The 121896-nt window shown below is 37.9% G+C and overlaps 2 protein-coding genes and 1 long non-coding RNA gene across 8 annotated transcripts; all 3 read left to right on the top strand.

Annotated features, from left to right (window-relative positions):
• The first annotated feature begins 28869 nt into the window (after positions 1–28869).
• Positions 28870–70150, top strand: SPART (spartin). 6 transcript variants are annotated; one of them, XM_067713324.1, is made up of 9 exons: positions 28871–29050; positions 39578–40389; positions 44078–44275; positions 46529–46684; positions 49147–49270; positions 53687–53881; positions 54913–55071; positions 55149–55239; positions 68496–70150. In XM_067713324.1, the coding sequence occupies exons 2-9, from the start codon at positions 39580–39582 to the stop codon at positions 68767–68769; spliced, it is 2007 nt and encodes a 668-aa protein (XP_067569425.1). In that variant the 5' UTR covers positions 28871–29050; positions 39578–39579; the 3' UTR covers positions 68770–70150. The 6 variants fall into 6 exon arrangements, with proteins under 6 accessions (XP_067569429.1, XP_067569425.1, XP_067569430.1 ...); XM_067713325.1 differs by lacking the exon at positions 28871–29050 and adding an exon at positions 29267–29406; XM_067713326.1 differs by lacking the exon at positions 28871–29050 and adding an exon at positions 29838–29969.
• Positions 70151–73284: 3134 nt separating this feature from the next.
• CCDC169 (coiled-coil domain containing 169) lies at positions 73285–115647 on the top strand (the record flags this gene model as incomplete). Its single annotated transcript, XM_067713192.1, is given in 11 exon segments — positions 73285–73376; positions 74898–74977; positions 91036–91146; positions 91229–91269; positions 105379–105443; positions 105445–105475; positions 105696–105749; positions 108342–108349; positions 108584–108594; positions 112091–112148; positions 115348–115647. Coding segments are annotated over 11 exon segments (651 nt in total), but the record flags the coding sequence as incomplete, so codon positions are not given.
• A 137-nt stretch (positions 115648–115784) lies between these two features.
• On the top strand, positions 115785–121208 carry LOC137211156 (uncharacterized). The gene is made up of 3 exons (XR_010936927.1): positions 115785–116527; positions 119485–119537; positions 119678–121208. It is a non-coding gene; the product is annotated as an uncharacterized lncRNA (long non-coding RNA).
• The last annotated feature ends 688 nt before the right edge of the window (positions 121209–121896 follow it).

A 121896-nucleotide genomic window follows, 5' to 3' on the forward strand; every position in this document is an offset into this window, starting at 1 on the left:
GGCATAAAAATGCAGTAGGTACAATGAGAGTAGCAGAAGATGAAATGTTTCTGCTTATGAAATACCTTCTTGAATCACACACCATCAATCACAAGTTCTCACCTGGAACACAGAATGCTTTGCCTGCTAGAAGCTCAGAGTCTGAACAAAGCCTGACATTTGGAGCAAAGTGAGGCATCTATGATAAATTATAAAAGAAAAAAGAACATGAATTTAAAGTAGATCGGCTCAAGAGAATGGTAGAGCTGTTGAATCTTGAACTTTCATACCAGTTGTGTAGTAAGAGAGAATCCACATGCACCTTCAGAAAAAAAAGAGCTACTTCTTTAGAGAAAATTCATGAATTGACATATGAGCACAGAAAGCTATTTTATATACTCTGATAAGTCTCCCTTTCAAACATCACACTTTCATGAAAGTTATGAACAGCAGAATTGCTATTAAAAAGAAAAATAAAAAAGAGAACATTTTCCTCTGAAGATACAACCCTCAGGAAGGGTGTCTTACCACCAGCAAAAAAGATGATTTGGGGCAGCAGAATGAGCCTGGCTTTAGGTGTATCTTTCCTGCCTTCCTAACAATGCCTCCATTCAGCTTAGCTTAGAGTCTTCATTTCCCTTGGAGAGTGAGGCTTTGAGATTTGACACAAATACCCCAAGAGAAGTCACACTTGAGATGACACCAGTCTTTTATACTAGGATGACTATCCGAGTGGCCAGGTGGACCAAGGAAAGCTAGAGTCGGACATCAGAGGAAAGGGCCTCAAGGCAGGCTGAGGTCAGACTTCGCTAATTTACCACTTTGCTTGGGGCTGACACTGGGAGTCTTGGATGTAAACAAGCCCACAGTGCTCCCTGCAGGGCAGAAGAGCGGGGATTTGGGGTTTTGTTTTTTTGTTGGGTTTTTTTGTTTGTTTTTGTTAGGCTTTGCTACCTTCCAGTACATTTTGGTAGAAACAGGAATTGTCTAAATCCACCAAAATAATGGGAGTTTTGCTTTGCCAGCTTGATTGGAATTTGCAAAGCTTGTAGTCAGCAGAATCAGTACAATCCCAGGAACTCTTTCATCAAACGACAAACAAAAGTCATATAAAGTTAAAATCGTCTTAGAGAAAAATATAACCCTTTTCCCTTCCCCTTAATAGACACATTTTACATCTTTATGACTATGAATTTTAATTCTGTGCATGCTTAGTTTTAAATGGTTATAATTGTATGTATTATAAACATCATTTAATTTTTTTATCAATCATTATTTTGTAAGTTTCAAAGGCTCCATAGGTCTGTTAAGTTGCTGGATAATGATTTACTTAATCATAGTTTTGTACCTTGACACCTTGACCAGCATTTAATCTAAATGACATACGTGAATGGTTTGTTTCCGTTTGAATTAATTCTTTAAGATAACAGAAATAGTGACTAGTGGCAGATGCACAAAATTTGGAGGAAGAAATGTTTGAATTCAGATCTTGACTTACCTGCATTTAGGCAATGTGCTTTGTGAATATTAATTATCCTTTCAAAAGCTCAGACGTCTCTTCTTTGTAATGGGGCTAGTAAAACTTAAATGATAAAACACAAATACAGCATCTGACACGTGGTTGCATTGTGGTAATAGCATAATCAGACGTGGCTATTGTGCTGCAGCAAAAATTATTAACTATCAAAATTATTAAGTAGGATGCCTTTCCTGGTCCTCAACTTCCAAAACCAAATCCAGGAATCCAGTAAAAACAATGCCTGCCCAGGCGTCCCCTTCTCTCTTCTCCTTAAAGAAGACCTTTTTTTTTCTCTTTTTTTTTTTTTTTTTTGGATTTCTGGAATAGAAGCCAAGGTACCTCCCACAACAAGAGCAGGAAAGAAGAAAAAAGTTCAATGTAAGGCAGAGCTGGAGGGACAGTTTTAGAGCACTGACATAGGAGAGATCCTGGAGCACAGGAAAATTGGAGGATGGAGGAAGGGGCTTTTTTAAAAAAATTTATTTATTTTTGGCTGCACTGGGTCTTTGTTGCTCCATGTGGGCTTTCTCTAGTTGCAGCGAGCGGAGGCTACTCTTCTTTGCAGTGCGCGGGCTTCTCATTGCAGTGGCTTCTCTTGTTGCGGAGCACGGGCTCTAGGCGGCGGGCTTCAGTAGTTGTGGCACATGGGCTCGGTAGCTGTGGTGCATGGGGTTAGTTTCTCCGTGGATGTGGGATCTTCCCGGACCAGGACTCGAACCCATGTCCCCTGCATTGGCAGGTGGATTCTTAACCACTGCGCCACCAGGGAAGTCCCAGAAGGGGCTTTTAAACGGTGCTATCCCGTGTTATAAATCATATCCATCTAATGTTCTGCAATGAATAAAAGCAAAGAACGTAATCACTTTTTAAAGTTTCCTTACTGTTGATTCACTTTGTTATAAAGCAGAAACGAACACACCATTGTAAAGCAATTATACTCCAAAAAAGAGGTTAAAGAAAAAAAAACTTCCTTGCTGCTAAATTCTGCCTCTGGAATGTCTTTGTTCTGAAAATAAGCAATGTGGATCCCTAGATATATAGGAATTAAGTCATCATCATCCACCTCATCATTATCATCAGTATTTATTTGTAGACTTGAGATTACAGGATGAAGGGGTAAAATAACTTTCATGACTAATAACATTTTTCTGTTTAGAAAGACTGCTCTGGTTTACACTGGTTTGGCTCCCCTTCAAAAGAATCAGTCTTCTTACGTGCCAGGGCCTGAAGCTGTTTGAGGTACATTGGTCATCAGGCATCCGTCTCTGCAAACCTGAGTATGTGTCAGGGCTTTCCGGTGATGAGACTCACAGAATCTTTGGGGAGAAGGGAGGCAACAAGAGAAGGCTATAGTTTTTCACGAGCAGCAAAGGCAAAACAAGCCCTTGACAGCTGTTCTCTACCCAGCCCCCTTCCTGGCCCTCTGGTAGTCATATCGTAGAGGCCAATCCTTTATGTTCACTGTCTCAGCAACTCCTCAGTATGTGTACACAACTACATCACAAATCGCAAAAAAATCAAATCTAGATCAAAAAATCAAATCAAACTGATGAGAACAGCAGCTTCAGCCTCGAAGAGATACAATTCTTAGAAACTCCTCAGAGGAGTTCTGCTTTCACACAGGGTTCAAACAAACAGGAGATCTGTTATCTTCTTGACCTGAATACCTAATGAAAAGCTAAAAGCAAAGGATATCTGTATTAGCTCAAGGTTGCAATTAAATGGAAAGCAAAATTTAGAACAACAGCAAAACCCTGATACAGATCAGTTCACAAGAGTCATGTAACATTATCAGCTCTATAAATAAATAATGCCCCTGGCCGGAGTAAATAAATAGGAAACATCTATCTTTGCATTATAAATGGCAATAGAAATGAGGATATTCACACTTACAGAAGGAGTGGCCACTCTAGTACCTCATTCTAATTAAAGAATAAAATAAAATATAAGAAATATAGAAAAATTAATGTTTTGGTCAATCTATACTGATAAAAGTCATGGAGACATACTATACCTTCTGACCACAGCAATAATTCACAACACAGCCACTAGAGCCAAGGCAATGTGTTGAATAAGTTTTGTGTGATGTTGGAATCTTTTTAGTAAGATACGATAAATGTTTCTGGAAATGTGAAATGTCAAGGATGTCATGAAGTGAGTGGCTTTAAAAAACAATTATTTGACATATTTAAGTCATTTTAAAGGGAGGCTTGAAGTTCTGTTGAATAGATTAAATTTCACAGAAAGTGCTAATCAGAAGCATTAGAGGAAAAGAATTTTGGAAGCCTAAGATAGAGGGCAACAGAAGATAGTGAATCCTGAAGCATAGTCACCCTTACCCGGACACACCACCACCACCACCACCACCACCACGTACTGCGAACATACATGCAGGTTTTTAAATATGTCATTGGCAACCATGAACGGGAGAGAAATGTTTTAGTGCCTGGGAGACCCACTGGGTGGCCTGAACTTGGAAAGCCTGTGATGAGCGGCTGGCTTCAGCAAGCTTGTTTGCAAATAAAGCTTAGCTCTTTTTAGAACTAGGGTGAAATCATCCCAGCCCATGCAATCAGCACCAGCAGCCCTCTGCTCTCTCTGTTCCCATTGGCCTCCTCCTGAGTCACTCCTCTTCCTGCCAAGACCCTCTTATGGGCAGGAAGGGAAGTGGGGAAAGGGGCATATAACAGAGGAGTGGACCTTGCTTTATCATCTTGAAAGAGGGCTGCTAAATAAGCCCCTAGAATTGTCTTGTTTCGTTTTGTTGAAATGCTTGCACTCTAACAAGACATCAGCCTTGATTCCTTATATTGGCAGATGAAAAGAGAATAGGATATGTACCCATATCTCTAGCATACGGTATCAGCTTTTTAAGAAATTAAGTCATCTGAGTACTTTTTAAAAAAATTATGGGTTTTATTTCATGCAAATAAGCACCCTTTCTTCCTCCTTCTGTGCTATACCACAAACTTCCCAAGGTAATTTATTCTCTAGATCCCTGTTAGAAGACAGGGACTGAGAACATTCATTCCAAAGAAGGATTAATTGAAGAGCTTTTCCTTTAGTTAGTCCTGTAGGTATAAAACTGCTTCTATGTTAGTAAGGACTGTCTACCCAAATACCACAAAATAAATTTTTTAAACAGAATCCTTCCTTCTACAATCTTGGGCTCCTGTCCTGCTTAAAGCAAAGGTGGAAACTTGATACAAGAGACACTGTACCTCTAGGAACATGAGCTAAATGCACTACAAACACTCTGCCTCACTACCCTGGTTTGAGTGGCCTCTCATCCTTCCATTTATTTCCTGTTCTGGGAAGCGCAGGAGTTAAAAGTTTTGGACCACGATGGCTGAGGGATTAAAAATGGGTATGCTTGCTAGTGGCAGTTCTTAATCTGCTGCAAAAAAAAAACAAAGGGAAAGTTTCATGCTAGATATTAAAATGCAAGCTTTACAGTGACTTGAAATCCTTTCAAGGAAATACTCAAGGGAACAGAGAAATCAGCCCACAATCGATTAGGAATAGATGGAAAGTGCTTTGACATGAAAAAAAAAAAAAAACACCACCATCCTCAGGACTCACTGACAATTGACAAATAGAGGGAGAAACGATTGCCTGAGATACATCATGACTTTAAGAGATTTGAAGAGAACAGACACTGGGGCTGTGTCTCCAAGGGAATTGTGCTAAACAGCAGTGGTTCTCAAAGTGTGGTCCCAGACCAGTAGCATCCGTATCACCTGGAACTTCTTAGAAACATTCATTCTAGGGCTCTGCTTTACCTACCTAGGTAGATGATTCTAATACTTGCTAAAGTTTGAGAAACACTGGAGTTACGTTTTGGTAGGGCTTTCATTTCCATATTGTATCACCCATAGTTTGTGTGTGTGTGTGTGTGTGTGTGTGTTTAAACTTTAGAAGAGGATATTAACCTCTAAATTTTTGCTTGTTTTAATCCAGGGATGCCAGTGGCGGGAGTAATAAACTAAAAAGTGGGATCAGTAAATAACAGGGCTTCCCTGGTGGCGCAGTGGTTGAGAGTCCGCCTGCTGATGCAGGGGACACGGGTTCGTGCCCTGGTCCGCAAAGATCCCACATGCCGCGGAGCGGCTGGGCCTGAGCCATGGACGCTGAGCCTGCGCGTCTGGAGCCTGTGCTCTGCAACGGGAGAGGCCACGGCAGTGAGAGGCCCACGTACCGCAAAAAAAAAATAAAAAATAAATAATAATAAAATAACAATAAATAACCTTAAAATGATAGAAAAAAGGTCAATAGGAAAATATGCAAACTGCTTTTTTTATATTCATTTTCTTAACAGTCAATTGTGAGTCCCTTGAAATTCTATTGATTTAAAAATCATATTTATTTTCAGTTGGAAAGAACCTTAGGAACATCTGTTACCTTCTCATTTTACAGCTGAGGAACCTGATGGGGTAAGGAGTTTCTGACACACTTGTTAAACAGAAATTCACAATCCAGGTTCTGAGGAAGAGAGACGGCAGGTAAAAGTTTAAATTGAGTAGACATTCTTGATTTGGAAGAAAAATAAAATATTTACCCTCATTCTATGAAATTAAGTGGTTCATTTAACTGTCTTCCCCATCTCCTGGCTGCTGCCAGAGGCTGGTGGCTAAGACGGAGATCTTCAGAGGAACACATGCTCTCTCGGGAGGCCATCGATCAGCAGAGCAGACCGTGGCCCCAGTTGCAGCGCTGCCTTTGCCAAGGGAATGGAAGAGCCTTTTCACTCCCTGCTTCTTCCCTCCTCCATGACAGGCAGAGCACCAGCAACAGCCCTCACCTCCCTTCTGTAAATGCACGCTTCAAATCCGGAAGGAAATCTCAAGGAACTTGCCCAGAAAGGATTGCTCTTGAGTGAGTAAAGGAATAAACTTTATTATAATTATTAACCATTATTATTTTATTTATGCACGATATCCCTCCTTCTTTCATAAGGTATTTAAGGGGGGACTTTGTTTTTAAGGGCTGGGTATCTGTCCCGTCCGCTACCAGACCTCAACATCTTCACAAACCAAGGGGATGGAGAGTCAGACCTGGACCCATGTCTCAGTCCTTCCTACAGTGATGAGTTCACTGCCTTGCACAGAATAAGGGATCCATGAATATTTGGTGAATTACTGAGTGAATGTGAGAGAGGAATGAGGTAACTTGGCAGTGGAAAGCATACAGAAATTTTCCCATTTGTCAGATGACAGGGATAGTTCCTAAGAGTTGAATCCTCTGTTTTTTACCTTTAGGAGTAAAGATAATAAGAGTACATAAAGTCATGTTAGGATCACCCTGAAGTAAAGCATGACAAACCAGATCCTTATGTGTCTCTGCATCTGGGTGAAGAGATCTTCCACATTTTCAGGGAGGAAGGTACCTTGGGTTTGGAAATGTTCCAAGCCAGAGTCCAGGCAATCTTCACAATTGGGATGAGTTATGGTTCCAATTGAAAATGAAAACTCAGAGCTAACAAAAAAAGCAATGGTGAGATCACAATAACATTTGGAGACAAATTATGTTATATGCCATCATATAACATATAAGGCGTCTGCTAATAGTATGAAAGCTCAATACCTATTATACTGAGGAGTATAAAACTCAAGTGTCAGATAAACTGTCCATTGCAGCACTCCTGATAATTGTGTTATTTTTCCTACTACAACTTCTATGATAGCTTTCAAGTGACTAAATGAATTAATATAATTTTTTTTTCATTCTGCCTGGGCCTCTTGCTATTTAAAGTCTTAATAAACAGTGAAGTAGACAAGATGTTGATCGTTGGGTGAAAAAAAAGATGGGAGGCAAATGCCTTTGGAAGCAAATCAATAGCTGATTTAATTTAGAAAAAAATACAACTATTTAAATTAAAAAATCTGCAATTTATTTATATTTTTTTTACATCTTTATTGGAGTATAATTGCTTTACAATGGTGTGTTAGTTTCTGCTTTATAACAAAGTGAATCAGTTATACATATACATATGTTCCCATATCTCTTCCCTCTTGCGTCTCCCTCCCTTCCACCCTCCCTATCCCACCCCTCTAGGTGGTCACAAAGCACTGAGCTGATCTCCCTGTGCTATGCGGCTGCTTCCCACTAGCTATCTATTTTACATTTGGTGGTGTATATATGTCCATGCCACTCTCTCACTGTGTCACAGCTTACCCTTCCCCCCCCCATATCCTCAAGTCCATTCTCTAGTAGGTCTGTGTCTTTATTCCTGTCCTACCCTTAGGTTCTTCATGACATTTTTTTTTCTTAAATTCCATGTATATGTGTTAGCATACGGTATTTGCCTTTCTCTTTCTGACTTACTTCACTCTGTGTGACAGACTCTAGGTCCATCCACCTCATTACAAATAGCTCAATTTCGTTTCTTTTTATGGCTGAGTAATATTGCATTGTATATATGTGCCGCATCTTCTTTATCCATTCATCCAATGATGGACACTTAGGTTGTTTCCATCTCCTGCCTATTGTAAATAGAGCTGCAATGAACATTTTGGTACATGACTCTTTTTGAATTATGGTTTTCTCAGGGTATATGCCCAGGAGTGGGATTGCTGGGTCATATGGTAGTTCTATTTGTAGTTTTTTTAAGGAACCTCCATACTGTTCTCCATAGAGGCTGTACCAATTCACATTCCCACCGGCAGTGCAAGAGAATTCCCTTTTCTCCACACCCTCTCCAGCATTTACTGTTTCTAGATTTTTTGATGATGGCCATTCTGATCGGCCTGAGGTGATACCTCATTGTAGTTTTGATTTGCATTTCTCTGATAATTAGTGACGTTGAGCATCTTTTCATGTGCCTCTTGGCCATCTGTATGTCTTCCTTGGTGAAATGTCTGTTTGGATCATCTGCCCATTTTTTAACCAGTTTGTTTGTTTTTTTGATGTTGAGCTCCATGAACTGTATGTATATTTTGGAGATTAATCCTTTGTCAGTTGCTTCATTTGCAAATATTTTCTCCCATTCTGAGGGTTGTCGTTTGGTCTTGTTTATGGTTTCCTTTGCTGTGCAAAAGGTTTGAAGTTTCATTAGGTCCCATTTGTTTATTTTTGTTTTTATTTCCATTTCTCTAGGAGGTGGGTCAAAAAGGATCTTGCTGTGATTTATGTCATAGAGTGTTCTGCCTATGTTTTCCTCTAAGAGTTTGATAGTGTCTGGCCTTACATTTAGGTCTTTAATCCATTTTGAGCTTATTTTTGTGTGTGGTGTTAAGGAGTGATCTAATCTCACACTTCTACATGTAGCTGTCCAGTTTTCCCAGCACCACTTATTGAAGAGGCTGTCCTTTCTCCACTGTACTGCAATTTATTTTTTTAATCATTATACTTGTGCTCAAAAAACTTACAGTGCAATATGTCAAGATTTTATATGTTAGCTTCAGTAATAACTGATTAGAAAATGTAAAACAAATATCTTTAATATATTAATAGCTTGGACTTCTCTAAATATTACATGTGACACATAGTAACCAACTGATTATCTTGACAAGGTGTTGCGGCCATGGCTTACGGGCCCAGCTGCTCCATGGCATGTGGGATCTTCCCAGACCGGGGCACGAACCTGTGTCCCCTGCATCAGCAGACGGACTCTCAACCACTGCGCCACCAGGGAAGCCCCCTGACAAGATATTTTAAGTTCTAACACTTTGGTTTGCAAATCTATTAGGAAAGCCATATAAATGACATTAGAAATAACTTCCTGTGGGCAAATTTTTTAAAGTAAGGACAAATAAAAATATCTTGGCTGGGAATCATGGAGATTGTGGGGAGGTAATTTTCTTGAAACTGAGTCCTCCTAAAACTGAGTTTATGAGTAACCTCTTAATCCAAAACTGTATTCTCTTTCTTGTCCTGCCCTTGTTCCCCTCAGGACTGAAGTATCAAAGGATGGGGGCGGGGGGGATTGAAACCAAGCAGGACCCTCTGGGGCTTTCCCAGTACAAAAGCTTCTCCATGTCCCCCGTTTCCTGTTTGTAGAAAAAACGCTTTAGTTTCCTAGGCCTTCCCCTAGTTCCAAAGAGCAGACTCACACCGTTAATGACTAGAAAAATAGAGTCACAAGACGTCCTAGTTTGTCCTAAAGGAATATAGATAACAATCTGATGCATACTTTGAGTTGTTCTGGAGAAACTAAGACCCCCATCCAGGTGGAGGATGGCGACTACATGCTGATCACAAGCCTGTAGACCCCAGACTGGTTGGAACCAGAAGGTTGATGATCGAGATTCTGGAAACATGACCCTGTTACCAACCAATCAGAAGAGGGTCCGTGAGCTGGTCACACATCCTACAACCCTCTCCCCTTTCACTGTCTTTAAAAACCCTTGCCTGAAAGCTATAGGGGAGCTTGGGTGTTTTGAACATGAGTTGCCTGTTCTCCTTGCTTGACACCCTGCAAATAAGCCCTTGCTTTGCTACAAACACCCACTGTCAGAGTTTGGCTTTCTGCACCGTGGGCACACGAGCCCTTGCTTGGTAGCATTCTGTTTCAGGCAGGGATTGATAAACATGATCTGAATGCTGAAATTCTCTCTGTTCCTTTTTCTGATGGCCCTTCTTCCTCTTTGATTTCCAGATTGGTTTTTGTTTATTTGGAAGCTCATATAAGCCCAGTGAGGGCAGGGGATATGTCTGTGTTGTTTATTCCTGTATCCTCAGCAGCTAATGTAGTTCCTGATGCATGTCAGTACAATGCAAGTTGGAGAAAGAAAGGGATAAAAGAAAGAATACTTTCTGTTGACATGTTTAAAATATCCTTGACTGGTAATTTCCTTGAAAGAAAAGCAATAAGCCTTAAAGTTTTACAGCCACAGTCATTGACTAGTGGTCAGGGTTTATGAATAGTAATATATGTATAATATATTGAATCTTTTTCTTGTTTATGATGTTTAAACTTAAACCATGTTGCAACAAGAATAGGGAATGCACTAACAATTTATGCACTGTAAATTTGCAGAGGCATATGATTATTCATGCTTATTCAGAGAATGTATTTTTGTTAATCTTAAAATAATTTTTATATTTGTGTCTATTGTGTTTGGACCAAAAATTCTTTAGTATATATTTAATTGGAATAGACCACTACACCTAATGACTATACCATCACACTGTGAGTCAGAAGATGTCACCAGGGAACCAGAAGCTTCTCCTTTGCCTGCTTAGCTAACAAGGCTGAGCAAACACTGACATCTAACTCCCCCTTTGCTCTCAAATCCCATGATCTAAGAGGAACTCAAATTACACTATTTTAAAACAGCAAAAAAAGTGCATGTAAGTTCTCAGCCTTTTATAAATAATATATTTTCAGAACTCAGCTGCATTCAAAATTTCAGCTGGAAACTGAGTTGCATATCATAAATGGAGTCAGTACTTTACATGTAACAGATACTCAAATATTTGACTGATGCTTTAAAATTGCTGATCCAGAATTCCTATGCAGGCAGGAAGTTGGATTGAGAAGAGAACTATAAAATTATCTTTGAAATAATGAAGAAGTGTAGAGGCTTCCAGGGTGGGGCATAAGACAAGGGTGTTGGTGGTGGTAGTCCTGATGGCTGTGATAGTAGTGTGATAAATTTGTTGAAAGGATAGGATGAGCTTCCATGGTACTTGTGGCATTTGAAATAGATCTAAGAAGCAAAGAATTGTGGAATGCAGAGTCTGTTCCAGAACAGCTGAAAGTGTGGTGTGGCTGGAGCACAGATGTAAAAAGAGGGAAGGAAGAGGGCTGAGGATGAGTTGGAAAGTCAGACCACATTTTATGGAAGGTCTTGGGTGTCTTTGTCAAGAGTTTAGATTTATTCTCCAGGCAATATTAAAGGTTTTAAGCAGGAGAGTGAAATGAACAAATTGCGTTTTAGAAAACTCTGGTCATAGGTAGAGAAGGAATTAGGTTAGAGAGACTGGAGAGAGGAGGCTATTGCAAAAATCCTGGTAAGAAATGACAACAGTCTGAACTAGGGCAGCAGTTGTGGGAGGTTTAAAGACATTTCAAAGGTAGAATTCACAGGATTTGGCTGTTGGTTCTGTGCAAGGAGTAAGGAAATCAGAGGATGAGACCTTACCCCCAACACAATGGGCACTCAAAAGCAAGGGATGTGTCTTTAGTGCATTCATTCATTCCACAAATATTCATCAACCACCTATTCTGTTGCAGGCATTGTACTAGATTCTGGTGCTGCAGAGATAAAAAGTAGGTAGATATTAACAGGCAATCCTCAGGAGAAGAAACACGTGAAGAGATGCTTGGCTTTCTTAGTGATTAATGAGATGTCCATTAAAACAACAACAAAAACATTTGGGGGGAGAGTCTGGCAGATTGATAAAAATAGAAAAGAATAATAATACCACAGTAACATATCCCAGTTTTATAGACTAGTGCACACACGTACACACACACACACACACACACACACTCACACACTAACGTGTAGGAAATATGAAAAGTGTCTACATTATACTTGTTTATAGTGGTTCTTCTCAGATAATGAGGTTATGGTCTGGTGGCTTTTATTTAATTCCTTGTGCTTTTTTTGTACTGTATAATTTTATTTATTTTTTTAGATTTCGTTAAATTTTTTTTAATTTAAAAAAATTTTTTTTTTTTTTTGCCTGCGTTGGATCATCATAGCTGCACGCGGGCTTTCTCTAGTTGTGGTGAGCGGGGGCTACTCTTTGTCATGGTGAGCGGGCTTCTCATCGCAGTGGCTTCTCTTGTTGTGGAGCATGAGCTCTAGGCGTGGGCTTCAGTAGTGGTGACACGAGGGCTCAGTAGTTGTGGCTCATGGGCTCTAGAGTGCAGGCTCAGTAATTGTGGTGCTCAGGCTTAGTTGCTCTGTGGCATGTGGGATCTTCCCGGACCAGGGCTCAAACCCATGTCCCCTGCATTGGCAGGAGGATTCTTAACCACTGTGCCACCAGGGAAGTCCCTGTACTGTATAATTAAATTTTTTTTAAAACTATGTATTACTCCTATAGGCTAAAAATAACTAATAATGCTATTATTTCTACTTTGGAAAAAATGATAAAGAGCATTGATAGATAGTAGAGGGCATGGGATAGGGAAGGGCAAGTGGAAAGGAGTTGGAAGCTTGGAGTATGGAGCGAGTCACTATCAGTTCAGCATCACAAAACATCAAGTGCAAGACAGCCCGGAAGAGTTTAGCACTAAGCCTAAAGGTAATAGGGAACTAGGTACAGCTTCCAGTCGGGAGAGAGACCTGGACCATGCACAGGTCCACTTAGGGTCAGCATGGAAAATGCACTGAAGGGGCTTGGTTAGTGGCTGGGAGATCACGTAGGAGGCCAAGAGGTGATGAGACCTCCCACGACATGAGGACCCTGGTCAAGTTAAGTGTGCAGCCTTTCTGTGCCTCAGCTTTTGTCTGTAAAGTGCAAATAATAATAGCAACTGCCTCAAAGGGGGATTCATCATGAAACAACAAATGAAGGTCAGTTTTCAGGACCCCTCACTTGCACCAGTCCAAGTATTTACTTTGTAAGTACTAATTTTGGTATTTGTAATTTTCTTTCTTTTTTTAAAATTTTATTCTCTTGTGGTAAGAACACTTAACATGAGATCTATCCTCTTAACAAAATTTTAAGTGTACAATATAGTACTGTTAACCATATAGGCACAATGTTCTACAGCAGATCTTTAGAATTTACTCATCTTGCATAATTGAAACTTTATACCTGTTGATTAGCACCTCCCCATTTCCCCCTCCTGCCAGCCCCTTGTAACCGTCATTCTACTCTCTGATTCTATGAGTTTGACTATCTCAGCTATCTGATATCAGTGGAATCATGCAGTATTTGTCCTTCTGTGACTGGCTCATTCCACTTAGCATAATAATGTCTTTCTTCAGGGTTCATCCATGTTGTACCATATTGCAGGGTTTCTTGATGCTTACACTTTTTTGTCCTTTTACTTTACAAGAACCCCTAAAACCGTACAAGTTTCAGGCCTCAGGAAGCTTGGAGCCATTTCCGACAAGGCTTAGGATCGCTCTCAGGATGAAATAAGCTAATCAGTTTTGGTTGGTACCTGCCATAGGAGTGTCAACTGCTTTTATTATGTGGAGGTGGAACGTGGATGATGGATGCATGTAGCCTGATCCCTGGGTATTCTGGCTGGGCTACAGGGTGCTATCTGCCCATATAGGGACTATTTCATTTTAAAATGAAGGAATACTGGTTCAGTTTTGGATATGGTGAAGTTTAAAGTGCAGATAAAATATTGAGTGAGAGTCCAGAAGTAGGCCGTGAAATGGTTAGGTAGAGAGCTCAAGAGAGAGGTTAGGGTTATCAATTTGAAAATTATCCAAATACAAAAGACAGTTAACGTCACAATTATGGATGAGAAGGTCCAGGGAGCATGTGAAAAATGAAAACTGGGAAGGGCTCGGAACAAAATTCTGGGGGATACCAATATTTAACAATGAGTCAGATTGTGATGGTGGTTACATGAATCTATATAATTTCATAGTACTGTACACTGCCCTTCCCCCCATAAGAGTGCATGTAAAAACTGGTGAAATCCAAGTAAGGTCTGTAATTGAGTTCATAGTACTGTACTGGTATAAATTTCATTTTTGATAAAGTACTATGGTTATGTAAGATGTTATTTTGGGGGAAAGCTGGGTGAAGAGTCCACAAACCAGTATTTTTGCATCTTTGTCTTTATTTCAAAATAAAAAAGTTTATTATTTTTTAAAAACGAGGCTGCAGCAGAATCACTGTGGATAGCCTTGGACATGCCCATCTAGACAGGGCTGATCCAAAGTTGCTGGATAACTTGGAGTAAGATATTGTGTGCTGATATTTCATGCTTCTCTTGAGCAGCGATCTAATTTCAGGCTAATTTCAAAAGAATGCAACCAACTGCACAAGCTAAAACAACTGTGACATTCCTGCTACAGTCGGTCTCCAGCAAATAACAACCCTAAATCTTTACAGGAACAAAGAAAAGAATCAGGCAGAGGCAGAGAAGACTAGAAGGGAAAATTCTAGGAGGGGGTGAAACAAGAGGAAGTAGCCCCTGCATTTCTCTATGGCTCTTGGTATCTAAGAGAGAAACACCTGTTCGACCCAACACCTGGTTTATTCCCAGACACTAGGAAAAAGAATTCTATTGCATTCAGACACTTCCATAGAAAAATTAACAAAGGAAAAGTAAAATCAGCTAGTTTTTCTTTTTGGTTGTTGTTGCTTCCAGAAAACATAAAAATCATTAATAATCTTTAGATGTAGCCTATTCTCATAGATCCTTCAGGATATAAGGATCGTTTGAAGTGATTTAGTGCCATGCTACTCAAAATGTGGTCTGTGGACCAGAACCACTGGCATTCCCTGGGGGCTTGCCAGAAATGCAGAATCTCAGGCCCCACCCCAGACCTATGGAATCTGAATCTGTTTTTTAAAGCCTTCAGAGGACGTGTATGCACATTGAAGAATGCAGAGCCCTGGTCCAGCCAATCCTGCCCTTCTACCACCTTCATAATCATCAACAGAAAATTAATAAAGAGGTCACTTCATGCCAGCACATGGGAAAATAACCTCCCATACACAAAAAGAGCAGTGGGAATAAAATTAATTTTTAAATTCCCCAGGAACAAAATCACATTTTCAAAAAAAGTCTTCCTCTTCCACATTATGGTCTGCTTTCCTGCTGCTGATTTTGGGTTAGCAGCTGAGAGGCATCAGGCTCTGGAGCTTTGTCAGGCACCAGGCAACCCCTGTGGGCGAGGGAAGGGCTCCCCCTATGGCCCCTGCAGCTTCCACCTGGCCATGGCCATGAGCTTCCTCTTGACTTTGGTGGGGAAGCTGCCCGAAGGGGGCTGGAGCACAGAAAGAGCCCAGAGGGGAGAGAGGAGTCAGGGATTCTACATCCTGGGATGTGTCCTGTCTGACAGCAGTGCCTCCTTCAGACTGTGGTGTTGGAATCCATTTTTTTCCCCCAGTAACTGAGTCACTGCTGGACAGGTTGTTTAACAGAGAAGTAGCAAATATATTGCACTCAGGAGCTATACCTCCTGAGATCTGGGTTAGCCAAGCCCCTTCATGGCAGGTCACCTCACTGAGCCTCTGTTTCCTCTTCCATAAGATGTGGGTAGTATTTGCCACACGTCTGCTGTGAGGGCTGGAGTGATAATAACAGCCACCTAAAATGAAGGGTCGTAGGGACCACACAAGGTGATATCTGCCCAAGCATGCTGACACCGTGGAGCATCACACAGCATAAAATATAGTTATTATTGATATTCATGATATCAAGAATTGATCTTAAAATCAAAGAACAAATATATTGATTGTAAATATATCTATTGTAATCAGTATAGCTTGATTATAAGAATATTGTAATATAATTTAAAAAGTAAATAGTAGCAATAAATACTTAGTAAAGTTTAGAAAGCTTTCAGTTTTGGTTTTCCATCAGAATGAAAGAGGACTTTTGAAGTATGCAAGGATTTAAAAAATAACTATGGTAGTTAATGTTCCCTGAGATTTATGAACTATACTCTTTATGATCTATTAGGTGGAACCATATGAAAGTGCTTGTATCAGTGCTTCGTGTGGTTCTACCTAATATTTGCACTATAGTAAATTTTTAAAACGAAGGAAAATTTCCTCTAGTGGTGCTTTTGTTTGAAAACATCAAGGGTTCTGATTCAGGATGTCTTTTTTGTTAGAAAGTTAAGAAGTATCACCCTTAGAAAGACAAATTCTTTTGAGCATTTGAGGTTCTGCTTACTTTAATGCATTTTGTTCCCAAATGTTTGAGGTAATGCAGATGGCATGCATTATTCAGAAGATTGGAGTAGAAACATATACTTTGATTTGCTTTCAGCTGCAACCAATTACATTATATTAACGTTGAAATTGATACAGGTAACATTACTAAGTGAATGTGCAATATTATTACACGGTGAATTTTAGCTCCATGTTAGTATGTCTGTGCCTAAAGCAAGTATTAGAGAAATACAGCAACTCCCATGACATTTCTGGGCAGAGTAATCTAACTACAGATTTCCAAGTTATTACTGAAGTTTTATAGCCTGCATCACATCTCAAAAGTTTCTTTGTCTATGGAGGTATTAAATAAAGGACTACAGGGATAATAGGAAAGGGTCTCTTTGGGTTTCAGTAGTGACTATTCCAACACAACAAAATAAATATAAATGTAAATTTCAGAACTTAAGGGCAGGGGAGGAGGTTGGGGGGTGGGGTGGGGGATTCTTACCACTTCACATAAAAAACTCTTTTATTTGACAAGTTGATTCACTTGCCTATATGGCACAACTCACTTCTTCAAAGATTTTCACAGATCTATAAAATGGAGAGAGTAATACCCATAGGGTGATGCTGAGAGTGAAATGATGCAATATGTATACAAAGTGCCTAGCACAATGCTCGGTACCTGGGAGACACTAAACAGTTGTTCGTTCTCTTGTGTGCAGTCCTTCTCCAGTGTCTCCCATCTCAGTAAATAGCACTTACAGGCACAATCAGTTGCTTAACCCCCAAATCTGAAAAATATGCTTAATCCCTTCCTCTCCACCTCACTTCCCCACTCCCCAACTCCAGGGAACTTATTAAGGTAGCTACAAGACTAATCATTCTGGGGCTGCTGGTTTAATTTTACATGTTCCTTTAATAGCAATAAAGGAATCTTCTCCAAAGATCAAAAATGTTAATTCCAGTTTAATATATATATTAAATATATAATATATGTACTATTATAATATATATGTAATATTATAATATGTATTATATATTGTAACATTTTAAAATTTGTTTTTTCTAATATTTATTTATTTATTTATTTATTTATTTTTGGCTGCATTGGGTCTCAGTTGGGGCACGCGGGATCTTTGTCGTGGCATGCGGGATCTTTCATTGCGGTGTGCAGACTTCTCTCTCTAGCTGTGGTTCAGCCTCTCTAGTTGTGGCTCACATGCTCAGTAGTTGTGGCACAGGGGCTTAGTTGCCCTGCAGCATGTGGGATCTTAGTTCCCCGACCAGGGATCGAACCCGAGTCCCCTGCATTAGAAGGCAGATTCTTAACCACTGGACCACCAGGGAAGTCCCATTATAATAGTTTATATTTATATAATATTCAAATCACCCAAGTAACTGCAAAGTAGCTACTCTGCATCTACATATTCAGCATCTACTATGTTCAAAGTATTCTTAAAATTTAACAGCGTCTTAAATAGTGCTTACAGTATGCCAGGCACATTTAATTTAATGGAACAATTTTTCCTAAGCACTTTACACATACTAACCCATGAAGCAGTTATTATCATTACCTCGTTTTACCAGTGAGGAAATGGTGATACAGATGGGTAAAGTAAATTTGCCTAAGATCACAGAGCCGACATGACAGACTCAGAACTTGAACTCAGGCAGCTGGTTTTAGGGTCTCTGCTCTTAACCACTCCAAACTGCTGCCTCTTTGTAGGGTACAGAGTGTTGCGTACATTATCTTATTTAATGGCTAGCACAGTCCTCCAAAGTAGTTATTGTTATCCCAATTATATAAAGGTGAGAACTGAAGCTTTGAGGGTAAATTGCCCAAGTTTAGGTAGGTAGTAGGTAATAGTGGTAAGGATTCTAACATGAGCCCATTTGAGAGTTCATGATTCAAGTATATGTTTATTTTTGGAACTAAATCGAAGAAACCACCAAATTTCTAGTCTTGGTAAAATTTTCTTTAGTAGGATGTTTCAGATTCTTCCAAAGGATGTCACCTCTTGAGAACTAGATAACCAACAGGACGCTGTGTTATAGTAGGAAATGCTGACGTTTTAAAGTCAAAGATTCCAGTTTAAATTATAGGTCTAAGGCTTCTTTGGTGGCGCAGTGGTTGAGAGTCCACCTGCCAATGCAGGGGACGCGGGTTCGTGCCCCGGTCCGGGAAGATCCCACATGCTACAGAGCGGCTGGACCCGTGAGCCATGGCCGCTGAGCCTGTGCTCCACAACGGGAGAGGCCACAACAGTGAGAGGCCCGCGTACCGCAAAAAAAAAAAAAAAAGAAAAAAAAATTATAGCTTTACCACTTACTAGCCATGAGATTTTGATCATGTTACTGAATGTAAATAAACCTCATTCTATATGGCTTTTGGAGGAATTCAAAGATATTATATGGAAACTACTCATACTGGACATACAGTAGTAGTTATTCAACAAAATGTTAATTTCAACAAAATAATTCTGAAAATCTTTGGGAATCTTGACTTTGTCAGATACTTGCTGTGTGGTTTAGAATACATTACATAAACCTTCTGAGCTTTCATTTCTTCATCTGACAATTGCCTCCTTGTTGATTCATTGTTGGGGAGATGGGGTTGAAATAAAATGGCCAGCAGAGGACCTTCCACAGAGTTGGGCTTCACAAAAATGCTATTTATTACTATCGCCCCAAATTTATTTTTTCAAAAAATTTAATACAAACTGTTTTTATCTAAAAGAATAAACAAATTCCAAAAGGCCTTACTTAACTTACTCTGATGGAGTAATTTAGAGACTCTGAGAGTAGGCTTAATATATACACAGTTTTCTGTGGGCTGTTTTAAACTTGATTTTGTTAGCATTTTAATTTCTGTCACTTCAGAACTGCATAAGACGCACCCCACTGTTACAATCAAGCCTTGCGACTAAATAAAGTTCAGTGATGCTTAGTTATGCTGTGTTCTGACACCACGGGACTTGTCTATATGTAAATTAAAATAAATAAATTTTTTGGATGGCAGAACTGGCTCTTTTAAAAGAAATAGGCATTCTCAAGATCTACTTCTGTCCTGAATGTGATTTTTTTAATAGCCAATAACTTTTTTTGTTGGTAATAACAATACTTAAGTGTTCCAGACAAACTGGGACTCTAGAAAAAAATAAATTCAAATTCATTAGATTTCTCATCTTCATATATTAGTTATGGCACCAAGTATTTGCAGCTCTATTAGGAAAATAATATTGCTTAAAGTTTGTATTACTTTAGGAAAAGAGACTTTATTTTTAAAGCAACATCATCAGTTAGCAATCCAAACATGCAAAAAAGACTAAGAAACACAGACTGTTCAGGAAATAAATATGACCGAACAACAAAGAAAGAATTTCTGGAGAGAATTGTTTGAAATTTTTAACTGTAAAATGTAACCCTTGGTGTATTTTTGCAAAGTTTCATAAAATAGCAGACTTTTCTTTTTTTTTTCCATGAATAGCATCTCTGCTTCTGAACTCTCTATGAACTGATGCATTCAGATCTGTGTCAAGTATTGTGTCATCTGCTGTAACATCAGTTTTGGGGACCATCAGGCTGGGATGCGTCAGCCCCAAGTATGGAGAGTGCTGAGAATGGAATTTCTGGACCTAGATCTTTCTATCCAAATTGCCTGAATATGCCAGAAAAGAATTAGCTGTTCTGGAAGGGGAATCCCCCCAAGACAATCGAGGTTGTCCAACAATGAATTCCTGGTGTTCAGTGGTTTTTACCAGCAATTCATCACATATTTTTCTTCTTAGCTTCCCCATAGGTGATATACTCAAGAAGGGGAAGGGAGCCACGTCTAACTAGCCAACCAGCTCTAAAGATATCCTCTTCCCTTGATGCTTATAATCCCTAATTACACAGAACTTGGAAAACCTTTACAAGTATACATGGGATACGTAAATATAATCACCATTTTAATAATGCAGAAAATGAAACTGCTTTGCTGTTTTATCAAGGGGTTCTTTCATATTCCACTTACAGGTTTCTCCTACAAAAAGTCAAGCAGTGTTGAAACAGAAGTTCAGATTTCAGGTGTATTCTTGCTAGTCTTTGACTGAAGGGCATTGCCATTTTCTTTGAGTCTCCATCTCCACCTCTTGTAGAAAATCTGATGCTCTCATCCAAATGTCCAGACATTCCCAAGGGGTTACAGTCTTAAGGACACCCTGTTTCTGAGCCTTTGCTTTCCCTAATTTAGTTCAGTTCAGCGTCATTCGCATATTTGTCTTCTTCTGCACCATGTAAGCAAGACATACTGAGGCTCTTTCCAAAATTTCTAGCCAAAATTAAACAAAAACAAAACACAATGGATTTTTGGGCAAACTGCACTAAAGGATTCAGGAAATTTAGGCTTCGTACATCACAACAGCAAAAACAGCTTCAAATGCAAAAGGAGGCAACTTTTTTCTTCAGAGTTTTTTGTCAATCTACCAGGTTGCCTGTCTTCTCTCTTCTCAGTGTGCACTGCTTCTCATTCCTCACTCCACTTGTTGCCAATCTTTGCTCATTTCTAATACAGTAACAGTATTACAAAATGCTGTGAGTATTCTTTCATTTATTCGTCTCATTTGCCTGTGTCCTCTGGGACTCACCTTGACTATAAGTGGCTTATGTTTCCTGAAGCCAGGCAGAATAAGAACTTTCGTGTCTGGTGTTAAACTCCACCTAATATGCATACAAGTATATAGGAAATAAGGTAGTTTACTGAGCAAGTCATTAGCCTCTTTATAATATAAAAAGTATCAATTTGACCAGAACTAAGCCAAATCAGGTTAGTAAGAAATGTTAAAGGAATTGTTTTCCCTAGTTTAATTAATAGATTTTTTGAAGGATATTTATGTATTTGCTAAAGAACAGACTGTATACTTTATATGGAAATATGGAATTTACAAAGACTACATATGTATCTCTAACTCTATGGGTAAGAAATTACTTTTATCTACTTATTATTCAATTTTTTAAATGATGCATTTGTCCATCACCCACTATTTGGTCTGCAAGAGGAAAATTATACTGTACTAAGAACATCACAGTTGTTGATCTTTCATCAAATGCATGCTTTTCATAGATGAACAGTTTAACAAAGGAAAATATAATATCATAGACCTAGCCTCATGTAGAACTTTTAGAATATTATCACATTAGTCCTCAACATAATGCACTTACCAGGAGTTTTATTTTATACTGAGTCATCTTATTGATTTCAACATGAGCTTGGACCAATTAGGTTATATCACCAGTGATAAGCTAGATCAGTTCATGAGAGGGATGCACTAATAACTAACTCACTTCATGTCTAAAGTAATTTGGACACTTTTCCTTTTAATGATATTCATAATTATGTGATACACTCATTGGGTTTTCTAACCCCCTTGACAATATCATATAATAGATGAAGAGAAAAATACAATATATTTTCAGCATGTGGATAAAACAAGCTGGACAACCTGGATGAAATTGAATCTATTATAATTTATAAAACTTTTAGCACATTCATCTAACTAAAATGCTGGCTTCTACTTAAGTCTTTTACATTATCACCCAGGAATTGTAATTATAGTGGCTATGACATGCCTAAATACTTAAATAGGCATATATCATTCCTAATATTCACTAACAAGTATCGATAGATTTTCCTTCTGAGAACACTTGTGTTATCAAAATAATTCTATGTAATATTATTGTTTTTATTAGTGGCACTGTGACAGAGTTAAAATAGTATTCACATTTCCCTTTTTTTTTTTTTTTTTTTTAGAATTTATACCTAAGTGATTTTCCTAAAATTCTATTTAACTTTCCCCCTTTCCAACACTACCTTCCCCGATCCCTATTCTCCCTCTTTTCCTTCCCTGCCTCTCTTTCCCTCCAGGTCTTCCTTCCTTCCTTCCCTCTGAAACAAATTCTTAATTGAAAGAAAATAACTTCACTGTTAATGAAGATAAAATTACATTTTAAAAAATTATTCAGGGCTTCCCTGGTGGCGCAGTGGTTGAGAGTCCGCCTGCTGATACAGGGGACACGGGTTCGTGCCCCGGTCCGGGAGGATCCCACATGCTGCGGAGCGCCTAGGCCCGTGAGCCATGGCCGCTGAGCCTGTGCGTCCAGAGCCTGTGCTCCGCAACGGGAGAGGCCACGACAGTGAGAGGCCCGCGTACCGCAAAAAGAAAACAAATATATATATATATATATTTATTGAGCACAACTATAAATAAGTTATTTCAGTTACTTTAGATAACTACCCTCTGAGGTAGGTCCTATTATCAAACCTCCATATTACAGATGAGAAAACAGGCTCAGAGTGATTAATAGCAACTGTGACATGAAGGTTGCTTTCAGCCCAGGCACTCGGATTCCAGAACTAGTGGTCCTAGGCACTCAGCTACAAGTACATGATATGTATCACCATCTTTAAAGTGGGGCAGGCACACCACTCGAGGCACACAAAGACTTTACAAGGATAAAGGAGTCTCCAGATAATCAATTTCCAGATTTTAATTTCTTATGTGTTATTTCCTAACATCTCTTTTCCTACTTTCATATCAAACTTTCATATTAGAACTTCTCAACAAAACAAAACAAACTCCTCCTACTTTGCATAAAAAAACACACAGCTCTCACCTCCCCAAATCTTATTCCGGCATTGCCCAGGGTGTAAAAATCTCAAGAATGCCAAATAAAAGGACAAGTCAAAATACTCTTTGAGGAGAAATCGCCTTTAAACCATCCTAAACCAACCTTAGGGCTTCCCATCTTTCCCTGTCTTAGACATCCATATTTCAGGTAAAGGCCTTAGAAAAGGAGGAGTATTTGGCGGGGGCGGGGGGGATGTTATTAAATCAGATATAGTGTAGAGTGTGTGAAAAAAATGGTAGTTTCATTTAAAGACCTCACCTGCCTCTTCCAATTCTTCACTATTGTTAGAGAATGAATGACTTTTTTTTTTTTTAACATTTATTATTTTATTTTGGTTGTGCTGGGTCTTAGTTGTGACAGGTGGGCTCCTTAGTTGCGGCATGCAAACTCTTAGTTGCGGCATGAGAACGCTCGGCTGCAGTGTGCATGTGGCATCTAGTTCCCTGACCAGGAATCCAACCCTGGCCCCCTGCATCAGGAACATGGAGTCTTAACCACTGCACCACCAGGGAAATCCCCCGAGAATGCATGACTTTTGAGAAGAATCTGGTGAGAACAAAAGACAGGGGAAATCAATTGGAAGTTATGTATTAGCAGCTGGTCTACAACCAATTGTTGCTAACTTTGGATGCCCAAGTGAAAATGACCAAATCAAATCATGCAAACATGCTAATTGGGCCAAGGTATACAGTGGTGCAAAGACAGTGGAAAGTCCCGTCTATGAAATGGTACGTGCAGATGGTTTAAGGTAAGTAAACCTGGAATTTATGGCTGTCCATGGAATGGCCCACTGGGCAATGTCAGTGTCAGCCATATAATTATCTAAGTATAAACTGGAGATAGTTCATAATGGAAATAGTTCCCTTTATGTGATACCTGGCATACCTTACTTGGTGATCTCAAAGGGTAGATCTGGGCCCCGGGGTGTGTTCCTAGGTGATGTGGGAAAACCCAGGGGACTGGGTTGGTGGTTTCAGAAATCTCCATTATTTGCTTGTGTCTCATAGTCACTTGTATTCTTTTAAATTATTATAATAGTAAAGTTTAATACTAGATAAAAGCTCTGATTCTCATCAGCCTGTTTTGACTCTCTGACCCTTTTTATTTTTATCTCAGCAAGATATAATAAAATAAAAACAATTATTTTCTGCTAATCTCAAGTACCTCTTCAGCCTTAGGAGCAGGGGAAGATCCAGTTATGTGATGCTTGCTGTTTTTATAATTTGGGTGGACTTCTGTAAGAAAAAACAAAATTAGGAACAAAAGTGAGTATTTATTAAGAATATGAAAAATAAATCACCAAAATTACAAATTTTACACCAAAATTACAAATTTGAAAAAGCTGACAAATTGTCCAGACATCACAAAATCCGGAAAAAATAATATAAATCTTTTATTAAGTATTTAACATATCTCGTGATTCTTTTTTTCTTTTCTTGGCTCTATACTCATTACTTCTTCATATGAAAATGATTTTGTAATACGTTCCATAAAAAAAATAAGAGAATTCGTTTTTTTCCTCGGGCATGGTTTATTAGGATAAGTTTTAAAAATATAGTAAAGGAAAGTTATTTCATCTTCACAATTCAATATTGATACTGTCATAATTTTTTACAATTGTCAAGTTTATAAGAGCTACTAATATAGGTTTCTGACTAGTCATTGATGAGACCGAAATTATTTGCTTATACTTTTACAAGTCTGATGACTGGAATAATTTTAAATAGATTAGCTTCTGGCCCCATGTATTTCAAACGTTGTTTCTCCTCCACCTGTCTTTTGATGCAGTGTGCTGTAGGATACATTCACAGAGCAATATGACCCTGAGCTGGCATCTTTATGTTAGGGCAACAGGTAAGCCAGCAGAGCAGGAATTTTCCTGGAAGTCAGTACTACAACAGGATGGCTAGCGATAACTTAATCATACACAGAATTGACTATAAACATATCTCATAATTATATGTACAACCAACTCAACTTCTCCTTACCCACATCCCAGAAGTGCTACAGCCATGTCAACACCAAGGACAGGAAGGGAATTCAAGTGTAAAGAGTCAGCAGTCTTAACTGATTGTTGATAAAATCTTTTTTCTTTCTGTGAGTTTTACTGAAACATATAAGTGAGCACATTTCATGGGCTGCCTTGGAAGGAGCCTACGTAAGTAAAGGAGCCTGAAAATTAACCAAGTAACACACATTATGGTGATCATTTAAAATACAGGGGTAATGTTTTCCAGGGGGTGCCAAATTAATCAAGTTATAGAGGATAAAACACAGAGATGAAAACTTCAACATGATTTTAGATTTTTGTGCATTTTCAGTAAGACGATTAAAACAGCTTATTGAGAATTCCAATTCTGGCATAACAGCATGACGCGCTCTGCAGACCACTCCTCAAAAGATCTAAAACTCCGTAAGAACAGTGAGAGTCTGTGGTATTATCAGGAGCCATTCCCTCCCTCTACGCTCCCAGCTCAGCAAGGCAGAAACTCCTCTCCAGACTGGTACAGCACAGAACACAGGGCTCCCTTGTGCCACAGCTAGCAGTGGGAGGGCTGTTTGCCTGGGAGGGGCAGGGCACCAGCATATCTCCTCCTGCCTCCAGCGACCTATTGCTGAAGCTAAGTTCTGGGTGTGTGGCAGAGAGGTGGAGGCTCCATTCTTGTGCCCAGCCACCACTAGCGGGATGCAGTCACTACCTTGAGTGTGGCACCACTAAGGATGCTGGGGCCTCAGTGGTACCAGATGGTCAATCTTAGTAAAGTCTTCTTGGTGTTCTTCCCAGAAACTGAAGAAGTAAATAACTATACCCACTTGGTGACAGATATTTTTGCAATCAAGTGATTTCCAATTCTTTAATTTAAAAAAGAATGGAAGAAGGATCTATTGGATTAAAAAACAAATTTGAATGATATATTGTAAAGTGATTCAGGGCATATGATTTGGAAGTAGTTCGAAGAATTGAGTGACAATGCACTTATAAAATTCCTTCTGTTACTTCTGTTTTTTTTTAATGTGGACAGAGTTCCTCAGGCTTTACATTTTTAAATATTAAAAATAGAATAGAATTGATGCTGAATTCTGTCCCATTCTAGAAATAAATGATAATCATCTGCAAATAGATGAATTAATTGAGAAAAAGAGTTGCTTTCACCTCATCAAGATATATTTCCAATAAATATATACTCTTTCTTCAATAAATATTTATCCAAATGTAGAATACATATAATATAAATAATTATCATAGTCAATGCAGGAGATATTTTTTAAACTGTTTAAAATATAATTTATATATCATAAAATTCACTCATTTTAAGTGTGCAATTCAATGAATTTTATTATACTTACAGAGCTGTACAACCATCATCACAATCTAATTTTAGAACATTTTCATCACCCTAAAAAGAAAACCTTGTGCCCATTTACAGTCGATTCCATTACTAACTCCAGACCTAGGCAACCAATAATCTACTTTCTGTCTCTTTAAAAAAAAATCATTGAAACAGAAATATATGTCTTTGTCTGGCTTCTTTCACCGAGCATAGTGTTTTTGAGGTTCATCCATGTTGTGGTATATATCACTATTTCATTCATTTTGGGGATAGAGCAATATTCCATTGTATGGACATACCACATTTTCAAAGATCCTTTCATTGGTTGATTGATATTTGGATTATTTTCACTTTTTGCCTGTTTTAAATGATGTTGCTATGAACATCTCTATCAAGTACACTTGTGCACTTTGTGTATACAAGTATTTGTATTATTGTTTGTATTATATGTACTCTATTTCCAGAACAAGACAGAATTCAGCATCCATTCTATTTCAATTTTAATATTTATAGATGTGAAAACTGAGAAACTCTATCCACCTAAACAAACTAAATAAATAGGAGTGAAAAGAGTTTTATAACAGCATCATCACTTGATGTTTTGAACCAAGTAAAATGAAAACATATGTCTACACAGTCCCACCTATGAGAGGAGTTGCTAGGTCATATAGCAAGTCTATGTATAACTTTTCAAGAAACAAATTGTTTATCAAAAAGTGACTGCATCATTTTACATTGCTACCAGTAATGCATGAGGGTTTGAATTTCTCCACATCTTTGTACAACACCAGTTAGTATCTATCTTGTTTATTACAAACATTCTAGTGGGTAAGTAATGACATCTCACTGTGTTTTTGATTTGCATTTCCCTAAAGACTAATGACACTGAGAATCTTTTCATGTGCTTTCTGGATATTTGTATGTCTTCAGAGAATTGCCTATTCAAATCTTTTGCCCACTTAAAATTATATTACTTATCTTGTTAATTATTAGGTTATAAGTGTTCTTTGTATGTTTGAAATACATGTAAAATATGATGATTTGAAAATATATTCTCATAGTTTATAGGTTGTATTTTCAATTTCTTGATGGTGTCTTTTGAAGAGCAAATGGTTTTAATTCTGATGATGTACAATTTACCATTTTTTTTCTTTTATTGATTATATTTTGGGGGGCCATATCTAACCAGAATAAATAAATATTGGGATAAAATTTCATCAAGTGATATGGAGATATGAGTTTAAGAAGAAAAGGAATGATGTAAAATTTCCTCCTGTTAAAGAAAAGCTTGTTAATATAGTTTTAAAAACTGATGATGGATATAAAATTATCTGGTATTTAGGTTCCACTGGCTACAATTCAAAGTTACGTAACTGTTTCATTTTAGAATGTCAATTTACAATAAAACAATTTGCATCCCTTGCAACTCTCTAAGTGAGATGAAAAATTTTGATGCTCCATCTAAAAATGAGGGAGAAGGTACAGAGTCACAGTTTTTCAGAATTCTTTTTAAGGTGTGTAAGAGCAAAATCATCTAAAACCACTGTGTTAATGTATACAACACTTAGAGGTTTTTCTCTTTGGGATGGCTGGCTGTTATCTTTCTGAGACTCCAGAGAACTACCAAGTGGCACTACCAGATTTTAAATTTAAAAGCCTCCCCCCCAGTAGTCATCCAATATTCCCCATCATTAATTAATTTTGATTGAGGGGAGTAACAATTCATCTGGAATTAAGTCTCTGCCATCCTTAAAAAAGTCACTTAGTCTTAAGAGCTCAGGGCACATCATATATATGTATGTATACATATGTATATAGTTTTTTAAGGCAGGTCTATTCAAGAGTATAAAATCTGACATCTTTTGACTGAAGAAAAACATACAACCTAAAAGTTTCAAGATTAAGTTTTATTCAGGGCTCTTACTAAGGACAGTTGCCTGGGACACAGCCTCTCAGATAACTCTGAGGAACTGCTCTGAAGAGATAAGGGAGGAACCAGGATATGTAGGAGTTCTGTGGGGCTTTCTGGTTTTGGTTTTGTTTGTTTTTTTTTTTTTTTTTTTTTTGCTTTAAAAATGTGGTAGAACATCAAAAGATTACCGCTAATCACAAAGAACAGACGTCTAAAGTTCATGATCTTAGTGCTTCTCTCTATATGGGAAGATGCAAGAGTCTGGGCTCATTATTCCATAGATATGCATCTTTACTATCTAGGGCCAGTATCCAAAGCAGAGACCGCTTTCGATTTTTCTCCATCCTAAACTCCCCTCAGGGCTTATGGGCGGGGGCAGGGGCTGTTGCTTTGGCTTGATCCTTGTAGGACCGGAAAAGCAGGTAGCATTCCCTGTCCACACAGCTATGCTATCTTACTAATTTTAAAGAACTTCTGAAGAAAAGTAGAGTATGTTTACTCTGATCTTCCCCTGTTAGCTTTCCATAATCATAAATGGTATCGGCACACTTACTATTTAACCTTAGGAATCAGGAATTTAACATTTTTTGCCGTGCTGCTACAGACTTCTGGCGCACACGGCTCCCCCTAGCCGTCAGAGCGCTCACGGCCCACCGCTCTCGCCCACTCCCCCCAGCCGCCTGGGGTCCGCGGAGAGCAAGAGACTGCGCAAGCGCGGGGCCGTCGACGTGGCCGGGAGACCATGGTTGGGGGTCCGCGCTGAGCCGCTGGCTCAAGTGGTTGTCTCCGGGCCTTCCGCCCTCCAGCCTTTTCTCGCCCTAGAGTTTTACGGGACTCAGGGGTTCGAAGTGGACTGACGTCTCCACAGAGACCATTGAGAAGGTCAGAGTGGACAGAATTTAGGCTGGGCAGGCGGGGACGAGTCCCCCGGGCAAAAGCCCGAGTGGGCCTCCCGTGAAAGCCGAGTTGCGCGGGCTGCGCGCTCGCGCTCGGGTCACGCGGGAGCCGGGCTGGCGGGCCGGGCGGCGCGGCAGCGTGACGTGGCGCGCGGCTGCGGAGGCTTTGTCAGTTCCGGCGTGCGGGCGCCAGTGTGCGGGGCGCAGGAAACCGCGGAACGGCGGGCTGGTCCCGGCTGAGCGCTCGGCGGCGGCTGCGCCGCGTCTGAGGGAGCGGGCGCTGGGCTGCGGCCGGGGAGCTCTTCGGCCGGTGCCGAAGCGCCCGAGGTCTGGAAGGCACAGGTGGGTCTGCGGCCGGCGGGAGGGACGCCCCTGCGCGGGCCCCCAAGGCGGGCGGGTTTGTGCGAGCGTCCCGAGCCCGCGGGCTGGCCGGGCGAGAAGGCCGCGGCCCCGAATCCAAGTCTGGGAGATGAAACTTTCCGGGAAGGGAGCAATTTTGGGAGAGAATAGTCTGAGAAGTTGTTCTTAGTTAGCCCCCATCGCATAGGTTTATGGAACCTTCGCACTCCCTACTTCCTCTCCTCTATTTACTGTTTTGTCGCAGAGCGCCGCCTTTCTCGCTTCGGTCGCAGCCCTCCCGACGCATCTCTATTGATCAGTTTTTGCTGCCCCACCCCCGGTGTTTATGTTGGCTCTGAGAATCTATTATTCACCCTCACCCAGCGCTTACAGCTTCGTGAAAGTTCGATAGTCTTTCTTTCCACAAAGGTCAACATTAGGAACGGATAGCTCGCGATTTTACTCCTTCGAATACGATTGTTCATGTTTATTAGGGATTGAGCACTGCAGCAGGTCCCTCCGACTTCATTTCTGTGTCTGGAAGAAGTTTCTCTTGGAATGCGCAGGTTCGTGACACGGCATTATTGCGTTCCCGTAGGCCTGGCACAGTTCTGCAGTCTCTAATTGTAATGAATTGCTTTACTCTGACTCTTGAGAATGCTCGAGATTTGCCTTAGTGTATTGTAATTTAACGGATTTGCCTTCAAGATTGTTGTTGCCTGTGAAATTACGTTGCCTTAAATATATAGGGATTCAGCAGTTTTCTTTGAAATTTCCAAAAGCAAGTCAAAAAAAGGTAATATAAGAAAGCCCCCCCATTATAAATGGAACTATTTTTTTATTCGCTCTCGTTCACATTAAAGGACCTCATTTGGTGACTTTATATGAAACGTGTTTGAAATAGGAAGCTTTTATGTGTGTCGTCTCTTAACCTGTGGGGCTTTCTGAAACGTCATTGTGTGTAGTTCCTCTAGCAAGCCAGAGTAGGGTGGGATGCTACAGGAGGCAGTTACAGACAGGTCTTTGGAAGAAATTCCCGCTCCTTCTTTTTTTGTTTTGTTTTGTAAAGGGCCAGATGGGCGGGCATTAGAGCAACTTCTGATGCTCTTCTAGGGAGATGAGTAGCTGTATTATTAAAGACTACTAGTGATGTTGACCGTTAACATGATTGTTATTACTTTCAGTGTTTATGGGATTGAACTAAGTCCAAGGGTTTGGTTCAGAATTTAACCTTTGCTCCTCAGTATTTTTTTTAAAGCGCGCGCGCACACACGGTTATATTTGAAACAAATATATTTTACTTCTTTTATTAGAACGTTTAAAAAATAACTTAAATGTGCCATTGGTATCTGGAGACAGCTTTTGGTTGTGATTGAAGATAGTTATAGTGGTGTAGGTAGTTTTATTTAATACTTCAGATTGACATTTCAAAGACTTTTTCTGTCCCCAACTTTCAAAATTCAAGCGTCAAATCATGTAATAATAGCTTTTATCTTTTCAAGACACTTGATAAACACTTAAATATGGTTAAGGATATGATAGACATTGTTTTTTTCTAAAGTCACCATCGTATAGTCCTATTCCAGTGAAATGCATTTTCTCCGAGGCTACTGATAATAAAGCAAATCCCAGAACAACGACAAAATAAAAATATAATATTTTAGTACAGACTTTTTTCTTTCTGTGTTGAGATTCCCAACTGCATTTCACGGGAAAGATACACAGGCTCTTCTCCCTGCTAAATTTTTTTCTCTTCAGAGTAGAGATGCCCAGCAAGGAAGGCTGTTCAGCAGCAGCTGACCCATGGAATCACACACCCCCACCCCCATGCACACACGTGTGTGCACACACATGCCTGCCTTCCCTTTGAATAGCTCTCCCATTTCCTTCAGTGACACATTATTTAGGAAATCTTTCAGCACACTATGTGAAATAAGCTTTGAAATAAAGATATATGCAAGGTCATACTGCTTCTACCTAGGGTTCCTTTATTGTGCCTTCTTTCTGCCTTTAAATGTTATCTGTTTTTTTAAGGCTTAAAAGGTAAGTCTACCATGAAGCACTCCAAGTACCTTTCACACCTCCCTTACTCTGCTAACTTGTAAGCATAGCAGGAGGTTTAGCTTTGGAATCAGACATTTCATTTCATTTTCTTGACAAATATCTATTGAGCCTGTCTCTTTGAATCTGTCTCTTCCATTTACTAGTTCATTTACTAGTTCTTGAGCAAGCTGCTCAATATTTGTAAAAGATTTTCTAAATCAGATCAAACCTCCAAGGATATGAGGAGTAAATGGAGCGTAGAACAGTGCCAAGCACATCCAAAGAGCTTAATAAGAGGTAGTGAATTACGGTGCTTCTAAGCGCCACAGACCATGTTTATTTTGTGTTTGCAATATAATAGTGAGTGGCTTTAGAACAGTGTTTTTAATTTGCTTGCGAACCCCCAAAATAATTTTTGTAAAACTATCCCCCTTGCACACGATAGGTTGTTTTATAATGTTTTACATCATACTTTCAGGTAGTTGGAAAGGACGCAGTTTCCCACGTGGTATAGATACTGACATTTCAATATAAAATTGATACATCACTCAACTGTATCTCAAGGAGTATCACATTGCACTTTTATAGCCATCACCATCAGTTTTAAAAATACATGGTTTTTTTTTTTTTCCAGTACGCGGGCCTCTCACTGATGTGGCCTATCCCGTTGCGGAGCACAGGCTCCGGGTGCGCAGGCTCAGCGGCCATGGCTCACGGGCCCAGCCGCTCCGCGGCATGTGGGATCTTCCCAGACCAGGGCACGAACCCGTGTCCCCTGCATCGGCAGGTGGACTCTCAACCACTGCGCCACCAGGGAAGCCCAATACGTGGTATTTTACACAGTTCCTTTTTCTTGAAATTGTACTTTGATTTTTACCCACCCCCACTGGATATTATCTTAATGTAATTTATTTATGCCTGACAGCTTTTTATTCTGTCATACATGTCTTTAATAAAAATATTTGTGTAAGTTGAAACTAAGTTTTAAAAATTTCCTTTAACTGTAACTCTAGGAGTTATTTTTCTTCTGGATTGAATTATTGCAAGTAGTAATAGTTGGTCAGAACAGTGTAATACCTGATGGATTTTGACAAAGAATAAATATGAAAAATGGAAGTTTAGTGGAAATTTATATCTTAACGAGATTGATAGTTGGAGTGGTGCCTCAGTTGAAATGGACACCTCTGACTTTTTTGGGCTGTTTCATAGTACCATGCCTTTCCATTCTGGGGAATACACCATAGTAAAAATAGGAATGAGTGAGAGGTATTTTTGGTAAAGTTTTGTAAAGTGGGAAGATTGAAAGGAGCTTGGAAGAGGAAAAACAACAGTATGATAGCTGAACTGCAGGCATATTCCCAGGGAGGTCAGTTTTAGTGAGGAGTACTAAATGGAAGTACAGGGATCTGCAAGCCTTTTTCTTAGGATTATATATGTTGTTGCAACATGTTCCTTGACAAATCTTCACGTGCCCTAGGGGTACACATTCCCTAATTTAAAGACCATTTGAGCAGTGGTTATCAACGGGGGATGATTTTGCTGCCAGGGTACATTTGGCAATGTCTGGACACATTTTTGATCTGTCACATGGCGGGTGGAGGGTGTGCTGCTTCTGGCAGCTAGTAGATAGAGATCAGAGTGTGACTAAACATCCTACAGTGATCAGGACAGCCTCCCATAACAAAGAATTTTCCAGCCCAAAATGTCAATCAAACCGAGGTTGAGAAGCCCTGGTTTAGAGGATTAGTTTTGGAATCAGACTATTTAACTCTATAACCTAGGGCAGTGGGTTAGTAAACTTTTTTTGTAAAGTGCCAGACAGTAGATAGTAAAATATTTTAGGCTTGTGGGACACATATGATCTCTGTTGCATATCCTTGTTTTTATAATCCTTTAAAAATGTGAATATAATTATTAGCTCCAAGGTCTTTCAGGAACATGTGATCTAAGGCAGTTACTGCCTTCAAACCTCAATTTTTTTCCCTCTGCAAAGTACTAGTGATAGTAACAATGCCTCAGGAGTTGTTTGTAAGGATTAAATTAGATAAACATCTAGCATAGTCTCCAGCACACATTAAACGCTCAATAAATTGTGCATTGGTGGTAGTGGTATCCTGTAGCAAGTAGCAAAAAAGTGGGTGCCAGGTCACAGTGTTGTTCAAGACCCTATTCAAATCAATTTGACAAACTTAAAATGCTGGTTAAATTCCCAGATCAGCTCACAAAAGCCTGTTTAACCTCTGCTGTCTTGCTTTCTGAACTCTGAGCCTCCTTGTACCCTAAGGGACGTGGAGTGCAGAATTCCTGTCCCCTGGTTTCTAAGGGAAGATCTACTGACATTCTATTCTAAAGACGGAATTCCAGGGAAAGGAAATTTGATTTTGATAGGGGATTCAAGGTAGGGCAAGTGAGGTCTGATTATGGTCAATTGTATATGATGTTTTCTAAATTGGAGACTGAATATATATATTCTCTCGACTACTATGAAGTCACTGCATGATAAAGCTAACCAATGGTTTGTTTCTTTTTCAGGTTAGAAAGTATGGTTAGGCCAGTTTTGGTGATGCCTTTATAATGTAAATTGTTGCAAAAACAGCCTTATTCTGTTATTATAATTTTTAATGAGATCACAGGAAGACAGTCTCTAAAACTGCAGTATCCACAGTAGGCACATGTGGGTATTGAGCGCTTGAGATGAAGGTACCTGGAATTGAGATCTGCTTCAAGCATAAAATACACACTAAGTTTCAAAGACTTAATGCCAAAAAATAAGGTAAACTATCTCATTAATAATTTGCATATTGGGTATATGTTGGAATAATATTTTGGCTGTATTTGGATAAATAAATAGCATCACTGAGATTTCTTTTTACTTTTTAAATGTGGCTGTTAGAATATTTTAAATTACATATGCAGTTAACATTATAATTCTGTTAGACAATCTGCTCTAAAGCTTCAGTTTACTTTTTAAAAATTAGTAATTAATTTTTTATCCTGTACATATTATTAAGAATTAGATATTTTTACAAGACTTGCAGTGAAAATCAGAGGTCCCACCCTCCCAGCCTCATCCCTTACTCCCAAAGGCAGCATGTTTCAATTTTCTTACCAATTCTTTTGGTCTTTCTGTCTAAATCTGTGAACAGGACGCTTATATTGCTACTTTATTTTATTTTTCAGTTTTAGGCATTGTCCATTAATTTCCTAGTAGGAAAGATGAAATTTCAGGTCTTCCATCCTGTACCACAGGCACAGAAACTTTCTATCCATCCATCTTCCCATCTTCTCAGTATGGTTGTATTATAATTTTGCTTGTATCAAGATTCATTATTTACATTATTATGACATTAATCAAAACTGAAACATGATATACATGATTACTTTTCTTTCTAGCTCAGCATCTTGTTTTCCCTGGAGTTAATAATTGTCTTGATTTTTATTTCCTTAGTTTACCATGTACTTATCACTGATTAAACCCTGAGTCCTCCCACAGTTATTTATTGGGTTGGCCAAAAGGTTAGTTTGGTTTTTTCAGTAAGATGGCTCTAGTAGCACTTAGTTGTCTTTAACTTCATTCAAAACAATTTTGTTAGATTGTATGTGACAGCTGCCATATCAGCATGCATTTTAAAAAAGACTTATCAAAATTGGTGAATTTTAATATTGAAGATGGGAGAAAAAAAGCAACATTTTTGGCATATTATGGTTATTACTTTAAGAAAGGTAAAAACGCAATGGAAACACACAAAAAGATTTGTGCAGTGTATGGAGAAGGTGCTGTGACTGATTGAACGTGTCAAAAGTGGTTTGCGAATTTTCGTGCTGGAGATTTCTCGCTGGACAACGCTCCACAGTCGGAGACCAGTTGAAGTTCATAACGATCAAATCGAGACATTAATGGAGAACAATCAACGTTATACCACGCAGGAGATAGCTGACATACTCAAAATATCCAAATCAAGCATTGAAAATCATTTGCACCAGCTTGGTTACGTTCATCATTTTGATGTTTGGGTTCCACATAAGTTAAGCGAAAAAAACCTCCTTGATCGTATTTCCGCATGAGATTCTCTACTTAAACGTAATGAAAACATTCCTTTTTAAAAAACAAATTGTGACAGGTGATGAAAAGTGGATACTGTACAATAATGTGGAAAGGAAGAGATCATGGGGCAGACAAAACGAACCACCACCACCCACACCAAAGGCTGGTCTTCATCCAAAGAAGGTGATGTTGTGTATATGGTGGGATTGGAAGGGAGCCCTCTATTATGAGCTCCTTCTGGAAAACCAAATGATTAATTCCAACAAGTACCGCTCCTAATTAGACCAACTGAAAGCAGCACTCGAAGAAAAGTGTCCAGAATTAGTCAACAGAAAACACATAATCTTCTATCAGGATAACACAAGACCGCATGTTTCTTTGATGACCAGGCAAAAACTGTCACAGCTTGGCTGGGAAGTTGTGATTCATCTACCATATTCACCAGACATTGCACCTTCGGATTTCCATTCATTTCTGTCTTTATCTCATAATGGAAAAAACTTCAGTTCCCTGGAAGACTCTAAAAGACACCTGGAACAGTTCTTTGCTCAAAAGGATAAAAAGTTTTGGGAAGATGTAATTACGAAGTTGCCTGAAAAATGGCAGAAGGTAGTGGAACAAAAGGGTGAATATGTTGTTCAATAAAGTTCTTGGTGAAAATGAAAAATGTGTGTTTTATTTTTACTTAAAAACCAGAGGCATTTTTTGGCCAACCTAATAGATCTCTTCTCAAAACTTAAGAACACATTAGGTATTCTATCAATTTCAGTTGCTTGAAGACATCTCTGGAGTTCTGTCTTCTACTCCAGTAAGAACTGGTTGCGCAATTGTCATCTGTGAACTGCTGTCATCAGACTTGTGATTCCTTTCATCAAACAGAGAATCCAAGAAAAAGAAGGCGTAATATCTGAGCAATCACTTGGCTGGGTTTGGAAGTTATTTTCACTCAGAGTCATGAATTAATTATACTATTTTCTTCTAACTTCTGTTGGGTTTAAGAAGTTCCTTAGCAATCTTATTTCTCTATTTATTTATTTATTTTTATGGATAAGCCCTTTTAAGATGGTACCTTTGAGCCTAATGTTCTGAAATTTCATGGTTGTGGGGTTTTTTTCATCCTTTGTTCATGGGTCTTTTTAATCTGGGATTTTGTGCTTTCCAGTTCTGGGAAATTCTTTGAATTGTTTCTTCAGCTCTTCCATCCCTGATATTTTTTTTAATCTATTCTCTATTTCTGGAAATTTTGTTATTCAGATGTCAGACCTTCTAGACTGAGTTCTCTCTAATTTTCTTGTCTGTTCTTTCCTATTTTTCATCTCTTTGTCTTTTTGCTCTGCTTTGCAGAAATTTTCTATAATTTTTAACCTTATATTCTCATCCCTCTACTGAGTTTTTCTTTCCAGCTATTTTGTATGCAATTTTTAAAAGCTCCTTTAGTTCTTTGTCCTTTTTTGTATGTGTATATCCTGTTTTTATTTCATGGATGCAGTATTTTCTTTTTCTTTATGTTGATACAAAGGTTTTTGGAAGTGTTCTTCTCCCTGCATATTATCCATTTCAACCAAATTGCATTGTTCTTATTTTTCTTTTCTTTCATATTAGATGTTTTCCTCACCAGTTTTCTGATTCTTAGCTCTCTGCTTATGTGTAAGATTGGGGCACTAAAATGTTAATTGGAGACTCTGGGGTAGAGCCTATCAACCATGGCTTCTCTGAAGAGTTAGTTGCTTGGACAGTTCCTGGGGGAACTCTCAGTGTCACTTTCTTTAGGTTTTTCCTCTTGGTGGTGGTCAGATTTCTCAGAGAAGACACTATAATCTTTTTTCTGGAGTGGTACCTATCTGCCTGAACTCTAAGACCCAAGTTGGGGAGAAAAGGTTGAAGGTCTCAGTATTCAGTATCTAATTTTTCATCGTCCTGCTTTTGATACTTACCCTTAATCATGTCTGATAGTTCCTATCCTGAGACATTTTATTTTATGCTCTTTTGAATTAAAATATCCAGTCTTCTTTCAGGGCTGAAGAGAAATAGTGTTTTGGGGTGCTTGGTATAGGAGAGATCTAAAGGTCTACTTTGTAAATTAGCTTTGAATCAGTCCTTTTTTCAGCTCTACCTCTACTCCCTCTTCCAGAGGAAGATTGAATCCCATCAGTTCCTGTGCCTTTCGGAGGTTCTGTGATGAGATATAAATGGGGCTGTTTCTCTGGTTTCCCGATTGACAGTGTAGGCTTCAGCTTTCTCAAATCTGTTTTGTGAGTTACTACTTGTCTTCCTCCTTTTTCAGAAACAAAGCCCTGTTGACTCTTCATCCTCCCTCTTTGTGAGTTACGGCTTTGTTATTTGTTTTATAAAAGGATATAATAAGGTGCAATATAGTGCACTAATCTTAATTAGATTTACAGATTTTTTTATGTATGTATACACCCATGTAATCACTCAGATCAAGATAGAGAGCATTTTCATACGCTGTAAGGTCCCCTCGTGTCCCTTCCAAGTCTATACCAACACCTGTAATCATTATTTTTGTTTCTATCATAATAGACTAGTTTTGCTTGTTCCTCAACTTTACCTGTAAAATCATATAGTATAGTATAGTAGTCTCAATATGAAGTCTTTTGTATGTGGCTTCTTTTGTGCAGTTGGTGAGATTCATCAGTGTTACAGGCATCAATTTAAAAAAAATCCTACGTATTACCGCATAATATAAATATGCCACTATTTATCCCTTCTCCTGTGGGTGGGCATTTGGGTTGTTTCGATTTTTTGGCTTTTGTGAATAAAGCTGCTGTGAATATGATTGTACATGTTTTTGGTGTGTATATTCATTCATTTCTCTTGGTTATATACCTCTAAACGGAATTGCTGGGTCATAGAGTGGGTGAATGTAGCTTTGGTAGAAATGCCAAATTTCCATAGTGGCTGTAGCATTTTTCACTTCCACCAGCAAAGTATATGAGAGTTCCAGCTGCCATCTTCTCTAACGCTCGTCAGTCTTCAGTTTCAGCTTCCTGATAAGTATATATAGCTGACCCTTGAACAACAGGGGATAAGGGGCACCAGTCCCCACACGATCAGCAGTCCCTCTGCTGCTGTCTCTGCCTCAAACACAAAGGAATAGATACATGACTCATCCAAGGGCAGGAAGCTGAAACAGTTTGGATAGAAGCAGGATGCAGACCCCAGTTCTTTTGATTCCATGTAATGTGATCTCTAATCAAACACACTTTCCCCCATACTTAGTTAATTTAAAGAGCTGTAAAATGAAAATACAGTACTGTATTTACTGAAAAAATCCTTGTATAAGTGGATCCCCTACTGTTCAAGGGTCAGCTGTAGTCATATTATGGATTTTAGTTTCATTTCCCTGAGGGGATCATGTGTTGAACACCTTTTCACATGTCATTTAAATATCCTCTTTTGTGAAGTACCTGTTCATGCCTTTTTCTCATTGAAAAGAATGCTTATGCTTTTTTCATAACCTTGTAAGTCATTTTAATGTAGTTTTGGGAGGGAACAGGGCTAACTGCATGTGAGTAACCTGCCGCCTTTAAGTGGAATTTGGGTACTTTAAAGCTTCACTCAGATCATTTTTTTTTCTCATTTCTGTCCTCTCCAATGTACGATTCAACCTCATTTTTAATTAGCTACTATAATCTGGAACTATAATGAATTTTAGAGTAAGACTTTTTTGTTCCGACCTTAAAGGTACAGGGAACTTTTATTTCTTGTAAGAAACTAGAACAAGAAAATTATTCAACAGATGTGTTCTGGCTTATTCTCTTATGTTTTTTAATTAAAAAGATATTTATCAGAAACTAACACCATTGTAAAACAGTTATACTCCAATAAAGATGTTAAAAAAAAAGATATTTAGGACCAAGAGTATTATTTATTTATCCATTCAACAAATACATATTGAGTGCTTTCTCTATTGTCAGATCTAATAATAGGCTTAGGGAATACATCAGTGAACAGTACAGACAAGCAAGGCTCCAATCCTCTGAAATATATTCGGGTAGGAGAAACTGATAATAAGTAAACAAAGAGCTAAATAAGGTAATTAAAGATGTATTTCCTGTTTTGCAGAAATGGAACAAGAGCCACAAGACGGAGAACCTGCTGAAATTAAGATCATCAAGGAAGCATACAAGAAGGCCTTTTTATTTGTTAATAAAGGACTGAATACAGATGAATTAGGTCAGAAAGAAGAAGCAAAGAACTACTATAAGCAAGGAATAGGGCACTTGCTCAGAGGAATCAGCATTTCATCAGCAGATCCCGAACACATAGGTCCTGGGTGGGAATCTGCTAGACAGATGCAACAGAAAATGAAAGAAACACTACAGAATGTACGTACCAGGTTGGAAATTCTAGAGAAGGGTCTTGCCACTTCTCTACGGAATGATCTTCAGGAGGTGCCCAAGTTATATCCAGAATTTCCACCTAAAGATATGTCCGAAAAGTCACTGGAGCCTCAGTCCTTTAATTCACCTCCTCAGCACAATGAAGTAAATGGAAACACTTCAACTACAAGTACAGAATCAGTTTCTACACATAGTACTTTTTCCTTACCATCTCAAAGTCATCCATCAGAAGCACCTCCTGCTTATACTCCTCAGGCTGCTGAGGGTCACTACACTGTATCCTATGGAACAGAATCTGGGGAGTTCTCATCAGTTGGGGAAAACTTTTATAGGAATCATTCTCAGCCACCTCCTCTTGAGACCTTAGGGCTAGATGCAGATGAGTTGATTTTGATACCAAATGGAGTACAGATTTTTTTTGTAAATCCTGCGGGGGAGGTTAGTGCACCTTCATATCCTGGGTACCTTCGAATCGTGAGGTTCTTGGATAATTCTCTTGATACAGTTCTAAACCGTCCTCCTGGGTTTCTTCAGGTAAGCCAAAGAAAAATGTAAACATAATTTGAAATATGTGTAGAATATATTATTTTTATTTGTAAATATTTATAATGTGTCCAAGACAGTAAGTGCAAAAAGATTATTATAAATTCTAGTTCCTTTTTAAATATATTTCATGAAATTTATGAGCCTTGAGCATCTATGTTTGTGTTTGATAGCCTTTCTTTTTTCTTTTCTTTAGATGTAAACTCTTGTTTTAGTACTGAATTTGTGGATACAGGACCTGAGGGAAATCAGAATATTCATCCTTAACTTGTAATTTTTTATCTGAAGAAGAAACGTAATAACTTTGATTTCAAAAGGGATTTATGTAACTCATGTGTGAATGTATAACTGTAAATTTCTATACATGTCAAGCCCCAGCTGAGGGGCTGAACTGGGCTAGATCCAGTGTCTGGAATAGTGGTTCTCAATTAGTAGGAATACCCGCCACCCCCAGTCACCCCATCATGGGATATTTTGGCAGTAGTTGGGGACATTTTTGGTCGTCACAACTGGGACTGGGGAGTGTGCTATTGCCACTGGCATATATGGTGGGTAGAGGCCAGGTGTACTGCTAAACATCTAAACAGGATCGCTCTCATCAATAAAAAAATTAACGGAAAATTTCAGTCATGCCAAGGTTGAGAAACCCTGGTCTACAAGTAGAGACTGTGACGATCATCTAAGATGCAGTTCTAACTTTCCAAGCACATAAATTTACCAGGATGCCCTTGGTCCAAGAACAAAGACTGGTGCTAAGTAAAAGTTGTTGTTAGGAAACTTGTGGAATTTGTAAGGTATTCTGAAGGTGATGGTCCAATATCAATCTGTTTTTAAAAGAGTGGACATTGACACAGGGAGATGGGGTTCTAGAAGTAAGGATTCAGTATACATTGGGTATAACAAAAGGGTTTGCATGTAAGGGAGATGACTATTTGAGCAAGGCAGGTGCTTTTATCCAGAGTCCAGATGATGTGGTTTAGTTACAGTACTAGTTATCCAGATTTATTTTCTCTCTTGGTATATTCTGTTTTCAGTTCTTATGCAGCTTATACATGGAGTCAACTTGAAGGTTGTTTAAAGATAGTTGGAGACTTACTAGGGATGTATGAAGGAGATATTTTGGGGCATTGTTGAAAGGAAAACTTCATTAATGGACAGGAAGAATAGTGTGAATCCCATAAGTTATTTTAAAAAAGAAGCCTTGAGGTTAAAAAGAGTAGACTTTTTGACTGGCATTGGGAGGGGGCTGATAAAAGATATAATACTTTCTGCTGATCTGGTAATAGAGTAAAAGTGGAATTTAAAAAACCTTTGGGGCCTGGGCTACTGGAGGTGCAGGGAATGAACATCAGAAACATTCTACTACATGTAGAATGAGCTCATGAGCTCAACCATTAAAGTGACTTGTTCTCTAGTAAAAATTTATTCTTTTAATTTTGTTTTTAACCTTTCCAACATCTCCTATTTTGAGTCCTAAATAAAACGTAAAATTGTACCCAAAGTTTGAGTCTTTTTAAGGGGCTCTCATTTACATGTATTTGGTTATTTGTAGCAGTGTCCTTAAAGAGAGTAACCAGGTGTTTACTGAATTTTTTTGTTCTAAAAAACAAACATTGAAACAGCTAAGTATTAGAAGTTAGATGTAATTTTTTTGTTGTTTTTTGTTTTTGTTTTTGTTTTTGTTTGCGGTACGCGGACCTTTCACTGTTGTGGCCTCTCCCGTTGCGGAGCACAGGCTCCGGATGGGCAGGCTCAGCGGCCATGGCTCACCGGCCCAGCCGCTCCGCGGCATATGGGATCTTCCCAGACCGGGGCACGAACCCGTGTGCCCTGCATCGGCAGGCGGACTCTCAACCACTGCGCCACCAGGGAAGCCCTAGATGTAATTTTTTATGCTGCAAAAAAATCACTATTGCTTTATTTAGGAAATTAGAAATTAATTTGGTTTTAAATAGGCAGACTAGAATTTTGTGGCTTCTAAAAACTATTTTTCTCTTGACTTTAGTTTTAATATACTTTTTAAACCTGTTAAATTTATAGTCAGTTCATAGGGAACTTGGACATGAGATTGCCCTCTGAAAGTGAAACTGGGAGAAGTCAGCCTATGGTGGATGAGCTCACCAATCTGTAATAATCTACCCTGAGAAAGGTCTATAAAGTTTTATTTGAGAAGATTAGAGGATACTCCATTTCAGTCAAGGTGACCAGAATTGTAGTTAATCTTAGAGAAATCATGGCATAGTAAAAGAAACCTTTCCCAATCTTTAGTCATTTAAGTATAACCATTATGATTTTTTTTGGTTAAATCCAGCACTTGTTATTCATATTTTTATTTAAATGTCTCATTTGTTAATTTTTTCCTAAACAATAACAACTGTGAAATTGAGGGAAAGATACCGTATTTTTCCCTAATACATTTTAAAATATGTTGCTACTCAACTTTAGTTTGTACATTACTTGAAGTCATTTTGTATTCCACAGATGGTTATATATCATACTTTGGAAAATACAGTAATCAGTTTTATTGTAACTTGTCTGAAGTTTGACTTTTATAAAAGTTGTAGAGTGGCTTTTGAGATGACTAAAAAAAGAGAGAATCCATTAAAAAAAAAAGAATTTGAAAATGTTTGTTAAGCACTTTGTAGGAAAGAGTCAGACTTGAGTGCTTGATCCCTGCACATTCGTATTCTGTTGGTCAGAGATGATGATAGTATACCAGGATTTTCCATCGTTTATATGAAATATTTAATCCCATTGACTCATGTTTATTGCACAGTATTTTGATAATCTATTGTTCTCCCAAGTTTCTTAATATTAGGAAGAGAGTGTCCTGGGTGAGGGGTGAAGTTATATTCTGGTCACTCAAAGAATAATGGAAATGAATAATTTGGGTATTCTGATTTAAACTTAGTTTCTTCTGAATTTAGAACTCTAGGAGGTGAGCTTAATTAAGTCTTATTGTGATAATCTGACGTCGCCAGATGACGTTGCAGGGCAGCTTTGTGCCATTTTGATTTAACTTCACAATAGATAGTGAACCCATAAATGTAACTTAATCTTCTTGCTCTGTCAGATCAGGTTGGGTTTAGTTAAAAGAAAATTCAACATTTTGAATGCTGGGTTTCTAATTAAAATAATTGTTTAGTTTCTCCCATGGCAGATAGCATGTGCTTAAACCCTAGCCCCACTTTTTGGTTGTTGACTCTGAGCAACTTAACCTCTCTGTGCCTCAGTTTTCTTGTAGTTAAAATGACAACACTAACCAAGATGATTAAATCAGTAAATACATTTGGAGTACTTGGAAACAGTTTGATTTTATTTTTTTCCACAAAGGGATGTCTAATTTGAATAATAAAGAAAATCTTAATTTACTTTGACCATTTATTTAAAGCTAGACTCATTATTGGTTAACAGTGGGCTGTTTAAGGGCACCAGTTTTAAGACTGTATAATTAGTGGAGCAATAACATTTTTAGCACAGTTCCTGTGAGTGTTTTGCAGGGAGATCAGACTAGCAAATGGCTGATTTTTATTGGGGGTTTGTCAATGCTAATGGTTCTAGAAAGCCTTGTAAAATGCATTTCAAACTTTAAAATGTGTGTTTGCTAGTATAACAATATTTAAAACCTCGGTGAAAACGTAGTTCTATTAATTGATTTGTTTTAAATTAACCTTTTCAGGTTTGTGACTGGTTGTATCCTCTAGTTCCTGATAGATCTCCAGTTCTTAAATGTACTATAGGAGCCTACATGTTTCCTGATACAATGTTACAAGCATCAGGATGCTTTGTGGGGGTCGTCTTGTCTTCTGAATTACCAGAAGATGATAGAGAACTCTTTGAGGATCTATTAAGACAAATGTCTGACCTTCGGCTCCAGGTAACTTGTGCGATCACCTTCAGGATGTAAACCTACGGTAACGTAAGCACTTCTGCTTTTAAAGAAACTGTAATAAGCTCTAATGTGATCAGAGTTAGGAAACTGAGAGTATATAATTTGCTTGCGTATTCACAAATACAAGTTGGGAATTGGCTGTAAATAGTGATTAAGATTGTGGTTTCTGGAGTCAGATTGCCTCTGTTTGAATTTGAACTCTTCTGCTTAATAGCTGTTTAACTCAAGCTGTTGATCTTCTCTATAGTTTAGTTTCTTTATCATAAAGTCAGGATAATGGTAACATCCACTTCATTGGGCTGTGATGAAGATTAAAAGTTAATACATTAAGGCACTTACATCAGTGCTAGCAAGTAGTAATGTTCTGTGAATATTTGCTTTTGTTATGAACACTGTCTTACTTCTCAGTTGGGAAAGTGGGCCAATGGGACTAAATGGTGAAGTGACGGTAATTTCAGCATTAGTATCTGGGTAATATTGGACATTTTAGGGGTATGACTTGAGGAACAGGTTTTGTTTGAGGGAATTGTCTTTGTTCTCATGATGAACGAAGGCAAAATGTGATTTAAAATACGGTTGGTCATCCTGTGAACTTGCCTTATTTAGCCCATTTCCTCTGCCCACATGCTGATCTGTTATAGGGAGTTGAAATAGAGTATAATGGAGATATTTTCTTTAAGTGTTCTTGCCCATCCTAATGTAGGACAAGAGGGGGAAAATATGTTTGTGAATACTGACAGTTATCTGAGGTTGAAGGAGATTGACAGCATGGTAGTGTAATCTTTTATTTTCTCTTTCAGTCAGCAGATACTTAGAATTCATTATTTAACCTGGTTCTATGTTAAATGATGGGGTGGGAAGAAAGAACAGAGGAGGCTATAAAGATACATATATAACAGCTCTTATTCTTGAGCACCTTACAGTCTGTTGAATAACCACAGTACAGTATGAGAGGTGATGGAAATGAAAGTGAAAGGAGGTCTGGGAGGATTTCACAAAATAGTTTCCTTTGAGTTCAGTCATGAAAGATTGGTTCCTTTTTTCTGAGGAAATAGAATACACTTTTAATCCATATTAAAATTTTTTAATCCAAATTAAAATTAAAATTTTAATCCATATTAAAAATTTAAGATCAGAGGTGGTGGGAGCAGATCACCAGCTAAGTGAAAGGTCGGAGAGTCATCTCAGCATTACGTTGTAAGAACTATATATGAGAATGACCTGGTGATCAACATGTTCTTAAATACTAGATATTTAAGCTGCGTTAACAAAACCCATGACCCCCATTCAGAAGTCTGTGTAGCCTCGATGTGCTTAGGAGAGGAGTTTACAAAAGCAGCAACATGGTCAAATGGATATGGGTTTAAGTCTAATAAGCTTTGCTGTTTACTAGCTGAATGAAGTGACATTCCTTAAGTATTCCAGACCTTTTATGGAGCTGTTTCTCCCTTTACCCCTACATTCATTTGGCCTGTATTACTGGACTCTAGGAAAGAAATTAAACTGACCTTTAGGTTATATATTTACTTCCTCTGTTCAGTTTTATTTTTTTGGTTGAATGTTATTTTTAGTTTTCTGTATTGTCCTAGAACTCCAACAGTAAACAAAAGCTGGTTACTAGCTATACTTTTGATTTGCCTTTACTCTTAAGCATTCATTCAGCAAAGTGTACGCAAGCAGATTATCTTTAGTGTTGAGTGCAAAAATGGAAAAACAAAATCAGCCTTCCAACAATGCAGAGTAGTTAAACTGGACATGAGGTTTGTTAATTGCCTTTATTTATTTATTTTTGAAATTTTGAATTTAATTTACTTTTTTATACATTAGGTTCTTATTAGTTATCCATTTTATACATATTAGTATATATATGTCAATCCCAATCTCCCAATTGTTAATTGCCTTTAAACTCATTTAGTCTTGTATGTGTTTTCTAAAACTTATAATTTATTGTTTAACTAAATTCAAATGTAGCTGCATCTGATTTAACGATCACTTGTACCAACTACTGCTATAAGTTTATCTCTTGTACTTTGTTTTTTTGAAATTTGCTTTAGGCCATATCCTGTGAGCCAAAGAACTCAAACGTTTGAGGTTTGGTGATGAGATAAAAGTATAGAGAAAAATTAGTAAAAGTAGTTGTAAAACACTGTCATTTGAATAGGTATATTATTGGAGCATGGTGTACTGTAGCTTAGAGGAAATTTGAATTTGAGCTAAGCTTAGGCCTTTACTCCCTAGGCCAACTGGGACCGGGCAGAAGGAGAAAATGAATTCCAAATCCCTGGAAGATCAAGATGCCCCTCTAACCAATTGAAGGAAGCCAGTGGCACTGAAGTGAGACAGTTGGACCCAGGCAGTAAGGATGTGCGTCATAAGGGAAAACGGGGGAAAAAGGTTAGTAGAGTAAGTGAAAGATCAACAAGGTATGAGTGTGTGTTCTATTCTAATGGTACCTTTCACCAGTTTAAATTATTTATAAGATCCCCATTTACTGAAGCAGAACAACTTGCAGATTCACAAAGTTATCACTGGTAAAATAATTATAATCAGCTTTAATATTTCCCTTTGTTATTTAAACTGTTTTAAAAGGTAATCTATGTTTGGGGGGATAGTTTTTTGCAACTATTTGAAAGATTTTTATAATTACGTTAATGATGTGTATGCTTTTTTGTTTTGTGTTATTCTCCACCTTCCTATATACACCAAGATCTTGGGGCTAGGTATGCTTTTCCTTACACTACCATTTGTATTCAGTTCCTTATTTCTTCATTAATAGTCAACAGAACAGAGAAAATGGGCTTTTAAAAAAATACACTTAGTAGTTTCTTCTTTCATTTCTTAGATTTTGTGATATGTTCCAAATGGTAAATTTGGATTAGAGTTTAGGAAATATTTATTGAGTGCTAGAAAGATGAGCATAGTGGGAAAAATTTTTAATTTCTTATCTCAAAATATTTCCCATCTAGTGGGGAGTACAGATTAGCAAAGAGATAATTTCTACCCAATGTGATCATTAGATGAAAGTACATAAGTTGTCTAGAACGCTAGGTTATACCTTCCACGTAGATGAGTGGTGTGGGAAGCAGTTAAGGAGGCTCCTCCTGGAAGGCACTATGGCTAAGATGAGTCCCGAAGGTGAAATAAGCAAACCTATGGTGAAAGAAAGTAACGCTGTGTGAGTATTGAATTGTAAACAGTTTCGTACTGTTCTTTGTTGTATTCCATATTATAAGTGCTCAGTAATTGTCTTTGGAATTAATGAACATCACATGAATATTCTACTTTTACTTGCCAACCGTCACTGTGGGTTATGTTGAGCATCTTAGACCAGCTTTATGAGGACATTGGGAGTCCAAAATGGAAGTTAGAACTTCATTTTTAAAAATTTAATTCCTTGGTTTAAAAAAAATCCAATTATATTAAAATATATATATACTTTTGGAAACCTTTACTCCCACCTTTGTCCCTGTCTACACCATTCCTCCTGCCACTGTCGGTAATTACTTTTATTAGGATCTTGTGTTTCTTTCCTGGGTTTTTTGAGGCAAATAAAAGCAAACAAAATCTGTAATTATTTCTCTCCCTTTCTTATACATAAGGGAACATCATATAGAGTGTCCTATATATATATATTTTTGATAATAAAGTCTGGGGTAAATAGAGAACTTCCTCAGTCTTTTTTACCTTATATTTCATTGTATGAATATATCATAGTTTCTTTAATCAGTCTCTTATTGAGGGGTGTTTGGTGTGATTGTTTGGTATTACAAGCAGTGCTTCAATGAATGACTTTGTAGAGCCATTGATGCATACATCTGCAGGTAATTCATCAAATAAATTCTTAGAGATGGGGTTACTGTGTCAACAGGTAAATGCATTTGTAATTCTGATAGATTTTGCTACATTGCCCTCCCTAAGGAGTATACTATTCAGCACTGCACCAGTAGCTGTTGGAGCATACCTGTCTCCCCACAGCCTGCTCAACAGAGTAGGTGGTCTATTTTTTGGCAATCCGATGATGAGAGAAATATATTGGAATATATTAATTTGCATCGATTTTATTATGAGTGAGTTGAGCAAATGCATAAGGGTAACTTGAATTTTGTTTTCTGTGTGATGTCTAGTTATGTTCTTTGTCCCTTTTTATTACTGGGTTGTTAGTCCTTTTCTTCACAATTTCTAGGAGCTCTTTGTATATTAGGGACATTGGCACATTGTCAAAGATAGAAGTTGCAAATTATAATGAGGTCTGAGTTAGCCTACTCCTGAGTTTTTAGAATGAAAACAAATTTAGCTTTGAGATTTTGAATGTTGGCCCTAGCTGTTAAATTAGCAAAGTACAAGTATTTCTGTTTCCCATTTCCATTCAAATGGAATGGTAGATTCTGTGTTTATATACTTTTATTTACTTTTACTTGATTTCTGTCAAAACCAGTTTATTTGGATACATTCTTCCTTACTGACTGAGTCATTTAACAGAAATCTTTTAACCTTACTGAGTACTGTATGCATACATACCAATACCTAGGGGATGATAGCTCTATGAAGGAACTCAGAGTGGTCAAAGAAAGAAAAAAATTAATCAATTTAAATATAATTTGATAAATGCTGTATTGGAGGTATGTTGGTATTTAAATCTTACTTACCAATGGTACCTAACATAAGACCAGAACAGTTTTCACCTTCACGGTGGTTATGGTATTGCACTTTATGTAATAAAATGTACTTATAACTAGGTTGCCTGGAAATATTTTCATTAATTAGTATTTGTTGGCTTAATATTTTATTACAAAATGCTTATGATTTTTCCTCCTCTTAGTATTTATTTAACATTTTGAAATATTTTTACTGTTCAGACGAAAGGTACTTCAAGTGAAGAAGTTAATCTGAGTCACATTGTACCTTATGAGCCAGTTTCAGAAGAAAAAGCAAAGGAATTACCTGAATGGAGTGAGAAAGTGGCTCAAAACATTTTGTCAGGTATTATAGTAATGCTAACTTTTTTGCCTGCATAATGTGAAACCTTTGAATCCCATTAGAGAATACTTGGAAAGATACTATTTTATGTTTTGGTTTTAAATGATCAGTTTATAAATATTTAAAAATAGAAGGAACTAGTCTCTTTGAATGTCACATATTGTCATATTGGTGTAAGTTCTTCTTGGTATATTATTCTCTGTTTTACTCTTGGGAAAATTGGTAGTGGAAAGCTTCAAGAATCTCCAAACTTTCAGAATAGCTGTGAACATAAAATTAGTTATTTTCCTTTCCCCTTTGAAATTCCCCCTTAATCTTTTTTTCTCCCCTCTCCTTCCTCCTTCTCCACCAAAAAAATGACATTCATCCGTCTTTGGAAGCAAAGTAGCACTCGCCTAACTTTATGGCAATACAGGCATGAGGAGACCTGAGAATTATAGCCAAGCTGTTTGGGAAGTAGACCCTACTGTTTAATTATGGATAGAAAGGGCTTCAGATCATTTATTTTAAAAACAAAATAATCATTACTGACACATGTGTTTATACTTTAATTGGTTAACAATTTAACTGTAGTAGCTCTCAGATTGAGACCTTATATTTTGTTTTTTAAAAAACATTGCCAGTCATTATTATTCAGTAAGTCAAATTCATGACCCAGTAAGGGGATCTTGACTAGTTATTTAATAGACTATCAATATAGGTTTCCATCTCTGGTTTATAGGTTTAAACTCATTAAAATAATGGAGGTGTCTAAAGCAAAGGAAATCTTTAACATGAAAAACCAACAAACTAAAATAAGTGAAAAATGATTAAGTAGCTAGGAGCAAACAGAATATTTTGCCCAATGTCAAAGAGCTGCTTGAGACAAGTAGAAAAGATAAAGCCAAATTTTCAAATATATGTGTAACAGTTAAAATTTATCCTTGAAAGAGATTTTTAAAGAAGTTGTAAAGGGACTTCCCTGGTGGTCCAGTGGTTAAGACTTTGCCTTCCAATGCAGGGGGTGCAAGTTCAGTCCCTGGTTGGAGAGCAAAGATCCCACATGGCTCCCGGCCAAAAAAAAGCAAAATGTAAAACAGAAGCAATATTGTAACAAATTCAATAAAGACTTTAAAAATGGTGCACATCAAAAAAACAAAAGTTGTAAAGAAAAACCTTCACTCTTACTACCTTGCACCCTAACTTTACAGGCTGCTAAGTTGTTAATTAGGTCAGTGTTCAGAAAATTAGCCCTTATCCACACATATGTAGATAACTAAATTCAAAGGTAATTAAGTTTTTGAGTTTATACTGCTATAAGACTGTATAGTATCCATGTGTAACAAACCATGCCAAACTTAATGATGTGAAACAACAATTTGTTTATGCTTAGGAATTCTGTGGGCCAGGTATTCCAAAAGGTCATATCAGGGATGGCTTGTATCTGCTTCATGATGTCAGGGCCTCAGCTAGGAGTACTCAAAGGCCGACTAGTGACTCAGTAGCTGGGGGCTGGAATCATTTGAAGGCTCCTTCAGTCACACTGAAGTTGGCATCTGGGTTAGGAGAGCTCAAGATCTAGGACTGCCTACACATGACCTCTCCATGCCTCTTGACTTCCTCACAGCAGGGCAGCCTTAAGCTCATCTGGCATCTGCGTAGTAGCTCAGGGTTCAAGTGTGAATGGTCCACCAAATAGGCAGAAGCTGCATTACCATTTCTGACATACTCTTGGAAATTTCCAGCATCATTAGTTATAAGCAAGTAACAAGCCTGCCCAGATTCAAGGGAATGTGACATAGACCCCACTTCTCAATGGAAAGAATGTCAAGGTCATGTTGAAAGAACATGTGGAACAGGAGATACTGTTTTTGACCATCTTTGGAAAATACCATGGGCCACAAAATCTTAGGACTCCTAGGTACCATACAGATTCCACACACTGGTTCTATTTGAAGAAGTAGATCATCCTGAGAGCCAGCTAATGCTGAGGAGAGATCTCTTCATAGATTTCAAAAGAACTGTTAGCAGTGCATCATTTGAAAATGAGCCGAAACTACCTTCTAGTAACACTTAGAGACCTTCTTTACTACTTGGGACTTTAGTGTCTTCAGGCTTGTAACTCTCTTCCTTTTCATCCTGTATCCTCAGGGCTAGAGTTCTAGCAATAGCCCTAATAATGACATTAAAACTATTTAACTGCCAATCAGAATACCTGTCTCGTTATATACTTTTTAATAAGTAGCATGAAAAACAACTAGCTCACTGAATACTTAAGGTACGAGTTACAGAGAAAGTTGTAAGAAATATCCAAAATTTACTCCAGAAAAAATTATCTGATCTGTCAAGAAACTATTTCTACCTGACTCATGTAGGTTCTGTACAAAGATGAGTAACCAGGGATCTAAATTGAGCTCATTCACCTTAGCCCAATGATGAGTAAAGATCAGTAAAAGCTATAGTCTTATACTTTATGAATGTAAGAGGTGAAAAAACAATGCTTAAAATTTACACATGTAGAAAATTGGTGTGAGAAGCTTAGACTTACATTATACTTTAAGAAGGCAGCTGCCAAACATTTTAGATGGAGTAGAGTCTAATAAGCTAATTTGGGAGGAGGTAGAAGATTGGTGGCAGTAGACTGAATAGAGCCCCCATTGGGTTAGGTTTGAATTAGGTCATTTTATGTCATCTGCCAACCTCTCATTTATTCAGCATTCATTCATTGCCTGCTATCTCTCAGCATTAACTGGGTGTGTAGGACGCAGACATGGATAGAATAAATCTATATCTGGCATTACACATGCCGTTTAAAAGATCTTAATAGCTACCAATGAAATACTGTATTTCCATATCTTCTATTGCAGCCTCTACAGTTTTAATTATCTCTTCCATGGTGATACCTTGTTTATAATTAACATCTAGTTTTTCTCTTTATTAGTCCTGTGACTTTTCATTTATCTCACTTCCACTTATTTTTCTGAAAGTCATCGATGGACTCCATCCCCCTTGTTTGATATAGTTTCTTTGTAGGATTATAGTCTACTTGAGCTCTCCTTTGTTCATTGTCATTTATTTTATGATTTATTAGTTTTCCTTAACTTCAAGTTCAGCTGTTTTTCCCCTAATACTTTTCAATCTATCAGTTAACTCTAAAAACACATAATTTTTTTCTTGACTAGACATCTTCAGTCCCTTTATTGTTGTGTGAACTCCTGGCTGGAACCTGTTTGCCTGGGTTTGAGCCCTGATCCTCCACCAAGGGTAGGACAGTGGGGATAGGGTTGGAGCCGGAGGTGGACATGTTGTCTGAAACAGGAAGAGATACACATCAATTTTTCCAATCAGTTACTACTTGGTACTTTTCATTCACATTTTTAAATGGGTATGATTTTCACATCATTGGATGCCTGCTTACTAATGGGCTGAAGTAATTATGTGAAAACCATGGCACAGATCTTGGAAAACATACTTAAGTATTTTTAAAAGTTCATTGTTTCAGGGTATAGCCAAAAAGGAGATATTTAAAATTGTAACTCTCCCCAGGGGAGGGTAACACTTTTCTCCCCGCTCTTAGGGAAAACTGTTCCCCTTGTGTTTGTTTTCTTGGTTCTCCCATCTCCTTCCCACTTCTCCTCTTCCCACATGCTGTCTAGCTCAAGGCCTTTTCTTTTCACTAGAGAAGTCTCTGTCACCCTGCTTTCTCTCTGACAATCTCTGCTTCTTTCATTCTTGCTGCAAGAAGCATGAGCAAAGCAAAAGGCTAGGGCCTAGTCTGATGAGAAATAGCTAGAAATAGCTCAATCTTCTTTTCTTTTAGAGTTTTTCTTCTCCTGAATTTTTTGGGAGTTCTCATGTCTTTGTCGTTCGGTTTAAAGTGCAAATTAAAAGGTGCTGAGATCAAGGGATTTGGGATTGAGGAAGGAGCAGAACCCCCTGCCTTATGTCTTTAGCCCAAAGCAAACAAGCAAAAGTTCTGCCTTGGTGTTTGAGATACAGGTTGTTGGTGTATCTGTCAGCTTCAAGGCTTTGTGGGGGAAAAGTGGTGCCTGGACTAAGGCAAAAAGAACAAGGATACTGGGTCTTCTAGCCAAACACCATCATAATGGCACCAAGACCCCAAATTAGTCCCTAACAGTAGTATACTGTGGTAAGTAATATATAGAGATGCCTACAAGTTGTAGTGACAGCATAGAGTAATACAGAACTGTTGTTGAGTGATATATGACCTAAGTATTCAAAGACAAATTTACTTAGAAAAGGTATATATTACAGGCAGAACACTACAAGTACAAAGTTGGCTTGAAAATTTATGGCATGTTTGGGATTTGAATATTGAACTCCTTGGTTTTTTTTTTCCTGTTGATCAGTTATTTGTTAAAGGACTTAAAGGTATAATCAGTCCTAATTTTGTGCAATTCAAAAATTTCCTTTAAAAAGGTGCTTCCTGGGTGAGTTGGGGTTTGGTCAAAGGTGCTGAGTTTACTGGCAAAGCCATCCAGAAAGGCGCTTCTAAACTCCGAGAACGGATTCAACCAGAAGAAAAACCAGTGGAAGTTAGTCCAACTGTGACCAAGGGACTTTATATAGCAAAACAGGCTACCGGAGGAGCAGCGAAAGTCAGTCAGTTCCTGGGTAAAGTAACTTTAGATTCCTTTACTTTTTTTCAGTTAAATAAAAATAATTTCTTAGTCCAGGTTAATCTAAATCTCATTTAGATGTTTTAAATTTAAGAGTAAAGAATTAGGACAAAGCAGTTTTGCCTTTCTACTCAGGGTAGAATCAGTAATCCAGCAACATCAACCTGAGAGCCTTAGAAATATTTCAGGCACTTGACACACCTACTGATTCAATATCTCCATTTTTATAAGATCTCTAGGTGATTCTTATTTGCATATTAAAGTCTGAGAAACACTGGTTAGGGGTGGTTTTGTTGTGTTGGAGAGGGGAGTGTGTGTGCATTTGAAAAGGAATGTATTTGCTATCCTTGAATATGACACATTCTTTTAAGGACAACTCACTGCATAAGCAGTTGAGAGTCTAGAGTGAGGGATGTATTGTCTTGAATAAAGCTGACTTAGTGATTCTGGTGTCAGCCTTCCCTAGTAATATGCCTCTAAACCCCTCTCCTTTGAGGATCACAGCTCTAAAGTTTGGTATTTTAAGATGGTCAGATAGCTCCTTAGAGGATTGTCATAAAATTTAGTAAGATTATCTTTTTGGTATTTGGTATTCTTTGGAGTCAGATTTTTGGTTTGTTTACTTTTACATAGACTTAAATACTTTATTACTATTTCAGTGAGTATTTGCTGATAGGGAGAAAAAGTATGAATACGCTTAGCTGGAAAAAATGAAAGTTGGACCTACCAGTCTTGCATTGCAGATAGAAAAGGTGGATGGTTCTCTTCTAAGCAAATTGCCAAAAAGAACATTATATTTAAGAGTCAATAATCTCTGCAAACACATCCTTAAACTAAGCAATAGCCTTTGTTTAAAAAGTAACCAGCCCTGTTTTCATTCTTTTTTAAATAGGAATGGTAACATTATACAGTAAAACAACTTTAGATGCTCATGGAAAACTTTTGCTAAGTGAGAGTGGTAAAATCAAGGGAAGAATACATTTTTTGCTAAGTTTTTTTGTTTTTGTTTTTTTATGGTTATATTAGTTGACGGAGTTTGTACTGTAGCAAATTGTGTTGGAAAGGAATTAGCTCCACATGTCAAGAAGCATGGAAGCAAACTTGTTCCAGAATCTCTTAAAAAAGACAAAAATGGGAAGTCTACCCTGGATGGTGCTATGGTTGTAGCAGCAAGCAGTGTTCAAGGTAACATAAAGGTCTAAAACTTTAGGAAGATCTTTTTGCTGAGGGCTGGTTTTACTTACTTTTAAATGTATTTGCAGGATTTTCAACTGTCTGGCAAGGATTGGAATGTGCAGCTAAATGCATTGTTAATAATGTTTCAGTAGAAACTGTACAAACTGTCAGATACAAGTAAGTTGAATTTTATCATTTTAATGAAATCTCTTGTAGCATTTGTAAAACTCTAGGACAGTTAAAATGATTGTGTAGTTATTTTTATTAAGTATCTGATAAAACAGTTTTTTTCACTTGCTATTTTCAAGTAGGGAGAAAAATAAAGTTTTAGCAAATTAATAGTATTACTGTGACTTTGCCTTTGTATTACTATTATAAATACTTGTTCATCATTAATGGAAAGAATAGGTTTAAGTTTTTTTTTTAATGCCTGGAATTTCTGTATGCCTTATTAACTGCATGTTCTTGATGGGTGATGTTTGCCTATAGTTTTGACGGGGAAAACTTGAATTATAATTAAACTGTTATACTTTGTTAATACTAGCCCCTTCTATATACAAAGAATGTTAAATTTTCACACCTTATGAATCTACCACTGTGCATCTGTATTGGAATAGACAGATGGTATGAGAAGACCTACCATTAAGAAATAGACAAACATAGAAATGAATGATTTATTCAAGCTTATCTGATAAGTGGTATTAAAGATAAGACTTAAGAACAGGATTTTCTGATTTTAGCTCTTTATTCTGTCTTTATAAGTACTAGAGGGCTAAACTTAAATTTAGTATGAAGGACCTGAGTTGCTTTCTTAGCTTTGAATTAGTTTAGATCTTAATATTTAATTTTATTTCGAAGAAAAAAAATAATGGTGTTCTCAACTCTTGGTTATTTGTGTTAATTATTTACTCACTGACAGCATTTGAGTTAATACTTATATATCAGACGTTGTGTTCAGTGCTTTCCATGTATATTATTTAATCTTTAACACTATTATCTCCATTTTACAGATGAAGAAACCAAATGCTTTTGAGCCTTAAATACTTGTTAAGAATTGTACCCCCCTAGTAAGTGGTAGAGCTGGGATGTAAGCCAGGTCCCCCTGTCATGCAGTATCAGAGAACAGAGCTGGGCCAACACTGCCCTTAATGGGATATCTGTGCGAGTTTAGTATCTAGAGTTATTTTCTAACACTACCTAGCATGTGTTTAGACTCCCTCCCACCACAATAAATTACCTTTGGTTTAGGAAATACTGACTTAATTTCCAGCCTGAGTTGATTTTATCTGCTCAGTCTGGGGCATGCATACCTTAGAATCAAAGCAATACAGCCATATCATCTTGGAGTGCCGATTTTACCAAAGGATTTGGAAAAGAAAATGCAGAGTAGATCTGAAATTTTGGTGGAGATGTAAAACTCAAGTCTCCCAGCTCACTTCCTGCTACTTGTGGCATTGACCTCTAACACTCTTTTTGTTATGCCTTTCAGGTTACTTTGATGGATGAGTCATAATTAGGAAAATGGTTTCTTCTTTTGTTGCAAGAGTAGGAGAAAGTCAGAGTGTCTTTTAGACCAAAAGTGGGTTATTTTCAGATTATCATATGTTAGCACAGATGCACAGATAAATAGGCAGTCATATGATTAAGTAGGAAGTGCTTTATTGGGTTTGCCCATTTCCTACTTTAATGAAAAAAAAATGCTTACCTAAGTACAGTTAAGTGGAGCCCTGTTAAAAGGTTTGAGATTCACATAATGAGGAAGTACAGGTTTTGGTGTAGATTTTGTATTTCTTGTCCTTAGTGAGGAGAACTTAATATGATAAATAGGGTATTTTAACAGTGGTTCTGAGCTAATTTATTTCTGTTATGGTGTACATTGCTAGTTTTATCCTTTCCTCCAAAGATTCATGGAGTGAAAAAAAGCAGGTGAGAATTTAGTTAAGTAGGTTTGTATTTCCAGTTATAAGGGTACTTTAGTCTTAGCAGTAACTTAATTAGAAAACTTGGAAAGATGGGAGGGACAGTGGGGAATAACAGGTTTTGTCCAAGTAATACTGTTTTCTCACTTATGAATAATCTAGCTCAGAAGTAGAAATTGCTTTTTAGGGGAAGAAACTGCAAGTATTAAACCAGTAATAACTCAGTGATATTTATCACTCAAGAATTGGAAAAGCTAGTTGTTCTTTCATTTAATTTAGTTCTCGATAATTTACATAAATTTACATTTATTTACATTTATGAGTTTACATTTATTTACACTGTGAAAATTATCTGATAGAGTGAGCGTTTGTGTTTTTCTGCTCTCATCCAACTGATGGTTGTATAGTAAAGAAAACTTATTATTTTTGGAAAATGTGTATTCTTATTGTCTGTGAGAAATTATTTCCCCAAGTAGTCATGTAACATTTTATGGAAAAACTCAAACGAACTTTTTGGCCAACCCAGTATTATATAAACTTCTTTATCTGATTTCTGGTAGTATAAGCCAATGCAGAGGATTATTTTTTTAATCTAGGCTATTTAAAGGCAGTTTGTATTAGAGAAGTATATTCTCTATGCCTTTTATGGTTTTGATTATGATTCAGGACTGTGTTCATTGATTATGAATGATTTACCTAAAGATCTATATAATTAATTACTCTCCTAAATTTTTAAGGTAAATGTATAAGAAATATTTATTAAGACTTTATTTTTTTGGTTACATTAATACTTTTGTCCTATTTTAGATTTAGGAACATGAAGACCTACAGGAACAATGAAAAGCAATTAAGTAACTTTAAACCTGCTATATTTAATTGCAGTATAGTATCTATTAAATAATTCATCACTCTTCTACATAGCTTCTAAAGTTCACCTTTAAGCTCCTTTTTTTCCACTTTAAATTGTTTAGAGGAAAATAATATAACTTCAGTAAGTTAGGTGCATTTTTCGTTTCCCCTCAGTAATATTTTATCTTAGAACACATTTGTGAAGAATAAGCTTAGTAAAAATATTTTCCTATAAGAATTTACTCTTATAAGGTGTAGTATTTTATTGGTTTATTTAATGAATTTTAATTAAAATTCCCCTTAAATTTGCACTGGGTGAAGGGGCAAATTCAAATCCATTTGAGGGTATCTCCTTCGGTAGATGTCATGTTACCCAAAATGAATTCTATATAACATCTACTCAGGAGTTATATAGGATCAGTCTTCTCTTTTCAATATGGTAACTATACAAATATTTAAACACAATCATTATATCTTAACTTATTTTTTCTTTACTAAATACTCCCAGTTTAACAATTCCATATATAGTTTGAATTCCAGATCCTTCCTTCATCAGTGTTGTTCTCAAAATATGGAACCCAGAATTGAATCTAATATTCCAAAGGTCTTGTGACCAGATTAAATACAGTAGGGTTGCCTCTCTTGTTTTGGTCATATTTAGCATGTGATAAACGTGGCACAGAAAACAAAGAGTATATCTTTATAGTAGCTGTTACTTTATTGGCCCATTATCAAACATGGTTTTTTTTTCACTTTTATTTTATTTATTTTTATACAGCACGTTCTTATTAGTTATCCATTTTATACATATTAGTATATACATGTCAATCCCAATCGTCCAATTCATCACACCACCACCCCCACCACCACCCCCCTGCGGCTTTCCCCCCTTGGCGTCCATACGTTTGTTCTCTACATCTGTGTCTCAATTTCTGCCCTGCAAACCGGTTCATCTGTACCATTTTTTTAGGTTCCACATATATGCGTTAATATACAATATTTGTTTTTCTTTTTCTGACTTACTTCACTCTGTATGACAGTCTCTAGGCCCATCCACGTCTCAAAGAATGATCCAATTTCGTTCCTTTTTATGGCTGAGTAATATTCCATTGTATATATGTACCACATCTTCTTTATCCATTCATCTGTCTATGGACATTTAGGTTGCTTCCATGACCTGGCTATTGTAAATAGTGCTGCAGTGAACGTTGGGGTGCATGTGTCTTTTTGAATTATGTTTTTCTCTGGGTATATTCCCAGTAGTGGGATTTCTGGGTCATATGGTAATTCTATTTTTAGTTTTTTAAGGAACCTCCATACTGTTCTCCATAGTGGCTGTATCAATTTATATTCCCACCAACAGTGCAAGAGGGTTCCCTTTCCTCCACACCCTCTCCAGCATTTGTTGTTTGTAGATTTTCTGATGATGCCCATTCTAACTTGTGTGAGGTGATACCTCATTGTAGTTTTGATTTGCATTTCTCTAATAATTAGTGATGTTGAGCAGCTTTTCATGTGCTTCTTGGCCATCTGTATGTCTTCTTTGCAGAAATGTCTATTTAGGTCTTCTGCCCATTTTTGGATTGGGTTGTTTGTTTTTTAGATATTGAGCTGCATGAGCTGTTTATATATTTTGGAGATTAATCCTTTGTCCGTTGACTCGTTTGCAAATATTTTCTCCCATTCTGAGGGTTGTGTTTTCGTGTTGTTTATGGTTTCCTTTGCTGTGAAAAGGTTTTGAAGTTTCATTAGGTCCCATTTGTTTATTTTTGTTTTTATTCCATTACTCTAGGAGGTGGATCAAAAAAGATCTTGCTGTGATTTATGTCAAAGAGTGTTCTTCCTATGGTTTCCTCTAAGAGTTTTATAGTGTCTGGTCTTTATTAGGTCTTTAATCCATTTTGAGTTTATTTTTGTGTATGGTGTTAGGGAGTGTTCTAATTTCATTCTTTTACATGTAGCTATCCAGTTTTCCCAGCACCACTTATTGAAGAGACTGTCTTTTCTCCATTGTATATCCTTGCCTCCTTTGTCATAGGTTAGTTGACCATAGGTGCATGAGTTTATCTCTGGGCTTTCTATTCTGTTCCATTGATCTGTATTTCTGTTTTTGTGCCATACCATATTGTCTTGATTACTGTAGGTTTGTAGTATAGTCCGAAGTCAGGGAGTCTGATTTCTCCAGCTCCGTTTTTTTCCCTCAAGACTGCTTTGTCTATTCGGGGTCTTTTGTGTCTCCATACAAATTTTAAGATTTTTTGTTCTAGTTTTGTGAAAAATGCCAGTGATAGTTTGATAGGGATTTCATGGAATCTGTAGATTGCTTTGGGTAGTATAGTCATTTTCACAATATTGATTCTTCCAATCCAAGAACATGGTATATCTCTCCCTCTGTTTTTATCAACTTTAATTTCTTTCATCAGTGTCTTACAGTTTTCTGCATACAGGTCTTTTGTCTCCTTAGGTAGGTTTATTCCTAGGTATTTTATTCTTTTTGTTGCAGTGGTAAATGGGAGTGTTTCCTTAATTTCTCTTTTAGATTTTTCATCATTAATGTATAGGAATGCAAGAGATTTCTGTGCATTAATTTTGTATCCTGCAACTTTACCAGATTCATTGATTAGCTCTAGTAGTTTTCTGGTGGCATCTTTAGGATTCTCTATGTGTAGTATCATGTCATCTGCAAACAGTGACAGTTTTTCTTCTTCTTTTCCAATTTGGATTCCTTTTATTTCCTTTTCTTCTCTGATTGCTGTGGCTAAAACTTCCAAAACTGTGTTGAATAAGAGTGGTGAGAGTGGGCATCCTTGTCTTGTTCCTGATCTTAGAAGAAATGCTTTCAGTTTTTTACCATTGAGAATGATGTTTGCTGTGGGTTTGTCGTATATGGCCTTTATTATGGTGAGGTAGGTTCCCTCTATGCCCACTTTCTGGAGAGTTTTTATCATAAATGGGTGTTGAATTTTGTCAAAAGTTTTTTCTGCATCTGTTGAGGTGATCATATGGTTTTTATTCTTCAATTTGTTAATATGGTTTATCACATTGATTGATTTGCATATATTGAAGAATCCTTGCATCCCTGGGATAAATCCCGCTTGATCATGGTGTATGATCCTTTTAATATGTTGTTGGATTCTGTTTGCTAGTATTTTGTTGAGGATTTTTGCATCTATATTCATCAGTGATATTGGTCTGTAGTTTTCTTTTTTTGTAGTATCTTTGTCTGGTTTTGGTATCAGGGTGATGGTGGCCTCATAGAATGAGTTAGGGAGTGTTCCTTCCTCTGCAATTTTTTGGAAGAGTTTGAGAAGGATGGGTGTTAGCTCTTCTCTGAATGTTTGATAGAATTCACCTTTGAAGCCATCTGGTCCTGGACTTTTGTTTGTTGGAAGATTTTTAATCACAGTTTCTATTTCATTACTTCTGATTGGTCTGTTCATATTTTCTGTTTCTTCCTGGTTCAGTCTTAGAAGCTTATACCTTTCTAAGAATTTGTCCATTTCTTCCAGGTTGTTCATTTTATTGGCATAGAGTTCCTTGTAGTAGTCTCTTAGGATGCTTTGTATTTCTGCGGTGTCTGTTGTGTCTTCTCCTTTTTCATTTCTAATTTTATTGATTTGAGTCCTCTCCCTCTTTTTCTTGATGAGTCTGGCTAATGGTTTGTCAATTTTGTTTATCTTCTCAAAGAACCAGCTTTTAGTGTTACTGATCTTTGCTATTGTTTTCTTTGTTTCTATTTCATTTATTTCTGCTCTGATCTTTATGATTTCTTTCCTTCTTTTATCTTTGGGTTTTGTTTTCTTCTTCCTCTAGTTCCTTTAGGTGGTTTATTTGAGATTTTTCTTGTTTCTTGAAGTAGCCTTGTATAGCTATAAACTTCTCTCTTAGAACTGCTTTTGCTGCATCCTGTAGGTTTTGGATCATCATGTTTTCATTGTCATTTGTCTCTAGGTATTTTTTGATTTACTCTTTGATTTCTTCTATGATCTCTTGGTTATTCAGCAATGTATTGTTTAGCCTTCAAGTGTTTGTGTTTTTTATGTTTTTTTTCCCTGTAATTCATTTCTAATCTCATAGCGTTGTGGTCAGAAAAGATGGTTGATATAATTTCAGTTTTCTTAAATTTACTGAGGCTTGATTTGTGACCCAAGGTGTGATCTATCCTGGAGAATATTCACTGTGCGCCCTTGAGAAGAAAGTGTAATCTGCTGTTTTTGGATGGAATGTCCTATAAATACTAATTAAATCTATCTGGTCTGTTGTGTCATTTAAAGCTTCTGTTTCCTTATTTATTTTCATTTTGGATTATCTGTCCATTGGTGTAACTGAGGTGTTAAAGTCCCCCACTATTATTGTGTCACTGTCGATTGCCTCTTTTATAGCTGTTAGCAGTTGCCTTATGTATTGAGGTGCTCCTATGTTGGGTGCATATCTATTTATAATTGTTATATCTTCTTCTTGGATTGATCCCTTGATCATTATGTAGTGTCCCTCCTTGTCTCTTGTAACATTCTTTATTTTAAAGTCTATTTCATCTGATATGAGTATTGCTACTCCAGCTTTCTTTTGATTTCCATTTGCATGGAATATCTTTTTCCATCCCCTCACTTTCAGTCTGTATGTGTCTCTAGGTCTGAAGTGGGTCTCTTGTAGACAGCATATATATGGGTCTTGTTTTTTTTTTTGTTTTTTTTGCGGTACGCGGGCCTCTCACTGTTGTGGCCTCTCCCATTATGGAGCACAGGCTCCGGATGCACAGGCTCAGCGGCCGTGGCTCATGGGCCTAGCCGCTCCGTGGCATGTGGGATCTTCCCGGATCGGGGCACAAACCCGTGTCCCCTGCATTGGCAGGCGGACTCTCAACCACTGCGCCACCAAGGAAGCTTCCCCTGGGTCTTGTTTTTGTATCCATTCAGCAAGCCTGTGTCTTTTGGTTGGAGCATTTAATCCATTCATGTTTAGGTAATATCGATATGTATGTTCCTATGACCATTTTCTTAATTGTTTTGGGTTTGTTTTTGTAGGTCCTTTTCTTCTCTTGTGTTTCCCACTTAGAGAAGTTCCTTTAGCATTTGTTGTAGAGCTGGTTTGGTGGTGCTGAATCCTCTTAGCTTTTCTTTTCTGTAAAGCTTTTGATTTCTCCATCAAATCTGAATGAGATCCTTGCTGGGTAGAGTAATCTTGGTTGTAGGTTCTTCCCTTTCATCAGTTTAAGTATATCATGCCACTCCCTTCTGCCTTGTAGAGTTTCTGCTGAGAAATCAGCTGTTAACCTTATGGGAGTTCCTTTGTATATTATTTGTCATTTTTCCCTGGCTGCTTTCAATAATTTTTCTTTGTCTTTAATTTTTGCCAATTTGATTGCTATGTGTCTCAGCGTGTTTCTCCTTGGGTTTATCCTGTATGGTACTCTGTGTTTCCTGGACTTGGGTGGCTATTTTCTTTCCCATGTTAGGGAAGTTTTCGACTATAATCTCTTCAAATATTTTCTTGGGTCCTTTCTCTCTTCTCCTTCTGGAACCCCTATAATGCGAATGTTGTTGTGTTTAATGTTGTCCCAGAGGTCTCTTAGGCTGTCTTCATTTCTTTTCATTCTTTTTTCTTTATTCTGTTTCGCAGCAGTGAATTCCACCATTCTGTCTTCCAGGTCACTTACCCGTTCTTCTGCCTCAGTTATTCTGCTGTTGATTCCTTCTAGTCTAGTTTTCGTTTCAGTCATTGTATTGTTCATCTCTGTTTGTTTGTTCTTTAATTCTTCTAGGTTATTGTTAAACATTTCTTACATCTCAGTCTTTGCCTCCATTCTTTTTCCGAGGTCCTGGATCATCTTCACTATCAATGTTCTGAATTCTTTTTTTGGAAGGTTGCCTATCTCCACTTCATTTAGTTGTTTTTCTGGGGTTTTATCTTGTTCCTTCATCTGGTACATGGGCCTCTGCCTTTTCATCTTGTCTATCTTTCTGTGAATGTGGTTTTTGTTCCACAGGCTGCAGGATTGTAGTTCTTCTGGTTTCTCCTGTCTGCCCTCTGGTGGATGAGGCTATCTAAGGGGCTTGTGCAAGTTTCCTGATTGGAGGGACTGGTGGTGGGTAGAGCTGACTGTTTTTCTGGTGGGCAGAGCTCAGTAAAACTTTAATCCGCTTGACTGCTGATGTGTGGGGCTGGATTCCCTCCCTGTTGGTTGTTTGGCCTGAGGCAACCCAGCACTGGAACATACCTGGGCTCTTTGGTGAGGCTAATGGCATACTCTGGGAGGGCTCACGCCAAGGAGTACTTCCCATAACTTCTGCTGCCAGTGTCCTTGTCCCCACAGTGAAACAGAGCCAGCCCCCGCCTCTGCAGGAGACCCTCCAACACTAGCAGGTAGGTCTGGTTCAGTCTCCCCTGAGGTCACTGCTCCTTCCCCTGTGTGTGCCCTCCAAGGGTGGAGTCTCTGTTTCCCCCAGTCCGGTCGAAGTCCTGCAATCAAATCCCACTAGCCTTCGAAGTCTGATTCTCTAGAAGTTTCTCCTCCCGTTGCTGGACCTCCAGGTTGGGAAGCCTGACGTGGGGCTCAGAACCTTCACTCCAGTGGGTGGACTTCTGTGATATAATTGTTCTCCAGTCTGTGAGTCACCCACCCAGCAGTTATGGGATTTGATTTTACTGTGATTGCACCTCTCCTACTGTCTCATTGTGGCTTCTCCTTTGTCTTTGGATGTGAGGTATCTTTTTTGGTGAGTTCCAGTGTCTTCCTGTTGATTGTTCAGCAGCTAGTTGTAATTCTGGTGTTCTCACAAGAGGGAGTGAGAGCATGTCCTTCTACTCCGCCATATTGGTTCAGGACCTCTGTCCAAACTTGGGTTTTTAAAAAATGAACCTTTTATTTAAAATCTGGACCTTTGTCTTATTTTTGGAGAATTGATATTTGTACCTAAATAAAAAGTTTACATTTATTCTTGCTTAATTGCACTTTGTTGATTTTGACCCATCATTAAATCTATAATTTTCGCTTCAGATTTTGATGTATGTCATATTAGCCTTCCATTTTGTGTTACCTGTAGATTTGAAAGACATGTCTTCTTTACATCTTAGATGTTTTCCGCAATTTTTTGTGGATAAAATCTATTCACATGCTTACTGTAGCCTTTCCTCCTGACTGATCTTTCTCCAAGATCTAATGCTTAGTGAGATTGGTGGGTCAGCTGTCTACAAATCTCCTAACAGTATTGTCATTTCTCATCTTTCAGTTTTGTCTTATTAGATACTTCTTAGCATGGTTGTCTTCCACACCCATTCATTAAATATTGGTTCTGTCTAAGGAGTTACTCTATACTCCCTTTTCTGCTCTTTGTGGATATCATCTATATCTGTGGCTACAATTACCACCTGTATTTCAGCAACTCTCAAATCTATGTTTCCTCTTAACTTTTAATCTTCAGGCTCATACATCCCAACTACATACCACTACAGCCATTCAGTCCCTGAGTCTTGTTGTTTTATATATTCATCCCTTTTGCTTCAGCTTCATCAGCACTACCTTAGAATAGATTTTCTTCGTTTTTCATCCAGCTCACAACTTGTTTCCTAACTTGTTCCTCAGTCTTAAACCCTTACAGTTCACAGTGTAACCTGTATTAGATCTTTCTAAAACATAAATTTGGTCATGCCATTCCCATTGATTTCAAGATAAAGTTTAAACTCCTTAGCTTCACCTACAAGGTCCTTCATAACCCATCTGCCTTTGATGGATAGACTAATAAGAAGCTATGTCTATTTTAAATATTTAAGGTTAATATTTCTAAGAATAGTTATGAAGGTTGCATGTAAATTGAATTTTAGGCAGATTTATTAGAAAGTTGTGACTGAAATTTTGCTATAATTAGTGAAATCTGGAATCACTGCCAGTATGCTGTTTTGCTATACATTACTGAATGCACTGGAGAAATTTCAGAAAAGTCTTATTCAAATTGAAAATTGAATCCCATTGACTTATTTAGAGCATTCTTTATATTCATTTTTATTCTTAAATTGGTAGTGTTACTCAGTATATAAAATGTAATTTAATAAGCTCTAATTATAGTTAACTTTTTAAAAAGTAAGAATAAAAATTAAGCTTTATTTTTTTAAATGTTTGCTAGAGATAGGCTTTCTAGGAGTCTTTAACTGTGTAGTTTGAATCTGAATAAAGAAAAGAACTGAACAGTTATTTATCAAGCAAGAGAAGAGAGTAGGTGCCTGCCAGGAATCCTGGTTTTAGGGCATATTGGGAAGCAGAGGTAATAAGTGAGGATATACTTAAAAAATAAACACAACTGCTGAAAAACTATTGTATAGGGTCTTTGAAGATAACTGTATGTTTAGTACTATGGAATTTTCAAAGTGCTTTAACATATACATCTCATTTTATAAGATAAAGGAGAGGAAATTGATGAGATGCAAAGAGGCTGAGACTTCACCAGGGTCATGCAGCTGGTTGTTGGCATGGTCGGTATTAGAATCTAGTTTTCTGGCTCCCAGTTTGGTACTTCTCTCCAGATTAACAGGAGTTGCTGCTAAAGTGGAGACAGCATGGAAGAACAAGAAAAATCATCAGGGGACCAACACAGACTTCTTTTTCAGTATATTATTTTTTTTTAAATGTAGTCTTTAGAATTGTATTGCATATAGAAATATCATAAGTGCAATTTGAGGTATCAAACTGCATCAGTAGAATAGGGAACATGCGCAATACTCAGAAGTGGAAGTTTATGAGTCTGGAGGATTTCCTGTGCTCGAAAACACTAATACGGCCACATTCTTAAGTTATCATTGTCACTTCATTGTAGCTAACACAGGCCTGGAGAGAGAAGCCCTGAGAGAAACCTGCTCAACCAGGAGTTACGGGCACACTTCCATTGCTGAAACTGCTGCCGCCCCTTTCTCCTCATTGAGCCTGAGCATTCCACCTGACAATAGCTTTTGTGACTGGGGCTTGGTTGACTTGGTTGACTGAGAAGGCCCAATGTCTTCTGCAACATCAGCAATCCTATGGAGTGCTGAGGGGTTGCAGAGCAACCGGGACAGGCAGAAAGCAGTCAGAAGCTTTTCTGTTGGGTAACCGTTGAAATAGCCCCAATCAAGAGTGGTATAGACATAAGGATTGACAGATTGTAGGCTCTGCTGTGCCCTGGCTCTGATTAACATTAGGCAAAGGACAGAATGAGATATCATTCAGAAGCATAATAAGATTATTTCATATTTCTACACTGAAGTTGAAAAAAAAGACAAGCATGAGTAAGCCAATAGGCTCACAAGCCACTGTTTTAGGCCAGGCTAATAGTAATAGAGTACTTGTTAATTCAGAGGACAGATCCGGTGTTAGAAAAAGTGTCCAGATATTGGGTCTCAATGCATCTAGGAAACTTCAGTGTGTCCTGGAGAAAATTGTAAAATTTTGCCTCTTTGTTCTTGTATGTTGTTTAAGCAATCCTCTACTTGGGGAAGTGTATGGACAAGAAAAGCTTTAAAAGCCTGGTACTTAAAAAAAAGGTAAAGAGTAAAACAAGAAGTAGGATAAGTTTTAGTGTCCTTGCTTAAGACCTCAAGTTGTATTATTTTCTTATGGAAATGGTATTAAACACCATCAGCGGTATTGATTATGGTCAGGAATAGCTACTTTTGTGTAATGCTTTGTAATTTCCCAAGCCCTTTGCTATACATATGAACTCAAGAAACTCTTAGATGGATAGGGCAGGACTGCCTCATTTAATTCATTCAACAAATATTAGATGTCAGGCACTGTTCTAAGTACTTAAGATACATTCATGAACAAAGTAAAGAGATCTTTCTCTAATGGGGTTTATATTCTAGTGAGACAAACAATAAGCCAAACAAAAAATATTCTAGTGAGACGAACAATAAGCAAAACAAAAACAATGGGTGTAAAAAAGTTCTATAGTATGTAGCAGACTAAGTTATAGAAGAAAGAGAAGTTTAAGGGGGGGATTGATTGGCAGTGGGGTAGGACATGTGAGATAAGGCAATTAAAATAGGTTAAATACTGAGAGGATAATAGCTGACTTGAAGAAGGTGAGGCAGTTAGCCACATGCATACCTGGGGTGAGAGTAGTCTAGGCAGATACCAGCCAGTACGAAAGTCATAGGGCAGCGCATGTGTGCTTGGTGGGTTCAAAGAACAGCAAGAAGGCCAGTGAGTCTGCAGTGGGGTGGAGTGGAGTGAGGAAGAGTGTTGTAGAATCTCTGCTTAGAGACAAACTCAGATTCCAGTAGTTTGAAAGACTTAACCAAAGTCTAGTTAAGGTAGAACTCAAAACCATTTATAGTGACCTGTAGTTGTTTCAGTTAGAATTCTCTTATATTTCCAGAAGATAAAAAAGGAAATATTGACTGATTAACAACCTTTATTATAATTTACATTTTATTCTTCAGCATAAACAGTCTTTATTACATTAATCTCAGCCTCAGTTTATTTTCACAGTGTTTTTGCTAAAGGAGAAAATAACAGCCTTGGCACAGTGTGATTTTATTCTTTACTGTGTTTTAAGTTATTAATTAAATTGAAACCTAACTTCTGATTTTGCTTTCGGATAACATGCTAATCATGTGACCTATTTAATACTAATTCAGAAGATCTTAATTTATATTTGTAATTTCATTGTATTTTCTCTAATCTTTCTTTTAAAGATACGGGCATACCGCAGGAGAAGCTACACACAATGCAGTAGATTCTGCCATCAATGTTGGTGTAACTGCCTATAATATTGACAACGTTGGCATCAAAGCAATGGTGAAGAAAACTGCAAAACAAACGGGACACACGCTGCTTGAGGACTATAAAATTGTTGATAATTCTAAGGGGGAAAATCAAGGAGGAGGAGCAAGTGTAAACATGAAAGAGGCGAAAGATGAACAGAGAGAGGCACTAGAGAAGGATGGGGCAAAGAAGAAAGATAAATGATGGAAGTGCTATGAATTGTCTATACCAGAGCCTTACAGATGGATGCAATTTTGTTAAATGGCAAATGTGGAATTCCCTACAGATTAACCAGGATTTTTAAAATGTATTCATTCCTACAAAGTGACTATTTCATAAGCTTTATGTCATGTATTCTACTTCTAAGGAAAAGAATCAGTATTCTTGCATCTGGCCTTTAGAAATACAGTTACATTCTCTGTGAGCTGATTTTTTTCTAAATGTGGCTAAAATATTTTTGCAGTTAAAATAAGACTAATAATAGATGTGCTATAAATCTCATTAAACCTAACGTTAAACTATTTTTGTATTTGCTGTCTTTCAGAAAGCAAAGTAGGAAATTATATATTTACCTAAAATTTGGCATTTAGTAACCTTAGTTATGTTTGTACTGGGAATGAATGCTTTAAACATTGTTTCCTCTTTTTGCACTAATTGTGGATTTTTTTTTAGGTGCTTATGAGAATTTTCAGTGTGTAAGCTAAACAAAAACTGTAACCCTAAATGAAAAGAATTCTTGTATAACATTTAAAAGACTTTTTCAAAACAAGGAGTAGACTAATCATGGAAAATAAAATGAGGTTCTATAAAATCATTTGGTAGCTTATCTCTTTGTTAGGAAATGGAATGGTCTTTTTGATTTTAAATGAATACAAATAGATTTTTAAGTCTTCTAGATTTAGCCTGTTATTGATCTGTTAGGAGCCTGGGAAATTTGGGGGTATGGTTGGTATTGTATCAAAATTCAAAGTGATTATTATCAGCTTAATTGAACAAAAATCTAATCACTTTACCATGTCTACTTCTGTAAGTTTTGCCAAAAGGCTGAAATTTAGTAAAAACTAAAATATAAACAGTTGAGTTTATGTATGATAAATAATTTTTATTTTGGGATTCAGTCATTGGAATTTTATATATTAAAAAGCCAATAAATTAAATTATTAGAAAGGTTTTACTCATAATTAAGGTAAAGAATGTGAAGACTTTAGGCTTTAATCCATGGTGGCTAGGCATAACAGTGTCCACTTTGGCAGAAGAGAGGATATTCACAGACCTATAAGCTACAAATGTGTAAGTAAAATAGCTAGTGGCATTTTATTTTTATTTAATGATTTTAAAAGATTGGTATTGGTTTTCTTAGTATAGTCCATTTTAATATTTCTGAAACTCCAATTGCTATTTAGTTTATTAGGCTTTATTTGAAACTATATAAAGAATGCACTTTGTGAATAAACTGTCAGATTTACTTGGCCTCAGATGTATTCATGGGTTTGTATTTCAGGGACACAGAATTGGTGGAGCCTTTCCCTAGGGCCAAGGATAATGTACTAGTTAAAATGGAAATAAAATTGAATTGGTAAATAGCTTCCAGTCGGTCTCTGCCTTATTTAAGTTTAAGAAATGGAATGACACATAGTGGAGCCTAAAGTTTAAAAAATTACCTTAGAGCAGAGGTCAGCAAAATTGGACTTGTCAACGGGAACCTAGTTGTCCATTTCACTTCATTCTACTCTGTTCACTTGTTTGTGGGTTGCTTTTTCAGATCAACAGCTAGACAAAATTTTGGTAAGTATAGCTTCTATATTCCAGTTCTCCAGAGAAACAGAACCAATATGTATTATAAGGAATTGGCTTGTGCAACTATGGAGGCTGAGAAGCCGCAGATCTGCAGTCAGTGAGCTGGGTACCCAGGAGAGTTGATGTGCTGTATCAGTCCAGGTCTGAAAGCCTGAGAATCAGGAGCACCAATGATGTATATTCCAGTCTGAAAGCTGGTAGGCAGGCCTGAGACCCCAAAGTGCTTATGTTTCAGTCTGAGTCTGAAGGCCAGAAAAGACCAATATACCAATGAAAGCAGTCAAACAGGAAGAGTTCCCTCTTATTCAGCCCTTTTGTTCTATTCAGGTCTTCAGCTGACTGGGTGATGTCCACCCATCTTTTAAGGAGGGCAATCTGCTTTACCCAGTCTACCGTTTGAAATGTTAATCTCACCCAGAAACACCCTCACAGACACACCCCGAATGATATTTGGCCAAATGTCTGGACACCCCGTTGCCCAGTTAAGCTGACAATAAAATTAACCATCACAGCTTCTTAGCCCGGTTTTTATTTTCTAGAGGTCTTTCTCCTAGGTTTTCTTGGCTTTTTGAGATGCAACAGATCTAGTGTCTGACAAACAGTTCTCAGTATCTACTGCTACCAGGGTTTTTCCTCACTTTGCCTCTACAGACTGTCATTCCCCCATGCTGTACTGGGTAGTTTTCTGGCATTGCCTCTAGGAACCTACTAGCTATAAAAATAATGATAGCTAATGTTTAGGTAGTGTTAAAATGTTCTAAGTGCTGTTACACAGACTAACTCATTTTAACCTCACAATATTCTTATGAGGTTATACCATTACAGTCTTCATTTTACAGAATAGGACACTGAGGTATAGAGAGGTGAAGTAACCTTCCCAAGATGTAAGGGAACAGTATGAAAGAAGAGGTCACACACATGCTTCAAAAAGGAGGGCCTGTTAGGCCAGGCATCTTGTCTTTCTTAAACAGAGGTAGATGGGGAAAGACAAATGGTCTTATTTCCTCTGATTCCAGCTGCTTATTAAATTAATTTTTTGTTACAATTTTATTGGCTTAATAGTTGGTAGAAAATTTCTTGAGATATTAGCAAAATAGATCATCAGCCCTAGACTACCTCCCTGATAGTGTCCGAGTCTTTTTCTCTGTCTTCATAGGTGTTCTAGGGTAAGCTAAGAAAAGCCAGACATATCAGTTAAGTCTATAATGCTGTGCTCAAATAAATTAGTTCTCTGGTCTGTTCTTGTCAGAATTAAGACTAGGTATTTTTAAACAGACTTCCTAATGGATTTTGCTATTTTGTGTTTACTTTAGCAACAGAATTGCTTAAAAGAGAATATTTTGTTGATTTCTGAATAGCTTTTCTTCAAAGACATTTTTTCTATTTACAGTATATTTTAAAGATCCAGAAAGATGAATAAAAAAAAAAATTTTTAAGAACACAGGTCAGATGAAAGATAGAAACCCGAAATAATGTCTTTAAATGTATTCTATGCAAAAAGTTGTCACATGTGAAGAAACAGTTTGATCAACCTGGAGGCTGTTCATTGGAGGAAAAAATGACTAGTGGGGGAAAGTGTTCTCTCTCCCCCGGCATCCCACCCAATCTGTTCTGTTCAAATTTAGTTAGCCAGCTGAAAAGCAACTTGCTAGAGTGCTGCCAAGAAGCAAGATTACTGAGATAAGGGATAGGATCCCATCATTTGCATGTTCAAGAAGCCCCACAGATAATGTCTCTAGTTAAAACGTTGCTATTTAGGGAGTAACTGAGCTGGGAGCAGAAAAGGGGGCTTTGGTATACAGCAGTTTTTAAATTTAAGGCTTTTGAACTAAAGCCACACTGATGACAGGGTTCAGCATATAGCTGTGGATGTGGAGTGGAGATAAAGTGATGAGAGTTGCATATTGAAGGGCGAGGTTGTAGACAAGACCTATGGTGGAAAAACTACTTTTTTTGTCCAAGTCAGTGGACAGGTTGTGACTATTAAGTCTCTGGGTGAAGCAAGGAGAAGTAGATGGTGTCACACCCAGATGAAATGAGTGAGTTTTTACAGGAGGACGGAAGAGTAGAGATCCTGGAAGCAGCATTAGAGGTGGAGAGGATTCCTGACCCTCCTGACCTAAAGGAGCCAGGGGTTCTACAGAGAAACTAGAGAACAAAACCATCAGTTCTTAGCTTTTGATATTTCAAAAGCTATGGTTTATGTGTGAACCAGAAAGATTTGGGAGAATATAAAATGCATGACTATCTCTCTGCCATGCAGGTCCCTCTCATCCCCACCTCCCCAGTCAATCAGAGAATTAGGAACGCTGGCTGAGGACGAAGGAAGGGAGCCACCAAGACAGAATAGACACCGGTGAGTGTCTAAGAGGTGACCAGCACCTTGCTCCCCACAGCTTGCCTCAGGCTAGGCACAAAAGTTGGGAGTACAAGATTTGCCACACCACGTGACTACTGACACACTGACAAGAGATCTTCACTTTTCAGTTAAACCGTAGGTTCTCTGAAAGCAGTGAACGTACTTAGCATCTCTTACACATCACTCTGTATAAAATAAACCCTCGATTGCTATTAATTGAACTTACTCCTCAAAATGCTTCACATCATCTCTTGCCCACAAATTTGGGTGGTTCTTTTGGACATTAGTCTGTCGGTCTAACGTGATACTACATTACTTTCTAGTTAGTTCAATTCCAAACTTCCCAGCACAGAGCCCTCTTTCTCTGTGAGCGGCCCTGGGCGTCCCAGCCTGGCCCCGCCCCCGGGCGCCGCCCTGTGACGTCACCGGACGGCGCCAGGCAGCGACCGTGAGGCAGTTCGCCCCCACTACGGCTGACAGAACCTGACCACTGCCGGCTGCAGGGGGTCCCCTCAGGTCTCGTGTTCTAAGCCGTGTGAGGGAAGGGCGTGGGTGGCCTCTGATCTGACACGGTGGAGGAAGGAAGAGGCGACACCTTCGACGATATGAACACCGACCGCCTTAAACTGGAGTTACTGGAAGAAAGGCACCTGAAGTGAGTCGGAGGGCGGCGCGCGCCCCGCCGGGTGTGGGGTTCACGTCGGCGCCGCCAAGCCGAGGGCCTGCGCCTGTGTGAGCCCCGCGGCTCAAGGCCGAAGCCCCTGAGGCCGAGGTGACACCTGCAGTGTTATTAATCCCCGCGCAGAACTGGTAACATCTGAAAACAGTGTTTTATAGGAGAGATTCATTTAGCTCTTGCGTTTGGTATTATAAATAGGCAGGTTTTGAGGTTCTGCCTTCAGGAGCGAGTCCGGTGGAGTGTACTGTGTGCACAGACTATAATTCTGAAACATGTGTTTGCTTGTGATGTTCCACTAAGTTCAGGGTTTCTGTTTCAAATTCCAAAGGTTTCGTTTAGTTATGCTTCTTTTTCATCCCTTTAGAAGAGCTTAAGAATTGGTGATACTTGGTAAAGATGAAGCCCCTACTATATATACTTCTTAAAGTACTCAATATCAGTACTTCTTACTAAGTCTTTGGAACATTTTAAGTATCTTTTTAGATACCCTACCCCCACCCCCACCCGCAGGCCACAGGAGGGCTAGGCTCTCTTGGGTCACCCTGTAGCTTCCTGTGCTTTCCTCTGTCGTAGCTCCAGCCACACTTTTTAAATTGCTCAGTTATTTCTTGGTCTGGTACTAAGCTGTAAGCACTCTGAGGACAGGTTCTGTATTTCCTGAAGCAGTAGAGTGTAGGAGCCAGTCCTTTAGAGGAATCCTGCACAAATTCAAATCCCAGCTCTTACCACTTACTCAGCAAGTCCATGATCTTGCACAAGTTAATGAACCTCTGAAGCCTCAGTTTTCTCAAGTCTAAGACTGGCGTAGAAATCGGTATCTCACACGTCATGTGGTTGGTACCAGGACTGAAATGTATGTAAAGCACTTGGCGTTGGCTTGTAATAAACATTCAGTGGAAGTTAGGTGCTGCAATTACTGTTCTGTTCACTTACCGTAGTATCTTCAGCACTTAGCACAATGCCTTTAACGTAATAGGCATTCAGAAATATAAATGATTCTGTCATCGTATTTTGATAACTACTATGCCACTTGCTGATGTCCTAAATAGATAATCTCCGGAATGCTATGTGTGTGTGTGTGTGTGTGTGTGTGTGTGTGTGTGTGTGTTTATTAGTGTTTCTTTTTTTTCCTTTTTATTTCAGGTTGTCAGTTGTTACCTGTTGCCCTAGCTGTTTCTGTCTATAGTAATTTGCAGCTCCTTTGCTGGGCTTTGAGAAACCAGGTAACCAAAATTGTCAGACTTCTTGAGGCCAACTTTAAGAATAAAGGGTTTTAAGTGGTTACATGGGGAGCTTTGAGCTTTAGTGCATTTTAGTGTCCTTCTGGACCCGGGTAATCGGAAGCCTGCGTTCGCCTGATTACTAATTCTCAACCAGGCCTTCAGTAAGTGATGTTTCATAATAGGTTGTTCCTGAAGTAGTGGTAGGTTACTGTGTATTATTTTTCTCATGTTATTTTTAATTGAATCGTAATTAACAAAATGTGTTTAATAATAGGGATACAGTGCAACTCTCAGTGCTTGAAATAAGACACAAGATAGCGGAACTGGAAGCCAAACTCAATACTGACGATGAAGGTATATAAGTAAATATTTTTATTTATGACTCCTGTGTAGCTATTGTTCATTTTACCAAGATACCTATAGTACATTAAATTAAATATTTGGAATAATAGTGTCAAGATTTCCGTATTGCTTTTTGGCAGCATTAATAATAATTTAATATAGAGGCTTTAAAAACATATTTCAGAGTGTCAAACCTGTTACTTTATAATTATTTGTCTACTTACGAGTTCAGAATGTTCATTCTTCAATTAGCAAAACCTTTGTTACGTGAGATAAATACATTATTTCCTTAGTAATAAAATATCACACGTTTTCTATATAACTCAATTAGTAACCTTTATATCTTAACTGCTAGATTTGGGATATAACCTTAAAATCCCTATCTAGGTTTTGGCTATTTGTTTGTGTTGAAAGAATGGGGGAGGGGCAGGCGAGTGTTGCACACACACACTCATCACACACACCTACACACAGGAACATACCCATATATCCTTAAAGTTTATAATGTCTGTAAGATGTTAATTTATTACACAAATATTGATTGAGATCCTGCCATATGTCAACACTTTGAATGGAAGACCTTTCTTTTCCCTTTTCTAAAGAGTTTCACTGACTATTGGGAGGAAGTGTCAAACTAAAACATGAGCAGAAGTAATATAAGTTCTGCATGAGGAGAAATGGCAACTCAGGTAAGCAGAACCCAACACACCTTGCATGAGGGCAGAGGAGGCAGTGTTGAACTGACTACTAAAGAACAGTAGGAGTTTATTAGGGTTATGGGGGTGGGCTTTGCTTCTTAAACCCATTCATACTTTTCTTCTGTTGGGGAAGCCATGAACAAAATGGATTAGTAGCCATATGACAAATATAATGCTACTTTTCATAATACCCAATGCTATGTTAAAGCTTGCTTAGAGCACACTGCTTTGTCCCAAGGCTGAAGTAGCTTCCTACGTCTCCATGTCTGTATCCTTAATAAACTGGCTCTGTGGAGGCAGACTGTGAGTACACTTACCAAGTAGTTGCACTGGCAAGGCTGGCTGGAATTTCCTCATCCATCTAACTACAGACAAAACACGTCATGCTCAGATACACACACAATGCAGTAACTATGCCCACAAGTAAAATGTAAGCCCAGCAAGTCGCATTATCAACAGCTCTTCTCATGGGGAGGAGCTGGAATATGGGTATAAAGAGATAAGGTAAAATGGCAGGCGAGAAAGTTTTTCCTCAGTGGGCCAAGCTAAAACCTAAGGTGAAGGGCGGAAACCTTTATCCCTTCTTCAGAATCAACTAACTCCAGGAACTGTGTCAGGTGAGGTGGTTATTATTATTCCCATTTATGGAAAAATGAAGTTCAGGAATTTAAGTAACTTGCTAAGATCACAGAGCCAGGGGGTGGCAGAGCCATGATTTTAGCCTAAATCACCTGTCTCCCACCACCACTACTACCATGACAACTGCTGTCTCCCCACATTGGCACTCAGTAGTTCTGGTTATCTACTGCTGCATAGCCAACCAGCCTATCGTTTAGGGTTCTAAATAACATTTGTCTCTCACAAGTCTGTGGATTGACTGGGTTCATCTGGGAAGTTCTTAATTGGGGTCTCTCATGTGATTGCAGTCAGATGTAGTCTGGTGCTCAGTCATCTGAAGGTTCAGCTGGGCTGGACATTTCAAGATGACTCACCCACATGGCTGGTAACTCATCCTGGATATTGGCTGGGAGCCCAGCTGGGACCACCCATCAGAAGTACCTACACATGGCTTTGTAGCTTTTGCTTCTCACAGCATGGTGCCTGGGTTCCAAGAGGCTGTATCCCAAGAGCAAGCATTCCAAAAGGCACCGTGACAGAAACTGCCAGTCCAGTTAAGGGCTACTCCCAGAACTGGCAGCGTCATTTCCATTATATTCTATTGGTCAAAACAGTCACAGATGGGCTTCCCTGGTGGCACAGTGGTTGAGAGTCCATCTGCCGATGCAGGGGACATGGGTTCGTGCCCTGGTCCAGGAAGATCCCACGTGCCGCGGAGCGGCTGGACCCATGAGCCATGGCCACTGGGCCTGTGCGTCCGGAGCCTGTGCTCCACAACAGGAGAGGCCACAACAGTGAGAGGCCCGTGTACTGCAAAAAAAAAAAAAAAACAGTCACAGATTTCAGGGAATGGAGAAAATTACTTGTCAAGGTCACATTGCAGAAGAACATGTGGAATGGGGTGGATTCTTGCAGTCATCTTTGGCAAATAGTCTGCCACAGGGAGTATTAAACATAATGCCTCTTGAGGAGAACTCTTAAGTAACTGATAAGGGTGGAACATAGATTGTAACAAGAATGTGACAGATGAGATAAAAGTTTATGAAGAAGATGAAGAATAGTCTTTAATATGATTCTGATGAATTTGTATTTATCCTGAAGGCAATGGGGTAATATTAAAGGGGTTTTTAAAATAAATTTATTATTGTTTAACATTATAAAAGAAATAAATGCACAAGTGATAACCATGGATACATCTGTTTAGGTAATTCTTTCACACTTTCCACTCTCTACTCAAATCTCGCTACCCCTCTCTCCATTCTCACTCAGCGAATGAGCTTACCTTCCTCTTTCAAGGAGAACCAAGAAGCAATCAGAAGAGGATTTCCACATGTTTCTACCAAGAAAGATACCCACCTACATACTTTGCACATCCTCTTACTTCCCTCTTGTTCCTCTGCATATTCTGTGTTACTCTTATTTAATGTCAATCCCTCCACTTGTACAACAGATGCCATTACTCTCACCTCCTTCAGGATATCACTCCAGCAATTGATTGTCCTCTCTCTTTGCTGCACCGTTTTCCCTGCTCCACTGAATCATCTCCAACAGCACACAAACATGCCGAGTTTATTTTATCTAAAAAACAGATAGCAACCCTTCTTTGACCCCATGTTTCCCCTTCTACCATTATCCCCTTTCACTTTTCACTGCTCTGTGTACAGCAAAATATTTCAATAGAATCGTTTTTTTATTTACACTCTTACCTGTTTCTTCATATTTAATCTACCTGTTTTGTAACAGGATTAATTTTTAGGCAAAGCAGCAAGCAGAACAAACTTCAAAGGGCTTCACATTTGCATAGTGGCCTTTTGAAGCCCTTTAGGATTCATAGGAAACTATATTCAAAACGAGTGGTTTATGTTTTAAGTAAATCTGAATTTTACCATCTTAAAGCTTGGCCACAAGACAAAGAACAGGAAAGAAAATGTCCAGGAGACCTAAAAAAGTGAGAAGAATCAGTATTGGTTTAGGGGTTTAAGTGCATTTCAAAAAATTGAAACCTCACCACTACCCTTTGAAAACAGTATCACCTCATTTTATAGATGAAAAACTGAGATTCAGGGATTCTGAATGTCTTTCTCAAGGCTATAGAGGTGGGTAGGGATAGATCTGGAATTGGGATCCAGGCATTTTGCCATCAGATCCCAAACTCAGCCTCTATTTCTTTCCACTTAAGTTTCTTAAGTTTGCTTCTAAAGTTTTTTCATCTGGAGAAGAGAGCCTTGATTTACTGAGGTTCTGGGACATTGCTCATCTAGGCATAGAAATGGGCAGGATTTGCCCAGCACAAGCATGATTGTCTTATTCTCTCTTGGACTCACTCCAATCAGAAGTTTCACCTCTGATCAACTGAAACTGCTCTTATCAAGGTCACCAGTGACTTTCAATTTGCAAAATCCAGTGTCATCTCTCAGTACTCATCTTGACATTAGTAGCACTGCCAGAACTGATCACCTTCATCATTGAAACCCGTTGCTCACTTGGCTTCTGGGACAGCACGCTATCTTGGTTTTCTTCATATCTACTGGCCACTCCTCACTTCTCTTCATCTTCCTGAGTTCTAAAAACTTGGAGTGCCTCAGGGCTCAGTCCTCTGACTTTTCTTTGATACATGCACCCACTATTTAGGAGATCCCCTCTGGTCATATGGTATGAAATGCCATCTGTATACTGATAACATACAGATTTACATCTCCATCCCAGACCTTTCCTTTAAGCTCCCTTTGAGTCTTCATTTATAGGCTGGTTTCTAGTTAAAAACTCTTTGGCTATTAAGTAATGTATTAGTAGATCAAATAGTTTTTTTTAAAACTCATCTCAGTAAATGCTAAAAAAGGTTTTGATAAAATTCAACTTGTCTTATTAAAAAAATATATTTCTATTTATCTTGAACTGGAATAACACTTAATGATGAAACATTAGAGGCATTACCATTTCTGGAAAAAAGCAAAGATGCCTCCAGCCACCATTAAAATTTAATATTGTTTTGAAGGGTCCAGTCAAGCAATAAAATATGAAACAGAAATAAGCATTATAGCTATTAGGAAGATATAAAATTATTATAATTTTTAACTTTTATAATTTGATATCCAGAACTTTCCAGAGGATCAACTGAAAAACTACTATATTAGTTTATATATGTATATTATATAATATATTATATATTAGTTTATATATATATATATTATGTATAATATACTAAAAAATTAGAAAATGGTTGGATACAGAAGTGGAAGAAATTTTTATTAAAAAAAACCCAAGACACTAGCAATAACCAGTTAGAAAATAGGGTTTTTTTAATGATTGCACAACAATTCCAGCCTGAATCATAAAATGTCTGACAATACCCTTGATAAGAAATATTCAGGACTTATATGAAGAGATAGCAGAACACTATGACTATACTGGAATAATAACCATTCAGCAAGAATTCTCATCCTTGTCCGCAATCAACTTGATGTACCCTGCATCTGTGGGATACCTGAATAGACAATGAATCATCCCAAATTGAGGACGTGGACTTTGGGAGCAACAATATATATATATTTTTTTCCCCTTTTTCTCTTTTGGTGAGTGTGTATGTGTATACTTCTGTGTGTGATTTTGTCTATATAGCTTTGCTTTTACCATTTGTCCTCGGGTTTGGTCTATCCGTTTTTTTTGTTTGTTTGTTTTTGTTTTTTTAGTATAGTTTTTAGCACTTGTTATCATTGGTGGATTTGTTTTTTGGTTTGGCTGCTTTTTTTTTATTTTAAATTTTTTTTAATAATTATTTTTTATTTTAATAACTTTTTAATTTAATATAATTTTATCTTCTTTCTTTCTTCCTTTCTTTTTCATCCCTTTTATTCTGAGCCATGTGGATGACAGGCTCTTGGTGCTCCAGCCAGGCATCAGGGGTATGCCTCTGAGGTGGGAGAGCCAAGTTCAGGACACTGGTCCACAAGAGACCTCCCAGCTCCACGTAATATCAACCAGCAAAAATCTCCCAGAGATCTCCATCTCAATGCCAAGACTCAGCTCCACTCAACCACCAGCAAGCTACAGTGCTGGACACCCTATGCCAAACAACCAGAAAGAAAGGAACCCAACCCTACCCATTAGCAGGGAGGCTGCCTAAAATCATAATAAGGCCACAGACACCCCAAAACACACCACCAGACGTGGACCTGCCCACCAGAAAGACAAGATCCAGCCTCATCCACCAGAACACAGGCACTAGTCCCCTCCACCAGGAAGCCTACACAACCCACTGAACCAACCTTAGCCAGTTGGAACAGACACCAAAAACAATGGGAACTACGAACCTGCAGCCTGCGAAAAGGATACCCCAAACACAGTAAGTTAAGCAAAATGAGAAGACAGAAAAACACACAGCAGATGAAGGAGCAAGGTAAAAACCCACCAGACCTAATAAATGAAGAGGAAATAGGCAGTCTACCTGAAAAAGAATTCAGAATAATGATAGTAAAGATGATCCAAAATCTTGGAAATAGAATGGAGAAAATACAAGAAACATTTAACAAGTACCTAGAAGAACTAAAGAGCAAACACAGAAGAACTAAAGAGCAAACAACACAATAAATGAAATTTAAAATTCTCTAGCAGGTATCAATAGCAGAATAAGGCAGAAGAACGGATAAGTGACCTGGAAGATAAAATAGTGGAAATAACTACTGCAGAGCACAATAAAGAAAAAAGAATGAAAAGAATTGAGGACAGTCTCAGAGACCTCTGGGACAACATTAAATGCACTAACATTCGAATTATAGGGGTCCCAGAAGAAGAAGAGAAAAAGGGACTGAGAAAATATTTGAAGAGATTATAGTTGAAAACTTCCCTAATATGGGAAAGGAAATAGTTAATCAAATCCAGGAAGCACAGAGAGTCCCATACAGGATAAATCCAAGGAGAAACACACCAAGACACATTAATCAAACTATCAAAAATTAAATACAAAGAAAAAATATTAAAAGCAACAAGGGAAAAACGACAAATAACACACAAGGGAATCCCCATAAGGTTAACAGCTGATCTTTCAGCAGAAACTCTGCAAGCCAGAAGGGAGTGGCAGGACATATTTAAAGTGATGAAGGAGAAAAACCTGCAACCAAGATTACTCTACCCAGCAAGAATCTCATTCAGATTTGATGGAGAAATTAAAACCTTTACAGACAAGCAGAAGCTAAGAGAATTCAGCACCACCAAACCAATTTTACAACAAATGCTAAAGGAACTTCTCTAGGCAGGAAACAAAAGAGAAGGAAAAGACCTACAATAACAAACCCAAAACAGTTAAGAAAATGGTAATAGGAACATACATATCGATAATTACCTTAAATGTAAATGGATTAAATGCTCCAGCCAAAAGACAAGACTGGCTGAATGGATACAAAAACGAGACCCGTATATATGCTGTCTACAAGAGACCCACTTCAGACCTATGGACACATACAGACTGAAAGTGAGGGGATGGAAAAAGATATTCCATGGAAATCAAAAGAAAGCTGGAGTAGCAATTCTCATATCAGACAAAATAGACTTCAAAACAAGGACTATTAGAAGAGACAAAGAAGGACACTATATTATGATCAAGGCATCAATCCAAGAAGAAGATATAACAATTGTAAATATTTATGCACCCAACGTAGGAGCACCTCAATACATAAGGTAAATACTAACCGCCATAAAAGGGGAAATTGGCAGTAACACAATCATAGTAGGGGAATTTAACAACCCACTTTCACCAATGGACAGATCATGCAAAATGAAAATAAATAAGGAAACACAAGCTTTAAATGATACATTAAACGAGATGGACTTAATTGATATTTATAGGACATTCCATCCAAAAACAACCAAATACACATTCTTCTCAAGTGCTCATGGAACATTCTCCAGGATAGATCACATCTTGGGTCACAAATCAAGCCTTGGTAAATTTAAGAAAACTTATATCCTATGAAGTATCTTTTCCAACCACAACACTATGAGACTATATATCAGTTACTGGAAAAAAACTGTAAAAAATACAAACACATGGAGGCTAAACAATACACTCCTTAATAACCAAGAGATCACTGAAGAAATCAAAGAGGAAATCAAAAAATACCTAGAAACAAATGACAATGAAAACACAATGACCCAAAACCTATGGGATGCAGCAAAAGCAGTTCTAAGAGGGAAGTTTATAGCAATACAATCCTACCTTAAGAAAGAAGAAACATCTCAAATAAACAACCTAACCTTACACCTAAAGCAATTACAGAAAGAAGAACAAAAACCCTCCAAAATTAGCAGAAGGAAAGAAATCATAAAGATCAGATTAGACATAAATGAAAAAGAAATGAAGGAAATGACAGCAAAGATCAATAAAACTACAAGCTGGTTTTTTGAGAAGATAAACAAAATTGATAAACCATTATCCAGACTCATCAAGAAAAAAAGGGAGAAGACTCAAATCAGTAGAATTAGAAATGAAGAAGAAGTAACAACTGACACTGCAGAAGTACAAAGGATCATGAGAGATTACTACAAGCGACTATATGCCCGTAAAGTGGACAACCTGGAAGAAATGGACAAATTCTTAGAAATGCACAACCTTATAAGACCGAACCAGGAAGAAGTAGAAAATATGAACAGACCAATTACAAACACTGAAATTGAAACTGATTATAAAAATCTTCCAACAAATAAAAGTCCAGGACCAGATGGTGCTTCACAGGCGAATTCTATCAAACATTTAGAGAAGAGCTAACAGCTGTCCTTCTCAAACTCTTCCAAAATATAGCAGAGGGAGGAACACTCCCAAACTCATTCTACAAGACTGCCATCACCCTGATACCAAAAGCAGACAAAGATGTCACAAAGAAAGAAAACTACAGGCCAATATCACTGATGAATATAGATGCAAAAATCCTCAACAAAATACTAGGAAACAGAATCCAACAGCACATTAAAAGGATCATACACCATGATCAAGGGGGGTTTATCCCAGGAATGCAAGGATTCTTCAATATATGCAAATCAATCAATGTGATACACCATATTAACACACTGAAGGAGAAAAACCATATGATCATCTCAATAGATGCAGAGAAAGCTTTCGACAAAATTCAACACCCATTTATGATAACCCTCCAGAAAGTAGGCATAGAGGGAACTTACCTCAACATAATAAAGGCCATATGTGACAAACCCACAGCCAACATTGTCCTCAATGGTGAAAAACTGAAACCATGACCACTAAGATCAGGAACAAGACAAGGTTGCCCACTCTCACCACTCTTATTCAATAGTTTTGGAAGTTTTAGGCATAGCAATCAGAGAAGAAAAAGAAGTAAAAGGAATCTAAATCAGAAAAGGAGAAGTAAACTGTCACTGTTTGCAGATGACATGATACTATACATAGAGTATCCTAAAGATGCTACCAGAAAACTACTAGAGCTAATCAATGAATTTAGTAAAGTAGCAGTATACAAAATTAATGCACAGAAATCTTTTGCATTCTTATACACTAATGATGAAAAATCTGGAAGAGAAATTAAGGAAACACTCCCATTTACCATTGCATCAAAACGAATAAAATACCTAGGAGTAAACCTACCTAAGGAGACAAAAGACCCGTATGCAGGAAATTATAAGACACTGATGAAAGAAATTAATGATACAAATAGATGGAGAGATATACCATGTTCTTGGATTGGGAGAATCAACACTGTGAAAACGACTATACTACCCAAAGCAATCTACAGACTCAGTGCAATCCCTATCAAGCTACCACTGGCATTTTTCACAGAACTAGAACAAAAAATTTCACAATATATATGGAAACACAAAAGACCCCGAATAGCCAAAGCAATTTTGAGAAAGAAAAACGGAGCTGGAGGAATCAGGCGCCCTGACTTCAGGCTATACTACAAAGCTACAGTAATCAAGAGAGTATGGTACTGGCACAGAAACAGAAATATAGATCAATGGAACAGGATAGAAAGCCCAGAGATAAACCCATGCACATAAGGTCACCTTATCTTTGATAAAGTAGGTAAGAATATACAGTGGAGAAAAGACAGCCTCTTCAATAAGTGATGCTGGGAAAACTGGACAACTACATGTAAAAGAATGAAATTAGAACACTCCCTAACACCATACACAAAAATAAACTCAAAATGGATTAAAGACCTAAATGTAAGGCCAGACACTATCAAACTCTTAGAGGAAAACATAGGCAGAACACTCTATGACATAAATCACAGCAAGATCCTTTTTGACCCATCTCCTAGAGAAACAGAAGTAAAAACAAAAATAAACAAATGGGACCTAATGAAACTTCAAAGCTTTTGTACAGCAAAGGAAGCCATAAACAAGACGAAAAGACAACCCTCAGAATGGGAGAAAATATTTGCAAATGAAGCAACTGACAAAGGATTAATCTCCAAAATTTACAAGCAGCTCATGCAGCTCAATATCAAAAAAACAAACAACCCAATCCAAAAATGGGCAGAAGACCTAAATAGACATTTCTCCAAAGAAGATATGCAGACTGCCAACAAACACATGAAAGAGTGCTCAACATCATTAATCATTAGAGAAATGCAAATCAAAACTACAATGACATATCATCTCACACCGGTCAGAATGTCCATCATCAAAAAATCTAGAAACAGTAAATGCTGGAGAGGGTGTGGAGAAAAGAGAACCCTCTTGCACTGTTGGTGGGAATGTAAATTGATACAGCCACTATGGAGAACAGTATGGAGGTTCCTTAAAATACTAAAAATAGAACTACGATAGGACCCAGCAATCCCACTACTGGGCATATACCCTGAGAAAACCATAATTCAAAAAGAATCATGTACCACAATGTTCATTGCAGCTCTATTTACAATAGCCAGGATGTGGAAGCAACCTAAGTGTCCATCGACAGATGAATGGATAAAGAAGATGTGGCACATATGTGCAATAGAATATTTCTTAGTCATAAAAAGAAATGAAATTGACTTATTTGTAGTGAGGTGGATGGACCTAGAGTCTGTCATACAGAGTGAAGTAAGTCAGAAAGAGAAAAACCAGTACCGTATGCTAACACATATATATGGAATCTAAAAAAAAAAAAAAAAAAAAAATGGTCATGAATAACCTAGGAGCAAGATGGGAATAAAGACGCAGACCTACAAGAGAATATACTTGAGGATACAGGGAGGGGGAAGGGTAAGCTGGGACAAAGTGAGAGAGTTGGATGGACATATATACACTACCAAATGTAAAATAGATAGCTAGTGGGAAGCAGCCACATAGCACAGGGAGATCAGCTCAGTGCTTTGTGACCACCTAGAGGGGTGGGATAGGGAGGATGGGAGGGAGGGAGACACAAGGAGGAAGAGATATGGGGATATATGTGTATAAGTGATTCACTTTGTTATAAAACAGAAACTAACACACCACTGTAAAGCAATTATACTCCAATAAAGATGTTTAAAAAAAAAAATGAAAAAAACGGAATTCTCACCTTGTTCAACATAAGGGATTTCATACTGGAGAGAAACCCTAAAGTGAAATGAAATTGGGAAATTTATTATTAAGGTTTTATAATGGGGACGTAGACTTTTCCTATATAGGAGAATTGGGTGTTATAAATGTGCTCATTCTTTTCAAATTAATTTATTGATATGTAATTCTTATTAAAACACAGAGCTGTTTTTTCTTAACTTCAATAACTGACTCTAAAGTTAATGAGATGAATAAATAGACAGGGATAACTGATAAGAAATTTTGGGGAGTTGACGGGACTCCTACAATATATAATAAAGCTAAAGTCATTAAAACTGAAAACAAATCAGTAAAACAAAATAGGTAGTATATTAGTTTGCTAGAGCTTCCATAGCAATGTACCACAGACAGGCTGAGATGAACCACAGAAACTTATTTTCTCACAGTTCTGGAGACTACAAGTCCAAGGGTGTGATGTTCACAGGGTTGGTTTCTTCTGAGGGCTTTCTTTCTGTGTCTTCACATGGTCTTCCCTCTGTACCTGTTTGTGTCCTAATTTCTTCTTATAATGAAATCAGTCATATTGGATTAGGGCTAAGCATATGATCTCATTTAACCTTAATGAGCTTTTTAAATGTCCTATCTCTAAATACAGTCACATCTGAGTACTGGGAGCGTAGGACTTCAACATATGAATTTGGGGGGAAGAAGCAGACACAGTTCAGTCCATAACAGAAAGAGATTCTAATTTATTAAAACATTGTACTAGTGTGAAATTCAGGGCCAGGTTACTAAGTTAATTAAAAAATTGTTTTCAGTTATCTATGAAAAAAAGGAGAAAATAATTTTCATTTATGAGACTTGTGGGAAATAGATTATTACAAAAACTGCACCAGACATTGAAATAGGAAAATACCAAATGATCATTGTTTTAGTCTGCTCGGGCTATCATAACAAAGTACCGTAAGACTGCGTGGCTTAAACAACAGAAATTTATTTTCTTATAGTTCTAGATCCTGGAAGTCCAAGATCAAGGTGCCAGCCGATTTGGCCTCTAGTGCGGACCCATTTCCTGCCTTGCAGATGACCACCTTCTCATTGTGTTCTCACATGGCAGGCAGAACAAGCTATGGTGCCTCTTCCTTTTTTTGTAAGGGCAGCAGCCCTATTGGATTATGGCCCCACCCTTATGATCTCATTTAACTTTTATCACTTTCTCACAGACCCCACCTCCAACTAAAGTCACATGGGGTTAGGGCTTCAACATATGAATTTTAGAGGGACACAAACATTCCATAAAAATCATGAAGCTATCACTTTCTAATTACAGTCTTCCCCTTCCCACCATCAAGAAAGAACAACTTTAGCCTGCCTGCCCAAGTTTGGGAAAGGGCTTCTGGGCAGAGAACTGGAACCAAAGAGCCAATTACCAGTAATGTTTTATTGGAATCTGTGTCACCACACAGAGCTTTAAAAGAGCTAAAAGAGGGACTTCCCTGGCCATCCAGTGGTTGAGACTCCGTGCTTCCAATGCAGGGGGCATGGGTTTGATCCCTGGTCAGGGAACTAGGATTCTGCATGCTGCATGGCACTGCCAAAAAAAAAGAAAAAAAACATGAGCTTCTTTTAAAGTGATGAATTATTCAATAAATTCCATTTGGAAAATTGGTATAATATTTAGAAAAATAATCCCTTTAGATCTTCACTGTATACTTAATTCTCAAAACTTCTGGGGGGACTTCCCTGGTGGTCCAGTGGCTAAGACTCTGTGCTCCTAATGCATGGGGCCCGGGTCCCATCCCTGGTCAGGGAACCAGAGCCCACATGCCGCAGCTAAGAGTTCGCATGCTGCAACTATGACCTGGGGCAGCCAAATAAATAAAACTTACTCTAAAATAAAACCTTGCAGATAGATTTAATATTTAAAATTATTAAATATTTAAAATTTAAAGATTTAAATACTTTAAAATGAACCAAGAAAATATAGATGAATGTATATTTGTTTATGGATAAAGAAGGCCTTTCTTAAAGAGCAATAAATCACTGAGGAAAACATGTTTATGTTTGACTTCCCTTGTGAAAATAGCTTCCCTTGATTTAAAGGAAAAAAGACCAATATGAGAAGTCAAACAGTAATCTGGGAAAGACATTGGTAGCCAAAATGATGGACAAAATGTTTATATTTTCACCACATCTATGTCCTCTGCAATTCAGTTAGAAAACACTAAGTTCCCAGTAGATAAATATGAGTAGGACACAGAGACAACTCATGAATATGGGAAAATATCCAACTTGTTTTTAAGTCAAAGAAATTTGTTGCCTATAAAAGAAGTAGAGATTTTTTTTATAAGTGAAATAGGAACTTTATACATTACTGATAGCAGTGTAGTACTACCCTTTGGGGAAAAATTTTTGCAGTAAATTTCTTATGATGATAAAAATAATAATAACAAAAACAACTAAGTTTTATAGCAATTTCTGTGTGCCCTGCACTGCTTTAAGCCTTCACATGTTTTAATTAATCCTGTCAATATCCTATAGTGTAGGAACTTTAATTATCCTTATTTTACAGTTGAGAAATTGAGGCACAGGAAATGTAACTTGCTCAGGATCACAGAAATAAACTGGTGGAGACATGGCTTAAACCCACTAGTCCTACTTTGGGGATGTTTTTCCTCATGGAGTCTTCTGAAATTTTGCTGGGGGGCAACTTTACTCAAAGAGATAGTCTTTCCACCGTGCCCCCTTTTTGTACATGTTGGCATTTTTGTTCATGCAGTTCTTGCTGTTTGAATATTCTTTTTTACCCTCTCTGGCTTAGAACAGGTGTCATTCCCCCCAAGAAGCATTTTCTGTCCCTCTTCAATCTTGACCTCTCCATTTCTGATTCCCTTCTGCCACCTTCCAGATTGGATATCTTTCTTTGTGTACCATTACAACCAATTAACCAAAAATTTCTTAAATGTTCTGGCTATGTTTCTATACTCCCCACCCCCCCAACTTCTCCTACTGCTGATTGATGGCAGGGATTGTGTCTATTTTATTTTTGAATCCCTAGTGCCTCGTACAGTGCCACATAGTAGGCTCTTTCCTTTCCTTGTTAACATTTTCTTATTTTACAAAGTCTTTTCAAGTTAATATAACTCCATCACTGTAATCATAAATATAGTGAACAACACAAACATGAATGTCCATGTAGGGTCAAGTTTCAATCAGTTCAACTGTGTTCTTCTTAACAATTTAAAAATTATTATTTGGCATTGTTGTTTAGTTGGGCTTTGTTTGTTTTGTTTTTGTTAACGTGCTATCTCTCTTTGGGAAAAAAATGTCCATATCTGAAAGATAAGCCTCCACCTAATATTCTCTCGCTTTATGAACTTCCTCTTTTAAGGTCAATTTTGACCATGAAGCATATTTCTAGAATTTTTCAATTTTTGTTTGATTTTGTTTTTCATTGTAGTGATTCTAGCCAAGATCCCTCTTTGAGACTGCAAAGCAATTTAATTTTTCCCTTCAAAGGTACAGTGCTTGTTTTTTGTTTGTTTTTAGAATTACTGCAAAAGCAGTGGTTTCATGGAGTTACTGCTCAGGGTATTTTTTCTCCCAAGAGACACAAATGTTTCTGCTAAATTTTTATCCTCACAATCTGTATTTTGATAGTTAAGTACACCTTAGGCCTTGATAGGTTGGCTGCTGTGGTGCTCAAGGTCAAGGATCATCTTTTTTAGGGTCACATTTATTGTGACCATCTAATGAGACCACCACATCTCTTACCTGGGCTGGTTTTAGATGGCTCTGAACATTCCTTAGTATCAGGATTATTCCAGAAACTTGCTATTTTGAATTGCTAATCTTATTCCCAGTTGAAAGCATAATTTAAACATTATTGCATTTTAAAGACAGATGAAAAACTATTTTTCAAAAAATTTGTAAAAATTACAAACCCCAGTATGAAATCAGTACTTCTGGCTTATCACAGAACAAAGTGTGGCAGGGAAAGTCAAACTCAGTGTGGTCCTTTTTCAGAAAAAGAAAACAGTTGACAGCAGGAAGCTGACCAAATTTGTGTGTGGGGGGCAATGCTGGTATGTGAAAAGAAAGCAAAAATTTTATCAATCTCCAGTTTTCTGGGTCTCCATCCACTTATTAAGCATTTGGATTGACTTTGAACTTCCGGTTTGGAAGAGCGTTCCTGCCCCTCTCTTTGGTAGACCACATCTGATTAGAAATGAGAGTGAGGGCAGGGTTGTGTTAAGGTTGCGGAGGTTGGCAATGGTGTGAGCTAGTAAATCTTTCTGCTTAGACTCCTCCATCAGCCATTATGTAGCAGAAGTTGCCCCATATATGCAAAGAGCATTTAAAGTTTAGAAACACCATTTTTTCTCTCTACAAAGTGTGACTTTCAAGACTCAAAAAAAAAAAAAAAAAATTAGCTTTGGGCCTTGGAGCCGAAAAGGAGGTTTTAATTCTAGGCTGCATCCTCCTCCTCCTCACAGAGCAAGAAGACAAATGTTTTGGCCTCAGTAGCCAAAGGGATTTAGTGAAAGAAAACTGCTTACAGATAAGAGAAGATACCTGAATAGGTAGCCGAAGGTAAAGAGTGTTGCCATAACACAGCAGATAAGAGGACACACTTTCAAGTCAGAACAAACTGGTTGAAACCCCAGTTCCCCATTTATTACTTTGTCATCTTAATACTGTTATTTGACATCTCTGAACCTTGTTTTCCTCATCTGTAAAATGGGTCAGTTTTTGTAAATGAGGATTAAATTAGTTTATATGTAAGGTATTGTGTGCTTTTAACACAGCAAACAAATAATTGGTAGTTGTTGAACGGACTTCAGAATTCTTTTGCAAAGGAAAAAAATGAATATGACATTGGACGGGAAGCTAGTACTCCTTAGGCTGTAATATATGGATATTTCAAGTTCCAAGGAAAGAAACATGTTCCTGATATTTCCTCTAATAGAATTCCTTATAAGGATACACAAGGAACTAAAGACAAAAGGGGGTGGAGAGTAAGAAGACCAGGAATCACAATAGTGACAGTGAGGCCTGCTGGGTGGGAATAGGTGAGTCTGGTGTCTGCACAGATCCTGTGTAACGGAGAACGCACGCTTAGACATGAGTTCCCTCCAGTGCATCTGTGTTACTAATAAAGTCCAGTATAGTAATGGAGTAGGACTGAGCTAATTAATGTTGTTTTAATGAATAAATGAGAGGTGGTGAGGTGAGCTTGACCATCCCCACCTCTTCACTCAGGTGGTGAATGGAAAACCCGTTATGAGACACAACTTGAATTGAATGACCAACTAGAAAAGCAGATTGTTTCTCTCAAAGAGAAAATGGAAAAAATCTGTGGAAATCCTTCAGGTACAGAAGCGCCTCTATATATGTTTTATAAGTGGAGTTAAAATTGATAAAACGTCAGTTGCTCATATTTGCTTTATTGTAGACAGACTGTCTTCTATTCGTGTCTATGAATGCATGCCAGTGGTGAGTAAAAGATGTTGAAACAAAAGGAATAATTGAAGGAAATTATGTGTACTTTTCCCCAGACAGATTTCAAACAAAAGTTTAAAGACTGTGACAAGGTCCAAATAAAATATCTTATTCAGTGGAGTTTTCCTGTGATGTAAAGAATCCTAGAAACAAGGCCTTCAGCTTGGTCTCTCTTGTAAAAAGCTGGGCAGGGATTCTGTTGCAGGTACAAACAAAATGGAAGTGAAAGGATCTCAGTGGTCAGGCTGGGGGGAAACCTGAGTGTATTCCTTACAACCTGAAAGAGACTGTTTAACTCAGAAATACCTCTCTCATACCCATCTAAAGCAGTTCCATTCTAGTTCCTAGAACCCATAAATTACCCTGTAACCGCACTGGGCTGCTTCACCTACTTTTTCTTTTGGTTGCCCTAGTGACATCTTTCGTCTTTTGAGAGGTAATTTAAATCTCCGATAAATGAATTTATGTTTTCTACTTTACAAAGAGTATTCGTTTGTTTTTCATTCATTCAAATATTTGTTAATATTTTTTTTAATGTAGAGGAGGCCCAAAGCATGACTTACGTTGAACTCTTTCTGAATTTTTATTTCAAGAATACTCAGAAAAACATGGAAATCTCGTAAATAAACCAAGGGTACTTTGCATGAAAATGAAAATACAATACTCAGCTAAATTGGCAGGACTTAATATTACACTAATAATTATAATAACTCATCCTAAATTAAACATATGTAATATGCAAATTAACTTATGTACATTATTTCAGTCTTGCAACAAACCCCATGACATACAATTTTATATTGTTATTTTAATACATGTGATTCTAAGCTTAAAGAGATTGAATGATTTACTCAGTTTCACACAGTCTGGAAATGTGGAGTCAGAGTCTCTCCCTCTTAAACCTCTGCCATTTAACTCTGCTATACCAACAGCCGTTTGATACTGCTGATCAGAAATAATGTGTTTCTCAGTAGCTGTATGTAGAGCACTAAGCTGCCTGCTGTATTCACAGAAGCCCTGGGCATTTATGGAGAGCGCTCTTTGAATAACTGCAAACCTTTAGTGAAAGACACAGAAAAATCTTGTATTTTTGTTAATGAATTGAGGGAGAAATTAACTTTTTTGCAGACCTCTCTGTTATTTACAACCCAGAAATACCCTTATGTCTGTGTGTTGGAAAGTCAGGAAAATAACGTGTGTTTTTTTGTCGTTGGAAAAGTGGTGAAGTTTTGTCCTCTGCCATGGAGTCATAGCTCCATCTTGTGGTATTAAGAAATTGCTGCAAGGGCTCTTTTAAGCTTAGTGTTTCTTAACTGTAGGTAGAATTTTATTACTACCTACAGAATATAAAATATCAAGTTCTACCTACAGAATATAATATATTCTGGCTTCCTGCTTCTTGACAGCCTACCCCCAGTCATAGCTCAAGAAACGGGGTATCTAGCCTCCTGGAGGGTAGCAACAAGTGCTGGTGTGACATGGGAGAAGACTCTGTAGCATATCTAAGAAGCATTTAATCAGTTTCCTCATTGCTACCTCAGACTCTGTAATTTATTCATGTTCACAAAAATACACTTATTTCCCTTGATGAATTTGTGTTATTCTTGAAGAAAATGTCTTTCTCTAAGAGGTTTAGATCTGGAGGCAGAGAATTACATTTCTCTTCAGTAAAGAACAAAAGAAATGTTAGAAGAACCAAGAGTGGGGCCACATACTAAGCAGAAGGAAAGTTCAGGCTCTTAAAGAGCTAGTCCTCTCTATTCTCTGGGCAGATGCCCTGAGTACCTGGGTTTTCTTACACAGTGGAATCCAGGGGGCATTTGTCTGAAGAGCAGGGATTAGGAATCTAACCAGGGAGTTGGTGATGGAAGTAGCCAACTACTGAGCAAAAAGCATTGGGGATCCAAAAATCCTATATCCAGGATAGGAAAGAAATCTCTCTTTTCCGAGGACAAAAGCAATAGTCTTATTCTTTATATCAGAGACAATATTTGTGAGATTCAGACATGTACCATTTGTGTAATACAAACATTTTTGGTTTTCTGTTAGGTTGATAATCAGAGAAAAGGGCCTAAATTAGTTGTTTTGTGGGACAGAGTATGACTTCAAATGCTATTTGTAAATTTACTGACTCTCTATCCTTGTTGTAGATTGCTTAGTCTTTAGGAGTAACCTGAACCCACATACTTAAGAAACTGATGTCAGTTAGTTTGAATACTGATTTTGAGTAACTTCAAAGTGCAGCTTTGCTTATGAGCAACAGAAGGATGAGCACTGGTTTTTGACCTGTGCATGTCTAATTTCTTTAAATATTCTCATTAGAAAAAGAAATATGAAACATCCAATAAGTTATTTTCAACCTGGACCACTAAAGTGGACTTGATTTTAATATTTTAGAAAAAAGTATTTACTTAAGTGAGAGTGGGGTTCTAGTCCTTGTTTGGATACAGATGGGCTTCAAGCCTTCAACCTTTCTGAAGATTGCTTTTCTCATCTGAAGGCAGTATGCTTAGATAAACTTTAAAGTGCCTTACAGTGATATAATTTGTTAAACTTTAATTTTAGCAAGATGTCTCAGTTAAGGGTTATGTTTGGCTGCATATAGGAGAAAGGCTTAAACAAGTAAGGTATTTTGGAGCTTTTCCTCATGTAACAGGAAAGGTGGAAGGTATGCAGTCCAGGGTTGGTGCAGTGGCTCTATAATGCCTTCAGGAATCCAGACTCCTCCTGACTTTCCACTCTGCCGTCCTTTAATGAGTGGCTTTGTCCCCATGCTCACAAGATGGCTTCTCACTTGCTTCACAGTCTCATTCAAGGAAAGACGTAGGAGAAGGGAAAAGGGAAAGGTGAAAGCTAGTCAAGTCAGCTTCCTCTTAACGAGCTGCACCCAGCAGTTTCCCTGTACATCTCATTGGTTAGAACTTTATCACCTGGCCACCCATGTTTGCAAGGAAGGCTGAGATTTGTAGTGTTTTAACTGAGCATAGTAGGACGAAGGGGAAGATGGACATTGGATGTGCAGTCAGTTCCATCTGCCACACACAAGCTCTATCACCACATTTCATTTTAAGGTAATATGTATTTATTTAGTATTATTTGGAAAATAGAAGAAAAGTATTAAGTTAAACACATCTACTGTTGTCTTCTTAGTAATTTTTGGTATGTATATATATTGATTAAAAAGAACAACTCAATAGATAAGACAACCAAAAGGGAAAAAAAGGAATAAAAAAAAGGACTGCACTTTTAAAAAAATATGTAATTGTAACCTTACTTCATGGACAATTTTGTATTCTATTGGTATGTTCACCATGGACAATTAAATAAATTATTTCTTATGTTTTCTTCATGTACATTTTTAAGGGCTACATTATATTCCATTGCATTGGATTATTAATGTTCAATTACTTTCCCCTATAGTTAAATAGTTTAGGGTATTTCTGGTTTCAATTTTAAATACAACAAAACCCACAGAGGACAATATGGCAAAAAATATATTGTAGTATTTGCAAATCTTTGGATTTTTGTCACTTTTTGACCTCAACTTTTTTAATGAAAATACTTTATAGAGTCGAGGCAAGATGATCTTGGATTTAGTATATGCCATTCCAGTTTATTTTAAAATACCTTTCTAGGGCTTCCCTGGTGGCACAGTGGTTGAGAGTCCACCTGCCGATGCAGGGGACGCAGGTCCGTGCCCCGGTCCGGGAAGATCCCACATGCCGCGGAGCAGCTGGGCCCGTGAGCCATGGCCGCTGAGCCTGCGCGTCTGGAGCCTGTGCTCTGCAACGGGAGAGGCCTCAACAGTGAGAGGCCCGCATACCACACACACACAAAAATAATAAAATACCTTTCTACATATATTGTGTCTAAACATTCATATAAAAAAATCATGCTGTATGTGGCATTCTTCTAATTTTTTTATTCTATCCATGTTAATACATAAAGATCTAGTAAATTTTATCTGCTGTATAGTATTCCATTAGATGTATATATCCTAATTTATGTATTCATTCCTCTATTTCAGTACATTGAAGACTTTTCAAAATCTCACTATGACAAACATTGCCAAGGTGAACATCCTTATAAATGTCTCTGAGTACAGAGTGTTCCTCTGGACTTTGCTAACTTTTCTGCAAAGGCTAGAGAGTAAATATTTTCAGCTTTGTAGGTCACCCCATCTCCCTTGCAACTACACATTTTCACTGCTGTGTTCTAACACATCTTCCTTTACAAAAACAGGCCGCAGCCAGATTTGGTGCCCAGGCTGTAATTTGCTGGCTCTTGCTTTAGGGCAGTGGTCCTCAAACTTCCATAGTAACAGAATCACCTGGAGAACTTCATAAAAATATAAAGTTCAGCCCCATTCTTTATCCAGCTTGCTACCTCTGCAGTCTTTATTAGTTCTCCAGCTAACTCGAATACACACAGAAGTTTGAGAACCGCTGCTCTAGCACACTTATAGCGGAGTTTTTAGATCACGAGATATGCACATATTCAAATTTTCAAATAAAGATAACGTCACTCTGGATCGATCTATCTAAAGACACCCCAGGTCTACAGTTAGCTCAGTATGTCAGGAATAAATAAGAGAGGTGATGGGAGATGAGCTTGGAAATACATGCAAGGACTACATAATAAAGGATTTTGTATCCATGTTAGGGAGTGTGAACTTTTTATATGTGATGGGAAGCTACTGAAGTATTTTGTATACAGTTTTAAAGTCATCTCCTACCCCACCCCCCAGGACTCCCCAGGGATGGGTGAGACTTGAAGCAGGAAAACCAGTTAGGATGCTCTTGTAATAATCTAAGGGAAGGTGTTTTTCAGCTTGGACAGTAGTATATGGGGATGGAGCAGAGGTGACAGATTGAAGAGATGTTGAGGAATGTGGATTTTATACGTATCTAGATACTCGGGTGAGAGTGGGAGAGGATTTGAGGATGGTTAAGCTTGAATAACTTTGTGGATTAAAAGGAGCAGGGCTCTAGAAATCAGAACTGGTGGGGATAATAAGAAATGACTTAGGTTTGTATATATTACACAGATACCAGTGGTCAGTCAGCAACTGGAAATAGTTTTAGACTGCAGAACGTTGTCTCTCTGGAAATAGAGGCCATGGAGTCATCAGTGTCACTTGAAGTCATGAAAGTTTAAAGATTGCTCAGGCAAAAATATATAGTCTCACAAATAGGATTGAGGATTGAACCCTGGGAAATACTAACATTTAAGGTAATTCAGTGAAGATCAATGAGAAGGAAAAATATTGAAAAAGGATGAGGGGGAGAAGTGGGCAAGAGTGGCATCCCAGAAGCCAAGGGAGGAGAAGGTTTATGAATGATCAGCAAAAGGATATTCTCCAGGAAACTTCTGGTGCAGGGTAGGATAGAGCGCATGGTCCATAGTTTGGGCAAATTATTCAGAGGCGAAGGATGTAAGCAAGTGCTAACCAGAAGAGAGGATATTGGGGGAAAGAAGTGGTGCAGAGGAAAGTAGGAGTGAGAAAATGGAGTGAGTGTAAGCCATGGAAACATGGCTTCTGGAATTAAACTGTTCTGGTTCAAATTCAAACTATGGGACACTAAGGAAGTTAGTTCATCTCTCTGAGGCTTAATTTCCTCATCTGTAAAATAGAGTTAGTTAAACTCTCTTGTAAGGTTGTCATGCAGACTACTAGAGATATGTCAAGCCAAAAGCATAGTGGCTGACAGAGTGAGCAGCGTGTTAGTTCTCTTCCTTCCTTCCCTTGATAAAGGAGAAGTAAAATTTCATTAAAACAAGTCTGTTGTGAGATTAACCTTAATCTATTTGGAAGGAATAAGGGCAAGGGTAAGGCCCAGAGATGTGCAATCTGTTTGACTTATTTAGCTCTGCTGTTACACAGTTGTGAATCTTCTGGTACCTTCTTAAAGCTCTCGCAGAATTTTGTGGTTCTTTGTACCTGCCCAGAAAGCAGGGGCTTCTGCAGGGAGTTAAAGCTTCTAATAAAAAGCACAGAACCTTTACTTCCCTTGGGCTAGCTGGGTGTACATTTTCTAGCCCCTCCTGTTTGTGTCCACCAGAAAAAGAATGTAGAGGCTCCCTAATGTATCAGGAATTTGCAGGTGTGTCCTGCAAAGATCTGTAGCCTTTCTGGAAGGCTAGAATCTGTTTTAAGCATACCAAATAACTAAAAGTTAAGGCTAATCTGGCTGTTTCACCTCTGATGAGCAATAGCTATTTCTCAGGTTCTGACCTGGCTCTCCAGGCCTCTTCATTAATCTCTAGTTAGGTAGTTAGGTTACAGAGCTAAGGGTGCACTGTGCTCTTTATCAGAGCTTGATGGCTCACACCGTGCAGCCCTGCAGAGGGTTCCCCAGCAATAAATTGAGTAATCTTTCAGTGCTTTACTGTCACTACTCACATTTGGCAGTGCATGTCTTGTTTCCTAGATTAGCTTGTTCAGGCCAAGTCAAGCTTAGTACCTCTGATACTGTGCCACAAACAGGAAAGAGGGTTGGCTCCTCTACTTCCCAACTTCCCTTTACTGCCCAGCACTGCTGCATCCTTAGCTGCTGGTCAGTCTTTCGAGTAGTGTTTCTTTAATTTTCAAACTCTATAAGAATCACATGGATAATTTATTGAAAGTATACATTCTGGGCATTACTCCCAGAGATCCTCATTTTGTAGGTCTAGGGTAAGCCCTGAACATTGGTCTTTTTAGCAGGCATTTCAATAGGTTCTATTACAGAGCACAATCTGGGAAAAAGAAACAAACCAATTTAAGGAATTTATATCCCTCAGAGAAAGATGTGCAAGACAGCATGTCTTGCGACAAGAGTTACTATAAAGTCTTTATCACCAACTTCCACCATTTCCCTGTGGTCAACTCTATGACAGCGGGAGTCTTGGTCCTTGACTCATCTGGAATCAAAATCAATGACACCTTATCTCAGTCTGTTTGGGCTGTTAAAAAAAAATACTACAGACTGGGTGGTTTATAAGCAACAGAAATTTATTTGTCACAGTTCTGGAGGCTGAGAAGTCCGGGATTAAGACACCAGCAGATTCAGTGCTTGGTAAGGGCTCGCTTTCTGGTTCATAGACAACGCCTTCTTGCTGTGTCTTCACATGGTGGAAAGGGTAAGGGAGCTCTGGGGGATCTATTTTATAAGAACATTAATCCTATTCATGAGGGCTCAAACCTCATAACCTAAGCATCTCCCATGATACCATCACATCAGGCGTTGGGATTTTAATATGTGATTTTAATATGTGAATTTTAATATGTGATTTTAATATGTGAATTTGGGGGGGCACAAACATTCAGACCATAGCACCCCTATTTCTCTCTGCTTCTAATTTTTCCATCAGTGTACTCTCCTTTGTTTTCCACTACATCCAGACAACTTGGACCCTTCAAGGAAACCTCTTACCAGCACACATGCTCTGTCAATCAGATGGTTAGAGCACAGGAGATCCCGCTCCTAAAACCAACAAGACGGCCTGGTGGAGGGAGGCACAAGGGAGGGAAGATATCTAGTCTCACCTCAAATGTCCTCTGCAGGACTCTTGGTCAATTTGTAGAGAATCAATTTCTAGAAAGCCAATTTGCCGAAATTCAAATCCTTACTACGTCCTTATAAATATAAGCTTAAGGCATTTAAAGAAAGGTTCAATTAGCTAAAAACTAAGTCTGTAGAATCAATATGAGGTATTATGTTATAGGCATCACCAGATTCGTGTTCTCCCCAAAGATCAGAATGGTTAATTTGGAGACAGGTGTAGCCTCAAATCAGAGAAAAGCTACAGATTTTATTTATAAATCTAATAACAATGTTGTCCACCAGGGGGCGCTTGTCATTTAAGCATGCAGAACGGCGTGCTCATTCATTGTTGCAGTTGCTTTCACTAAGAGGTACAGCATATCTAGGAGTTGTGATTAATTGTATTCTCAGGGTTTTCTCTTGTAAGCATTCAATAGAGTGATTTTTTAAGCTTGTAGTTTTTATGTGCTCCTCAGTATAGTAATTGCGATTGTTTTAAAAAAAAATAAGTGGCTAATAGAGCTTCTTTTCCACTTGGTATAGATGAAAGGGACTTAAAAAAAATCTAAGTATATTTGATTTCAGGTATGTGAATAGTACCCTGAAATTTCTTATTCTTTCCGTGTTGTTTCAATCTCCTGTTGGAAGGTGACTTTTTACAAGCAAATTAAGACATAAATATAGGTGAAGTATGATACTGTTTGGAATGCTAAGATCTGTTTAGTTTCAAAAACAAAACAGAACAGCTTTTCCATGATAGTAAGAATTAATTTTGTGTGTGCGTGATTTGGGGTGGGCTGGGTAGTTTCTAGTGGTGTCTTCAATTTAGCTGTAGCTTTAGGATATCTTTTTAGGCTGCAGTTTTCTAGTACATCATGACTGATTATATAATCAGATAAAACCAGCTCCTTGGGAAGACCAAGAACTTTAAGTTGTGGGTCTTCTAATGAACTGGAAGTGATGGGATGAGAGACTATGTGCCTATGATGAAATCGTTTTTAAATACTAGTTTATTTTGAAGTAAGTAAAATAAAGAATCAAACTCTAGAATGAACCTTAAGGTTATTATATTATGGTTTTATAATTTTTAAAGGATTTCTGATGTGTATAATAATTTTATAATTGGAATCACAAATGTATTGCTTTTAATGGTCCAAGGTACTTAATGACTAATGTAGTTTTGCAAAATCCAAAATGTGTTCTCATTTTCTCTCTAGGCAATTTTTAAAATTATTTACTTACATAACACTTTACTTTTTAGAGCAGTTTTGGGTTCACAACAAAATTGGGAGGAAGGTATGGAGATTTCTCATATACCCTCTACCCCACACATGTATGGCCGTTCCCCTTATCGACATCACTCATCAAAATGAACCTAAATTGACCCATCATAATCACCCGAAGTCCATAGTTTACCCTAGGGTTTACTTTTGATGTTGTACATTCTATGCGTTTGGACAAACGTATTAACAAATTTTGGAAGACCCTCAGTTGGAGGAATAGTCATTGACTTAGAGTTGAGGAAGAAACAGCAAAGTGCCTGCCGAGAGGAATATCAGTGAAATTAGAGCAGTCACTCTTCAGACCCACTTAGTGCCTTAGAACTTGGCAGCACCAGGTGCTGAAGAAGGTGGAGGTGAGGATGGAGCTGGAAACTGAGAGATTAATTGAACATATATACGTACATGGAGCAGTTAGTTACTGGGACCCCTCTGCCACCCCATGTGCCAGGATACTCTCCTTCAGTCAGTCGTCTATTTTCTGGAAAAAAATTAAGCTGCAGTAGCTTTGGACTTTGGGCCTTCAGGCACAGATGAGGGTGAGAGTGAGATACAGGTCTAAAATAATATAATTAAATGAAAATATGTGATCTGGATAATGGAACTCTCAGCTCTCTCCAACTTGCCCTACTCCCAGAAAACCAGCAGCTAGGATTAACCCTCAAAGAGTAGGAGATTGGAGGATTCTTCATTTGAAAAACTGAAATGCCCTTAAGAAAAGCAGTCAGTCTGTCCACTCAGAGAATGCACCTCACAGACTTCCCAGAACAGGAAGGTTAACTGACTGAGGACCCTTGGTGTTGGGCTCGAAATCCATCCCTGCTTTTCATCAAGACCTCACCTCCCACAGGCTGTTCCAGGCCCATGATCAGGTGCAGTGGGGATACCAAGGAAGACCTATTCCTAGGAAATATGGGACCCCACTGTCAGTGACTTTGGCTTAAGGATTCCCTGCTGGCTTTGCCAGACTTTCCTTAGGCTGCATGCCTGCCTGGGATGCTTCCACTTCCAGGACCTTCTCTCCCTCTCCCCTTCACTGGGGGTCAGACTTGCATTACAGTTGACTACTTTCCCAGCCCTCTCCTGTTCCTTCCCTGTTTCCTTTCACACAGACATTTCTAATAATAGAATCTTTTCACATTTAACCCCATCTTGTTATCTGCTTCTCAGAAGACCACATCTACAACTAGAGGTACTGGGAGTGACATGAGAAAACAGGAGCTTAGATGGGATTTGGCACTGGCTCACTATGTAGCAGGCAGTAGGGGCTGTCCTGATTAGTAGATGTGGCACCAGTAGACCTGGCTCAGTGTGGCTGTTGAGTTGCTAAAGATTTCACTGATGGTGACCTTGGAAAATGTTCTCATGTAGGGAAATACTGTGGAAGAAGCCATGATGCAGGCATTTGGAAAATATGGGATTATTGCCCAATTGTATTGTCATCCTTCATAAGGATAATGAGAGGCTGAGAATAGTTAGCAAGCACTTAATATCTAAGAGTGAACAGCAGAGAGCCTTTGTGGTAGCTTCTAAAGAGGCCATCTGTACCAGTAGTGAAAGGGCAGCCACAATAGAACAGCGAGGCTGAAGACCCGATTGTGAGGGTTGCAGAGCTCCAGAGGCATTTGAATACCCAGTCCAAGCAGGCCTGTTATGTGAAGGGCAGGGCCCTGATGGGGATAACCAGGGATCCTAAAACTGTGACAGGACAGCTGGATGGATGCTCGTGATGATGTCAGCTCTACAACTCCACCTGGACCCTCTGGATGGGCAGAGGTGGCCCACCTCTAGCTCTAGTAAGGGCTAGAGCACTCACTGTCCTGGAAGGTGCTCGACAGGCCTCTCTCCAGCAAGGCAACCAGTTCCCCCCAGCCTCAGGAGCTGCCCCACCTCCAATCCTGGCTGCCAAGCCAATTCATGATGGTGCTGTTCAACAGCTATAATTAAAAGAAATTAAGAATGGAGGAGGAGAGGCTGAGGACAGTTAACCCAATAGAAGACATAGTTGTTTGCTCATTTCCCAGACCTGAACCAATTTTCAGATCCAGAAATCATAGACCAAAGAAGTGGCTGGGTTCCTAAAAGGAAGGACCCCACAGCATCAGTCCAAGTACATATCTTGACAATATCTCCAGTCTTCCCCTGAACAGACCTCTGACCACTTTTACAGGTGACTGTACACTGTGGGAAAGGAAATAACCAGACATTTTGAGGTCTGAGTTGACATTGATCCCCAGAATGGCAATCTGTGTTTGAAGTCCAAATCACACTGGACCCAATGTGCCCACGGACTCCCCTACTCCCACAGTGATAATTTTTCCAGTCCCTAAGTAATTGAAGTAGATATACTTGGCAGTTGAAGTTAACCCTCCATTGGGCCCTCATCTCTGAAGTAAAAGCTATCATGGTGCAGAAAACCTAATGGAAATGGGAGAAATTGTGCCTTCCCCACCCAGGGCCAAAATTGTAAAACAAGAACAATTTGTTATCCCAAGGAAGAGGGCCTAACATAGCTCTGTTTAATTTGCCAGTCTGACCCCTGTATAAACTAGGTGTATCTTGGAGAGAGACTGTAGGCTACTGCAGACTTAACCAATTAGTAGCACCAACTGTTTTGCCAGATGTGGTATCACTGCTAGAGCAGACTAACAAGTCTTCAACATAAGGGTATGCAGCCACTGATTTGGAGAATGACTCTTTCCATTCCAATTAGAAAAGAGGTTCAAGAAGTTTGTGACTTCTGGTTTCAGCTCCAATATGTATAGTGCTTGGGAGTCATCAGTCATGTCATAACAGAAAAAGGTGGATAACCTGAAAATCAATGACTCTTCTTGACTCCTTAGAAATCTGAATTTGCAGGAAAAATTCCCCCCCCAAAATCTGTATGAATAGACAAATCCAGAGAGTCACCGAGATCTGCTTAACCTGGAACAGAAGCTGCCGCAAACACAAACTGATAGGAACACTTATGTGGTAAATGTGATGAATTACTGGAGGAAGAACAGGCAAATCCATTATTAAAGTTGGAGACGTAACACCTCCTGTCAGCAACTGATAAATCAAGAAGGCAGAAAAATCAATGAAGATATAGCTGAGCTGAACATCACTATCAATCAACTCAGTCTATTGACAGTTATAGAATATTCCATCCAACAACAGCAGGATACAGATTCTTCTCAAGCTTACGTGTAACATTCACCAATGTAAACCACGTTGGTGGTTTAATAGGCACCCTATTAGACTCTGAGCTTCGTGCGGATAGGGCCTAGGTTTGTAATTCTCTCTGTGGTATCCCTACCACAATGCCTGACACACAGGAGGTGCTTGATGAAAATCTTTTAATAAATAAATGAATTGTAAAATTAGGAGACAAGACAAGGAATCCAGTCTGCATGGGAATAGCAGCAAGATATATTCTAACACAGAGAAAGCAGATTAAAAATGCTTAAACCTCAAGGGTTAAAACTGCAAATCCACACCAACAAGTAACAGAAATCATCCTTTTGTCATAGAAACTGCCACTCGATTAATATTCCTAAACCTCTGCTTTCATCATGTCACTTCTTTAATAACTTTCAATAGCTCCCAGTGTGTAGACTCCCGAAACTGGCATACACCAAGCCTTTGCTAACCAAGGCCTTCCCTAGTGATCTTACCTTGCCTCTTATTTATTGCTCAAATACTTTGCTTCAGCTCTTGAATTTATGTCTTTCCTATCTACATTTCTTGTATGAGCTTCTAGAGTTTTGGACCATATCTCCTTCAGTTTTGGACCATATCTCATTAATATAAAAATAATTTTATTCCAGTTGTTTATTTGTAAATTAATTCCTTTTAGAATTTGGAGTGCATTTTCCCATTGACTCAATATTAAAAATGATTAGATCCTATTGTACATCTCTAAAAATGTATTTAACAAATGATGTAAGTGAAGCATATTACTATGGAAGGCTAAGCTTGGAATCCTTGGAGAAAGGGTCTATGCAGCAAAATTTTGAACTATATCCATCACTCCCTGATTGTCCCTTCAAAAACTGTCATCCTTGAGCATCGGTTTATTTCATAAGGGTTTGATTTTTATAGCGAACTCAGTCGGCTTATCCTCTTGTATTTACAGGGCTTTCATTGATTTTCTTCTGGAGCAAGTTTGTATTTGGGGGAGGGGGATTGAAAACCATTCAGGACACCAGTGCATAATTTTTGAAGACAAATAATGCCTGCCTTAGAAACATCACTGATCATGTTTTAACAGGGATGCACATATGCATAGTGGAGAATTGTCACTTCCAAAGGATTTTTGTTTTATCACTGCTGTTATTTTTAGAGACTAGAAATTGTCCTGTTTCAGCTGACCTAATTATTCCTATTAATACAATTTTTACACTTCTAATAGTTATTAACAAGTATCTAAGAGAGAATAAGCAAATTTTTTCAAGAATGAGCTGTGTTTCAGGAGAAGGGTATGCGCTCTAAAATAGCTTGCAGTTTGCTCTGTGGAGATTTAAATCGGCAGCTTCCATTTTTATTTGAATGTGTCTTTTAATAAATTCGGTGACCTAGATCATGACCAACAGGAGTTGTGTAGAATTTGACTTGGCGATTTTAAAATCTAATATGAAAGAATATGGGAAATAATTGGAGTTACTGGAAAAGATCAGTTATTAGTTTAGGAACTAAAATTTTAAACCAAATCAGTGTAGTGCATTATTGCTCTGGCACTTGGCTGACCTTCTTCTCTACTCAGCTTCAGCTATCTGTGATGAGGGGTATTTGTGATAGATTGATGTCTTAGATTCCAGAACTGTCCTACTCTACAATATTTTCACAATTCCCCTCATTATCAACCTTATCGCCTGTTCTAACACTCTGCTTTTGTTACCCTGGTAACAATCTTATGAATACACATACAATAATCGTTAGTGTGTGTTGTCTTCGGAATCAGATTACCTGGATTCTAATTCCAGCTCTACCATTTATTAGCTCTGTGCCTTTGGGCAAGTTATTTAACCTCTAGCAGTTTTCTCAACAATAAAATGGAAATAAATATATTAGCCATCTCCATGGCTATAATAAGAATTAAATGAAATAATCTATGGAAAGCACTTAGCACATGGCATATTGCTAGGGTTCAATGAATATTGTAATTATTACTATTACTGAAAAGGTACATATTAAAGACTTCTGAAATCACAGACTGATACAGAGGAGAGGGAATTTGTCAATGAAGAAATTGGTGGTCATATTTATTGTTATTTAGAATGTGAGCACATGTAAAAATTTACTGTTTATACTTTCAGGAAGCCTTAAATACATTGCTTAAACAACTAGAGAAAGAAAAAAGGAGTCTTGAAAATCAAGTAAAAGACTGCACTGAGACTGGAACGAGAGTTAAAGGTTTGTTTTTATTCTATACTAAGACGTCCCTTTGGAACTGCCATGATTTTTAGTATGTTATCTACAAACCTACTATATAATTCTCACAATATACTTACAAAACTATTTTGTACATTACTTTAAAAAAGCATAGCGACATAAACTTAACTTAGCAGTAGTTTCGCTAGTATTGTAAATCTTCTCTGATGCTGGATTCTTTACTTCTGTATCTTTCACCTAGGGTTACCACAAGACCAGCCGTGAGCGCTGTACATACCTTGCCGAAAGGTCTCAGGTAACTTTTGTTTTTTTTACTTCCAAGTTCTAAGAGTTTCCTCTTACTGTAAATTATGTTATTCACTTTTCTAGGTTTTTGATTGGTTTGGCTTGGTAGGGAAACAGCTGTTGGAATTATGGGAAACAAAGGTACCAAGTTTCTGTATATGGAGGGTGAAAAGGAAAACATATAACTTTAATAAAAAGGTAAAAATGAGTATAAGTTTCCCATATTAAGAGTGTATTTTGCATATTTGCTTCCTTAGTTGTTCTTTTAGTTTGATTTGTAATTGCTAGAATTCAAACAAATAAGTGGTTATCCCTCTGCTGTCATGAAACTTAAGGCATTTTACCTCATAGTTATGCATGGTGAAGTCTAAGATAGACCCAGCATTGCTATTGCTAGAAAGTGTATACTTATAAATGACAGGACAGGAAAGTGATCAGTGAATTATGAAAAACATTGCACGTATTTTCCAGTTTTTCATTTGGTTTTTCATTTTATTTATGATGTTGGTATATAGAGTTTATTTTGATGTTGTCAGACCTATCTTTTATTTATGGCTTCTTATGTCATAGTTTAAAAGACTGTCTTCACCTCAGTGTTTCATAACATTCATCACATCTCTTTAGTACTTACATGGCTTAATATTTGACATTTAAATATCTAATGTTTATTAACTTTATTTTGGTATATGTTTTAAGTTTAGCATATAAATTCAATTTTCAGTGTGCATTATCCAAATGGAAGTGTCCAAAGAGCAATTGGATATATGAATCTCAGAAAAAAAAAAAAAAGATCAGGATTGAAGATATGGATTTAGAACTTATTAGCACAGAGATGGTAAATGACACCATGTGAATGAATGAAATGCATCAGGGAGAATACACAGGGTGAAAAGAAGAGATAGTCTAAGATATAGCTCTGAAGAGTTTCAACAGCGATAGTCAAGGGAAGAAGAGCCAGAAAGAGGGCTGGAGTCGTCAGGACATAGCTACATGAGGCGAGGAGGTAGAGGACCTTGAGGGCTGAAAGGTAATCGGCTAATCACTGATCTGGAGTCTCCAGAGGTTCAATGAAAGGACTGAGAGGAAGGGAGTTAGCACTGGGGATTGGAGCCGACAAGGGGATGCATAGAACAACTTGAGAATGAGAGTCAGGGCAATAGGGGATAAAGGGAGGCTTGGACTTCTAGTGCCAATGAAGGTAAGCAGGAAATTGAGACAAAATAGCATCGCTCACAGTAGTCCCTTATCCAGAAAATGGACGATCACTTCAAACTTTATGGTTTTGGGTGCTTGGCTGGAAGCCCTGCTGCACTGGCACCCACATTCCTTTCCTCAGACCATGTTCTCTACTTGGAGTACATTGTTTCTCTTACACTCCAGTTCTGCCTCCTTCAAGGTGTAGCAAAATGCCACCTCCCTTATGAGGCCGTGATACGATGAAAGACCGCAGACTCTGGAGTCACTGCAAATTTGGATTTGAATACCACATTTGTGCCTAACTGTGGTTCAATCTTTTGGGGCCTCAATTTCTTTCTTCCTCTGTAGAAGGGAAGCAGTGGTACTGTAGTTATCTTGCAGGGGATTTGTGAGGGTTTAGAGATATAATGTAAGGAAAGTACTGAGTGAAATGCTTGGCACATAATTGGTTCTAATTCCAGTAAATGGTGAATATTATTTTCCTGTGTTTCTTTCCCGATCTCCCTAGCCCCTCTCTCTGTGACAGGGACTTGCCTTAGCCATCCTCCTTTAGCTTTGTTTATCTGAAAAAATCATTTGGGTGGAATAGTTCCTAGTTTGATTATACAGGATCACTGAACATACAATCAAAGCCTATTTTAACAGCTTCCCAGGAAGATGTTAATCCTGTTTCCCTGTGTAAATGTTAATAAGGATTTTCACTCTAGAGTGAATTGTTAATCTTTATAGTCAAAATGGTTCTGACCATGTGGATACTATGGTGACTGGAAAGGTCAATGAATGATTTGCAGTTCTTCCCATGCTGAATACATAAATAATTGATTCTTTAGTAGATAACTAGAGCTTTTTGCTGAGTCTGCTGTTTATATTTCTGCTGGCTTCACTGTTTTGACTGAAACTGAGTTTCCACATATCAGGATTCTTCTAAGTTACACCATGTATAAGACATTGCTTTTTAAGAATATACAAGCAATATAGCCAATATTTTATAATAACTATAAATGGAGTATAACCTTTAAAAATTGTCAATCTCTATATTATATGCCTGTAACTTACAGAATATTGTACATCAATTATATTTCAGTTTTTAAAAATGAAAGATTAAAAAAAGGATATACAGGCATACCTCAGAGATATTGCAGGTTTGATTCCAGACCACCACTATAAAACAAATATTACAGTAAAGCAAGTCACGGGAATTTTTTGGTTTCCAGTGCATATTAAATTTATGTTTACACTATACCATAGTGCAAGAGCATTATGTCTAAAAAACAATATCCGTACCTTAATTTTAAAATACTTTATTGCTAAAAAAATGCTAACTGTCATCTGAGCCTCCAGCAGGTCAGAATCGTTTTGCTGGTGGAGGGTCTGCTCTCGACGTTGATGGCTGCTGACCGATCAGGGTGGTGGGTGCTGAAGGTGGGGCGGCTGTGACAGTTTCTTGAAATACGACCACAGTGAAGTTTGCCACAGGGATTGACGCTGCCTTTCACGAATGATTTCTCTGTGGAATGCAATGGTGTTTGATAACATTTTACCCACAGTAAAACCTCTTTCAAAATTGGACTCAGTCCTCTCAGTCCCTGACACTGTTATCAACTAAATCTATGTACTATTCTAAATCCTTTGTTGTCATTTCAGCAGTCTTCACCAGGAGTAGATGCTATCTCAAGAAACCACTTCTCTTTGCTCATCTACATGAAGCAACTCCTTATCCGTGAAAGTTTTATCATGAGATTGTAGCAATTCAGTCACATGTTCAGGCTTCATTTCTAATTCTAGTTCTCTCATTACTTCCATCAGATGGAAGTTACTTCCTTTACTGAAGTCTTGAACCTGTCAAAGTCATGCACGAGGATTGGAATTAGCTTCTTCCAAACTCCTCTTAATGTTGATATTTTGACCTCTTCCCATGAATCATGAATGTTCTTAATGGTATCTAAATGGTGAATCCTTTCCGGAAGGTTTTCCATTTACTTTACCGAAATCCATGAAAGGAATCACTATGGCAGCCCATAGCCTTACGAAATGCATTTCTTAAGTAGTAAGAGTTGAAAGTCAAAATAACTCCTTGATCCATAGGCTGCAGAATAGGGGTTGTGTTAGTAGACATGAAAACCAATTGTTGTCTATCTCCATTGGAGCTCTGAGGTGACCAGGTGCATTGTCAATGAGCAGTAATATTTTGAAAGGAATCTTTTCTCAGATTATATAATAATAATAATGGAAAAGTTTGAAACATTTTTCAAGAATTACCAAAATGTGACACAGAGACATGAAGTGAGCAAGTGCTATTGGAAAAATGGTGCAGATAGACTTGCTCAGTGTTGGGTTGCCACAAAACCTCGAATTTGTAGAAAAATTTCTACAGATTTATTTGCAAAGTGCAATAAAGCAAGGTGCAGTAAAGCAAGGTATGCCTGTACAGTGCACTGTATACTTCAGAGTCAGGCAGAAAGACTGACTAGAGCTTGTTGAAACACACAATAAACTTAACTTCTATTCCCACAAACAGAGAATTCTAGCAATGCATCTGAGAGTTGTTGAATATAATGCTTTGGTTTCCAGATAAGGCACCTGAGGCAGCTCTGTTTGATTGTAAGGCAATTCTAATTTTTAGGCCTGTTAAAGCATCAACTCCTTATTTTTCTTCCTTGAAACTTCTGTTCCTTCTTCTTTTTCTTTGAGACTTCCTTAAAACCCATCGCTTTTAATTCCATCCTCTGAAGGGGAAGTCTACACTCTTTCTATACGACAGCTTTTCAAAGATTTGAAAACAGCTCTCCATCTTCTCATAGCTTTTTTTACCCCCTAAGCTAAAATATTAAGTTACATTAGCCATTCCTCATGACATAGGTTCTAGACTATCCAGCTGTTTCGTTGCCTTTTTCGACAACTCTATCTTGTTATTGTTCATTTGAAAATAGAGCTCCCAGGTTTAAATGTAGACTTGAGATATAATCTCAACAGCATAGCTGTTAGTCTTGTCCTCACCATACTCATTTTTCTTCTCTGCTCTCTGAGCAATCATTCTGAAATACAGGTGAAGAACACTTCAGTGTATAAAATTTCAGTGACTTTGCATTGTCCAAAGGATCTCAGCAAAGCTGCTCAGTGTGTTTTACAAGGTCCTGTCTGACATGCAGGGCCTGCCTCTCCAGCTATGTCCTTACTTACGCCCTGTACTGCAGCCAGACCAATGATATATGTGATTCCTGTGTTTATCATCTGCTTTATACCTTGACGCCTGTGCTGCTCCCTCTGTCTGGAATGTCCTTTCCCTAGTTCTTAATTGGCTACTATTCCATGTGGATCCCCCTAAAGCCAGAATTAGTTGCATCGGTTGTATGCTTACAAAGCACTTATGCAAACCTCTGCTAAGGCAGCTAATTGTACAATCTATTTATTTTGCTGTTTCCCCAATAGATTGTAAGAACCACAATTTGTCCTTGTACCCCAGTGCCTAATGTAGTGGTGGCACATAGAAGATGCTCAATAACATCTGCTGAGTGAATAAATGAATGAATTCCATCTTCTGGTCCAAAGTTGTCACTTTTAGAAAATTAGTTAATATTTTTGCTTCACAAAGCAAAGAGTTCCTCAGGTGTGAAATCCAACTGCCTTCCCTTTTGCCTTCAAATGTATGAACATCTTTATCCATCTTTCCCGTTCCTCCTTCTGCCTTAAAGTAAAAGGATTCCATACTTCTTCCAAAGTCTATCTGCTGCCTCTAGGACTCATTTCCTAATTATTTTCTCATATTTCCAATCTGTCTTCCACTGACTGTGGTGTGTCCTTTGTCTGCAGCATGCTCATCTCTTCCACCAAAATACAGCAAAAACAAACTTCTATTTTGCCATATCCTCATAAAACTACTACCTTAGCTTTCTTTTTCTCAGCTAAACTTCATGATAGAGTGGATACACTCACTGCCTTTGCTATTCACTCCTCGACCTCTTTCAGCTGCCTTCTGCCCCCACCACTGAGTTCTGACACAGTTTATCTCTTAATAGCCAAATACAATACAATGACTCCTTATCAAGCCTCCTGGTAGCAGACGTGTCTGAGGCATTTCATACTGCTAACTGTGCTCACTTTTTAAAACTATCACCCACCCCCCCTTGACTTCCATGCCAGTATATTTTCCTGGGTTTTCCTGTTGTTTAAATGGTGGCCCTATCTTTAGTGATTCTCCTATCCCTTAAAAGTTGCTTTTCCAAGTGTATATCACCGACTCTCTTACCTCTCTGTGTGCTCTTAACAAATGATCTCATTTACTCATGGCTTCAGTTACCATCTCCAAGGTCATCAGCCTCAATTTTTCCTGAATTGCAGATTATATTTACACCACCCACAAGGTGTGTCCACTTTTGTATCCTGGAGGAATTTAAAAATAGACAATAAATGAAAATCTGATCTTGTCTTTCCATTTCAAGATACCTACAGCTCCTATTGTCTTATCAACCCTAACGGCAGAGTACATATATTATTTATATTTAGTGTCTGTAAAAACTTTTAATGGTCTTTACCAAATGGATGATATGATTTTCATAATTTACTCTATATTTATTTAAAAAATTGCATGGACTATGGGGTTCAGATAGAGGGGTTTCCAGAATCTTTAGAAGCATGATAATACTGGAGAAGCCCGATAATACTGGAGAAGCCCAGAATTTCCCATTATTCTTCAGCTTCTCTTAGTCATGCTACAAAAGGACCTGGCTAGGAAAGAGTTAATTGGGAATTGACCATTCCTCTTATCTCTGAAAGCAATCATGAAATAAGAGGATAAATGCTCAACTATTTGTATTTCAGTTCTCTGGCTCCTACCAAGTTTTAAAAGGCAACAGATGAGACGCAAGAGGGAGGAGATATGGGGATAGATGTATATGTATAGCTGATTCACTTTGTTATACAGCAGAAACTAACACAACAATGTAAAGCAATTATACTCCAATAAAGATGTTAAAAAAAAAAACAATAAGGCGTCCCTGGGGTATTGATAATGTACTACTTCTTAATCTGGATGCTACTTGCATGGAAGTGTTGAGTTTATGAAAATTTAACAAGCTATACATTTATTATATGTGTACTTTTGTGTTTGTAGACTATACTTCAATTAAATTCTTTTTAATCCCTTTAAAAACTAAATAAATAAAAGGCAACAGATGGATCAACTGCCTAGAATGAAAGAGAATCTAGTGAAAACTTAAGTCTAACTATATATTTCCTTTCTAATTAATTATATTCACGTGTGAATGGTACTCACAAAACAGGTGTCCATTGTATGTTGAACGTCCAGATTTTATAGCAACAATGTAAAATAGCAGATGATAAGAGAACTTAAAGAAGTTTGTTCTCTCCATTCACTATTTATATATATTTTGTAAGTTCCAGGAATGCTTTTCGTCCTCAAACATGATAAGATCTTGGTTTCCAAGCTAGAATAATACTGTTCCCAAGTAGAGCATACAACTACACCATTAACAACGATATAAATCCAATTAAATTATCAGCCTTAACCTTTGTAGTGAGGAAATATGGACACTGAAATAAATGTAGATGCCAGTACAGTTTAAACTGTGTTTCCCTATGTGAACAAAAACAATTAAGAATGAATAAAGAACAGAGGAATATTTTATGAGTTTAGGAGGTTATATCTACACATGGATTTTCCTGGTCCTGTACTAAGTACAGAAGAATTACTCAGGCAATCCTTGTCTTTTATAACCTTACCTCACATAGGGAAGATTTTCATATATAACTTAACAATATAAAAATTGTAAATGAAGATATAAATTAGCTATAGATCAGAATCCTTTTCAAATACAGGCATTCTAGATGCATGCAATATAGCAAGTTTCTTTGGTGAAAATTCATGGGAAAGCAACATTTTGTTCGATATTTGGCTAGATTGATAAGTATTCTTCCTTGAGTAGTCATAAATACTTTAAATTATAATTCATTATCTTTGTACATTTTCATCAGTGGAAATACAGTGTAGTTAAAACATTAAAGTAAATTCTGGAAAAGGACTTCCCTCTGGAAACTACTATACTTCTGTGTTGGGAGGGCCCCAAGACCACTCCCGTGCATGATTCGTTAGAACAACTCACAGGACTCAGCATCTATGTGCCCACGCAGCCAAGATTTATTACTGCAAAAGGGTACAAAACAAAATCATCAAAGGAAAAGGGTGTATGAGGTGAAGTTTGGAGGAAACCAGGCACAAGTGTCTAAAAGTCCCCCAGTGGAATCATATAGGAAAAGACTTAGTTCCTCCAGCAATGAGTTGTGACAACATGTAAAGTTTTGTATTCCAGGGACCCTCATTAGATACTTAGTGCCCATGCATTTGCTGGCCATTTGTATATTATCTTTGGAGAAATATCTGTTCAAGTCCTTTGCACATTTTTCAATTACTGATAAGTTGTTTGTCTTAATTTTGTTGTGTTGTAAGAGTCCTTTATATATTCTGGTTACTAGACCTTATCAGATATATGATTTGCAAATAATTTCTCCAACTTTGGGGTTTTTTTCCTTTCTTGATGATGTTCTTTGAAGACTGAAAGTTTTGATGATGATGAAGTCCAATTGATATTGGCTTCCTAGGATCACTTTAGTGGTTGCTTGTGCTTTAGGTATCATATCTAAGAAATCATTGCCTAATTCAAGAACATAAGGATTTATACAGGTTTCCTTCCAAGAGTTTGATAATTTTAGCTCCTTTTTGATCCACTTTGAGTTAATTTTTATATATGGTGTGAAATAAGGGTCCAATTTCAGTCTTTTGCATGTGTCTATTCAGTTGTCCTAACACCATTTGCTGAAAAGACTATTCTTCCTCAGTTGAATTGCCTTGGCACCCTTTTAAAAAATTAACCATAAACATATGTTTATTTCTAGACTCTCAGTTCTATTCCATTGATCTATAAGTCTGTCCTTATGCCAGTACCATGCTGTCTTGATGACTCTAGCTTTTCAGAAAGTTTTGAAATCAGTGAGTCTGAGTCCTTCAAATTTATTCTTCTTTTTCAAGATTGTTTTGGTTGTTCGGAGTCCCTTTATTTTCCATATGAATTTTAGGATTAGTTTGTCAATTTCTTCACAGCAATACCACAGAGCTGAGGAAAGCAGGGTAGGGCAAGTTAAAATATTACAACGCTCAGTGTTCTTGCAGAGTTTCAGTTGTGTGTGTGTGTGTGTGTGTGTGTGTGTATTAAGTTCTCCAGGATTGCTGCAAGCCTTTGGTTAATTTTTAGACTTCTGAAAAAGTTGCTTCTGACCATTTTTGCCGATTTTCTCATTGCTTTTATGGAGGAAATAAGTTTTGGAGGTCTCTATTCCCTCATTTTTGCTGACATCACTCGCTGAGAAAAATATTTTTTAAAGCACCTTGCAGGGAATTGAAGCTGGCTCTTACTACATCAAGTGAGCATACGGGGAAGTTGGCTTTATAAAGATATGTAAGTCAGTAAGGGAAAGGTGATCCCATGGAAATCTAAGAACAGGAATTCCAATATAACTGGGCCCACAGATATTAGAATTAGAATTCAGGGAAGCTTTAAAGACCTTAGCAGATGTTCATGGATCATCACCTTAGTGATTTGCCATATAGAATGGAAATTAAAGGCACAGACTTTGAACTCTGACTTCCTGAATTCAAATTACAGATCTACCTACTAACTATATAACTTTGTTTCTTTCTTCTATCTAACAGGGCTAATGATAGTGTCTACACCATAGGGATTTTGTGAAGTTGATACGAGTAAATAAATAAATAAAATTTAGAACAGTCCCTGACACAGATTATCTGCTATAAAAATGGTGTTATTACTATTTGAAGTATAATAGACCCCTAGTTTATTCTCCACTTCATTTTTCTTCTCATTACCAACTGCTATCTTCACTTTCTATATCACTTTTATATCATAGACCTTGGTATATATCAGAGTTTCAATTTTATTGTAATTTTAGGTCACATATCTTTGGTTTACTCATGGATCCTTATTTCCACCTTGTCCCTGCTCTACTTCATGGCCTCTCTCTATGTATTTTCCTAGCTTTAATTTACGTTTCCAGAGGCAAGTATCATCCCTCTTGGGGATCTCATCCCTCTTTGGACAAAGCTCTCCACATTAGGCCGCCTCATGGGCTGCTTCCAAGCCTTTGGATTATCTGCTCTTGAGCTAGTTGCCTCTCTAGCTTGACAAGATGATATGGTGTAACATATTGCTGTTTAGGATTATACAGTAAGCAGAAAATCTGCATAGGGAAATTTCTTTATGAAGGACTGTGAGCTGGGTCAGCTAGGTGAAACATACAGTCCTCCCCACGTGCCATACAATGTCGTTTTGTTGTACACAACGACGAATGAAAAGTCACCATTAACACTTATTTTATTTCAGGGGAAGATGTAATTCAGTTAATCAGAAGACAATGAATGCCATGAGAGGACCAGTAAAAAAGATTTCAAGATCAAACCATCTTCCAAAACTCAATCTGTGATTCCAGACTGTGTGGTTTACTATTTCTTCCCTTTTTTCATCTGTAATCTTCAACTTCTGAAGTTAGTGTTCCACACACTTTTCAGGGATTGGAATAGATAAGAAAGAGCTATCGAACTTCTCTTTAGCTCTTCTTCCAGAAGTTTGTTCCTTTGCTTGTATGAAAGTAATTTTCTCAAGTGACCCTATACCATCTAATAGCATTCTTATGATTTCAAAAATATCCTAGAAAGCGTTAAGGTTGACATCATTACGCTTGCTTTTAATAATATGCCCATGATCTGCTCTGATAGTAACATTGTTATTTTATTTGGATTCTAGTTGGCTGTTAGCTAAAAATGTGCGTTCATCAAAACTTTTTGCTATTTTACACTATATCATGTTCAGCTCTTTAAAACTCAAGGTTTAAACAAAGCTGCAAATCAGATGCATTTTAAACTTTGATTTGAACTATCATGGTATTGTGGAAACAGGCATCAGCTTGGGTATAGTTCCCACCCTGCTGTGAACTTAGGACATTTGGGGCAAGTTCTTTCACCTCATCTTCATTTCCCACATCTGTAAAATGACTGAGGCAAACTATACAATTGCTAAGGTTTCCTACTATTCTGGAAAATTAATACTTACTCAACTGCAAGGTCTTGCCACTTAGCACATGGTAATTTAAGTCATTTTATGATGTTTATTAATTTATAGTGATGGCCTAGTGATGTTTATTAATTTATAGTGATGGCCCTTTGGACCAAACTTTATGTTTATTAATTTATAGTGATGGCCCTTTTGACCAAACTTTGCCAAGTGTTCATGATACTCAAGTATAGAGTGGAAATAGAATGAGGGTACAAGAAGTGTTCTTTTTTTTTTTTTTTTTGCGGTACGCAGGCCTCTCACTGTTGTGGCCTCTCCCGTTGCAGAGCACAGGCTCCGGACGCGCAGGCTCAGTGGCCATGGCTCACGGGCCCAGCCGCTCCGCGACATGTGGGATCTTCCCGGACCGGGGCGTGAACCCGTGTCCCCTGCATCGGCAGGCGGACTCTCAACCACTGCGCCACCAGGGAAGCCCAAGAAGTGTTCTTTTAAGGTATTAAAAATTTTATTCAATTCTCCTATTTGGTTTAGATTGTTTTGTTACTGTCACCTAGGTCTGGAAGGTACATATGATTTTTTCCCCTAACTTAATAAGTGAAATTATTGGACTTCTAACTTTACAGAAATCACTCAGAGGTAAGTACAGTTTCTGGCACCAAAAACCTAAATTATATTCAGTATCACCAGTAATGCATGCCAAATGTATTTCTATAACTACTTATAGATACTCACTTTTTTTCTTTAAGGAAGAATGCATGTATTTCACATAGACAAATAATTCTTTTATGTGACTTTAAAAAGTAATGCAGAGAAATATAAAGTAACTTTCTATTTTTTTTTTTAATATTTACTTATTTATTTAGTTTGGCTGCGTCAGGTCTTAGTTGCAGCACGCAGGACCTTCATTGCGGTGTGCGGGATATTTAGTTGCAGCATGTGGACTTCCTGGTTGCAGCATGCATGGGGGATCTAGTTCCCCAACCAGGGATCGAACCCGGGCCCCCTGCATTGGGGGCGTGGAGTCTTACCTACTGCACCACCAGGGAAGCCCCTCTCCCCCATTCTTTTTTATTTTTTTTTGTGGTACGCGGGCCTCTCACTGTTGTGGCCTCTCCCGTTGCGGAGCACAGGCTTTGGACACGCAGGCTCAGCGGCCATGGCTCACGGGCCCAGCCACTCTGCGGCATGTGGGATCTTCTCAGACCAGGGCACGAACCCGTGTCCCCTGCATCGGCAGGCGGACTCTCAACCACTGCGCCACCAAGGAAGCTCCCTCTCCCCCATTCTTAAGCTAACTATAGATATCAGGTACCATGACTCATTTTATTAAATAATTACTAGATACTACATATGTATTTGTTTACTTTTTTATACCCTATTTTCTCTCTAAAAAGGATTGTGTTACCTTTTACTAAATATAGAGATATAAAAACAAGACTCATAAGATAAAAGATAAAAATAAAAGTTAAAGTTTTGCAAGATTCCCAACTAAGAAAAAGCTCTATCTTTAAGCTTTCTAGTAATCAGCACAAAGAAAGAGTGAGTTACACAGCTCGCATTTTTTTGTATAAGGAAATATACAAGTGGAGAAAAAGCTGTACCTAATACTAAGCTCTGAAGGTAATTTGTCATGTAAAGCTTTATGAGGACTTGCAATTATTTATTGAAATAATCAGTGCAAAAATGATAGTTTGGGGTCTCTGTTTTGTTTAATACTGAAATATATATTAATATCAGTATTTGAAGAGTTCAGAATTCATAAAGCAAAATGTCAGTAAACAATATTTAATATATTAAAACAATTTTAATGTCTAAATTATTACAAAATATTAAAAAGTACCATTTATAAAAACAGATGTTGTGATAATAAAAAAGACAGATATTAATGAATAATAATGATGATGTGGAGAAATTGGAACCCTCTTACACTGCTGGTGGGGCTGTAAAATGGCACCATCACTCTGAAAACAGTCGGTTGGTTCCTCAAAAGGTTAAACATAGAGTTACCATGTGACCCAGCAATTCCACTCCTCTGTGTACAGCCCTAAGAAATGAAAACCTATGTGCACGTAAAAATGTGTGCACAAATGATTAGAGCAACATTATTCATAATAGCTAAAAAGTGGAAACAACCTAAATGTCCATCAACTGATGAATGGGTAAACAAATTGTGGTATATCCAAACAATGGAATATTATTCAGCAGTAAAAAGGAATGAAGGACTGACATATGCTACAACATGGATGGACCTTGAAAACATTATCCTGAGTGAAAGAAGCCAGTCACATATTGTATGATTCCATTTATATGAAATGGCGAGAATAGACAAATCCATATGGACAGAAAATAGGTTAATAGTAGTAGCTGAAGGCTGGCAGGGCTGGGGGAAGGGTGGGTGATGGAGAATGACTGCTAATGTGTATAGGGTTTCTTGGGGGGGTGATTAAAATGTTCTAAAATTAATCATGGTGATAGTTGTACAACTTCATGAATGAACCAAAAAAGCATGGAAAGCACCTTACATGGGTTAATTGCATGTTATATGATTTATACCTCAATAAAGCTGTTATAAAAAATGTTAAACATATGTTAACCTTTTAATATAAACTAGAAGATAATTTTTTTTTTTTTTTTTTTTTTTTGTGGTACGTGGGCCTCTCACCGCTGTGGCCTCTCCCGTCGCGGAGCACAGGCTCCAGACGTGCAGGCCCAGCGGCCATGGCCCACGGGCCCAGCCGCTCTGCGGCACGTGGGATCCTCCTGGACCGGGGCACAAACCCACGTCCCCCGTATCGGCAGGCAGACTCCCAACCACTGCGCCGCTAGGGAAGCCCGCAGATAAATTTTAATGGAATATTATTTGATCTTAGAAAATATGATCTTAAACATCAAAATGCATTGTCGTTAGTGCCATTGTTGAGTCAAGAGTATATTATTAGCATAATTTTCCACCTAAGAAGCTGTTTCAGATACTACGCTAGTCAAAAGAACAATGAAGCTTATATGCTACTTCCCAGTATTTCCTTGACTTCTTTTGAATAATCCCATTTCTTGTTTAATAACCTTGTAGAGATATTTATAAAGCACCTTTTGACTTTTGACTAGGATTAGGTTTTTTTTCTAATTTATAGAGAGCTATATAGTTTTTGTTTCAAAAAATTTTTCTAGTTTTCATCATCTTCATTAGTTTTATCATGTATAGCTGGAGATTACAGTGCAGAGTTACTTATATCAATTTTAGTACTTTGAAAGTCATATTCTACTGGACCAGAAACTTTATTTTGGACTAAGAATTATTTCTTGCAATAATTGGTTTCTTTTTGCTGTGTGCCCAAGTGGGAGCCTGTCTAGACCACATATTATATGTGATTTTTTTAAGTAAATTGAGTAATTGAATTATAGTTATTTCAAGATGTAAATAATTTAGATTTTTTATTTTTTTAATACCAGAAAAACAGAATTATGACAACAGTGATGCTAGGATTTTTGGCATTTAAAGAGAGGTAAGCATACCAGAATAGTAAAAACTGCTATTAAATCACTAAATGTCACTGAGGTATGAAAGTATCTTTAAAATAATAAAGCACTATTTAAATGCAAGATCATATCTTTTTTTTCTTTTTTTCTTTTTCTTTTTTTGTAGTACGCGGCCCTCTCACTGTTGTGTCCTCTCCCGTTGTGGAGCACAGGCTCCGGATGCGCAGGCTCAGCGGCTATGGCTCACGGGCCCAGCCGCTCCGCAGCATGTGGGATCTTCCCGGACTGGGGCACGAACCCATGTCCCCTGCATCGGCAGGCGGACTCTCAACCACTGCGCCACCAGGGAAGCGCAAGATCATATGATTTTGACAGTAGGGCACTATTTTCAAAACAAGTTAACATCAGATTAATCTGACCTATGAATTAGAAAAATCTTGAATTTTTAGAGCATCCTTTTAACTTTATAAAGCAATTTCATATTTCTATCTCAGTTACAGAGAGAGTATTATCATCCAGAGAACTACCCAACAGTGAGATTATCATCATTGGAACTGTTCAAGCAGTGGCTAGGTGTCCCTTTGTCAGGGATGTTATAGAAAGGACTCCTGCAGTGGGTGGAAGTTGGATTCAATGACTGCCAATATCCCTTCTGATGCTAAGATACTGTGATTCCCTGCCCATTTATCCGATAGGAAAACTAGAGCCAAAAATAACTCCCTAAAATATATGTTGGTTGCATCATATAGGCTGTGTATGTATAGGCTGTAAATATGAACTTTCAAAACTGGGCTGCTTTACCACTAGCCAAAACTAACAAAATCGGGTGTAATAGTATCAATGTCCATTTGTTAAATGTAAACTGAAATTAGATACCATTTTTCACCTATAAAATAAACAGTGGTTTTCAAAAAGATAATTTTCAGTGCTAATAGATTTGAAGTTAAGAAGTTCTAATATACTGCAGGTGGGAGTACAAATTCATATAATTCTTTTGGAAGACAATTTTATTATATTCTTGAATAGCCTTAATGTTAATATGTTGACTTAATATTTGTACTTCTAGTAATCTATTCTAATAAAAAATCCTGCATATAGAAAACATACAAGGACAATCACTTTATCAGTATTATTTATAATACCCCAAAATGGATACTCTCTCGATGCACAATTATAGGGAGATGCTTAAGCAGACTGTGATTCATCCACATGGTTAAATATTATGCAGCAGTTAGCATTTGCTATCTTATACTAAAATTCTTTCTTCTCATGTATTTCTTGTGTTCTGAAGTACTTCAGTGTAATTTATCTCCAGCAGTTTAATGTAATGAACACTCTTATTCATCATTTGTCACCAGCTAGTTTAGTACCTAGCATAGGACAGGCACTTAATACATTTTGTTTAACTTAAATGGATGTTTGCAAAAGAGTTTATAGGATCGTGGGAGGACTTAATGTTAGAATGTTAACACAATGTACAATGTCACACATAAAATATGATTTTAACGATTTAAAAATATAGGAGAGGCTACAAAAAGAGGGCTTCAGTCTACTGATAGTGCCAAAAATGTGTTCTGTTACACAAATTTCCTGTCCAGCTCTACAGGGGAAGATGAGGTAGGCTCCAAGTGATTATTCAGAGATAGGTGGAGAGGGAGAGAGGAAACTTGTGGAGTACTAGAAGGGAACATGTTTTAACAAGCTAATTAACTTAGGGGTGTTTACTTAACTTTCCTGTCTTAAGTGTCTACTCTGTAGAATGAAGATAGAACTAATTGATTTCAAAGGTACCTTTATGTGTATGTGATAGGGAAGGGGAGGGGGCTGGAAAACCCTTTTATTTGAAACAATTCTGATATCTTTTTTTTAAAAAAAGTTTATTTGCTTTATTTTTTTAAAATTTTTGTTGGAGTACAGTTGATTTACAATGTTGTGTTAGTTTCAGGTGTACAGCAAAGTGAATCAGTTATACATACACATATATACACTCTTTTTTAGATTCTTTTCCCACATAGGTCATTACAGAGTGTTGAGTAGAGTTCCCTGTGCTATACAGCAGGTCCTTTTTAGTTATCTATTTTATATACAGTAGTGTGTATATGTCAATCCTAATCTACTCCCAGTTTATCCCTCTCCACCCTTACCCCCTGGTAGCCGTAAGTTTGTTTTCAATTCTGATATCTCAATGTGATAAAAAATAAGTACTAAAATCACATATAGCAAATCCATTTCTCTTACCTGGCTAGCCCTCATTTGATCGTGGTGTATGTGAAAAGTAAATCCTTTTTGTGAGTGAGTGAGTGTGTGTGTGTGTGTGTGTGTGTGTGTGTGTGTGTTAAGTTACTGAGATCTGGATTTTACTTGTTGAAGCAGCCTATGCTCACT

This window comes from Pseudorca crassidens, chromosome 18, assembly GCF_039906515.1.
Source record: "Pseudorca crassidens isolate mPseCra1 chromosome 18, mPseCra1.hap1, whole genome shotgun sequence".
Classification (NCBI taxonomy): Eukaryota; Metazoa; Chordata; class Mammalia; order Artiodactyla; family Delphinidae; genus Pseudorca; species Pseudorca crassidens.

Bases quoted from the DNA above. Each gene is read 5' to 3' on its own strand.
- SPART (XM_067713324.1), top strand. From the start codon at position 39,580: ATGGAACAAGAGCCACAAGACGGAGAACCTGCTGAAATTAAGATCATC. The intron at 46,685-49,146 runs GTTAGTAGAGTA...TTTACTGTTCAG, and splicing joins AGGGAAAACGGGGGAAAAAG to ACGAAAGGTACTTCAAGTGA. The intron at 55,240-68,495 runs GTAAGTTGAATT...TTTCTTTTAAAG, and splicing joins GTACAAACTGTCAGATACAA to ATACGGGCATACCGCAGGAG.